Source organism: Pinus tabuliformis, chromosome 6 (assembly GCF_031772625.1).
Source record: "Pinus tabuliformis cultivar Carrire ecotype Pingquan chromosome 6, CPIR1, whole genome shotgun sequence".
NCBI classification, from domain to species: domain Eukaryota; kingdom Viridiplantae; phylum Streptophyta; class Pinopsida; order Pinales; family Pinaceae; genus Pinus; species Pinus tabuliformis.
This window is the reverse complement of record NC_142292.1, coordinates 78252960-78397138: the sequence shown is the minus strand read 5'-3', so window position 1 is coordinate 78397138 and position 144179 is coordinate 78252960. Positions and strand designations below refer to the sequence as shown.

At 39.1% G+C, this 144179-nt stretch overlaps 1 protein-coding gene across 1 annotated transcript; it reads left to right on the top strand.

The window, feature by feature from the left end:
• The first annotated feature begins 44560 nt into the window (after positions 1–44560).
• Positions 44561–113885, top strand: DER1 (DERLIN-1). The gene is made up of 7 exons (XM_089414058.1): positions 44561–44827; positions 45546–45681; positions 78665–78738; positions 78946–79039; positions 79304–79432; positions 79710–79870; positions 113390–113885. Exons 1-7 carry the CDS (start codon positions 44811–44813, stop codon positions 113499–113501), a joined length of 723 nt encoding a protein of 240 aa, XP_089270184.1. The 5' UTR covers positions 44561–44810; the 3' UTR covers positions 113502–113885.
• Positions 113886–144179: the final 30294 nt, after the last annotated feature.

Genomic DNA, 144179 nt, shown 5'->3' with positions numbered 1-144179 from the left:
TATGATCTTGAAGATGAACTCACAGATGAAGAATCTTCGGATTATGATGAGTGTTTCCCACCTCCTGCACCTGATCAGACAGAATTTAGCCTAGGAGTTTTGCATGCTCTAACATCAGAAAACGCAGGCGAAAGTACTAAGGGGGAAGGTGCCCTGACATCAGAAGTTGACTTTAATGTAAAGTCAGACAACATCATTTCAAATCAACAACTCCTGGTGCCAAGGTTAGATCCACCTACTGTTTCTCTTCCGAAAAGTATCGACGCAAAAAGGTACGATCTAAAGCCCGATGCTTATTGTGAATCTGATGAACGAGATTTGTTTGATGATTTTAAATACATTGTTCCAGATCGACATTTTTCTCTTTACCCCGATGTTTTTTGTAATGACAATCTTCTCCCTCATAGTATCAAGTCTATTCCAATAGAGGGTTGTTCAAACGAGACATCACTGGGTTTCCAAAATAAAGAGACCACTACATCACAGTCTGCGATTCATATCAAACAAGAGATGCCTCACCTCCCTTATCTAAAAACATATAATGAAAAAGAGGAACCTAGGGAAAATTGTGAAATCTTTCGTGATAGTTGCTTTGATATTTATGATGATATTGAATTGTCGCAAGTAACTCAACCAGGGTCTGGTTATAAGAAACATCTTAGATCAGAAACTGCTTTATCTGACCCTCATCTCAAAGCAAAATCTCATTTGAATAATTTCACTGTCCGAAGCGATACTCCTATCTATGATTCATATCCAGAGGAGATCTCCATCCCTGATCGCAATCATGGTTCAATTCCTGATTCACAGAACCCGGCCAGTTCTTGTGAAAAACACAGAGTTTCAAGTAACTCCCAGATGTGCGACACCACTGTATATACAGCTACCCAATCTTTTCTTTCTCACTTATTTTCTTTGTGTACGAAATCGAATCTCTCTTTAAAACTCCAAAATTTTGATAGACTAGATTTTGGCGATTTATGTATAAAAGCTTTCATTCCAAACGAGATCGCTAAACACTCAGAATTAACAATCGGCGGGTCACAAGCCACCCAAATCAAAGAACATATCTCACAGATTGGCTTGCTGTCCTTTCCATCGAAAGACCACCCATTCACAAAAGAAATTCATCCCAATTTCTGTGATCCAATAGGTGTTCAGTTGGAAGAAACCTATCACAAAAAAATAAAATCAAACAAGATTCCAACTGGATTCGTGACTCCCTATCCCCTAAATAACAAGTCCTATCCATGGGGAATTCGATTCATTTTTTTTTATCCTGAGGCAATCTATGCAACTAGGAATAATAATGAACCGTTGGTTCCACTAGAAATACCATTTCTCTTAGCTATTTCCTGCGCATAATTAGAATAGGAGTAGGAGTAGTTTAGCTAAAGTTATTTAGTTTTGCTTCCAATAATTGATATGCAAAGTTAGTTATATTCTCTACATAACCCCAGAGAATGGTTGCCTCTCCCAAATAAAAGTTTGTTCTGGAAAAGCAATATTTGACGTTTCCGAAAGAAACCCTGTCTCTGTTAAAAATTTTGGAATTTCGGCTCTTATGAACAAATAAGCTTGTGGGAATTCGGTCTTTATTGTCAATAGATCTTTAACCCGGAAGATGGTGTTAGAATTCAAACCTAGAAAATTTTAAAGAAAGCTATCTCAGTGAGGAATTCGTGTTAGATCAGCACAATAAAAGGTATCAATATTAGAATAAAGGTTCTCTGTGAAAACAACCATTATCAAAAGTAGCCCTATCATTGTCGTCCAGAACTTTCTTAAGGAAAGAGAATTTGAATTCCTCCCTGCTGAAGAAGAATGCAACGATTCAGGAGAATAACCCGAAAGGATGCTATATCTCGAAGAATAAGAGGTCTCATCACGAGCCGACTTATCATGATCACAGATATTATAACTTGCTGACTTTGCCAAAACTGTCTACCAAAACAGGGCAATGACTCAAGATTGTTGGGATCAAAAGACAAGGGGTCTCATCACGAGCCAGCTTGTTCAGCAAAAGTATAAATCAAGTGAATGACTGTGTCATAATTTTGGCCACCAAACCAAGACATTGTTCTTTTGAGTATTTATTTAAAAAAAAAAAAAAAAAAAAGCATCAAGAAAGGTATAATTCTTCTGAAAAAGTTGCAAGAAACTAAGGCAGGATAAAGGATCATTCCTGGATAATAGGTAACCCTGTCGAGGCTATGGACGCCTGCTGGCAGCAGTGGCTCTACCTACGACAAAGGGACATTCTTTAAAAACGGACTGATACATAGAGAACACTTTATTTTTATGTTCTGCAAGACCTAGTAATAACTGATCTGAACTCGAAAAAAACCTGGGAATGCAAGTAATTGGAATAGAATGGGGCGAAGACAAAACATCATTGACGCTTTAAAGTATTATTTCTCTTATCCTTTTATAATAAAGTTCGAATTCCCTGAGAAAATTTTTCGAAAAGGGTCTGAAAACGTCAATAGAAAAAGAGCAGAGATAACTGGTTCTCCCATGTGAATCGCCAATTGTTGTGGCCAGCAACAACCCCCCCCTTTTTGTTCAAACTAGTATCGACCACGATGCTAGAATGAATGGGGACCCTTAGTTACATTTCAAAAAAGAAAAATAATAATAATAAATATTTCTTTTGAAATTGCAAGCATCAGCTTAGAAAAGGTTTCTTGGACAACTTAAGCCTAAACCTGTGTTCATAAAAGCAAATCTTCAAGGTCGCAGCACGAAAAGGGTAAGAAACGCCCGCATTTCCCTTCTGAAGGCCAATATGCGCATCATCTCGGCATTAATAAACCACGTCGCATCGCAATACGTTAACATCCATGGACAAAAGCTTACGAGTCCGCTGATTTGCGATATTGCGATGGCGCGATCGCACATCGCAGAAATGAGGCGGGGTACGTTAGCAAACATTGAACCATTGCAACCCGCGATGTTGCGATGCTACGATATGTGATATTGCGATCGTGCGGCATGCAGGATGTGTTGGCAGTTCATAAAAGCACCTTGATACGACTCCTTCGGGCACACCACCCAAAGAAAATCCACTTACTATAACCTGACTTGAGAATTATTGCGCTTTTAATGTTAGTAAAATTAGTTGTCAGTTATTAAGTGGCATAAAGACGCGTGCCTTAATGCGGATTTACTTCACGTAAGGTGGCATATCTGATCTATCTCTTGCATTCAAAACTCTCCCATCACCTTTTTTGATCAATCTTTCCATTTCTCTCATAACTTGCAGGAGCGAAGTGCGAAGGCAAAAATCAAACAGAAACGATAAGCAAGATGGGGAAGAAGAACAAAGCTCAGAGCTCAGAAACAAGAGAAAAGACCAAGGAGATGGCGCCCCTTTACACAGACACCGCATGCAATAAAGATGCAGGAATTTCCACATGGGAGAGCATGTATAGACTGTTGGAGGAAGAGAACCCTAGAATAATCAAGGCAACTGTTGCTGTCGCAGATGCATCACGCTCTTCAGAAGCATCCCTGGAAGATCTAGCGTGCTCTTTCCTCCACAGAATAGCATCAAGGCCAAAGATCCTACCGTACACGGACATGATCAAGTGGGTTTTAGACGACGTAGAGCTGCATCATAGGCAATTCAAAGTCAAAGGCCATGGGCTCGTAGGATCGTTCGCGGCTCAAGACCTGAAGCTCATGTATCACCTTCCCGAACCTCAAACGACCTACAATGCAGATTTTGTTAGGAAGTTCGCAGCAGAGAATCCGGACCTATCAAACACTACCAAATAATGGTCGAAAAGGGATGAACCACTGAAGAAAGATAAGAACGGTATGTATAGCACCGGTTCCCTTACCTCTCCGTATTGTTTTGCTGCAGCCATGCTCTGTAGGCTATTCGGTAAGCCTGATATCAATAAATTTCCATCTGAATGGCTACCGTTAATCGATGCTGCGACTAGCTCCGAGGTAATAGATTGGGCCAAAATCCTTTCTGACACTCTATACACGGCCATTCTTCACTATCGTTCTAAAAGATCCTTCTCCCAAAGGTTTTATCCCCCTTTTTATATGTTTGCCTACATAATGGACTCTATCTGTTATGTGTCTAAATTCCCCACTATGGGTTGGCAATGGACTACCCAGGACCCATTGCCCATTCATGTCTACCATAAAGTCTTGTGGGATTCTCAGTTTGCCCCCCATTTTTACCAGATTTGCCACGGGCTCATACTTCCCATCCATAGAATGATATATGATAAAGACCCTCCGAGATGCTCTCCCGAAGCACAAAACGACATCACCGCCGTAGCAAGATGGTTTGGAGAAGAATGGTTTACCTACATTCGAGTTTTTGGAAGCACAGTACCTCCTCATGTCCTACCCTTGTACATCCCAGATAAATTGTTGGCCCGAGAGATCGCTTATCAGATTTGTTCTGAAGGTGGTTTAACTAAGGACCTAAAGAACAAAAAGAAGGCCATTTGGCCTCCATTCCCCGTCACATGTGGGGCCTTCTCTTTATTCGATGTGGGACACGCTTTTGGTGAGGTGGAGAATGTGACGTGTCTCCAACTATTTAAACTCCCACCAAGGCCATTCGACCCAAATAAAGTCGCCCAAGAATTTACAACTAGCGTCAGGATAAGTGTGTTCTCTGGACAGAAAGATCCGTTTGACGACCTCTTTCAGAGTAAGAACTCGATCAAAGAAGTTTTGCAAGAGGCTCAGTCAAGGTTGTCCCCAGACAACCTCCGGAAATTCAAGTTGTATAGAGAAAGAAGGCTGGCTAACATTCCACTGGAAGTGCTGCGGATAGCTGCCAGAGAACCGACTCCAAGCGTCAGCCTCAGTGAACACTCCAGTGCCTCCAAACCTGATTCCAGCGCCGTGCAAGAAATATCTCCAGATCTTGAAGAGTCTGTCCACAAAGAAGACAAGAACGAAGAAACGATCAAAGACACGGCTCAGTCAAGCTCGATGGCTCAGCAGCAAGTTGTCGTCTCGCCACCAAGAGGAATTCCCCCTCCCGTCACTGAAGCACCTCTGGTTACAGCAGAACTAGATAAAGAATGGGAGACCTTCAATGAACTGATAAATCTTGAAGGCCAAGTCCCGCAAACACCTGTGAGCAATACTCAGGTGGTGCAAGAGGTCTTCTCAACCATAGTCAGTAGTACCGTAGAGACGGAGCATCTCCCTATAGCTCCATCCTCAGAACTTCTACTCGGCGTAGAAGAAATCCCTCCACTGGACGTATTTTACAGTCCACAGCACAAGGCCGTTGTGAGAAGACAAAGAAAGAAAAGGAAGCTTGAAAATGCACTGGCTCAGAATGCTGAACACCTAGATGTCTTGTGGAAAGACCCGAATAACAATCCAACAGAAAATCTCACGAAATTGTCTCAAATTGCGGGAGCGTATGCTTCTGCAACTATCGACAAGGCCTCTGAAGTTCAACAGCTTCTAAAAGAACGTGAAAGTCAAATACAACTGCTGCAACAACAGTTGCGACAAGCCAATGAGAACGCTGAAGCCTCCAAGCAGCTTGAAGAGTTACAGGAAAGCTTTCGCCAGATGCAGGTGAGCCACCAAAGAAGTATTGAAGAAAAAGAAAAACAGCTGCAGACGGTGCAAGAAATGCATAAAGATGAACCCAAGCTGACAGAGTTTATTTCAGAGTCCATCGGCTTGAACGACCAGTTGTCACAGCAACAGGAGGAAATGGTGTGCAAAATATCACAGTGGAGGGAGTTTTGTGAAATAAGCGACAAGATCACCAGCCAAGTAGTGGAACTACGGAATGACTATGACCAGGCCAACAAAAGAATAACAGAATACCTGGCTTGGCAAAATGACGAGGAAGGGAAAAGAGCAGGGGCACCCAAGATTAATGAAAATCATAAAGAACTGCTCTTTAACAAATGGGACGAGCAAATCACACAGGCGGAGCAGGCGGCAGAGTCAGCGGCAACACAGGCGACCATACTTATCGATTGTGTAAATGAAAATTTACACAGGGCCAACTTAGTTTCAGAGTCCACTCCGGGATACCTACCAATCGCATCGCAACTGGAGGCTGAATGGAAACAGAAAGCACAGGCAAATGGGGAGACAATCCGAGCATTATCGAGGCTAAACTGGGAAAGTTACTGGACTTACTTAGTTAAGCCCCACAGCCAATGCATGACAGTAAGGTGCATCATGAACGCGGCCGAGAAAGTAGCGCCAGCTCTTATGGACGCTGTTTTCGCAGCCCAACTAAGCACGGAAGTCGGCCAACCGACTCTTCTCAAGCCCATGCTTGAAAACTGCAATTTCAGAGACCAGATTAAGAAGTAATTTCAATTTAGAAAGTTGTTTTTCTTTTTGTTTTACAGAATTAGAAAAAGGACGGTCATTTGGGAGCCGTATCCTAAAATTTTGTAATAATACTATTATTAGGATTAGATAGTAGTATTTTAACCCTTCTCATTGCATTGGAGAAGGGTCCAGATATTTGTCAAAAACTTGTCCTCAAAACATGCACTTCTGCACCCTCAGAGGAGGTTTTGATGAATGGAAGGATCATGATTTATTTATGTTTGCATTCTTATGTCTGCTACTGATGTTGCACTTCTGTACTCTTGGTAGATGTTAGAAGCAAGTAGAAGTAGATCGTTATTGTTTGAAGTCTATGGGTAAGAATTAGTCATCAAAGGTACTTTTATCTCTTGATTAATTTCTGTTTGTATTCTTAAAACGATATACAGCTGATATTGTTTGCATGTTAATGTATGAATATATAAGTTATCATTTGGCACTTCTGTACGGTGGATTTGTCTATTCATGTTTAATATGCGAATGATTTGATTATGCGATGTGTTGTTCACAACCGCTCTGCCTAACTTCTTATGCAGAATGGTTTATCTTTATTGATTCATATTCCGATATCAGTTGAATGATCTTTATCACCAGCTGCTGTTAGAAATCTTTCTAGATCGCATGATAAAAGAAATATCCCGGGTTAATGTAAATTCTGTGTGTTGTTTTCATTTGATTATAGTAATTTAGGTTCAAGTTTGTAAGATAGATTTACAGTAGTCTTTAGAACGTTTCTTAGAAGTAACCTAACCAAAATTCCACACACAAACACATACACATCCCATGCATCGGGAAGCTGGTCCCGTTATCCCCAGTCGGACCCGCTACTCCAAACGGGCAAGGAGCCGCCAACCAGGTTCCGGACCGGGTGGGTATCCCCCTTGTTGTTGACCCGACCTCGGGCCACTCAACACTTCCATACAGCAACAAAAATGACCCCATTTATGGCACTTTATGGGTATCAACCACCATCCATCACATCATATTTAAGAGAAAATTCTAAGGTTCAGGCAGTGGAACATCACATCGAACATCAACAACAAGTCCTCCAACTCTTAAAGGATAACCTCGTGTTGGCACAGAATAGAATGAAACAACAGGCAGATCAACATCACAGCGAAAGAAGTTTTGATGTAGGTGATTGGGTATTCCTACAGCTACAACCATATAAGCAAATGTCCCTCAAGCAAGCTAAGAAGGATAATAAATTATCACCAAAGTATTATGGTTCGTATAAGGTGTTGCAAAAGATTGGTTCTATGGCATACAAATTGGAGCTTCCTGCAGCTTCTCGATTGCACCCAATTTTCCATGTTTCATGTTTAAAGAAGGTTATAGGCGACAAGCTCCCAGTTCAAACAATATTGCCAGAACTTGACGAGGAAGGAAAAATTATATTGGAACCGGAAGCAGTCACAGAAACAAGAACTCGACAGCTACGAAATCGATCAATTTCAGAGTATCTTATCAAGTGGAAGAACTTATCCGCATGTGAAAACCTGGGGTTTTCCCCCTTACTCCCTTCAAGGGTTTGATATTTCCACAGTTAAAGTCCCTAAGACTCCATCACCTGAGTAGATAGAAGGCACTAGCAAACATATTGGTGATAAAAAACCTTAAAAATTCATCTTCTTCCCTCCTACCTAAAATTTTGACCCTTTAAGGATAGTCGTTAAGGTTGGGGTTTTAGGATGAATTCAACTAGGGCTTGAAATATGATCAAATTTGAGGTGCTTTCACCTTGATTGACCTTAAAATGTCAAAATCTAGCAAGCTGCATGGTTGAAAGTGCTCTCTTAGGGATGACATCATCAACCCTATGCATCTCAGGCTTATAAAACCCTATTTTTGCATTAAAGCTTCAACTTAGGGTCATTTGAAGGTTTGTTATTTTGTTTGTTCATCATACCTTTCAACCAAATCGTTTCCCTTTCACTTGTATGCCTAGATGTTCCATTGTTGATCCACATCTAAAAAACGCTAGGCTACAAGCTTTACCTCATATGCCTCTTCATAGGTACACTACTCATTATTACAGACAATTATGCCTTGTTCCTAGTCTAGAGTGCCTTGATTAAGCCTATCAAAGTATCACTTTGATCATGTTAAACTAGAATACCCTTAGGTGACTTATACTAGGAAGCCTCTCATGTGGTGAAATTCCACCAAAGAGCAGGAGGTGGAGTGTTGAGGTGACAATGGCATCCATTTCATTGTTGTTTCTTAGTTTGGCCTTTGTCTTGCGAGGCCTCTCACAAGACCTGCTAGATCTTAAGGCAACAACAATCAAGTACAAGAAGGGTACCATGAACAAAATGGTAAACACTTTCAAAGCCACCCATATAAAAAATCACAGCTTTGTGAAATCTAATGCACATGGAGTCTTTCACCTACGATGTATATAGAGAGGCATATATAGAGGATGAAGACTTCAAGGATATGTATCAACATCTAGACAACCAAAATCTTTTGGACAATGGTGACAATACAATTAGCTATCATAACCAAAATAGGTTACTCTAAAGGCTAGACAAGCTATGTGTTAATATAGGTGATGATTGTAGCTAATTAGAGAGTACGACACCTCTATTGTTGCAAGGTATTTAGGTGTTGGGAAGATAATTTCCAATTCATAGAGGTATGTGTACTGGCCCGAGATGCAAGTAGATGTAGCTAGGTTCATTAGAGGATGTATACTTTGTTATACCAACGAGCCCAATAATAGGAAACATGGTTTATACCATGCCCTAGCTATACCTACTCATGCTTGGGAAAGAATTTTCCTGGAATTTGTGGGAATTTTACCTGTAATCAGGAAGGGACATGACTACCTATTCATGGTATTTGATTGGTTCAGTAAGATGTGCATTATGATGCCTTTTAAAAGGACCATTAGGGGGAGAAAAGCAGTAAACTTGTTCTTTGAACAAGTCTTGGTGCATTTTGGGATAACAAATAGCGTCTCTTCAGACAAGGACATCATATTTATCAATGCATTTTGGACTACATTGTGGGAGAATATGCACACAAAATTGAAGAGGTCTACAACATTCCATCTACATATAGATGGGGAAAATAAAGCAGTCAACATGCCTTTAATTCATATTTTGAGTTATCCGGATTGGATCATTATATTTTTTGTAATCCATCTTGATGCTTTCAGAGTGGAAAAAGCGAAGGAATCAGCTCACATGACCATTTTTATTAGCGGAACCCAATTTGGAAAATTGGGGTCTTAAACTTTTTGGGATCATTTTGAAGCATCAAATGGCATTTTTTGGGGTAATATTTTTTCAACCTAGTGCTTTACCTTTTTATCCTATTTTACACACACATACGTTTTGGATGAAGAAAAAATCACCTCAAACGAAGTCCATATGCAAAAATTATGCTACTCAGAAGTTTTCCTTCCTGTTTTGTCCACCATAATTCAAGAGGATGCCATGCTAGCCCCCTTACTCGTGGAAAACAAGCTAGTTGTGTGATCACGATGAAAAATACTCTATAAAACTCCATACTATAACCTTGGTTAAGAGTTGAAGAAGTAAAACCTGGCCACTAATAGGCTATCGATGATCTGGTGGATCAAAATAATGCTCAAAATTTAAAGTGTGTGATAGAGCTCGAAACCTGTATGATTGGATAGATCTCAACGATCTGAATCCAACGCAACTCGTTTCACTCAAAGCGGACTTTAGATGCTCCTAGAATCGTGTTCTGATTGATTTGGGAAACAACTAAAAATTTTGGAAAAAGAGTTGCAGGTACACCCAGTAAATAGTATGTACGCTAACTGGGCCATGACTTAGCAAGTGACTGGGTCCTTTATTGGCCAATGGTTGGTCGACACTTGGCATTAGGTGATTGGTTGTGGCATGGTGAATTCTTATTGGTTAATGTTGTGTTTGGGTGGACCAATTAAGAGGATCCACGTGGACCAATCCCTAGTTGCCATGTGGCCTCCTGATGACCAATTAAAATTTGTATGCATGTCGAACAAACACCCCTGTGTTCAAAACCGAGACCATGTACCAAGCAACCAAGGCCCACACCAATACGCTGCACATGTTTCTTGTTAAAACATGGCTTGGAAAACAATATTAAAGGTTGTTAAATGCGCATATGGGGGAAGGGCCTGGCTAAGCCCTAGCCTCTGGCCACCCTTGTGCCACAGGACCGGGGGTGGGGGGCCAAGGGATGGGGCCTAGCCCATCCCTCACGGTCGTTTGCACAATCATATGCCAAGTCTGAAGACTGGGAGCACAAATGGAACAGGGGCCAATCCCCAGGTCATATGACCCCACAATGTGATCAACAACACGCAGAGTTTGGAGGGGATAGCCCCAATGGGGGCCGAACCATGGTCACATGCGCTGCATAAAACCAAGGGCACGCACCAACAATTGGGTCTATATAAAGCCTAGGATCTTCGGCCCCCTATGCGGTCGCATGGTGCCACGTGACTAGGAATTTTGAGACTGGGGGCTTAATGGCACCCTTAACAGTTCTACAAACTCGCTCGTTGAGTGGAAATTGTACCAGGTTTAGTGTGTCGGTTATGCATTTGGAGCGCTCAAGCCAAGTTGTGGCTGAATTGGAGGATGGTTAGTTGTAGAATTTTGGAAAAGGAAGAAACAAACATAAATTTCTTAGCTTTTGGCCAAATGAGGTGCAAAAAGAACAAAAATAGGGGTTTTTTGTAGTGTTAGATCCATTGGAGACATCAGTTATGCTATTTGAGTCATGTAAAGCATGTAAACACACCTTTGAGCATTTTTAATGAAAAAGGCCTTGCATTGGAAGCTGGACCAGGAGATGTAGCCCAAGAGAGGGGTGAACTCCTTTAGCATGCTTTGTGTTACGTGTTTCATATATGCTTATTTCAATCTATTTGGCTATAAAATTTGGTTAAAATTTACTTATTTATGTGTTTAGTAAATTGATCCTCTACCCAAAACACATATAATTTTCACTTGCAAATTGTTTAAAAAATATTCAAGTTTACATTTAGATCATTTTGGTATCAAAGAAACAGGTTTTTGTGAAGATTTGATTTGTTTGCAAGTGTTTTTCTGATGCTTACAAGGTTGAAGCTCAAAAAAGGACAAGGAAAACTTGTGGAGCCAAGATCTCAAATTTTTTCAAGGAGAACAAACACACCTCAAACTTCAATAGTCATGGCACATGAAGGAGGTCCTTAAGAGATGTTTGAAGATGAGAAGAGTTTCAGAAAAGCATTCTTTGAGATGTCATAGATGGTTAAGATACTATATGAAGAGAGGAATTCGAGACTATATGGAGAAAGATCAAAACTTCATGGAGGAAAAGGAGACAAACCTCCAAAAGGCATTGGAGGGAATGGTGAAAAACCACCACCTTCACCTCCATCATCATCCTCATCTTCATCTTCACCCTCATCTTCAACTTCATCTATCCTTTCTAAAACACATCCAAATTCCTCAAATGGTCATGGTAAAATTCCTTTTCTTAAGCTTGACATTAAGTTTGAATTGCCTATGTACAATGGAGAGGTAAATGTAGAAAGATTAGACAATTGGGTTCTTCATATTGAAGTGTATTGCGGGATACAAAGAATCAAAGATGATGAAACCAAGATTCAACTTGCTTCTCTTAGATTGGAAGGTTCAACATTAATTTGGTGGGAAGCCAAAACTCAAGAGGACATGAAGAAACATAGTAAGGTTTTATCCTCTTGGAATAATTTTGTTGTTGCAATAAGAAGGCAATTTTATCCATTAGCATACATGCATAAAGCTATTATGGATTGGCAGAACTTTAGGCAAGCTAAAGGGAAAAATGTGCAATCTTACACTCAAGAATTTAGAAAAAGAGCTTTGATTTTAGGTATAGATTTGTCCTCATGAGATAATTTTATCAAATATATTGGAGGATTACATAGTTATTTGAGACATACCATTCTCATGTTTAACCCTACAAAACTATATGAAGCTTGTTTTCAGGCAACTCATTTAGAGGCAAGAGGGGAAAATGTTTATGAAGAAACTAGTGAGAGTTCCTTTGAGTCAAGAGAAAAAGGAAAGGGTAACTTCAAAGGAAAAGAGAAGAAGAATGTTGTCATCAAAATGGAGAAATAAAATATCACATGTAAACATTGTTCCAAAGAGGGCCATGATGAAGATCATTGTTGGAAACTTCATCCAGAAATGAGACCCAAAAAGTTTAAGAACAAGGAGAAGAAGAAGACAGTTGCAACTACACAACATGATTTAGGTTTAGATTCTGTAGATGAAACAAAGATCACAACCATGGGCTTGAAAGGTAAGGACATTGCAAGTACTAGTTTTTCAAATTGTCTCAATGAAACTCAAGATGAAAAACAAGAATAGATCTTTTCCATATTAGAGTTATTTCAAAACATACCAAGATAGATACACTGTTTGATAGTGGTTCACAATCAAATCTTATCTCATAAGACATTGTCAAGAAGTGAATTTAGAAACCATTCCTCAACCTAAACCTTATCATTTAGGTTGGATATGTGACAATGCAAAATTGCATGTGACAAAAAGATGAGGCAAAGCTTGAAGTAATTCCAATTGATATATGTGGTATTGTTTTGGGAAGCCCATATCTATATGATAGGAGAGCTATTTTTCATCACCATGAGAACAAATATCATTTGTTCAAGAATGGGATTGAGTACATTGTTAGAGAACATAGCAAGAAGTTGAATGCATCTCTTGTAAATGCACGACAAATAAAGAGGATTGTTAATGCTAGTCAGAACTTTGCATCGTTAATAATCAAACATGAAGGTGTTGAAGAGTCTAAAGCCTTTCAAGGATATGAATCAAGTTTGAAATCTTATTTCATTGATGTTTGTAATTCATGTGATAAGATGTTTGAAGAGTCTAACATGTTGCCTCCTAAAAGAGGTAAACAAAATGAAGTAAATTTGTAGCAACATGCATCATTGTTGAACATTGGTGTGAATAAGATGCCCAACTTAAAGCATATAGAGGTCAATGATCAAATGCAAAATCAAATTGACAAAGAGGGCATTGGTTCCAAAACTTCTTCTTGTGGGTTTCATAATGTGTTGGCTTTGAAAAAGGATGGTGCATGGCATGGCGATCACATTTGGTCAAGAGTCAAGCCAAGTGCAAGGCTAGACATAGTAAGCATCGTCATGACGACAATGTTCAAGGTGATAAGAATTTGAGATTGTTTAAGTTTCCTTTGATTGGAGACTGATGAGGGAATGCGTTTATTCCTTCAAAGGCAGTTTGTTGTTCTACATATTATGGGGAATTGCAGTAAGATTCCATCTATGACAACAAAACAAGGAATCAAAATCAGGGAAAATGATGTATTTTCATGAAAAGCTCAAAATGACAAATTCAAGAAAATTTCAGTGGATTAAGACTAGAAGGGTGAGGGAGTAGTACCCTCATCTATATTTTCATTGATAGAGAGATTTTGGAGTTCCAAAAGCTTCCAATGGGGAGGAGTGATATGGTGGATCAAAATAATGTTCAAAATTTAAAGTGTGCAACAGAGCTCGAAACCTATACGATTGGATGGATCTCGGTGTTTTGAATCAAACGCAACTTGTTTCACTCAAATTCGACATCGGATGCTCCCATAATCACGTTCTTATCAATTTGGGAAATAATTAAAATTTTTGGAAAAAGAGTTGCAGGTGCACCCAGTCAGCAGCCTGTGCGCTCACTGGGCCATGAATTGGCAGGTGACTGGGTCCTTTATCGGCCAATGGTTGGTCGACACTTGGCATTAGGCAATTGGTTGTGGCATGGTGAATTTTTATTGGTTAATGTTTTGTTTGGGTGGACCAATTAGGAGGAGCCACGTGGGCCAATCCCTAGCTGCCATGTGGCCTCCTAATGGCCAATTAAAATTTGTATGCAGGTCGAACAACACCCCCGGGGTTCAAAACCGAGATCATGTACCAAGCAACCAAGGCCCACGCCAATACGTTGCACATGTTTCTTGTTAAAACATGGCTTTAAAATAACATTAAAGGTTGTTAAATGCACATATGGGGGAGGGGTCGTGCTAAGCCCTGGCCCTTCGCCACCCCTGCGCCGGAGGACCGCGGGCGAGGGGCCAATGGCTATGGCATATCCCAGCCCTCATGGTCGTTTACACAATCATATGCCAAGTCTGAAGACCGGGAGCGAAAATGAAACGAGGGCCAGCCCGGGTCTTATGACCCCACAATGTGACCAAAAATGTGCGGAGTTTGGAGGGGCTAGCCCTATGGGGGGCATTAACAATGGTCACATGCGCTACATAAAACCAAGGGCATGCGCTAGCGATGGGGGCTAGACAAAGCCTAAGATCTTCGGCCCCCTATGCGGTCGCAAGGGCACCACGCGACAAGGAATTTCGAAACTGGGGGCTTAACAGTCCTACAAATTCGCCTTCCGAGTGGGAATTGTGCTAGGTTTAGTGCAATGATTCCGCGTTTGGGGCACTCAAGCCAAGTTGAGGCCGAATTGGAGGATGGTTAGTTATAGAATTTGGGGAAAGGAATAAGCAAGCATAACTTTCTCAGTTTTTGGCCAAATGAGGTGCAGAAAGAACCAAAATAGGGTTTTTTGATAGTGTTGGGTCCATTGGAGACATCAATTCTGCTATTTTAGTTGTGCAAAGCATGTAAACACACTTTTGAACATTTTCAATGAAAGAGGCCCTGCATTGGAAGCTGGACTAGGATATGTAGCCCAAGAGAGGGGTGAACTCCTTTATCATGCTTTGTGTTATGTGTTTCAGATATGCTTATTTGCCTCTATTTGGTTGTAAACTTTGGTTAAAATTTACTTGTTTATGTGTTTAGCAAGGTGATCCTCTACCCAGAACACATAATTTTCACTTGCAAATTGTTTAAAAAATCTTCAATTTTACATTCAAATCAATCATGTTGTGTTATAACCAAGCCACTAAGAGGAAAAGGGGTTCCATTCCTTTTCAAGTGTATTTTGTTCCATACACGAGTGGAGTAGCCGAGAGGGATAGGGAGAGAGCATAGAGAAAGTATTTGTGCACTTTAGTAGTCCACAGGCCACAAACCATACTTCTTTGTACTTGCAACCATTTTCTATTTAGAGAAAGAGAGCAAAGTGACCTCTCCTTCCAGTTGGGTTTTTCTGTCAAAATGGTTTCCGAGGATATATCTTGTGCCAATCATGGTTTGTGAGATTTTATTTCATTGTTCTCTATTTTCTGCATAATTATACTTTACATGAAAATGTAGTAAGCCATAATTTACATATCCATAAATCTAAAGAGAAGTAAACCCTCACCATGTAGATTTCAGATTTTTAGGTACAATTTATCATATATGTTGTCACAAATTGTCCAATGGAATATCAATGGAAATTTATGGATCATATTGGCATAAGAGCAGGTTTCTTTGGGTAAATTGGGGAGATTTACGAGGAATCTAGAATGACTAATCCCAAAGTCATTAAAACTTAGTCGTGGCCAATGAATATGTGAATAACTATCCTGATCCTGTAGAGGAGAGGTTTTCATGGCTAGAAGCATAAGTTGCAGATTAAGTCGTAATGTGAATCTCCTCATGGCAGCCTTGACCAATAAGTTTGTGCTATTCAGAGAAGATGAGAGTTCTAACGTAGAGGTCCAATCGGAGGGGAGATAAGGAGATTAGGAAGAAACAAAGAACTAGCTGAAGAAAGGACCCAAAAAAGATCAACCCATTTCAAATTTTGTAAACCATTCACAACCTCTGTTTAAAATGGAAGCAAAGGATGATTTCAAGTTGTACCAACGTAAGATTGACACTGTAAAGCTAAATCACTAGTTTCAACAATTAGAAGTTTATTTAATGGTCATCATATAGAGGAAGAACGAAATATTTCATTTGTGCAACTAAAATTAGAGGGCCATACCCTGACCTAGTGGGAAAAATACGTAGAGACCTTGAGGTTGGAGGGAGATCCTCCAGTGACTAAGTGGGAGGACTTTAAAGTCCTCATAAACTCTCAATTTTACCCTATCAAGTATGTAGAGGACCAATGGATCCAATGACACTACTTCATGCAAAAGCAGGGGCATAATGTACAAGAGTACACCACAGAGTTCAAAAAGATGGCCATAATGTTGGGTATCTCCCCAAAGAACCCAAATGTACTCCTCAAGTATTTGGGGGGTATATGTAGCCATTTATGGAAGCAAGTGATGTTATTTAAGCCTATATCGATGGATGAGGCTTGTGTAGAGGCACAATACCTAGAGATCATGGGCCATAAGAAAGGGAAATCAAGTGGATTGAAGCAAAAGGAACACTTGGATGGTTCTAAGGAGGGAAAGAAGAAGTGGAAATGGGAAAAATATGAAAAACATGCTAGCCATGGCACACCAGTGCGAGGATCCCAACAACCACTGCAACCACTATAATATTGATGGTCATATAAAGGACAAGTGTTGGAGGTTGCATATAAAGCTTAATTCAAAGAGAAAAAAAAAATCTAATAAGAAGAAGCATCTCATGGCACTTGATTCAAGCAACCATGTTGAAAGAAACTTAAACGTGGATGAAAAGATTATTTGTACGTTAGCATAAGAGGAGGTGAATATGAGTAGTCTTCAACAGCAAGAAGAGAAAGAAATGACTAAACTATTCCACATAATGATACATGTTAAGAGGAAAAAGATTGATGCTTTGTTCGACTCGATATTGCAGGCGAATTTTATTGTTCAAAGTCGGCCAACAAATTGGGATTGGAAGTTCATGATCATCCAATCCCATATCCAATATGATGGGTAAATAAGGATGCAAAGTTAAAGGTAACAAAACAATACAAAATTAGGTTTTTTACCAGTGTTGATTTTATTGATGAAGTAGAACTAGATGTAGTCCCCCTTAATGTACGTGAAGTGGTGTTTGGAAGTCCCTACATGTATATGTTGGATGCAATCTTCATGCGGAGAGCCAACCAGTACCGAATTGTCAAGGATGGAAAATTGTTCATCATCAACGTGCAGACAGGCAAGTCAAAAATTTCACAAGTAAGTGTAAACGAAGCCAAGTAATTGATCAGTTCTAGCAAGAAGTTTATTCTACTATTTATAAGAGAGAATCAATATGTTGAAGAGCCAGTAAGAGAAAAGGCATCCTTGGAGGGGTGTACTAAGAAACAAAAACAACAATTAGAAGAATTGTTATAGGCATATAGGGATGTGTTCCAGGAGCTTAAATGTTTAGCACCCAAGAGGGAAGTGGAGCACGAGATCCAGCTATTGTTGGACTCCCCATTTCCAAACATTGGGTTGTACAAGTAGTTTGTTATAGAAGCAAGTGAGGTGAAGAAACAACTGCAACAACTACTGGAACAAGTTTTCATTCGACCTAGTACATCACCATATGGGTTACCCATGATCATTGTGCCAAATAAGGACGTGACTTGATGAATGTGTATAAATTTACAAAGCGTTGAAGAAGATTACACTCAAGAACAGGTACCCCCTACCTAGACTAGATGATTTGTTGGATTAGTTTCAACAAGCGAAATACTTCACCAAGTTGGACTTAAAGTCTGGATATCACTAGGTTTGAGTAAGAGAAGAAGATACCTGCAAGACCGCCTTAAAAACCAAGCAAGGTTTGTATGAGTGGTTAGTCATGCCATTTGGCCCATGCAATGCATCGATTATGTTTATGTGGCTAATGAATGATATATTGTGCTTTTATATATTCATTTTTTATTGTTTATTTGGATGATATATTGGTATAAAATGCTATTTGTGAGGAGCACATCTCACATTTGAGGTAGGTGTTATAGACATTAAAGAAGCACCAACTTCTAGCAAATCTAAAGAAATATGAGTTTGCATAATAGTCTTTGGTGCATCTAGGGTACGTGATAGGTGGGGAGTGTTGAAAATAGATCCTTTCATCTTAGTTTAGCCCTAAAATTGAATGACAACTCCAATCTCCTCTTTCCCCTTCTCAGTTGTGCGTACACACTTGGGTGTATTTTCATCCTTGTCCTCATGACGTGTGTACTAGTACAAATTAGTTCATTTAGTATAAGAATGATGTTGATTCTAGTGATCTAGATTCCCCTTAGGCATTTTTCTAAGCACAGTTAAGAGGTGTGTCTTTAAGCATGTGGACACAATGGGACTCAAAAGAGACTCGTCATGGATATTCCTCATATTAAAATGTAGCATGAGGGTAAGAGTGAACATCAATATAACAATATTCTTAGGCACAAAGTCATTACAACAATATTTCTCGTCATCATTTCACTCGCAAGGAATTGAACCTAGGTGGGGGAGATAACAACCATTCTACCCAACCACCTGAGATAACCCTAATTGACATTTTATATTCACACACACACACACAAATATTAAAGTTGATATCAAATTATTGCATTGAGAGGCACTCTCCAACCCAGTATGGTAGAGATGTAATGTAATCTAATGTCTTGTTTAACCTTCAAAATAAAAATAACCCTACATGAAGACAATTTTACTTGATCAAAATAAAATAAGAATAATAACAAAATAATGCTAAAATAAAAATAACTTTACGGTATTCACCCATGTTATTGACCCATGGTATGAGAAGCCATGGTATTGAACCATTGTATTCATGTGAAATATATCCTATTTAAAGGGTGAAATTAAACAAGCCTAGATCTGTCTTAACTCTAGATCTACTAAGTGCAGAGAGGGATCAAATATCTTGAGATGCAAACCTCTTTTAGAGTGAAAAGAGATTTGATTTGTAGATCCATAGTTAAGATGGATATGGGTTGGTTTTACTTAAAATATATTGAAATATTTGTGTCGAGAGGGCTCTCTAGCCCAATATGGTAGAGATGTTGATGTTGTAATGTAATGTCTTATAAAAATTTAACACGACCAAAGATAAAAGTAAAAAATAACCTTATGTTAAAATAAAGCATATACCTTTTTATTAGTCCCTACCCTGCCTCGTCATCGACTATAACATTTTCCTCACGATCAAAGTTTGTTGACTTTGCATGTTTTTTATGTTGTTTTGCAATTTTAACGAGAATTTTAGAAAATTGTTGAATATCTATATTTTCTGTAAATTCAAAAATAATTTCCTAATTTCATCGGAATCTTATTTCTAATTTTCAATTGGCTTAATGACCTCTAATGGGACATAATTCCTTTGGTGGAAGGAATTTTATTTTCAGTATTTGTCAGTCCTCACAATTCATTTAAAAAAAATAATAATCTATTTTTTTGAGTGGCTATTCTGTTGGTGAGTTCTTTACACTGACACTGTTATGCCTCACCCTGATATGCCTGACAATGCTAACCCTGTTATGCTTGACATTGCTACTGCTCCGCCCAATGTTTCAGGTCCCTTACGTGGAAATTTGGAGGTTGAACAATTGTGCGAAGGAAACTTGGTATTCATCACCATTATTCTGCATTCGGCACAAAGAAATTTAATATTCTCAATATTTAATAAAACCAAGTTCCATAAATCGAATCGAGCAAGAAATCAACCTCAATTTTTCTATTTGTTATCATTATTTATTTTTTATTTATTTTAACTTTATATTGTTTTATATTAAAAGAAAAAAGAAAAAGAAAAAAAATTCAAAATCAAAATCCTTGAGCACATTTCAATCACTATGATTGAATTATTATTATAAAATTTGCAACAAAGTAAGCGATTTGAACACCTGCAGATTCATAGCAATGAAAAAACATATTTAGTATTGTTCATATGTGTTTTGGCAATAAAATTGTTGTGGCATTTAAGGTGTCACATTTGGCACAAAGGTCTCCAAATGTATATGCACTTGTCGATCTTCATAATGCAACATAGTCTTCGTCAGTTACACAGATTAAGTTAATATAATGAGACACAAATACTAATTACTATATTTCACTATCAATGTGAGGAATTGGGCATGTATGATTCCTAAATTTATTATCAACATTTCATTAATTATAATTCATTAATGCATTATAATTCGAGGACTAACATAAACGCAGATTTAATTCGAGAAAAGGATATTTCATATTTTGTGCAGAGATTTGTGTTCCTTGCTCCTGCTGCACACTCTGTCCCCCACACACACATCCTCCCGCACATTCAACTGTCAAACGCAAAACTCCACACAAGAGTTGATGTTTTAACATGTTCTAACTTTCCATTGTCCTCAGACTTGATCTACCACACAATTCTCCTTTGATCATGATTACATCATACCAGCTAGAAACTGCATTTCTTGAAGATGCAATGTTTTCATGAAATCCCTAATCAACAATAGCCATTAGACGTGAGGAACTTGGTGGGCTAAAAAAACAAAAATAAAATATCTATTCATTTGTTGTTCAAATAGTCATCGTTAACTAAGCTTTCATACGGTGTCAAAAACAAATGTAGAACTTATCTCAAATAAATTTGGAAATATGAATCTAAGCGAGAAGTCATAGGAAAACACAAGGCACATCACCAGAGGAAACTAAACTTTCAAGTATATACAAACTGAAAGAGAATCAAGTCTATAGTCCCCAACCAAGCCCTTTGACAATGCACAACGCTTAAAATTGTTAGAGAATTTTCAAAATACACTACACATAAGCAATGAGAGAGGCTACAAGATTACTTCAATCATAAATTCCATAATGCTTTTGGAAACCGACTAGATCACAAGAAAACAATGTTAAAAATGTAAATCTTACATAAAAGTTGTCATTTCTAAATTACAGAGTACACATTGATTGCTCGTTAATTCAAGAACTTTTAGTTCTCCCACTTGTGACACAGACAGTGGGATAATCAAGTCATTCGTGGGGACTACATGAAAATTCGTTGGCACTGATGCTTGCAAATGCGAGGGAGCCTGGTGGAGGGGTATCTCTTAATTCCTTATTATTCACTTCAGTTCCTCTCGTGTCTTCCCATTTTTCTTTTTTGCATCCCCAATCATTGGTATTTGAAATTTCTTGGATGACAACAAACAACATCAGAAAGCGATATACAGTCGAGATGATTTTCTAGATCAGTGAGTCTTCCATCAAAAGTTAGAACGCACTGCAATGAGATATTTCTATGACGTACCTTTAAAATCAATAGTGTAGATTCTTATTCAATGGCATCTTCATGCAAGAATTGACACTTCTCTTAAGTTTCTCTTATTGAAAACGAGGATGGAGGATGGGATGGCCTTAAAAACAATGAAAGCGATATAGAAGTTTCATTTTTTCCTAGCAATCTACAGATCTATAGAAAAATTGTAAGCATCCACGATACTTAGCCAAAAACCCCATGCTCTATACTTAAACAAATAATGCTTACACCATGTTTTATACCAATTTCTTGGAAGTCGCACAATGTGCGTGGAGCAGTCTCTTGTCTCAATGAAACAATAGAAAATGATTCACATCCGTGAAGTATGTGCAGAGATATGGAAGGTGTCATTTTCCTGCACATACCTCCTTCTTCGCACCTCTGCACATAATTTATTGTGTGGAGGAAAAGGTAGATGGACAATTAACAAGTGAGCTTATGGTGTGTGTCTTGATTGTGATTAAGATTATCATGTATTAATTCTTGTTATTATTGGTTAGGTTGAGTCTGTTACCTTAGGAATTCATTTATGTAGCAATTATTATTATTAGTTATTTTATAGATAAGAAGGATAATTGATTTAAATATTGTCCAATAAATGTAGTTATTTTTGTCTTACCAGATAATAAAATGTATGTAGATGACACGACTAGCCATTCATACATGTAGACTCACACATACTCAATGCGACAAAAGCGATGGGAAAATAAGGCAAAAAAAAAAATTAACTTTTGATTTGTTTGCGAGCATCAACATAAAAATCGATACAAAACTGAGTTCATTGCGAGTTATGTAAGTTGGATTATTCCGATGCGTGGAAATTATTTGAATTGTTCTACTACTAATAAGAAATGCCATTGTGTAAATTAGCCTTTGGATTTTTTTTCTCTCCTAATATATTGTATACAGTGTAAATATCTTCTGCCTTTGCACTCCGCACTTCCCCACAACAATACTTCTACACATTCAAGCCCCACCTCCTTCCACACAACAATACTTCTTCACATTCATGTCCCACCTCTTTCCGCACAACAATACTTCTGCATATTCAGGCCCCACCTCCTTTCACACAACAATACTTCCATACATTCAGGCCCCACATGAATAAAATTTTCAATGTCTATTTCTATAAAAAAATTGGGAACATTAATGATCGACATTAGCTTTCCTTAATGGTCAACTGTATGTGATCTAGATCTAATAGTAGAGTGGCAATAAGTAGGAGGCCATGTTGAACAACACCACCAAGCAAACGGGCTTGCCACCGTAGGTCTGGAGAAGCATGGCGAACTCAATAGCATTGTTGAGCGCTCTGAGGAGGGTGTACTTGAGGGTGTCTTTGTGCAACAACTAGAGCCTTGGGGAGGTCGAGAAGGATCGGGTGATGTTCAGGTAACCCGGTCATCTATGGATGAGAGTGCATACAACAAATAGGATTTTATATTGCATTACACTCCATGCTATATTTTCCCCTTACGCAAATCTCACCCAAAATATATTTTATGAGTAATACAAATATTCTCAAATACAAAAAGTTAAATCGAACATTAGCTCTATCCATTTAATATTTTAATTTAAAAAGTTCAAAGTTATTCAGAGTTCATCATTTTTAACCACCTACCATATCTTATAAATACAACATGAGTGATTAACCTCTTATGGCTTAACTAGAAATACAACTTAGGAGCTTTTTTCATTTCCAAGCAAGCATCATTGTTAAATACTTACAACTAAAGATGACCAATAGCCCTACTCGATGGATTCTGTTTATAAAAGATAACGAAATAACAAATGAAATCACTGACCACAACGCATGACAATATTACATGTGAAACAACGTGTTAATTAATTACACGAGCCCCAACATAAACACACCATCGCCATTGTTGGATTCCATCTAGTAAAATTGCAAACTGCAGAGACGAATTAGTGAATCTTTTTAATGCGGAGGAAGCTCATTGTGCAGAGCTTCCCACTCCTGCACATCATTATGTGGAGCTCCGCTGGCACATTCTTCCCAATGATAGAAGGATTTATTTTGCAGAAAAGCCATGAAAATTACAAGTGCAGAAGCAAGAGGAAGTGTTTTGTAGACCACCCAAATTAAGTTTTTCCTTCACCCTTGAATGGAGAGAAGTTGTCACTCATTTTGTCGAAAAAATTCCAATGGTGTTTCTCATTCAAGAGTTTAATCGCTTTTACAATGTTCTGATTTCCCAAGGCACATCTAAGAAAGACTCTAAGGCCCTTATGGAAAATAGAAAACGATAAGCTGATGAAATCATTCATTTTCCAGATGAAGTAATGGCAAAAATTCTTTAGAAAATGACATTGTGTAACAACCCTGGTGAAAATTTCATGTAATAAAAGTTAATAAAGGCAAAATAAGACCACGGTTAAAGGACACTTATTCCACACTGAATGTTGGACAGATATATCCTAGTGAGCATTAGTGGATGTGTTTTTGGCTAAAGAAATTGGCAAAGGCTGAGGTAAAGGCATTAAAAGGCAAAAAGACATTTTTGGCATATTTATTTATGAAAATAAAGGAAATTAGGAGAAAAGTAAGGTGAAAGGTCACAGGTTGCACGTGAGGAGGAAATTGAAGGAAAATAATGGAAAATGAAGACATTAGAGGCCTCATTAATAAAAAGGCTTATGAGGATCATTTGGTAACCTTTTGTCAGTTCAAGTTTGGAGCTCTCTCATTATGCTCTCTCTCTCACTCTTGGTCACTTAAAGTTTTCTTGGAGCACTCTAGCTATGGATCAAGGAAGGAAAATCAAGCAAAGGGAAAGGAAGGAAAGCAAGGATCAAGGAAGGAAAGCAAGATCAAGCAACTTCAGCAGGAATACTTGCACGTAACTTTTTACATGTGTGATTTCCTAGCTGGTTTGGACATGCATGGCTTTGCATGTTGGTGTATGGTTCTCTTGATGTTAATGACATGGTTTTGTCGGGTTATGACAGTGGTTTTCAGCTTAGCCTTGCCTTTTTCTGGATGCCATGGTATGTTGGGATGTTTATCTTAGTTTTGAGCTTTGGTTTGCCGGATGGATTTCGGAATCTGGGGCAGAGGTGGTTTCAAGGTTCATTCCCAAAGGCCTAGGAATCCCTTGACCGGTTTTGGCAGGATACATGGTAATGCCTAAGGGAGAAGTCTCAGTTTAGGACCTAGTGATCCAGGTTTGGATTGTGGTAAAACTTAAGAGATTGGTCTCAGTTTAGGGTCTAGTGATCCAGGATTGGATTGCGGCAAAGCCTGAGAGATAAGGAGATGGAAAATTCCTCGAGGATAGTCATGGATTCCAGATGGTATTCCAAGTTCATTTTGGTTGTGATTGGAGCACTGGTTTTGGTGTGATCATGGTTTGATGAGGGTGGAGGTGGTTTAACCTCTGGATTCCCTTGGTTTGGTTTTGGATTGGTTGTTCTATGAGATCCCACATTCATGCTTGGAATATGGCACGGGGGTGACTAGTTGAAAGAGAGATTTGGTTCAGCTATATCTATGGTCAGGTGGTACATGGAAGTCCTGAACCTGTTTGAATTTGCCTATGATTAATAAAAGCTAAGTTCTCTTACTTTTGCACTTATTTATATGTGGATTTAATGGCTGCCATATCTCTAATATTTATATGGTTTTATGCTAGTTATAAGCATGGTTATATGACTAGTTCATGTCATGGTTATTTCATGTATTTACTTTTAATTGTTAAATGGATGGATGCAAGACCTAATTGATGTTGTAATAGTTCAATGGAGAAGGTGGTGATCCTTCTGGTTATGTTTCATAAGTTCTTCAATCATTTATGATCTGTCTTGTATCCTAAACCTGTAGGTTGCATTGATGGCAAGTGTTTGATAGAATGTCAGTCCCGGTTAGGGATGCTTAGTGTTAGACCTTAGGGTTGATTTTTTATTTGTTTATCTTGTCATCATGTCTTTGATGGATTCTGGAGGTTGTAACAAGTTATGGGTAAAGGTTGGGATTTTGAGCTAGAAAGTGGCTCAAATCCCAGGGACGCTAGCATAGGTATGCTGAAAAAGAGTCTAGGGATGCTAGCCAGGGGTTAAAAGGCTTAAATCATCAGTGGGACTCAGGGATAGGATGTCTGACTGGCTGACATGTCTATTGAGGGTGTTGTTGTGAATATGGATGGGTTTGTTTGATATGTTTTGTCGATTCTGTTTCCTTAAGGTCACCAAGGAGGTTACATCCTTTATAGTGACCTCTCTCATCGCATGTTTACCCCAGTTGGTCGGTTGCTTGGGTAGACCTGGGAGGAGGGGGTGTTACATATTGGTATCAAAGCGTGGTTGCACTCTCCTTGGGTGAATGTGTTGGTCATGCATGCATGGTAGTTGCATGTGTGTCTCTTACACTTGCATTCCATGTGCTTGTTGCATTGCATCATGTTGATCATGATTGTAGTAAGGTTGTTATGAGGAACTTGATGTTAATTTTTTGGAATGCATCATCAAAAGTATATGATTGGTTATATGATTATATGTAGCTCGAGTACATCCTTGTATTTTAGGTTGCATTCTTAGTTGTTTGATTACATGTATCAATCTTGTAGGTTGGTTATAAGAATTGATTGCTTATGCTCGACTACATGTGTTCATACGTATGTGTAGTTGATTAGGCATTGCTTATGCATGTTGATAATTGCATGTGGCAATGTGTACATTGGAGTAATGGTTGTTGTCATGCATGAGGTCATAGCATGCATTGTTGATATGGCCTTGCATTGATGACTGGACCCTAGCTAGAATGATGTTTATGTGTTGATACACTTATTCGATATATGTCTATATGTTGTTATGTTTATGTTATACATGTATCACATTGATTTGATGATCTTGCAAACAAGGTATCCTCCCCGAATTATGCTAAGGTATGTTGGTTTATTGTGATTTGGTTTAGCTGACATAGTATGCCTTGTAAGAAAGAGATCAGATGGCTAGCAAGGTGGTAGACTACATAGAATCTCCCTATGCATCAGATGGGAAGCGTGGTGTAGGGCAATATTCTGATTTGGTAGACACATTGAGAAGCCTGAAGGAACATATAATGAGTTGCAAAGCAAACAATGACAAAATCATACAGGCACGAGAGAAACAAGCAGAGGTGAATGCGATACTACTTTAGAGTTTGTCAGATTTGCAGTGACAGGGACCACTTCGGATCAGCCATGGACATGAGGACATAACTAATGGGGCATATGGCAGTAGGTCTCCTAGTAGACATAGGTCGGATAGATCTGACATGATCAAATATGGCAGGTTGTTGGACACTCCAGATAGGAGAGGTGATTGACACAGGTACTATTCCAGTTCTGGTTCTGATAGGCATCATGATCATCATTGTTATCATCCATACAAGAGGAGTGATAGGGGATACTTGCTGGATGAGTTTAAGAAATTAAAGCCACCTACCTTTGATGGAGAAAAGAATAAATCGCAGGATGCAGAAGCATGGTTGCTTGGTATGAGAAAATTCTTTTGATTGCATGATTATTTAGAAAACATGAAAGTAAAGATAGTCACTTTCAGCCTCAAAGGTAAAGTGGATATTTGGTGGGAAGACGTGAAGAATGTCAAAGGTATAAATGAAGAAGATTTGACATGGCATGCATTTGAAAGGCTCTTCAAGAAGTACTTGTTGGAGAGGTATTATGATGACAGGGCTAAGGAGTTTTATGAGTTGCGGATGGGTTCTATGACAGATGATGAGTATACTAGCAGGTTTTTGGAGTTGTTGAGATATGTGCCTTACCTCAAGGAGGAGAAGGCCAAGGTTCAAAGATTCATCAGTGGACTGCTAGTTGCATACAGAGACCAGATTGAGTTCGATGAGCCTAGATCATTGGAGGAGGTCATCTGAAAGTTGAAACATTGTTATGAGCAGTCAAAGCGCAAATTTTAGACTAAGGATGACTTGAAAAGAAATGAGAAAGCTAAAGGAAAAAGGCCACCAAAGCGAGGAAGACGTCAAGATGCAAGTGAGAAAGAAAATGCAGTTCCTTACAAGAGATTTAATACAACTGAGAAGGGACGTGGAGAGCAGCAGGCTAGAGGCGGTGGTAGGGAACCATTGCAGTGTTGGATATGTGGTAAGGATCATCGTAACAGGGATTTTCCGCAGTATAAGTGATCTGAAAATTGGGCACTTATGCTCCTTGTCTCACTTACAAGGACCTCTCCCACTTCCAAAGCTTGAATATTCCCAAGTCTTTAATGATTAACCAATGCGGAATTAAGAAATGCTTGAAAATATGGGTGTATGCTTGTATTTGTTTTAACTGATTATGTGTTGTAAATTAAGGTGCTGAAACTTATATATATATAACAGTAAATAAAGCAGCAGAGATAATGCAGCAATAAAACACACACAGAAACAACAATATTAATTTGGAGTTCACCCACAACCCTTAGGCTACATCTCCGTGAGCTCTAGTTAATTCAACTAGGCTCTCTGGGATTATGGTGTAACTCTTTTTAGAAGCCCTTTGGCTCAACTCCTGCTGTTCTACACATAAACAGTGGGTTCACACACCATTTAATCCCCTTGGCTCTTGAAGCTCTGGCTCTTGGTTCTGACTCTTGGCTTTGACTCTGGCTCTTTGCTCTTCAACTATGGCTTCTTTCTGCCTTCTATCAAAAAAACAGTCCTCTTGGCTTTCAACTTGGCTTCCAAGTGACCCCGTAGGCTGCTCTTTTGCTTCTGCTCTGTCTCAGCGCTACCTCCTTGGCTTTTATGCTGCCTGCTTGTGTTTGGCTTCAGCAGCCCGGCCACCATCAACAATTTAGCAGCTCTGCGCAATACCTCTTTGGCTCTCTATCGCTCTCTACTGCTATTACTTTCAGCATTCAGTAGCAAACAATAACTTGGCCACCGTTCAACAACCCAACAGTCCCCAGTCTTTGACATTCACGGCTTAAAAAGCCAAATCGGCACTGTCTGTTGGTTTTCCCTTTCGAGCTCTCTGTCTTCTTGCCACAGTCTGTTCAAACCCTGTCTCTAGGCATTAGCAATCATTGCTAAATGCCCTCAGGGATGAATGCCACCTATTTGGTAACGAAAGGGGTCTATCGACGCTTTGAATCCTTCCATAATGGTCACTCTGTGTTTACACAGAGAATGTTGCCATTACACAGAAAAATCTGCAGAGAACATTGTTCCCGGACTTGAAATTCTCAAATCCCCGCTTTATAGCGCCATCGGGTCCGCCTGGGAATCCCTATCGCATATCACAATTGGCCTGCCCCTTTGTATTTCGTTAAACAATGAAATATGCGTAAATACATTGAAAAATGGCATTTGGCGGATCTCAAATCTTATGAGATAGCGCCTATTTTTCCATCGGGTCCGGTTGATCGCTTATCGCATATATATATAACATATGTGGCCCCGCTCCAATGTAATGCTCCGATTGCGATCGCCGATTTCAGCAATCACAACATCGCATATCGCATGGGTCTAAGGCCTGGTGCTCTACTCCTCCGATCGCCCGATCGCCGATCGCATATCGCATGTTGGCGTTATTGCATTATCAATGGCCCTTTTTATCGTGCGATCCGATCTGCCGATATTGGCAATCACAGTTGGGTTATCGCGCATGTACATATAATATGGTCGCTCCATTGTTCGCCAATGGCAATCGCCGATTTCGGCGATTGCTCCATCGCATCGCCCCAGTCCATCGCGCCATGCCTCCGCTTCGACCCGCCGATCACCGCTGATGTGATATGCCGATCAGATCTGGACCGTTGATCGGCCAGATCCGACGGCCCCTGTGCATTCATTGTTAAAGCCTCCGATTGCCTTGTTTTTAAGGTTTTCTTCAAGTTTTTAAGGCCCGATAGTGTAATCCGTCGATGTGATATTTCCTCTTTGATCAATCAAACAAGGCCACGTGGCCCAATCCTGGCCTACCACGTGTCAGCTATGGATTGGCCCATGAGCCTATACTAAAATCAAAATTTTCAGTATAGTTCAAAATTTAATGAAATTGCCTCTTTTTCTAAGGACATTGGGCAATTTTCATTTTACAATAACTCCTTCATTCGGGGTCCGTTTTCGCCCATTCAAGTTGCGTTGGATTCAGAATGAGGAGATCTCTGCAATGAGACTATTTCTAAGAGCAACGCGCGATTTTCATTTTCCTCTGATTTACAAAGGATTTGTACCATTTGGCACCTTTCACCTCTTGCATGAAGTCTTTTAGACTTAGAGGTTTATCCAAGATCCATTTTTGGATAAATAAGAGTGGTAGTAAACTCTAGATCTACAGTGCTCAAGAATCTCATACAATTGATGATGTTGGTCATAATATTCCTCAAATCTATGCAGTTGTGGAAAACAGGCAGGCAGATCATCAAGCATCGATCATTGAGATGGATGGTAAGATTTGTGATCAAGTTGTTTCTATTTTGATTGATCTTGGATCTAACTATAGTTATATTAATCCTAACCTGGTGGATAAGTGTGGTTTGAGAAAAGAAGTGCATGCAAAATCTTGGTTGGTATAGTTGGCTACAGGTACAAAGAAGTGAGTTCACCATTGGGTAAGAGCTTGTCCATTTGAGTTAAATGGTATTCCTACAACAACACACTTGAATGTATTGTCATTGGGATCATATAATGTGCTTTTGGGTATGGATTGGCTATACCTTCACAAAACAAAAGTGGATTTCTTCGACAAGGCCATTGAGTGTGTGGATGATAGTGGAGAAAAGAGGATTTTGTAGGGAAAGAAGATGGCTACATTAGTTTGGATGGTTACTGCCATGCAGGCTAAGCATAGTTGCAGAAAAGGTTGTGTGATGTTTGTAGTACACATTTTTAGTGACAAGGGTAAGGAGGTTGAGGATGCAGATGTGTTAAGTAGGTACCTAGTGTTGCAACAATTTCAGGATGTATTTCCGGAGGACATTACTGAGTTGCCACCTCACAGGGAGGTAAAATTTTCTATTGGGTTGGTGCCAGGGGCAACTCCAACATCAAAAGCACCTTACAGGATGAGCACATCTAAGTTGGTAGAGTTGAAGTTGCAGTCGAAGGAGATGCTTGACAAGGGATACATAAGGCCAAGTGTATCACCTTGGGGCACACTAGTGTTGTTCGTGAAGAAGAAAGATGGTACTCTTAGATTATGCATTGACTACATGCAATTGAACAAAGTGACCATCAAGAACAAGTACCCTTTGCCGAGGATTGATGATTCGTTTGATCAGTTGAAGGGAGCAACAATGTTCTCGAAGATCTACTTGAGATCGGGATACCATCAGGTGCGCATCAAGGAAGAGGATATCTTCAAGACTGCATTTAGGACCTGGTATGGGCATTATGAGTTTGTTGTTGTTCCACTCGGTTTGACTAATGCTCCCGCTACATTTATGTGTTCGATGAATAATGTGTTGCATCCTTATCTGAACAAGTTTGTTATTGTATTCATTGATGATATACTGGTATATTCTAAGAAGGAGGAAGAACATGCCGAGCATTTAACAACAATGTTGAGATTGCTAAGAGAGCATCAGTTGTATTCTAAACTTAGCAAGTGCATCTTCTTTTAGAATGAGGCACATTACTTGGGGCATGTTGTCTCCAAGGATGGCATAGCAATAGATCCAAAAAATATAAGGGATATCATGGAGTGGGCAGATCCTAAGAATGTGGATGAGGTGAGGTCATTTATGGGATTGGCAGGTAACTATAGGAGGTTCATCAAGAACTTATCATGCATTGCATATCCTATCACATCATTGCAGCAGAAAGTAAGAAGTTCGAATGGGCAGAAGAATGTGAGGCTAGTTTTGAGCAGCTTAAGTAGTTGTTGACACATGCACTAGTGTTAAAGATTGTGGATCCGAACAAGGAGTTTGTAGTGTGTACAAATGCTTGCAAGAGAAGACTTGGTGGAGTTCTCATGCAAAAAGGCCAGGTAGTGTGTTATGAGCCACGAAAACTGAATGAGCATGAGCAGAACTATCTGACACATGATATTGAGCTAGCAACAATTATACATGCATTGAAGATGTGGATACATTATCTTTTGGGTAGGAGGTTTACATTAATGAGCGATCACAGTGGATTGAGGTATTTGTTTGAACAGTAGAATCTAAATGCCAGACAAGCTAGATGGTTGGCTACCCTTAGTGAGTTCGACTTTTAGATCAGATACATGAAAGGGGAGGAGAACCGGGTTGTAGATGCCCTTAAAAGGAAGGTCCAGGTAATTCATATAACAACTATGAGCTCTTATGGGATAGAGTTACAGGATAGGATCTTGCAGGCAGGACAACAGGATGACAAATACATGGAGATCATGCACATGTTACAGTAGAGCACCGGTACATCTACATGTGCAGGTACAGGTATAAGTACAGGTGATAGGGATGCATATTATCGTCTCAGGACAGATGGTTTGGTGAGGTTTAGAGACATGAGCTATGTGTCGAATTGCAGTGAGCTCAAGAAGCTTATATTGAGGGAGTTTCATGCCAAGGCACACTTGGGTCATCCAGGACATCAAAAGACATTGACGGCAATGAAGAAGTTCTACTATTGGCCGAATTTGAAGAAGGAAGTGGCAGAGTTTGTGGCTAGATGTTTAGATTGTCAGCAAGTAAAGGCGGAATGCAAGCATCCAGGTGGTTTACTACAACATATAGCGATTTCAGAATGGAAATGGGAGGTCATTTCCATGAATTTCATTACATGTCTTCCAAGGACAGTGAGGCAACATGATTCTATTATGGTCGTGGTCGATAGGTTGAGCAAGGTAGCTCACATCATTCCAATAAAGACTACATATTCAGCTAGTGAGGTAGCACATGTGTTCATTAGAGAGATATTGAGATTGCATGGTGTTCCAAAAAATATTGTGTCGGATTGGGATGCAAAGTTCACTTCCAAGTTTTGGATGGAGCTATTTGCAGGCTTGGGTACAAAGTTGGCCTTCAGTACAACTTATCATCCGTAGACAGATGGACAAACAGAGAGGGTCAACATGATCTTGGAGAATATGTTGAGGATGTACGTGATGCAACAAAAAAAGAAATGGGAGGAGTATCGTCCATTGGTTGAGTTCACATACAACAATGATTATTAAGAGTCATTGAGGATGAGTCCTTTTGAGGCATTGTATGGGCAGAGTTGTAACACTCCCATCAGCTGGAGTGATTCAGTGAACAAGGTACTTATTGGACCGGATATGTTGGTAGATATGGAGGAGGAAATGTAGGCTATAAAGAAGAATCTAAAGCTAGCACATGATAGACATAAGAGTTATGCAGATCAACATAGGGTATTCAAGGAGTTTTAGGTTGGGGAGCATGTGTATTTGCACATCAAGCCCAATAAAATCTCTTTAGGGATTGGATCGTGTGCCATGTTGGCACCATGGTATTGCGTGCCTTTCAAGATCCTTGAGAGGATTGGACTAGTGGCATATCGACTTGCACTGCCTCCAACAATGAAAGTCCATGATGTTTTCCATATTTCATTACTTAAGAAGTATATAAAGGATGTTGATCATGTTATTGAGTGGTCTGTATTGCAGGTGGAGAAAGAAGGAGAGTTCCAGCCGAAGCCTCAGTGCATATTGCAGTAGAAACATCTCATGCTCAGGAACAAAGCCAGAGAGCAAGTTAAAGTGCAGTGGAAGCACTTTAGGCCTGAGGAAGCTACATGGGAGATGGCGATTAGATGCGAGCCGTGTATCCTTCATTGTTTGTCGGTTGAGGCAAAACAATTTTGGTTTGATGTTGGTATATGTTTGGCATATTTTTTTTTGACATTTTGGTATATGTATGTATATGTATATGGATGTAAATACCGGCATGAGCTAAGTTATAAAGCTCCAATAAGCGGTATGGGTGTCATGTTATTATGGTTGTTATATTGTCATGTTGTCATGATGTTTTGCTTTTGAGAAGGCCATTCATTGTAAATACTGCAATGAGCTAAGTTATAAATCTCCATGCATAGTATCTTTGGTTTTCAACGGTTTTGCTGAGGTCATGGTGTGGTTTAACACTAAGGATGGTGTTCCCCAAGGGGGAGGGTTCTGTAACAACCTTGGTGAAAATTTCATGTAATAAAAGTTAATAAAGGCAAAATAAGACCACGATTAAGGGACACTTATTCCAAGCTGAATGTTGGGCAAAGATCCTAGTGGGCATCACTGGATGTGTTTTTGGCTAAGGAAATTGGAAAAGGCTAAGGCAAAAAGGCATTTTTGACACATTTATTTTGAAAATAAAGGAAATTAGGAGAAAAATAAGGTGAAAGGTCAGAGGTGGCATGTGAGGAGGAAATTAATGGAAAATGAAGAAATTAGAGGCCTCATTAATAAAAAAGCTTCTGAGGATCAATTGGTAACCTTTGTCAGTTCAAGTTTGGAGCTCTCTCATTATTCTCTCTCTCTCCTCTTGGTCACTTAGAGTTTTCTTGGAGCACTCTAGCTTTGGATAAAGGAAGGAAAAGCAATCAAAGGGAAAGGAAGGAAAAGCAAGCAAAGGGAAAGGAAGGAAAGCAAGGATCAAGGAACAAAAGCAGGATCAAGCAAATTCAACAGGAATACTTGCAGGTAACCTTTTACATGTGTGATTTCCTAGCTGGTTTGGACATGCATGGCTTTGCATGTTGGTGTATGGATCTCTTGCTGTCGGTGGCATGGTTTTGTCGGGTTATTGTTTGGATATTCCGACACATAGGAAATAGTTAAGTTCAACTTGGTCTAGTATAGAGTTAGGTATAGAGTTAGGTAAAGTGTGTTTCTTTACCGTTGTACATTTTGTAACTTACAATTCGACGGTCACGATATGTAGTGATTCGACGGTTCACTCTCTCCTCGGTATTACCGACACTTGATCCGTGGCTTGACACCCGATTGGTCCATGAGTTCTATTTAAAGCGCATGGAGGGTAATTGTTCGGGTAATCCGTCTATGAGAGAAAGCTTATGTAAATTTTCATTCTTTGATTAATAAATTGCCTGAAGTGGCCACGTTGGCTCAGGCCATGGACTGTTTCCCTCTTTGAGGGTTTCAACCACGTCAAAAATACTGGTGTATTGATTTGAGATCTGGTTGTGAGCGGTGTCCTTTTGGTGTTCTTTCTGAGGAACTTACCCTGTAAATTCCTACATGGTATCAGAGCTATTTGAGGGCCGCGTTCATTGGTGATCCAAATCTGAAGCCGGTAGAACTGCATGCGGCTGTCGTTTCCTAGATCTACTGTTTCTGACTACTTTCGGGCCAAGAGGACTGCTCTGTTGTGTTCGGAGCATCTGTTCCAGTGAGGAACCCCTTTCGTTTCATGCGAAAAGGTTTCCGGTAGCCCTATCTGCGTCATTTTTAAGATCTGGAGGTATACAATGTTTATCTGCAGTTTACTGTTATTTTCTCTCTGGTCATTTCGGTTTCTGTTTATTTAGCTTTTTTTTATTACCGGATCTATACCTTTCATTTCTGCGTATGCTCTTTGCCCTGCGACTCTGTGCGATCTGGGCAAATCAGAAACAGAAATGAAGTTTTTTTTCTCATGCGTATGCTCTTTTCCCTGCACCTTAGTGTGATCTTGGAAAATCAGAAACATTGAGAAAAATATTTAATTTCCGGCTAAAGCTAACTTTGAACCGTAAGGTTCATTTTTCTTTGCATATTCGTGTTGGGTTTTGTGTTTTTGTTTTGTAGGAATAAAGAGCTTTCTCAAGGCAAGCACGCAACCCAAGGCCCCCCCCTCTCTCTCTCTCTCTCTCTCAAATTTTTTGTATAGCTCAATTGGTTCAAAGCTATTTTAAGAGAGTAGAGGTCTTGGGTTCAAATCTCGATTTTGTGGGGGTGTTTTTTTTCATTCCCGCACATTCGCGCACTTTGCCGGCAACTTCAACAAATATTTTTCAAAAAGCCATAACTTCTTCATCCGGAAGCCTTTTTCAGAGCCGTTTTTTTTAAAACAACCTAATTTTTCGAGATCTATCCATTGGAACACTTACTTTCAGCATCTTCAGCTTCAGTTTAAAAAAAAAAAATGGAAATTCCATGCCAAGTCATTCTTGACAACACTAACTACTTCCAATGGATAGCCTACATGGAAGGTTTACTTAGAAGTAAAAGTCTCTACAGAATAGCCACAGGCCAAGAGAAGAAACCAAAAGATGAAGACAAGGCTGCAAAATGGGAAAATAGACAAGATCGAGCACGTGGTTTGATAGGGATGTCTATTTCTCCTGATCTTAGATTCCATATTGCAGAACTTGATACTCCTCATGAAGCATTGGAACAAATCACTAAAATTTTTGGGATTAAAAATGAAATTAGAGCCCATCAACTTGAAAATGAGTTGCTTACATTGGATCCTAATAATTTTTCTTGCATTGAAGATTTCTTGTCCAAATTCAAGACCCTTAGATATCTCTTGGAAGGTGTTAAGGTTAAGAAAGAAGATAGTAACCTTATTTATTCCATCCTTACTAAGTTGGGACCAACCTACTCTGTATTTGTTTCCACCTTCCATTCTACAAGGGAAGCTTTCATTTTTCAAGGAAAAGACTACAAGGCCCCTTCCTTTGACTCTTTTTGTGATTCTTTAATAAGAGAACAAGAAAAACTCTTACACCTTGGTCTTCTTAATCTTGGAAACTCTTCCAAGAAAGCGTTAGCCGCCCAACAGCAACCAAATTCAAAGAATCCTAAGAAGTCATATCCTAAAAAGAATGGTCCTAAACCAAACAAGGGTCCTAAGCAAACTCAGTCTCAAAATGAAAGATCATTTCAGCAAAATGATAAGACCAATAAAAACAAATGGAAGAAGACTGATAGACATTGTAACTTTTGTAATCGAGATGGCCACTTAGAATCTAAATGCTTTAAGAAGATGGAAGCCTTGGAAGCCGCAATGAAGAAACATAACATCCATGTGGAGCATTCTTCAACTTCAACTTCAACTTCATCTTCAGGAATGGCACTTTCTGCATGTCGTTGTCAATCATCTCAGTCTGGTTATGCATTAAATGTATCTTCTTCTTCTCATTCTCATGAGTGGCTCATTGATTCTGGAGCCTCTTATCACATGGCCAAAAACAAAGCCATGTTTTCTTCTTTAAATGATTGTAACACCAAAAATATATATGTTGGTGATGATAGATCTCTTAATGTTGTAGGGACTGGAACTGTTCATCTAGACAATGGTCAGTTTAATGATGTATTATGTGTTCCAACCTTATCCTGCAACCTTCTATCTGTATATCAGATAACTCATTCAGGTGAAGGTAAAATTGTTGAATTTTCACCTCATGATGTTGTAATCAAGGATCTAAGAGATCCTAAACAGATTCTAGCTACTGGTATTGCTGATGATTCCACAAGGTTGTATAAGTTTCACAACTTTGGGTCATCAAATCTTCCCTCAGTATTTGTTGCTCATAATGATGAAGTGAGCAAACTTTGGCATGAGCGATTTGGTCACTTAAACTATCGCTCCCTTCAGCATCTATGTAAAGAAAATATGGTGACAGGTCTTCCTATGGTATCTTGCAGAGATGGTGTTTGTTCCGGATGTGTACTCGGAAAACATCATCGGGACAGTTTTGAAAAACGTGCCTCTTGGCACGCCTCAGCCCCTTTACAGCTTGTGCACAGTGATTTATGTGGTCCACTTCCTGTTGCTTCATTCTCTGGCTGCAAGTATTTCTTAACTTTCATTGATGATTTCTCCAGACGCACTTGGGTATACTTCTTAAAACTCAAGAGCGAAGTATTTAACACATTTTTGGCCTTCAAAGCCTTTGTTGAAAAACAATCTGGACATCAAATTCTTAAGCTAAGAACTGATAATGGTGGAGAATATGTTAAAAACACATTCATCAACTTTTGCACTGAAAATGGAATTCAAATGCAACATACTGTTCCATACACTCCACAACAAAATGGTGTAGCTGAAAGAAAAAATCGCACCTTAAAGGAAATGGCTAATTGTATGCTGCAATCTAAAGGACTCAGTCTTAGTTTTTGGGCCGAAGCAATTAATTGTGCAAATTATATAATCAATCGCACTCCTACTAAGGTTCTAAAGAATATCACTCCAGAAGAAGCTTGGAGTTCCATTAAACCAGATGTAAGTCACTTTCGTGTTTTTGGAAGTGAAGCATGGGCCCATATTCCAGATGAAAAGCATAAAGCTTTAGAACCTAAGAGTGAGAAATGTACTTTTGTTGGATATTCTGAAGATGTAAAAGGTTATAGACTTATTCCATTTAAGTCCAAAAATGTTATCATTAGAAGAGATGTAAAATTTGATGAAAATAAATCGGCCTGCGAGCCTAGTCCGGCGGATGTGCCACCTCTTCCTATCTCTTCTACTTTTGAAAACATTTCTTCTTCAGATGATGAAAGTGAGGATGACAATCCTCCCCCACCTTCTCAGGATCCTCAACTTCCAAGATGGGTCCGTGCTACTCGGGATGCAGCAGGTGATCTTGCCGGTGATCCTACAGATCAGCGACGTACACGTTCTCAGTTTGAAAGAGCCTCTTCTTTACTGGCTCAAGCTCCAGTAAATCATGATCCTGACACTTTTGCAGAAGCTTCAGGCCATCCACATTGGGAAGCAGCTATGAATGAAGAATATCATTCATTGTTAGCAAATGATACATGGGATCTTGTTCCTCTACCAAAGGGACGCAAACTTGTTAGATGTAAATGGGTTTACAGAACCAAGTATGGACCAGATGGGAAAGTTGATAAACATAAAGCTCGTCTTGTTGCTAAGGGTTTTCACAGGTTGAAGGCATTGACTACACTGAAACCTTCTCCCCTGTTGCCAAAATGAACTCTATCCGCCTTGTTCTTTCCCTTGCTGCCTCTTTAAAATGGGAAGTCCATCAGATGGATGTTAAATCTGCCTTCTTGCATGGGGACTTGCATGAAGAAATCTATATGGAACAACCCATTGGCTTCATCCAAACAGACTCCAGCCTTGTATGTCGACTTAAGAAATCCCTTTATGGTCTCAAGCAAGCTCCTCGGGCTTGGTATGCCAAAATGGATAGCTTTCTTTTAGAATCTGGCTTTTCTAGGTGTTATTCTGACAATACTGTCTACACAAAGAAAGTGGGCAACTCTCTTATCATCCTTGTTCTTTATGTTGATGATCTTATTCTTACTGGTAGTGATCCCAACCTTATAAACCATGTGAAGTCCAGCCTTAAAAAGAAATTTGAAATGACAGACTTAGGACACTTACACTATTTTCTCGGTCTTCAAGTCTTGCAATCCAAGGAGGGTATTTCCCTTTCCCAGTCCAAGTATCCTTGTGATATTCTTCGTCATTTTCACATGGAAGACTGTAAGCCAACCCCTTCTCCCTTTCAGTCTGGAGTCAAACTTTCAGTCTCTTGTACTTCTCCTGAAGTTGATGCTACCTTATACCGTCAACTTGTAGGAAAACTCTTGTATTTAACCCATACTCGTCCTGACCTTTCCTTTGCTATTGGCCTTGTTGCTCGTTTTATGCAAAACCCCCGTGAAAGTCATTGGAAAGCAGCTAAAAGAATACTTCGTTATGTTCGAGGTACAGTACAGTTTGGGATTCATTACAGTGCCAAAGCAGCTCCTCTATTAGTTGGTTTCACTGATTCTGATTGGGCTGGTGACCCTGATGATCGGAAGTCTACTGTCGGTTATGTCTTCACTCTTGGTTCAGGACCTATTACATGGGCTTGTAAGAAACAGGCTGCCATTTCTCTTTCGTCAACAGAAGCAGAGTATCGTGGTGCCGTGGAAGCTAGTAAGGAAGCCTTGTGGCTTCGTTAGATCCTATCAAAGTTTGGCTTTGAGCAGCAACATCCAACCACACTTTGGTGTGATAATCAAAGTGCCATTCAGCTATGCAAAGATCCAGTCCAACATCATCGCAACAAACACATTGAACTACACATGCACTTCATCAGAAAGCTCATTCATGACCATGTTCTTGAAGTGCAATATTGTTCAACAGATGATCAGGTTGCAGACATCTTCACAAAGGCTCTCACAGAGGCGAAGTTCACTAAACTTCGATATATGCTTGGAGTTCAGGAAGTTGTCACTAAGGGGGGATAGGCTCTAGTGCCTCCTTCCTTCTCCTATTGTGTCATATTTGTAAATCCTTCAATCCTATCCCAAGTTGTTCTTAAGGGGGGATGTTAGGATATTCCGACACATAGGAAATAGTTAAGTTCAACTTGGTCTAGTATAGAGTTAGGTATAGAGTTAGGTAAAGTGTGTTTCTTTACCGTTGTACATTTTGTAACTTACAATCCGACGGTCACGATATGTAGTGATCCGATGGTTCACTCTCTCCTCGGTATTACCGACACTTGATCCGTGGCTTGACACCCGATTGGTCCATGAGTTCTATTTAAAGCGCATGGAGGGTAATTGTTCGGGTAATCCGTCTATGAGAGAAAGCTTATGTAAATTTTCATTCTTTGATTAATAAATTGCCTGAAGTGGCCACGTTGGCTCAGGCCGTGGACTGTTTCCCTCTTTGAGGGTTTTAACCACGTCAAAAATACTGGTGTATTGATTTGATATCTGGTTGTGAGCGGTGTCCTTTTGGAGTTCTTTCTGAGGAACTTACCCTGTAAATTCCTACAGTTATGACAGTGCGTTTCAGCCTAGCTTTGCCTTTTTCTGAGTGCCATGGTATGTTGGGATGTTTATCTCAGTTTTGAGCTTTGGTTTGTCGGATGGATTTCAGAATTTGGGGTGGAGGTGGTCTCAAGGTTCATTCCTAAAGGCCTAGGAATCCCTTGAATGTTTTGGCAGGATACACGATAAAGCCTAAGGGAGAAGTCTCGGTTTAAGGCCTAGTGATCTTGGGTTGGATTGCGGTAAATCCTAAGAGACAGGGAGATGAAAAATTCCTCAAGGATAATGATGAATTTCAGATGGCATTCCAAGTTCGGTTCAGTTGTGATCGGAGCACCGATTTTGGTGTGATCCTAGTTTGATGAGGGTGGAGGTGGTTTAATCTATGGATTCCCTTGGTTGGTTATGGATTGGTTGTTCTATCAGATCCCACGTTCATGCTTGGAATATGGCACGGGGGTGACTGACTGAAAGAGAGATTTGTTTCATCCATGTTTATGGTCGTGTGGTACGTGAAAGTCCCGAACCTGGTCGGATTTTCCTATGATTAATAAAAACTAAGTTTTCTTTCTTTTGCACTTATTTATATGTGGATTTAATGGATGTCATATCTCTGATATTTATATGGTTTTATGCTGGTTATAAGCATGGTTATATGACTGGTTCATGTCATGGTTATTTCATGTATTTACTTGTAATTGTTAAATGGATGGATGCAAGACCTAATTGATGTTATAACAATTCAATGGAGAATGTGGTGATCCTTCTGGTTATGTTTCATAATTCTTTTTAGTCATTTATGTTCTGTCTTGTATCCTAGACTTGTAGGTTGCAGTGATGGCAAGTGTTTGATAGAATGTTAATCCCAGTTGGGGATGCTCAGGATTAGTCCCGAGGTTGATTTTTGATTTGTTTATCTTGTCATCATGTCTTTGATGGATTTTGGAGGTTGTAACAAGTTCTGGGCAGAGGCCGATATTCTGGGCTAGAAAAGTGGCTCAAATCTTGGGGACGCTGGCACAGGTCTGCTGAAAAGAGTCTAGGGATGCTAGCACATAGGCCTGTGAGAGCGACTTTGGCTTCTGGATGTTGTCTTGCCTATAGCATGAGAGCGACCAGGGATTAAAAGGCTTAAATCATCAGTGGGACTCAGGGACGTGATGTTTAAGTGGCTGACATGTCTACTGAGGGTGTTGTTGCTTATGTGGATGCTTTGTTTGATATGTTATGTCGATTCCATTTCGGTATGGTCACCAAGGAGGTTGAATCCCTTATAGTGACCTCTCTCGTCGCATGTTTACCTCGGCTAGTTGGTTTCTTGGGTAGACCTGGAAGGAGGGGGTGTTACACATTGAGCGATGTGTTATCCTCTCGTTCTATAATTGATGATTGGGCTGCAACTTATACTTCTTGACAATTCCAATATATATATCTTAAAAGTGAGAAGTTCATTATAGTTAATAATAATAACGAAACACTAGCTTCTGTTGAAGATCCCTTGTGATTGGGAAGAGTTCAACATGAAGACTCTTGACATGAAAGCTGCTTGGGATGACTTTTTTTTGGTACCCCGTTCTGACTTCAATTTATTTATTGTTAATCCTCTGACAACCCAAGTCATATGTTTGCCGAGAATTTATCACACATTAAAGACCCTGTCAAGTTCCTTGAGTCTCTCATTATTTATGGAACAACGAAGATACCAATTGACAGGATCATGGGTAATTATGCAGTTTGTTTGTTTGGTAATCTTCCAAAAATTGCTTAACGATGTCCAAACGCTCATCGAATTTTCCTTCCACTACTCGCACCTTGGATGATAACCCTGCATCCAACAAACAAAATCATAATTACCATTATTCAATGATTAGTTATTATTAATTCAATCAATGTTTTATTTTCTAGATTTTGGAAATATTTCAAAATGAAATCATGGAAGTCAAATAATGGTTTCATCGTTGTCGGATTCTAAAATATTCTAAAAATCTACAATCAATATAAGTCCAATATTAACTAATAATCAGGAAATTCATTTCATGATTTCTTGATTACCTACATGCTCGACGATTTGTGCAAAAATTTGACAATTTAGAGGGTTCATCTTCACTACGAGGAACATACTCCTGGACTTCGGTAGTTGCGATGTGATCCCAATAGTAGAGTAATCGTAGTACGTCCCTATCTCGAGAGCAACCTAGGGATTGTCTTTTGAAAGGGTGGAGTCCAGAAAGTGGCCCTTATCATCACTGATGTTCATGAGCCAACTAGTGCACATGTAGTAGGAATCGATGGCCTTCTAAATAGATTGGGGGTTGCCCCTCTCTGCTGTTTACAGGACGTGGTCGAGCAACACTTTCTCTTTCCCATTTCCCACTTGGCCCGTGTGCTTTAACCCCTTCATGTTCATAATAACTCTGATGAATGAAAACAAAGTAGCCATGCAGATTAATGAGCTTTCCTCTGTACATTAAAACCTTTACACACCTTTTATTTTCTTAAAAAAAGGTGGGCCACATAAAGCATCTGCTCCAAGAAAAAATCTTGGCACCCTGCATTTGCCACACAAGTTACATCAAAAGTGTTAACAGGTAGCATGGATATGTATCGATTAATGCATATTAGGCTCCTTGGCTCTTTAATTGTTAACGTTAATTTGCAAATTAATATTGGATATTACTTTGGACCATTCATTATCAAATAACTGGTTTATACGAGAGCCAAAGGTGTCATTTTTTTTTTATTACTACAAATTAAAATCACAATGCCAATTTAGAGTTCGACAAGCTCTACAATACCATTTAATGAAATTACTATCCCGATATATGGAAAGGCAACTAGTACTTGCATATGTTTTTGGTTTTTCAACGAGCTAATAATTGTGTTTGAATTATATATTATTGTCCTTATCATGACAACGAATATGCTCCTCCCCATATACATATGTTTTTGGTTTTTCAACGAGCTAATAATTGTGTCCGAATTATAAATGATTGTCCTTATCGTGACAACAAATATGCTCCTCCACACACACACACACACACTTTATGTTGGTTTCATTGACATGTGGCTAACAATTGTTGACGCGTGGACACATTTTCAATTGGAGCACTGACGTGGGTAAGCCCAGTCACTAGCTGATCACTAGTCGACCGACCTAACTCTGCCAGACCAATATGATGTGGAGGCTGTCATACTTTTAACGTAGTTTTATTTGAGTTTTATATATGTATCGAGCATGATTAAAAACAAGTACATGAGATGGTGGTTTTGGAAGGCTATTGACCTTTTTGGCTTTATACAACTTTCCTACAAGTTTTTCATAAATGTCGTGATGTGACCCCATACTCCTGCTATATGTGTGTCAATACAACAACAATCACTGTGAGCCAACTTTCACTGTGCGGAGGTGAAGAGTTACTCTGGACCTCCGCACAATAAAAGCCTCCGCACATATAACCAGTTATAATATTAGCTATCTACGGTAAAGCATCTTCATAATCTCGACAAACCATGGAGAACCGCGTCTTGAAAACAATGAAGGAAAATGCGGTTAAAATTGCAAGTAATATGCAACAACGAAATTCGTGCAGAGTGCAGAGGTCCGCATGATAAATGATAATGAGAGGCAAAACAACCAATCGTTAATAACAAATGAGCAAAAAAACAACTAGTTGTGCGAAAGCGGAGGAAGATATGTAGAAGTGGCTCTTGTTGTGTGGATGCGTGGAGGAAGCATGTGTGGAGGCAAGAATAATGACATATTGCGATTGCAGAAAGTATTGTCGAATAACGATGAACTGCAGACCCCACACTCTTTAATCAATTAATTAGCAGTAAAGACATGAACTATGCTGTGCTGCAACTATTACCCTTGTTTTTATTAATTTTTGTTGGGTAGTTAAGGTAAACTTGAGTAGGTTAAATTTTTGAGCTTCCGATTTATGAGAACCCATGGTATTCATGTGGAATATAGCTTATTTATAGGGGGAAATTAAACCATCCTAAATCCATCTTAACTTGGGATCTAGCCAGTACCAAAAGAGATCAAATCTCTTTACATCTCAAAAAATTTAATCCCTCTCAATACTTGATAAATCCAAAACTAAAATAAATTCAAGCTAATTTATTTATAATTTTATATATAAATATAATTATAATTATTTTTTAGATTTTATTTTAAGAAATTATACTCGTTTCACTAACAATTTTCATTAACATCCTTTCTTTTAAAATGATGACCAACTCAATATCAAATTGGACATGAGACTCCTTTACTTATAAAACAAGAAACGCAATCCTACTGCAAAACAACCCCTTTAAATTTAAATTATAATTAACCCCTTTTAAAAAAGAATTATAAATTCATGTGTCTTCTATCTATTATCTTTTATGATATTAACACAATAATTAAAGAAAAGAATTATACATTCATTAACACAAATAATAACAAAACGAAAACGCAAGGGCGTAGCCCTAGGGATTCGTGAATGATCATTGTAATCTTTCAGGTTTAAACCAGGAAAAAGTTGTGATGTTGTGACGCAAACCAATTTTGGAATGCGAGACGAAGGTTCTTGAGGTGACTTACCATTTCCCATGAGGGTCTTCGTCGCTCGACTTTTATTCGCGTGATCTTGTGGACTTGAGTTTACTCTGGGCGATTATTTTATCGGGATTTAACTCTGCGAGAAGCGTCATACACAGACGACTGTAAAATGTCTTCCCCTGCAGAGTAAGTTCCTTCTGATCTACTTTTGTTCTTTGCTTTCAGGGGTTTCATGGCTGAAGTTTGCGTTAAAACTCCTTGTTCTCTTTATATGCGTTATGCATAAATTCTGCCTTGATTATCCATTGCTGACTATTAATTATGTTGGCTATTTTGTTCTCTGGTATGTAATTGGTCATTATAGGTTATATATATTGACATATTTTTAAAAAGACAGAATCCAAATTATAGAGTTGGGCATGGCAAATCTCAATTACAAATTGCAAACGATGTCGAATGGACTGAATATGATTAAAAGATATCAGTTAGGGTTATCCATTGAGATCTTCATCAACTGTCAATGTTTCACAACTGCTGGATTAAGCCTTAAACGTTAACCTTAATAAAGCTGATATATCTACCCTAAGGTCTGAAACCCCTTAGCTAAATTGTAAACAATTTTTTCTAATATTCGTTCTATGCAAACACTGAAAATCGGTGTGTCATTTGGGCTACGGTTTGGCGGTAAGCCTATGAGAGTTTACCTCAACTGGCCTAGGTTCGTTTTTCAGCGCGTTTGTGCTTGCACTCTCTCACATCTTCCTATTAATATCCCGGGTGACACGTCCCAGGAGATTGATTCCTCTCCTGCTAATTTTTTTTCGAATTTCTTTGAAAAAATTAATTGTTATTTTATTCTGATTTCTGGTATACAATTAACATTGTAATTGCTATAAATTTACAGGTATTACAATTCACTTCCTCCAGTGAGTAAGGCGTATGGAACCCTTTGCCTTCTAACTACCACAGCTTTTCAGTTGGGATTGATTAATCCAGTATATTTGTATCTGGATTACGATCTTGTGGTTAAACAACTACAGGTATACATTTTCATTTTTCTTGGCAATCTCATTTCCCCACAGTCTTCACCTATTTCTCCCCATTTCTTATCCTGTCTGTCAATAATTGCTAGCCTTAGGCATAAATTCTTCTGCAATTTTGAGTTTGGAATACATGTCTGTTGACTAGTGTGGTCTTGTTATTGCACTGTCATTACTGGTTTCTTTTAAATTTCAGACATTTTGTTATTTTTTTTTTTACAGAAACGGGTAGTGGATATATTAGAAACTTGGCCTTAATGCCAAAGAGCGGATTACAAAAGGTGAGTTTAAATCCAGAAATGCCGAACAGCCTTGCAAGACCATGACAATTATGTTTAGCTCACATCTCTTTTTTGCTGCTACTATGCGGTCAATTTCAGAGATTTTCCCAAGCTTTTGGATACAAACAAACTGATTTAACAGAAGGCAATAAAACATGTCAATTTTCTAAATTAAGGAATTGGCTCCCATATTTCCTGTCCACTTCTGAGCAGGGCACTAGCCATAAGAAGGGCTGCTTTGTTAGCTTTAGTGTCCGCCTCCTTATTATTGGCTCTCAGAGTCTCAACACATGATAGAAATTCAAGTTCTGGAAAGAGTCTCCAAGGTCTGAAATTCTGCGAATCAGCCTTGCTAGCCTTAGGTCCTTTGGAGATGGATTCCCAGCTGACTAACAGAATCTTTTTCTCATTTTGCTTGCCCCCCTTCCAAAAAAATTTCCGAATGATCTCCTCCATTTTTCTGAGAATGCCAGAGGGAGCTAGAAGAACTGAAAACTGAAATAAGGGAAGACTGTTAAGGACTGATTTAATAAGGACAGACTTACCAGCAATGTTGAGCCAGGAAAAGCCCCAGGCAAGCAACTTGTTTTTGAATTTCTCCAATTGGGGGAGCCAATCTCTGCTGAAGGCTCTTTTAAGAAATACAGGAAGGCCAAGGTACTTGAAGGAAGTCCAGTTTGAGGAGGCTGCGAAACCAAAGGTTCTGGAAATGGAGTTGAGCAAGCTGGAAGTGGTGTTCCAGCAATAGATATGGCATTTGCCTTTGTTAAGACTGCTTCCCGAGATCATACAAAACTCGTCCAAGACTCCTTTGAATCTGGAGGATATAAGCACAGAGCCAGCTCCCAATAACAAGGTGTCATCTGTAAAGAGGGCATGATTAATATCTTTAACTCCTCTTGCTATACAAAGCCTAGCAATTTCCTAGTTCATCATTTTTTTTCCAAATAGAAGCTGAGGACAGAGGCTTGAAGAACGAATAGAAGGGGTGAGAGAGGGCACCCCTGCCTGAGCCCTCTCGTGGCTTTGAAAAGTCAGCAGCTCTGCCGTTTACTAAAGGAGCAATCCAAGGCTTTGAAATATAGGCCCGAATCCAATTTATAAATTTCTCCCCAATTCCAAATTTGTGTAAGACTTTCAACAGAAAACTATGCTTGACTCTATCAAAAGCATCTGCTAGATCGAGCTTGACAACCATACCTTTTTCATTGCGACTCAGGCTTGAGTGGATTGCATCTTGGACCAGAATGAAATTGTCCACTATCTGTCTCCCTTGAATGAATCCTCCTTGGCTTTCCGAAATGACTTTGGGGAGGATGAGCTTAAGTCTATTAGCGATGGCTTTAGTAATTAGTTTGTAACCAATATTACAAAGCGAAATCGGTCGAAACCTGTTGAAGGTTTTGGCTCCTTTCTCTTTGGGAATGAGAGCAAGAAAAGCACAGTTTGTGCTGCCTTCGATTTTCTGGCAAGCTTGGGACTTAATAACCATTTTGTATAGATCTTTTTCCACAATCGGCCAGCAAGATTGGAGGAATCTGGCTGTAAATCCATCTGGCCCAAGGGCTTTGTCTGGGTCCATGGCGAAGAGGGCATCCTTGACTTCATTCTTGGTGACTTTAGCTTCAAGGAGGTGATTCATTTCAATAGTCATCAAGGAGGGAACCACGTCAATCATATCAGAGATTTTATCCAGATTTATATCTTCACTATACAGGCTTTTAAAGTGAAGGGAGGCAGCTTTTTTGATGCTTGCATTGTCTTTGTGAGTAATAGTGCCATCTTTGATTTCGGAAATGGAATTGGTACATTTCCTTGCCTGAGCTTGTTTATGGAAGAAGGAAGAGTTCCTGTCCCTTGCTTTAAGCCAAAGGCTGCGTGACTTAAGTCTCCAATACTCTTCTTCTGCTAGACAAGCCTTGTGATAGTTTTGCTGGAGCTGGGCTTCTTTGTCTAGGATATCTTTAGTTATGTTAGCTGTTTCAGCTTGGAGATGATGATTTTCCAGAATGTGTTGGAGATTTTTTCTTTCATTTGCTGGATTGGGCAAAGTTTTGGCCCAACTTTTTAAAACCTTTTTCACTCTTCTGAGCTTCTCCTCCCAGACAAAAAAGGGAGAGCTTTGACTGGTTGTATCTAGATGCCCTTAACTAATTGCATGAAGTCCGATTCCTTAGCCCAGAGCGGGCTAAATCTGAAGGGAATTGGACCTAGATCAAGCTGAAACACCAGTTCCAGCTTGATGGGTTTATGATCAGAAGTGCTGCATGGGAGAATGTGGACTCTAGCCTCTAATCCAAGCAGAAGAAAAGAGCTTTGAAGTAAGAATCTATCCAATCTGGCAGCAATTAGTCCAGGTGTACTTATTAGAGATTGGCTTGATGTCTAGCAGGTCCCAGTCCTGCATAAGGTCCTCTGCCCATTCCCTTGCCGGATCTCGAACAATGCTGCCTCCTCTCTTGTCTGCTGATAAGAGAGTGAGGTTAAGATCTCCTGCTATGATGGTATTCTCAAGATTAACGAGATCTGCTTGGGTTCTAATGGAGTCCCAACAGGCCTTTTTTTCCACAACGTTCACAGGGATGTACACGTTGAAGAGACTGATGATCTCTTTTGAATCTAAGTGCTGCAATTTTAAAAACAACCAATGAGTATTGAGGGTCTCAGAAATGACTGAGAATTTGCTAGCGTTCCAAAGAGTGCCCAACCCACCGGAAGCCCCTCGGGCTGAGATTGCTTTCGCCTCACATTTGTTCCAGAGTTTCTTACTTGCCTGAAGGAAGACAGAGTCTTCCAGTTTGGTCTCCTGGATGAGAAGTATGTCAAGAGCTTCTGTTCTTATTAAACTTCTGATGGCTTCTTCTTTGATTCTGCTCCCCATACCTCTACAGTTCCAGGAGACTATCTTCATCATTTGTATTTCTGGTTGGCTCCCTTGGAGCCTTGGGGCTGGTTTCTCGTCGTCTTTGCTTTTGATGCTAGTAGCTTCTCAAGGGTTGGCTGGCTGCCTTGTAGCTTATCCTTGAAAGTTTCCTGCTCTCTTTTTTCCCGATCTGATTTACGGCCTCTTGTGGATCTCCTTATCGAAGCTTGGGATTCTCCTATTTCCCCTTCTTCCTCCGAGCAATCCGATTCATGCTCATCTTCCTCTACTTCGACAGTGTTTCCTTTGGAGCTCTCAGCAAATGCCATATCTATTGCTGGAACACCACTTCCAGCTTGCTCAACTCCATTTCCAGAACCTTTGGGGGTACCTTTAGAGGGTGGGGTTGATTTTTGATTTTCTGGTTCCTGAGTTTCCTCTATTTGCGAGCTTAGAGGAGCGAATTTATTTTCTTGATCCATTCTGGGAGGGGGTTGTTGAGGAGGGGCCTGAGGACCTCTTCTGTTTGGACCAACCTACTTTTGGATTTTCTTGGCGTGCTTGACCTGGTTCCAACCTTGTTCTTTACCCTTTTTTGGGTCCACATTGGTTGGGCATCCTCTGGCAAAGTGACTGTAGACATGGCATTTTCGGCCTTTAAAAGGCAACTGCTCGTAGTCCAGCTTCTGCAAATGGGTCCAGTTTCCTACTTTGATTTTGATGGCTTCTGGGAGACCCACCTCTAGGTCTACTTCTACGCAGATATGGGCACAATCGTATTGATCTTTGCTATTTGCCCTATCTATGAATTTCCCAAGGGCGTTTCTGATGTGTTTCAACGAGTCCCAGTTCCAGCAATGAACTGGGAGATTAGGGAGTCTGACCCATACAGGGATAGTCGTGGGAACATCTACTGCAGGGTCGAAATCCAGCGTCCATCTGTTGAGGTACAGGCCCTGGGGGCCCATGAAATAGGGGCCATTTTGAAAGATCAGGTCCTTGTCGTCCTTTGAGGTGAATTCGAAGAGGAAGAACCCTTGTCCTAAGAAGTAAGAGGTGACGCTGCTTTTGATCAGAGGAGCCTAGTTCTTGTTAACCCAGGTCTCAATGGTCTTAGGAGAAGGCCATAGACCGGTGAACTGGCCAACGAGAGCCCGCTCAGCCAAGGAGAGGGCGACTTGAATCGGGGTCTCAGGTGGCAGGGAGATTTTAGGAATGTCTTCCAGCCTCTTGACAAACTTGGTTGCTTCACTCTTTTATTTTTGCGGCACACTGGCCAAGAGCGGAGAGAAGGCTTCGACAAATGAAGGTGGGCTTGCCTGGGGTGAGTTCGGAACCTCCATGAGGGCGAGCCCGGCTTACTAGTCCCTCCCAGCAGCAGACGAGCTCTGAATCGCAGGAACTCAAGGAAGAGTGCAGAAAAGGAGGGCAGAGGGCCCAAAGCCACGGGCCGCAGAGCAGCAAGGGCGTAGAGGTGCCGAAGCGCAGCTAGGGTTTCATGGCAGCGCTCCAGAGCTCAGCGATTTTTTATCGTCCTTCAAATTTAATCTCTAATGTTCCAGACATTTTGTTATTACCTAAGTCACTTGACACGGGGATTCGGGACACGTAGGATTCGAGATTCGTGTCGGATTCGGACACGCTGACCCCCCAGAACAGGACACATTAGGACACGTTATATATTATTTTATTAAATATATATATATATATATATATATATATATATATATATATATATATATATATATATATATATTAAAAATTAGATATTATCATATTTCTTACACAAATTTTAATTAATGATACAAATTTATTGATTTCAAACATTGATCTTCATCTATAGCTATTAGCATGCAGAGTACATACAAAATTCAAATAAATGTCAGTGGTATTGGTCACATAAATGATAAATCTATTAAAAATTTAAATCCTGATTCATAATTCATAACTGAAAGACAAATTACAACTACAAGATAGTAAGATAAACACACTGACAATTGTAGTTTTCTCATTAAGTCATCAAATCAAAATTTGTTACATAGATAGTGTTGGTGCAATGCCAATGGCAAATAGAAATAGAAAATATAAAACAACTACAGGTATACAAGCCTCAAGGCATCAATCAGCATCAGAATCAGCATCACCGTCCCCATCATCATGGTCCCCACTGCTCTCCTCTGCATCCTCCTCCCTTGTATCCATAGTCGCCTCTACATCTGTTGGTATGGAGGTTGGCCCCTCTAAGTCATCAAATCTAACAGGCTCTAGCATTGGATCATTGAGATCCGTGTTGGCCAATGCCAACTCAACAGTGGTGTCCAAACCCATATCATTAGGAACAGTGTTACCTGGGAGCGGGAGCGACATATTCAGAAGCTCTTGGTTTGGTGCTCTTGATTAAATACGAGTTCCATACCCTAATACATGACAAAATTCAATGGAAACATTGCAATCCCCCAATCCTAAAATCCTGAAAAACTGATAAGTCTGCTGGATTTTGAATGAAATCTAAAATTCTACTTTCTCCATATGAAATCCAATGAGGCCAGAACCACTCTCAAACATCCTGAGTCATTTCATGGTAATGTTAAAAATTTAAGTAAAAGGATGTCCCTTTTACTTTAAGAATTTAACATTACCATGAATAGCATATCAATACTAGGGCCTAGACTTGATCATGAAGCTGCCAAAATGCTCTACTCCTCGCTGCAACAACACAAATCACTTGCCAAATGAAAATTTTAATGAGCAAACACGCCCTTTTCTTTCCCGCACTGAGCTTAGCGAGTCCTGGAAATCGGACACGTGTCCTAAAATTGCGACACGCCCCTGAAAATCGCGACACACCCTCGGACACGACGTGTCCTATGATTTGGACACGAATCCAGACCGAATCGTGTCTGATTTGCCGGATTCGGGATTCGCAGGGGGTTTAGGACGAATCCGGTGACTTAGGTTATTACACTACACTAAAATTGCATAATTGTAATCAGTGTGTTATGCTTACAGTGTGAATTCAATCATTCAAGCTATAATGTTCTCATCTTAGCAAAATAATCCATCATATTGATACTTTTCCCAGGGTATTAGTCATTGCCACAAATACAGGTCATTTCCCATTGTCATTGGCACTTCAGATACAAACTTGAGCATCTTCATTATTATTAGGTAGGGCTTATGTTCAATACGGAGTGCACTCTGTGTCTTCCCATTATTATTGTCCTGCTTTCATGTCCTTGTGGTTTTCATCACAGCCTTGCGATATTCCTCACACGTATTGGCTGACATTAAGTTTAAAAGCTTGGGAATTTTAGAGTTGACATTAAGGTTAAAATCTCGGGAATTTTAGAGTTGAAATTATGGTTAAAAGCTTGGGAATTTTAGAGTTAAGTCCCTGTATTACTTGTGAATGGAAGTTCTCTTGTTCATGTGAGGATCTGGACTTATATCATGGCACCTTGTTGACCTTTACCGTGTGAAACCACCTAGATGGGTGAATATGTTGATGGTACATGATAAAGGAAAAATGGCATTTACATTGATGCCCTGGAAGGATGTAGAATTGTATCATGTCATCTTGTTTTTTTGGTAAGGTAGTGGCAGTATTGTATTAAGAAAGAGAGGGCTGCAGCCAAACCCAGACATCCTAGGGTTAAATGAGATAAAGGGGAAAGCTTATGTCTTCAGAACTTTCCAATCCCGAAGCAAAATGAGATGGTAGGAAGTTTTTTCTGTTTCCCAATTTTTTACTCTGGCTTACACAACAGCTAGTATAGTGCTTAACAAACTGGCTTCCTACAAAGGTGCAAAGAAAGAACATTTAAATTTGGGATGAGCCTTGCACAGATTAGCCAAATTTGGCCAGCAAAGACTGGTTTGATAGCCTTGTTGTACTCAGCCTCCCTTTCTCGAGCTTCATTCTTCCTCTTTCTTCCCCTAGTTGCAAGGGTGGAGTTCAGGGTCTGTTGGAGGGCCCCAACATACATGGGTGTTAGTGTTTGGCTCCTCTTGAGGCTGGCGGTTCTCTGCCTCTTCTTGGATGTTTTCCTCATTTCTTTCCTGGACTGCTTTCTATTCTGATTCCTCTTTCATGCATCCTTCCTCTTTTGCTGGATCGTCTTCAGTATTGTTTTCATTGAGAACCTCAGATCACTGAAGGTTTTGGATGAAGGTAGAAGCACGATTTAGGCTAAGGTTGCAATGGTGCTGGTTATTGGTGTTTTCTATGTTGACATTTGCTGTTCTAAGGGCGGGGGGGCACCTATGTCAAAGTGGCCATACACATGGTACATATTCTACTTGAAGGGGAGCTGTTTGTAGTGAACTCCTGTATATAACGCCAACCATTGAGATTCAATTGGATTTCTTCTTGAAGCTCCTTTGAAAGATCCACTTCCATACAAATTATCACACAAGAATATCGACAATCTTTTGGGATTGCTATTCCCAGAAATTTCCATATGTTATTGCGAATGCGAGGAAATGTTGGATCATCCCAAAAGACCAAGGGGAGATGTGGCAGGGACCTAGACTGGAACTTCCCTAGGGATGTGCTTTCTGGATTGAAATCAAATGTCCATCGATTCAGATATAGCACTTTTGGGCCCAGAAAACAAGGGGCACTTTGGAATATTAGATCTTTGTCTTCCTTGAGCTGGAAGATGAAGGGAATGTATTGCCATCCACAAAGAAAGAATTTGAGGGATCTTTGCCTCAATGAATGCTGATATTATCAATGAATGTTTTATGACCCTGTGACTCAACCACTGGCCCATGGACTTATGATGCAAGGCCTGGGGACTGGAAATCAGAACACACTACAAAAGCACAACTCACAACAATAATTGCAATTAAATTTAACACAACAGAAAGACACAACAATTATTTTCCTCTTTATTAGGTTGAAGACATAAAAACCTTTCAAACTCATTCCATAATACAGCAGTGTCTAAGCCTAAACTTCTACACTCTCACAAACATCTACAGCCATGGCCAAAGACCTCTTTACACTTCTACACCTAGAGAACCAAAAGTCCGAATTACATGGAACTTTGAAATATGTAGTGATCCGTAATTGCTCAACCTTTGACCAAGTCGATTCACCAATATGGACCTTCATTGTTTTTGCGGGAATAAAAAATGATATATCTCTGTTTGTTGTGTGACCATGCATTAATTCTGATTGTTTAATACTTGTAGATTGTAATTAAATACAGAAAATAGTGTTAAAGAAGTTGATCATAAATCCAATAATAACACAAACATTTTACTCTTGAAACCCATTTGGGAAAACCACCAAAAAATGGCCTTTGTTTGGCTTTTTATTTTTATTTTTTATTATGATCAATAATGATTAAAAATAAAAGCTATGCACTCACAGACACAGATCTTGTACAATCTTACTCATTGGCTATATTTTGTTGGCTGTAGTTTGGCTCTGAGATAATCTTCGTTACCCATGGACAAACTCATACACACTCCTCTTTGTCCTCGGGCTTCACGTTCTAACTTCTTCATTTTTAGTCTATTTTCTTCTACATCATTAACTTCCCAAGCTACAACATTAAATGCCAAATCGCCTTCCTTCTTTCTTGTCTTAGGATTGCCTCTTTATTGCCTTCCTGTTCATTGATTTGATTTCTCTAGGAAGGCCAAGAGATTCCATAAGTGTCGAGCAAAACCTCCAATTTAATTGCCTCTCTTAGCGGAATTTTGGCATTACAATTCTTCTTCTTAGTAGATGCCCTTTTAGAACTCAAATTTTACGTAATGAGGAAAGCCCTAATCCACAAGGTACAACTCAAGGGCAATTGTTAGGACGATCATCATTGTCACCTTAGTTGCGTATCTTCTTCACTTTAGGTTGGCTCTCCTTGGGCTTGAGTATGGTATCCCCATTAAGATTACTAAGACCATGTAATGAGGCACAAGCTGAAGTTGAGGGTAGCCTTAGTAAAATGGAGTTTTGAAGCTTTTAGGGTTTTAAAATGAGTGATGGAAGGAAGTGAAGATTAGTGCCAAATCCAACTAGGACAGTGGAGTCAAGGTGAACCAAATGGCTTTTGAGATCAAGAAGAAGCCCTCTAAAGAATTGACCTATTTCATTCATGGATTAAGGCTTGTGGATTAGAACCAAGGGAAATATAATCCTTCACCCAATCAAGATCAACATTAAGCATCAAGGTATACAAGAAGGGAACCTTAATGGAGAACCTTCACTGATCCGAATTGGATCATTATATTGTTTTTCATCCATCTCGATGCATTTGGAGTGGAAAAAGTGGAGGAATTAGCTCACGGGACTGCTTTTACTTGCGGGACCCAGTTTGGCGAAATGGGGTATGAAACCTTCCAAGAGCGTTTTGAGGCATTAATCGACGTTTTTTGGGGGGTAAAACTTTGCTGCTGTAGCGCAATAACTTTTCATGCTATTCTACACACTGAGACCTTTCCAACAATGCAAGAAGCGCATCAATTGGAGTCCGTATGCAAAAGTTATGCCACTCAGAAGTTGACCTTCTTGTTTTCACCCCTATAGTTCGGGAGGATGCCGCGTCAACCCCCATTATTCATGGAAAAGGGGATAGCCATGTGTTTGTGATGTAAAAGACACTTGAAGAGTCTATTTTGTAACTCTAGTTAAGAGTTGATGTAGTCAAACTTAACCTTTAGTAGGCTATTGGGCTGTGTTATAACTGGGTCACTAGGAGGAAGAGACATTCCATTATTTCGACAACATTTTGTTCCATAGCTGAGCAAAGATAGGCAGGAGAGATAGGAAGTAGAGCACACAGAGAGGATCTGTGCACTGTATCAGCCCATGGGCCACAGGCATTACTTCTTTGTACCTGCAACCATATTTCCAGACAGAGAAAGAGAGCAAAGCGACCTCACCTTCCAGCTGGGTTTTCTCCCGAAAGGGTTCCTAGAGAGCATATCTTGTGTCTTATGTGTGTGTGAGCTTGTTTTGTCGTTCTCTACTTTTCTGCATAATTTATATTCGCATGCATGCACCAATTACAGTTAAATCCATAGATCTTAAAGTTCAATAAACTGTAATAGTGTAAAATCTCAGTGTTTCAATATATTATTATCAGATCTGTTGTGAAAAACTGTCTAGTGGAATATTCACAATAGTTTATGGATCATTTGTTATCAAAGCGAGTTTCGTTTGGTAATTTATGGAGATTGCAGGGATCTAGATCAATAGGGCCGAAAATCGTAAAACCCTAATCATGGGCGAAGAATCTGTAAACGAACCTCTTGATCCGACGGAGGTGAGGTTTTCGCGGCTCGAACAACAAGTCGCATTTATAAACCGCAATATAAACCTCCTCATGGCGGCCCTAAGCAATAAGCTGGGGATATTTGGAGGAGATGAGGGTTCGAATGCAAAGGACAAATTAGAAGGGGGATTGGGAGATCGGGAAGACACGGAGAACCAGCCAAATAAAGAACCCAGAAAAGATCAACCCAGTACGAGTGTCGTGAATCAATCACTGTTCAAAATGGAAGCAACAGTCAATATCAAGCCGTACCACGACGAGATTGACACTGTGAAGTTGAACCTCTGGTTGCAACAACTGGAAGTTTATTTTAGCGCCCATCAAATAGAGGAAGGGCAAAAGATCTCATTCGTGTTGCTGAAATTAAAGGGCCATGCATTGACTTGGTGGGAGAGCCACATAAAAACCCTGAGGTTGGAGGGAGAACCTCCAGTGACTAAGTGGGAGGATTTCAAAACCCTCATTAAGTCACAGTTTTATCCCATTGGGTATGTGGAGGACCAGTGGATTCGATGGCATTACTTCAGGCAAAAGTTGGGCCAAAGCGTGTAGGAGTACACCACAAAATTTAGAAAGATGGCTATAATGTTGGGTATCTCTCCAAAGAACCCAGATTTACTCCTCAAGTATTGGGGGGTCTGCACCGCCATCTGCGTGAGCAAGTGATGTTGTTCAAGCCCAAATCGGTGGATGAGGCTTGTGTACAGGCACAATACCTAGAGAACATAGGCCTGAAAAGAGTGCAATCAAGTGGATTGAAGCAGAAGGAGCAACATGAAGCTTCTAAGGAGGGGAAGAAGAAGCAAAAAGGGGAAAAAGATAAAAAGACGACAACCACAACACACCTGTGCAAAGATCCTAGCAACCACTGCAGCATTGATGGCCACACTGAGGAGAAGTGCTGGAAGTTGCATCCAGAGCTAGACCCGAAGAACAAGAAGAAGAATCTCATGGCCACTAATTCAAGCAACCAAGTTGAAAGCAACTCGGACGTGGATGAGAAGATCGTTTGTACATTAGTGCAAAAGGAGGTGAATCTGAGTAGCCTTCAACAATAGGAAGAGAAAGAAATGACTAAACTCTTCCATATAAAGATATAGGTCAAGAAGACAAAGATTGATGCTCTGTTTGACTCAAGATCGCAAACAAATCTCATTGCAACAGAGCTAGTCAAGAAGTTGGGGCTGGAAGTTCGTGATCATCCAAACCCATATCCACTGGGATGGGTAAATAAGGATGCAGAGCTGAAGGTAACAAAACAATGCAAAATTAGATTTGCTATCAGTGTTGATTTTATTGATGAAGTAGATCTGGATGTGGTTCCCTTTGATGTATGTGGAGTTGTGTTTGGGAGTCCATACATGTACATGCGTGATGCAATATTCATGAGAAGAGCTAACCAATACTGGCTCATCAAGGATGGAAAATCGTTCATCATCAACGCACACAAAGGCAAGTCAAAAATTTCATTGGTAAGTGTCAACCAAGCCAAGAAATTGATCAGTTCCAGCAAGAAGTATGTTTTATTGTTTTTAAGAGAAAGTTAGTTTGAAGAGGAGTCAATAAGAGGCAAGACATCCCTGGAGGGGTGTACTAAGAAACAAAAACAACAATTGGAGGAGTTGTTATAGGCATACAAGGATGTGTTCCGAGAGCCTAAAGGGTTACCACCTAAGAGAGAAGTGGAGCACAAGATCTAACTATTGCCAGACTCCCCATTGCCAAATATTGGGCTGTACAGGCAGTCTGTTATAGAAGCAAGTGAGGTGAAGAAACAATTGCAGCAGTTGTTGGAATAGGGTGTCATTTGATCGAGTACATCACCATGTGGGTCACCCATCATCATTGTGCCAAAAAAGGATGGGACTTAGTGGATGTGTATAGATTACAAGGCATTGAATAAAATCACGCTCAAGAACAGATACCCCCTGCCTAGGATAAACGATCTGCTAGATTAGTTGTAGCAAGCAAAGTATTTCACCAAGCTGGACTTGAAGTCTGGATATCACCAGGTTCGAGTCAAAGAAGAAGATACATGGAAGACCACCTTCAAAACGAGGCAAGGTTTGTGTGGGTGCTTAGTTATGCCATTTGGCCTATGTAATGCACCATCTATGTTTATGAGATTAATGAATGATATACTGTGCCCTTCTATAGATTCATTTATTATTGTCTATCTGGATGATATACTAGTATATAGTGCTACTTGGGAGGAGCATATTTCACATTTGACATAGGTGCTGGAAACATTGAAGAAGCACCAACTACTAGCAAATCTCAAGAAGTGTGACTTTGTGCAGCAATCTTTGGTGTATTTGGGGTATGTGATTGGTGGAGGAGAGTTGAAGATGGATCCTTCCAAGATGGAGGCCATCATGAAATGGCCGGTGCCTACTAATGTTTCTGAGGTGAGGAGTTTCATTGGGGCAGTTCTTAACTACCCTATCTACGATAAGGAGCTTTATGCCATGGTGCACGCTGTGAAGAAGTGGAAGCATTATCTGATGGGAAAGGAGACAATAATCCACATAGATCACCAGCTGTTACAGTACTTGCAGGGCCAAAGTAAGCTACAACAGACCAGACATTACAAGTGGATGGGGTTTTTACAACAATTTCATTTGGTGATCAAGTATAAGAAGGGCAACACAAACAAGTTGGCTGATATGATTTCAAGGCCACCCACATCAAATATTACAGCTTTGGGGACTCTTATGCACATGGATCCATTCACCCATGATGCATACAGAGAGGCATATTCAAGGTATTTCAACAGTTGTAGAGTCAGAGTCATGTGCATGATGGCGACAACACTGTTGACTACCATCTCCAGGATGGGTTACTCTACAGGTTGGATAAGCTATGTGTTCCTAAAGGTGAGCGTTTGTAGCTGATTAGAGAGGCTCACACCTCCAAGGTTGCAGGGCACTTTGGTGTAGGGAAGACCATGGCTAACTTGCAGAGGTATGTGTATTAGCCCAAGATGAAAGAGCAGGTAGCTAGGTTCATAAGAGGATGCATGCTTTGTTGTACCAACAAGCTTAGCAACAGGAAACAGGGTTTGTATCATCCCTTACTTGTACCTACTCGTCCTTGGGAAAGCATTTCCATGGACTTTGTGGGAGGTTTATCGACAACCAGGAAGGGACATGACTACCTGTTCGTGGTAGTTGATAGGTTCAACAAGATGTGTGTTCTGATGCCCTGTAAAAAGACCATCAGCGGACAAGAAGCAACAAACTTGTTCTTTGGACAGGTTTGGGTGCACTTTGGGATACCAAGGAGCATCATTTCAGACAGGGACACAAGATTTCTTAGTGCATTCTGGACTACATTGTGGGAGAAGATGGACACAAAGTTGAAGAGATCTACAACATTCCATCCACAGACAGATGGGCAGACAAAAGTAGTCAACATGACTTTGGTGCAACTTCTGAGGGGATACAACTAGAAGCATTCGAAGACCTGGGATGAAAATCTGGTATATATACAACATTCTTATAACATAACAGTGCACACTTCTACAGGAAAGTCCCCATTTGAGACTTGCTTTGGATATTTTCCACCTTCACCTTTGGATATTGCATATGGGCAACAAAGAGGATTGAGGGAAGATCTTACATGAGATGCTTTGAGGGTTGAAAAATTTATAGAAAAGATCAGGAAGATCCATCTACAAGTACAAGAAACATTGCAGAAGTTGCAAGAGAAGTATAAGGCCAGGCATGATCAACACAGAACAAAAAAATCATTCAAGGTGGGAGACAAAGTATGGCTATAGTTGAACAAGGAGAGGCTGCAGGGGCCTGGTAAGAAAATCAAGGCTCTAAGGTATGGTCCCTTTGAGATACTAGAAAAGGTGGGTGATAATGCTTATCGACTCAATTTACCACCATATATGCACATTTACTTAGTTGTGAATGTAGAGAATTTGAAACTCTATGAGCCTTCCATGCTAGATTAGGAAGAGGAACATGTCCTACCTTTTGTGGAGGATTTGGCACCAGATGCTCAGGCAAAGTTGACAGAAGATACAATTTTGCAGAAGAGGTCCAAAACTACAAGACAGGGGCAACATGAACTTTGGCAGATTGGGTTGAAGGGAGAACCTCCAAGCAAAGCTAAATGATACACTAGAGAGAAGGTGGAGGAAAAATTTCCTCACCTCATTTTGTAAAAGACTCTAGAAGGGTCTATTTTGTAACTCTAGTTAAGAGTTGATGTAGTCAAACTCATAGTATTCAAAACCGGCCTAGCTAACCGGTTACCGGTCTAACTGGCCGGTTAGCAGGCCCACCAGTTGAAACCGGTAAAAAAACCTGGTCAGCACCCTCCTTCGCTGAAAAAAGCAGCTAACCGGTCCTAACCGGCCAGTTTAGGACCGGTTTAGGACAGAACCGGCTGGTTAGGAGGCAAGTCCACCGTGAGCCCAGTCAACGACAATGAAGTGTGCTGAAAATGTATGTGCTAGATCAGTTATGTCACACTTGAAACATGTATCACAAAATTTGATTGATTCAAGTCAATTCAAACAATGTACCTTCGTCCTTACGCCATACATAGAATGCTTCCTTAGTAGAGGTTGTAAGATTCCCAACTAGGAAATATCCCAAAATGTCACTGAATTTTTTGAGTTTAGTATGTTTTTTGTGCGTTATTTCATCAAGCACTTCAATGGCATGCCGCTGTAGGTGTAAATTTTTGCTTGTTCAATTTATACATCAACATATTGGGATAAGAAGGTATAATCAGATTGTAACTAGCAACTAGAATGACACCTTATGCTCAGAAATAACACAGATTGCTGATATAAATCCCACCTTGGAAATCTCCCAGATATACCCTGTAAATTTCTGATTTTTTGTAGTTTATGTCTGTGAATACTTTTGTCAAATCGTTGCTCTACTAACTGCTCTAGATGCCTTCCTAGGTTCTTATTACATAAAGCCACTGGAAACTGAAATAGATGCTAATGAAATCGCTTCAGAATATTAGATTCACATTTATATTGAACTCAACCAATATCAATGACACTAATGTTCACACTGGCAGTCAGTAACTACTCTCTCATTGAAATGTAACTTCAGGAATTACACAGAAATCTTTATACACCCATATTCATTTCAGGTACTTAGTAATTTGTGCAAACTAAAACACAACGGAGAGGGGAATTTGAGCAGCATTGTTTTTAGACTTTATAGGCCATTTAGAGCCTCATTGCTTATGTATTTTGCTATTTTGTCGTGATATGTATTGCACTCGGTGCCATTTTGATATATTCACCTTTACATGGTATGTAAATGAACAATCTTTGCATATTTTGTCTCTATTGGCTTGGAATCATGGTTTTAAATCTTAAAAATAGTTTTGTTTCATTAAAAATTAATTATTTAATGAATTTTTACAACCGGTTTGTTTAGACCAAACCAGTCCTGGTTAGATTGGTTTCGGTCGGTAAACTGGTTCATTAGGTGGACCGGTCCGGTCACTGGTTCCGATTTTAAAAACACTAGGACTCAAACTTAACCACTAGTAGGCTATCAGGTTGTGTAATAACTGGGCCACTAGGAGGAAGAGGCATTCCATTCTTTTGAGAGCATTTTGTTCCATATAGCTAGGAGAGATAGGAGGTAGAGCACACAGAGAGGATTTGTGCACTGTAGTAGCCCACGGGCCACATTTATTACTTCTTTGTACATGCAGCCATATTTCCAGACAAAGAAAGAGAGCAAAGCGGCCTCACCTTCCAGCTGGGTTTTTTCTCGAAAGGGTTTCCTAGAGAGCATATATTGTGTCTTATGTGTGTGTGAGCTTATTTTGTCGTTCTCTACTTTTCTGCATAATTTATATTCGCATGCATGCACTAATTACAATTAAATCCACATATTTTAAAGTTTAATAAGCTATAATAGTGTAAAATTTCAGTTTTTTAATATATTATTATCAGATCTGTTGTGACGAACTGTCCAGTGGAATATCCACAACAGTTTACGTATCATTCACCAAGCAAGATCAACCATGGCTTGACAAATTTACTTGTTACTTTTGCGAGGGATCCTTTAGGAAGAGCAAAGCATGGCACCAATAATCACCAAACCAAAAGGAAGAAGGGAGGACAAACTCTATAACATTTTCCTTCCAAGTGGTAGACTTATCCCTCAATTGGATTGATCATGAAGGCTTGTAGAAGACTTGAACATTTCACTATTGAATGCACCAAATAAGGGCCAAGATAGAGAAGCTTCAAGAATTAACAACAATCATCCCCAAAGTAAGAAACCTTTATGCCATCATATGCTCCAAGAAAGATTAAGCTCCATGGAGTGAGAGCTGAAAGAATCCAACAACGAGTACAAATTAGGAAGCACATCTCTTCATATTGAGTGATGCTATACTACCTTTGTAATCAAATATTTTATCTCATGAGATTTCTTAGATCCATTGTTAAGATTCGCTTGGTCCAAACCAGAATCTGCTGGATAGGGCCAAGGATCAACCTGATGAATAAATCGGACCAGTGGATTGGTTTGAACCATCTTGTCATGAACTAGCAAAGCAACCCATGGACCATGTGCTTGAAACTAAAAATGGGAAAAATTGCTATGGAAATTGATATAAATAGAATGTTGGAAGCTTAAATTGAAAACTTTGCTAAAAGGAGCATATGATGTGCTATTCTCCTAAAACATTGATCTAAACAATTTTTTGAAAACTCATATATAACTCTAGATTAAGGTAAGGCTAGAGCAAAACTTTGAAATCGTGTACCTATATGACTAAGGTACTCTTGAACCATCGATGTCGAATGGTGAACTTTGAAATTTTGCTCACCTTGAATGATTCCATGAACATATGCCCAAAACCAATATACGGATTTATGTTGACACCTAATCCTTGTGATTGGTAAATATATGTAAATAAATAAATGAGAAATGTGAACAGTCATCGGGAGATGAACTGAACAGTCTCTCCCTCATGTATATAGCAGACCTACCTGATGGAATAGATAAAACGAATTAGGTTTTGCTTAATGGAGTTACTGCCTGGCCTGACATGGTATCAGAGCCAGCTCCTTTTTTTAGCTCTTGTGCCTTGTAACTCCCTTGTCTGACTGAGTGCCTGTACTGCCTACGTTTTGTCTGCCATTACCTGCGCTCTGCTCCATACAAAGCCTGCTCCATGCAATACGCTGCCCATATATTCGTTGGTGCCAGATTCTGACATTTTCTGTCAAGCCTTCCTACTGTTACGCTGCTCGCCTTGAATACTGCTGCCCTTCTCCAAAACAAACCCTATCAGACAGCGCAGAAAAAAAAATGTGGTGATATCCTGTGTAAATATACTGCGTTTTTCCCATACGCTGCTATGTTACTCTGCTGAAACGCCAGAACCCCTTCACAAACTTCAAATGTCCACCTCGACCCTGCTGCAACAGACTTCCATGTGTTGTGTGCCTCCTTGACTGTTCAAAACTGCGCACGAGGTCTTGCGTTCAAACCGTCGGCCTCCTGTTGCTTTCACTGCTGAATTGGTGGGTTTCAGTTGTGTGATTGCATAATCCGGTTTTCGGTTTGGGATATGTATTGACGATTGAGTGTCAATTGGCATACACATTGTGCATGAATGGTTTAGTGCATACCTATAGCCGAGCAATGACAGAGCGTATGGAGAGAGATAATTGACCTGCGTATGGATCAAACGAGGATAGAGACATAACTGTATTGGTGTTACATTTTCTGTCAAGCGTTTTGTCTCTTCACTTGTTTGAATCTAAAGACCGGCTTGATTTCTCTTTCTCTGCAACGATACTAGAAGTTTTGGCAGAATGGTGCTGATATGTTAATTGAGTTTTGAAAAAATCGAAAGGGTTTCGAGATTGTGGAATGATGCCGTTGCTGCTCCAACTTTGTAGAGCTCGTGGTTGATGCCGTTGCTGTTCCAACTTTGTAGAGCTCGCGGTTGATGCCGTTGACTGTGATATGAATTAAACAACCAAAATCGTTTCCCACAGACAGCGTCACAGTGTTTTCTTTGGTATATTTAATATCATTTTTTTCTTTGGTATATATATATATATACACCAAAGAAAAAAATTATATATATATATATATATATATATATATATATAACACTGATATATATAAAGGATTCCAAGCCACTATTTTTTGGTATATAAAATCACTGACATTTATATGAGGTGGATTTATAGAATGATGGATTTATGTGGGTCACATGGTGGATTTGAAATCTTTTGGTAATGCCCTTTTGAGTACAATTTTACTGTATATTGGTAGAAATATTTTTCTATCAGCAAAAATAATTTTTTAACATAATGCATTCAATCATATCCATGGTGGGAATAGTTCTCACTGGCAAGGAGAACTATCCTGAATGGTCCCGGATGATAAAACACACCCTCATCTTCAATGAGTTGTGGAAAGGAGTGTGTGTCGGAGAAGGAGACAATGACCCAGTACAACCTACCTCAGACAAAGAGCTCATCATTTGGGAAAACAAGAACAACAAAGCTTATGCATTAATCGCAGCATCTGTAAATGAAGAGGTGAGTCGCCATATTTCGTCATATTCAACTGCCTTTGAAGCCTTACAAAAGCTGAAAGAACTCTATGACTCACATTCTGCACTTGAAGTTGTCCAACTCATGATTAAAATCTTCACTCTTGAAATGCAAAATAATGATCCTCTTGCTCTTGCATCTGAAGTAAAGTCTATAATGCATGATATCAAGTCCACTAAGGTTGAATTGGATATTCCTCTTATTGCTTTTCTCAAGGCACTTTATCCTACTTACTCCAATTATCTTGAGTCATTGCAAGCAAATGGAAATCTCAAAGATATAACCTTTGACTCTCTTGTGAAAAAGTTTGCTGAAAGAGAGAAAGCTTTTGGAAAAAAGACAGCCCCTGAATGTTCTGAAGAAGCTGTGTGCCTTGCTCATAAAGAAAAACATCCTGCTCAAGATTCTATAAGAGGAAGAGGTGGTCGAAGAGGAAGAGGAAGATATTTCAGAGGCAGGGGGGGCAAACATTCTCAAGGAGAAAAGGCAGATTTGCACTGTATTCGTTGCAAAAGAAATGGATCACATGATGCCTCTACATGCAAGCTACCATGGGACAAAATTGAGCAAAAAAGAAATCAACAGAAAGGTAAAACTGATGATACAGACAAAGGTAAAGCATCTGAATCCGCTCACTATGTTGTGGCACAATGTAACATTGGAGTAAATGAAGATCTATTTAATGCTTCACTTGATTCTTGGAAAAATGATTGGTTGCTTGATTCAGGAGCAACCTGCCAAATGACTCATAGAAAATATTTTTTTGAAGATTTCACTGACAATGTTAATGGAGTAGTATACTTTGCAGATCAATAAAAAATCAAGCCATCAGGGCTTGGCACAATTAGGCTTAAACTGCCTGGTCTTCCAGACTTTCTTCTGCATCATGCTCTATATCTCCCACAACTCAAGAGAAACTTGCTGTCCTTGGTCCACATCTGCCAGCAAAGTCACTCCATTCATATGTTTGATGACAAGCTTGAGGTAAGAAAAGCATCTGACCACTCACTTGTCATGAGGGGAATAGAAGAAGAAAGGCTTATCAAGCTGCAAGGAACCTCTGCTCATGCAAAACATTTGTCATACATTTCTCATCATGAAGAAGGTACACTTCCATCAAGTTTATTATGGCATGCTAGATTTGGACATCTGAACTATGACAGTCTTTGCTTGTTGAAGAAAAATGGTGTTGTTGGTTTGCCTACAATTCCTAGGAAACTTAAGCAATGTGATGTTTGCATTCTAGGAAAGCATAGCAAACAGTCTTTTCATGATTCACATTCAAGAGCACATAGGAAGCTTGAACTCATTCATTCAGATTTATGTGGTCCAATGCCTGTTCCTTCTGCAAATGGAAATAAATATATCATGACATTTATTGATGACTACACCAGAATGTGTTGGGTTTATTTTTTGAAGAACAAATTTGATGCTTTTCAAACATTCAAGAATTTTCATAAATGGATTGAAAATGATGCACAATCTCATATTGGGTCTATTCGCACTGATAATGGAAAAGAATACACATCAAATGAATTTGAAAACTATCTTCGCCAACATGGGATCAAACATCAAACAACTGTGCCTTATAATCCCCAACAGAATGGTGTAGCTGAAAGAATGAATAGGACAATCTTAAATATGGTACGATCCATGCTCTTTTTCAAAAATGTAAAGATAATGTTTTGGGCTGATGCAGCTCTATGTGTTACATATATAAAGAATAGATGTCCATCTAATGCTATAAGAAACAAGACTCCATATGAAATGTGGTATGGACATGTTCCTTCGGTAAAACATCTCAGGGTCTTTGGTTCCACCTGTTATGCTTTGATACCAAAGGTACATAGAAACAAACTTGGTGCTAGAAGTCGTAAGTGTATCTTCCTAGGGTATTCAAACACCTCTAAAGCATATCGCCTCTATGATGAAGTAAATAAGAAATTTGTTGTATTTAGAGATGTAATTTTCCTTGAATCATCCAAAACTGACAATGTTGTTGAGCGGCAACTTGATTGCTTGGATAGATCGCAAAAGCAAAATCATTTCAAAAATAATTAGATTCCACATCTTGAAGGGGGGATTCCTATACTAGATCAACATGTGGAATCTTCTTCTGAAGAACACTCTCCCCTGTATGAAACTCCAACAACGGATGATGCTTTAAGTGATGTAATTGATAGAATTGGGAGACTCAATCTTGATTCAGTTCCAACTCAATCAACGGAGCAGCCTGGACCATCTCAGAAAGGTCCCCCAAAGTGGGTGACAAAGACACTTGAAAGTGTTCATCCTGATGAAGTTGGAAAGACAGGAACCAAAAATTCAAACCGGCAAAATGGAGGTGATGTAGATGACTCTAATTCACCTGTTGATATGGATGTTTCTTATGATTGTGAATTGAACTTGTCTACAGATTTTGAACCAACTTCCTTCAAAGAAGCTGCTTCTCATGATGAATGGAAAGAATTGATGCAAAAGGAGTATGATGCCCTCATAAAGAACGACACTTGGAAGCTGGTTGATCCTCCATTTGGAACCAAACCAATTGGCTGCAAGTGGGTCTACAAGAACAAGTATAAAGCTGATGGCTCACTTGACAAGCATAAAGCTAGGCTTGTGGTAAAAGGTTTTGCACAAAAGGAAGGGGTCGATTATGAGGAGACGTTTGCCCCCACAGCAAAATGGGCTACCATCCAAACACTCTTAGCACTAGCAACTCAGAACGGTTGGAAAGTCCATCAAATGGATGTAAAAATTGCTTTCTTGAATGGAGATCTAAAAGAGAATGTTTTTATGTCCTAGCCTGAAGGATTTGCTGTGAAAGGACATGAACATAAAGTATGCAAACTTGTGAAGTCCTTGTATGGCCTCAAACAAGCACCGCGACCCTGGTATGAAAAACTAATTGAGCATCTTCTGAAACTCAATTTCAAACATTTTGATCTTGATGATGCAACTTTATTTGTCAAGAAAGTTGGCAAAACAGTTGTATATCTTGTGGTATTTGTAGATGATCTTTTTATGACAGGGAACAGTGGAAGTTACATTGCATCCATAAAGAAGAAATTGGGAAAAAGTTTTGAAATCACTGATTTGGGCTATGTTCATTACTATCTTGGCATTGAAGTAACCCAACATCCAAAGTCCATATTTCTTTCTCAAAAGAAATACATTGGAGATTTGTTGAACAGGTTTGGCATGACAAAGTGCAATCCTCTTACTACTCCAATGGAACGAAACTTAAAGCTCACATCTATTGAAGGAAAATAATTTGAGGATGCAACAAAGTATAGACAACTTGTAGGAAGTCTCAACTACCTAACTACTACCAGACCAGACATTTCGTTCGCTGTTGGAATCCTCTCCAGGTTTATGCAAAAGCCTTGTGAGGGACATTGGTCTGTTGCAAAAAAGGTTCTAAGGTACTTGAAGGGAACTCAAGACTTTTGAATCAAGTATACACAGGTATACGACTTCAGCTTGATTGGATACTCTGATTCAGACTTCGATGGAGACAAGGAAACTGGAGTATCAACTTCAGGATATGCTATGAGTCTTGGATCAGGAGCTGTCTCTTAGAGATCATGCAAACAATCAGTTCTAGCAGATTCCACAACAAAAGCAGAATACGTGGCAGCAGCTGAAGCAACAAAAGAAATTGTGTGGCTCAGGAAAATTCTTGAAGATTTGCAGGTAAAACAAGTACAATCAACTCCACTCATGATTCACAATACCTCTGCAATAAAGTTGGCCAAGAATCCAAAGTTCCATGATCAAACAAAGCACATCAATACTAAATATCATCTGATTCGACATCATGTTGAGGCCAAAACAATCCATCTCTGTCATTGTTCCACAAATGAGCAAATTGTAGACATCTTCACCAAAGCGCTTGGAAGAGAAAAGCTTGAATGATTCAGAACGATGCTTGGACTCACCAACATCCCTTCAGATTAGGGGGGGAATGTTGACACCTAATCCTTGTGATTGGGTAAATATATGTAAATAAATAAATGAGAAATGTGAACAGTCATCGGGAGATGAACTGAACAGTCTCTCCCTCATGTATATAACAGACCTACCTGATGGAATAGATAATACGAATCAGTTTTTGCTTAATGGAGTTACTGCTTGGCCTGACAATTTAGAAATGTAAATTTGATGTTAACAATTAGCATTGCTTCTCAAGGGGTTACAACTGATCTAGTTGGCTGTTTTGTGTCCTAACCTCATATTAAGCTCCCACATTAGATGAGCTTGATGAGTGATCATGTTGATTAGTGATTTGTAGTAACTTAGTAAGGTAGTGGTCCAATAGCTTGTAGCATAGTTTTGGGACAATCACATCAACATGATAGTAAAATGCAGATAGAACATAAACAAAAACAGTAGAAGACTAGCCAAGACAAGAGGACACAAGATATGGCACCAACCAGGGACAAACCTCAATGTGGGGAAGCCCTTGATCAATTCTTCTTATAATTCTTCAAAAGTTCAGCACAGAGAGAGAGTACAATGTATAATATTCACTTGACCAATTACAGTGAAAATTTGATCAGTCAAACAAAAGAAGCAGAAAGCCCTAACTAGAAAGTCAACGCTGATCAACTATCTATTTTGTAATGGAAGTTGACAAAGTCACCACTGACAAGAATGAAGAAGTTTCTAGGCTTAAGGACCATAGTGAAAAATTATTGACGCAAGTTAAAAAGCTTAAGAAGGACAAGAAGTCATTGGAAAACAAGGTACAACAACTTATCGAGGACACATTGAATGTAGAATTTCAAGTTGAAGAAAAAACAATGAATGCTGATTTAGTGAATATCATAACTCAAGAGGATGATAAGCCAATTGAAGAAAAAACACACTCAGATGTTGTGCTGATTTTTAATGTACCTTGGACAAGTGGTTTCCCATGGGTTAGTCTCTACCTAGGGAAAAGTGTCCAAAATAATTCTTTTCCTAAGTGTGACTTTATAAAGTGAAAGTGACTTTATAAGTGGTAAAGTCAATGTTAAATTATAAAGTGAAAAGTGACTTTAGACATAAAGTACAATGTGGGTATTTTATTTAATGGGTGAGTTAAAAAATAGAAAGTGAGAATTAAATGCACATTTATTCTCATCCCTTGATCTAAATGAATCTGAACCATTAGATCTTAGGGTTGCCCAAAAGTCATTTAGGGAAACAAAAGGGGGAAAAGAGAAGAGAGACTGAATTCATTCTTCATGAGCAGATTGGAGAAAGGAGGCTGAGAGTTGGAGAAAGGTCTGAAGGAGAAATTTGTTGCAGCAAGCTGAAGGAGTGATTTCTGGGCAAAGATGGGCATGGAAATCAAGGTTTAGAAGACAACAGAAGGCATAGTGCGAACAACATTGAATGCTATGAGTTGCACGCTGTTTGAGAGAAGTTTTGAATTTTTTTTGAAAAAAATATCTGTACGGTCCGTATAGTCATATCTGTACAATACATATTTTCAGCTTCAAGTGGGCATAAAAATCGAGGCAAAGTGGGCACAATTTTCAAGGAGTTTTGGGTTGAAGAGATAAGTTGTATTTTGTTGTTTTGTTTTGTCTGCAAATGTATTTTTCCTGAACTTGAAAGATAAATAAATTTGAAGAGCTCTCTAATAGGTTTTCCCAGAGAAGATTGAAGGGGTTTTGCATGGGTCTAAGTTGACCAAAAATCTATGTGTATTTTTATGTGTGTTGTTGGTCTGGTTATGTCCATATTTATTTTCATTTTTATGTGTGTTGCTGGTCTGATTATGTCCATATTTATTTTTAGCATGTGTTGACAGTCCCATGTGTTTTCATTTGAAAAATTCATTTCCAGAATTCGATATGTTGAATGTATGTTTATGGGAAAGGGCATTTAACTGAATGGTTGTGATCAGGTGAAATTAAAATTGGGTTGGGATTGTTGGAATTTTTTTTAGTTATCAAATTTCAACCTGGTATTAGAGCTACAAGATGAAAATTGCGGTTTGAACAACAAACGATAGTTTGGGACAACAAACAGTGGTTTGGACAACAAACTGAATTTTTGGATAGCAACTTGACATTTTGGGACAATAAGGTGAAATTTCACACAAACTGAACTTTTGGGACAACAAGGTGTGCTGGAAAGTTCATTTCTCAATTTTCTTGGTTTGTAAATTTTGGACAACAGTCATGGCCATGTTTTTAAGGATAGAGGACAAACTGGATGGCATATCCAACTATGCCATTTGGAAGGACATAATTTAGACAGTGTTTGAGGAGGCAACAGTTTGGGACATAGTGCGACAAGTGGTTGTACCTACTACTACTGGAGATGAACTTGCTGAATTCACAAAAATAATGCAAAGGCAAAAAGGATATTGACGAACAGTCTGAAGGATCATGTGGTTCCTTAGGTGAGAGGAAACACCTATGCATATCAGATGTGGACAACTCTAACCACTCTCTATTAGAGTACCAATGAGAGCAAGAAGATGGTACTCAAAGAACAGTTGAAGAACATCAGGATGGCAAAGGCTGAAAGTGTAGTTCATTATCTTGGCAGGGTCAAACATGTATGTGATGATTTGACTGCTATTGGTGAGACAGTTGCACCCACAGAGTTAGTCAGGATAGCTGTAGCGGGACTTCCTAAGTCTTGGGAGGTCTTTGGAGACATTGTTACCTCTAGGGAGAATCTTCCCAATTGGGACATATTCTAGGATGATTGTGTGCAGCATGAGATACAGAAGACTGGCAGTGGTGGGGTGAAGATAGCAGATGAGGAGGATGTAGCCTTGACAGCCAGGGGGAAGAACAAAGGGAAGGCCAAGAAAGGGGCCTCATCAGATGGGGCTAAGGGAAAGGAGAAGAAGAAGAAAAAAGATACGGATATGTCCAATGTCAAATATTGGGCATGTTAGAAAATGGGATGCTATGCTGCTACGTGTCCTGAGAGGAAGAACAAGGGGAAGAAGGGTACTACAATTTCAGTAGAGGTGGAGCAGTTTGCTTCACAGTTTGGCCAAGACTTTGCATTTTTTACTTTTACATCTAGTAGGAGTACATCATCCAATGTGTGGTACATAGACAACGGGGCTTCCCGCCATATGATAGGTGCACGGGAGTTCTTTTCAGAGCTTGCAGAGAGGGCACTTGATATTGAGATTGTACTAGGAGATGACCACACTGTGAGAGCTATTGGTGTGGGGACTGTGACCTTTGAAAGGGAGTCTTTGCCTCCTTTGAAGGTCATGGATGTTTTGTATGTTCTGGGGATGAAGAAGAACTTGATTTCAGTGTCTGCTGTGGAGGAGAAGGGGTTTGACGTCACTTTCTTAGGAGGGTAGGTGTTGATGCATCCCAGGGGAGCTTCCATCACTTTGGCCAAAGTGATTGGAGTCCGCTCTGGGAAACTATACAGGTTCAGTTTTCAGTCGGCAGGAACCTTCGTGAGTAGCACATCTGGTAGCACTCACACTAGTACCACCAGCAGTAGAGACTTGTGCGAGTTATGGCACAAGAGGATGGCGCACATGCATCATGGAGCTTTGAGAGTACTGAGGGAGATCACTACTGGAGTTCTTGTTTTCCGTGTCGAGCATTATGAGGTCTGCAGAGGGTGTGCTTTGGGCAAGTACACCAAGTTACCATTCCCAGCGAGCGACAACAGATCATAGGTATACTAGACTTGATTCATATTAATGTTAGTGGCCGTATGTCTCGTGTCTTTGGGTGTTTATGAGTATTATGTTATATTCATTGATGATTACTGTAGGAGGACTTGGATATATTTCCTGAAGTCCAAGGGTGAGGCCTTCAGTCGCTTTAAAGAGTTCAAAGCTCTTGTGGAAAAGCAGATAGGTAGGAAGATTCGGGTCTTGAGGTCAGACAATGGTGGTGAGTACACTGATGGTGGGTTTTCTGACTTCTGTGCACAAGAGGGCATTAGGAGAGAGTTCACGGTTCCTTACAACCCTATTGTTGGGGCTGCTAGAGCGATGATTCATGATCAGGGGTTGCCTTTGTTTTTGTGGGCTGAGGCCTGCAATACTGCTGTTTATCTTCAGAACATGAGTCCTCACAGAGTATTGGGGAATATGACTCCGAAGGAGGCTTTCACTAGAGAGAAGCCTCATGTGGCACATCTTCGTATCTTTGGATGTCTCACATATTCTTATATCCCCAAGGAGCAGAGGACGAAGCTGGAACCCATGGCAGAGAAGGGTATCTTTATGGGTTACAACGAGACTTCGAAGGCCTATCAGATCTTCATTCCTTCTAAATGGAGAGTGGTGATTAGGAGGGATGTGAAGTTCGAGGAGGAGAGGGCCTATCGAAGATCACAGGAGTATGATGAGAGAGAGTCACAGACTTCTCCTCAGCAGGGAGGTCAGGTACAGGGAGCAGGACCTCAGGGTTCTGGATCGACTAGTATAGGAGGTACTTCAATGTCAGTGACATCTGGGGCACCAGTGGCGAGTTCACCGAGCACTTCTTTAGGGAGTCCATTGGTACAAAGTTCACATGGCACTTCAGCTGACACAGGCACAGGTGCCAATACAGGTTCTTCGAGGACAGGTGCTAGTACAGGCACACCAGGGTCAGTTGGCAGACCTTCAGGTTCACCAAACTGGGGGGCAGAGGATGAGGTTCCCTATGGGGAAGCTTCTTTAGGGAAGAGGAGGCCCAAGTGGCTTCAAGACACCTTGAAGGAAGCGGAGTCCGTTGGTCCTCCGAAGAGGGTGAACAAGGAGAGTGTGCCACCTGAGCGGTTTTGCAGTTATGTAGCCAAGGCTACTAGTATTGTTGACTCTGAGCCGACTAACTATGAGCAGGTTGCTAGCCAGGAGGTATGGAGAGAGGCTTTGGTGGAGGAGTATGGCTTTATCATTAAGAACAATGTCTGGGAAGTGGTGCCTAGGCCTGAGGGCAAGTCAGTTGTGACTTCCAGGTGGCTCTACAAGATCAAGCATGCTGTGGATGGCAGCATTGAGAAGTTCAAGGCGAGGTTTGTGGCTAGAGGGTTCTCACAGATAGAGGGAGTTGACTATGATGAGACCTTCGCTCTCGTAGCTCGGTACACTTCTATCCGGTCCCTTATTTCTATTGCTGTAGAAATGGGTTGGCAGATCCATTAGATGGATGTGAAGACCACATTTTTAAACAGAGTTATAGAGGAGGAGGTGTATGTTGAGCAACCACAGGGCTTTGAGGTACTTGGGTGGGAGACCCATGTATGCCGGTTGAGGCGAGCACTCTACGGACTTAAGCAAGCTCTGAGAGCTTGGTATTCGAGGATTGATACTTGCAGCAGATGGGTTTCACGAAGAGTGATGCAGATCCAAACCTATACTACATTGTTGTAGGGGATGATCCACTCATTCTTGTGTTGTATGTTGATGACTTGTTCATTACTGGGGCAGAGAGACTGATTAGTGGTTGCAAGGAGGATCTTGCTATGGAGTTCGAGATGAAGGACATTGGGCTGATGCATTACTTTTTGGGGCTTGAGGTGTGGCAGGAGGAGGGGCATATCTTTCTGGGGCAGGGGCAATATGCTGTGGATGCGTTGAGCAGATTTCACATGGCAGACTGTAGACCCATGTCTACACCTGTGATCACCAACTGGAAGAAGATTCATGCTTCCGATTCTAGTTTGGTGGATCCCACATTGTATAGGCAGCTTATTGGGTCCTTGATGTATTTGGTCAACATTAGGCCAGATATATGCTTTGCATTGAACACACTTAGCCAGTCCATGGTTGAGCCCAGGAAGGTGCACTGGGTAGCTGCAAAGCACATTCTTCACTATGTGTAGGGGACTGTTGATTATGGTGTGGACTATAGGTGGGAGATGGAGTGAGGTTGGCAGGTTACATAGATTCAGATTGGGTAGGCTGTGCTTCTGACAGGAAAAGCACTTCAGAGTGTTGCTTCGGATTGGGTTCGACAGTTGTGTCGTGGTTCAGTGGAAAGCAAAAGTCAATTGCTTTGAGCTCTTCTGAGGTTGGGTATATGACTGCTAGCTAGGCTAGTTGTGAGGCCATTTGGCTTCGCAAGTTGTTGTATGGCCTAATTGATCAGGACTTGAGATCGACGGTTATTCACTATGATAATTAGAGTTGCATTAAACTCACGGAGAGTCCAGTGTTTCATGACAGGTCAAAACACATTGACATCAAATATCATTTCATCAGGGACTATGTTTAGAAGGGGGTAGTGAAGCTGGAGTATATATCAACAAATGAGCAAGTGGCCAATGTTCCCACGAAGTCCTTGCCAAGAGGCAAGCATGCCCATTTCAGGGACAAAATGGGTGTGGTGAGAAACACTTTCCTTGGTAAGAGGGAGTGTTGATTTTTAATGTACCTTGGACAAGTGGTTTCCCATGGGTTAGTCTCTACCTAGGGAAAAGTGTCCAAAATAATTCTTTTCCTAAGTGTGACTTTATAAAGTGAAACTAACTTTATAAGTGGTAAAGTCAATGTTAAATTATAAAGTGAAAAGTGATTTTAGACATAAAGTACAATGTGGGTACTTTATTTAATGGGTGAGTTAAAAAATATAAAATGAAAATTAAATGCACATTTATTCTCATCCCTTGATCTAAATGAATCTGAGCCATTAGATCTTAGGGTTGCCCAAAAGTCATTTAGGGAAACAAAAGGGGGGAAAAGAAAAGAGAGACTGAATTCATTCTTCATGAGCAGATTGGAGAAATGACGCTGAGAGTTGGAGAAAAGGTTTGAAGGAGAAATTTGTTTTAGCAAGCTGAAGGATTGATTTCTGGGCAAAGCTGGGCATGGAAATCAAGGTTTAGAAGACAGCAGAAGGCACAATACGAACAACATTGAATGCTGTGACTTGCACGCCGTTTGAGAGAAGTTTTTTTTTGAAAAAAGAATCCGTACAGTCCATATAGTTGTATCTATACAGTACATATTTTTAGCTTCAAGTGGGCAAAAAAATCGAGGCAAAGTGGGCACGGTTTTCAAGGAGTTTTGGGCTGAAGAGATAAGTTGTATTTTGTTGTTTTGTTTTGTATGCAAATGTAGTTTTCCTGAACTTGAAAGATAAATAAATTTGAAGAGCTCTCTAACAGGTTTTCCCTGGAGAAGGTTGAAGGGGTTTTGCTTAGGTCTAAGTTGAGCAAAAATCTGTGTGTATTTTTATGTGTGTTGCTGGTCTGGTTATGTCCATATTTGTTTTCAGCATGTGTTGACAGTCCCATGTGTTTTAATCTGAAAATTTCATTTCCTGAATTCTATATGTTGAATATATGTTATGGGAAAGGGCATTTAACTGAATGGGAATGATAAGGTGAAATTAAAACCGGGTTGGGATTGTTGGAAACTTTTTTTAGTCATCAAATTTCAACATGTTGCAGTTCAGACAACGAAAATTCCAAGTGAAGATTTTGTAACCAACTCAAAAACATCAGAACCTGAAGTAAATCAAGACATTGCCACATACATGATAAGGGAAAGACAAACCAACTAAACTCCTTATCTACATCTGAATCACAAGAACAAACATCTCAGTGAATTTACGAATCTGTATCATTCAAAACATAAACGACAAACTTATGTTCCAAAGAATACTGAAGATTGCAGAATTTTGTCCTATGATAACAATTCATTACAAATTTCCAGTGTTGAAAGATTCCACAGAAGATTAATTTAGGATGGTCAGATCCATTCTCTGTTTGACAATTTTATCTATCACTCAAAGGATCATATCGTCTTGTATCGACAAAGATCAAAGTTCTGAGACGAGAAAATATTTGAAACGTGAAAAGAGATCAAACTCTTTCATCAATAAGCTTTTAGGACAAATCTTTTGAAGAGGAAGGTAATGCTATGAATATAATTCATATAAAAACAATAAAATTAATGTAAACAATAATAATCATGATAAGGTTAACTAAATAGTCATTAGTGATGAAAATACATGTCTTAGAGACATGACCATTCATGAAGAGGCACCTGCTAGGGTATATAAGCAGGCCTCACCCTCATTTGTCATCATCTCATCAATTCTATATACAATATTTAATATACAGTTACTTGTCCTACAATGGATGTCTTTGTCTTCGAAGTATTCTAAATATTATTGCTGCGTATACGAACTTTGTTTGTTACATTGGTATTAGAGCATTCCTCTGAGTATACGAACTTTGTTCGTTACAGTGCGTCAAATCACCCCAAATAGATTTCATTGAACTGCGTTACATACATTAATTTGTGGTTGGAATAAGGGAGCCGAATGTGACTCATTTTTTATTCTCATTTGTCGTGCATTGATTCCTCACCTCATATTTTCCACAAATTTTTGCTTGAACTTTGCTGCCCCTTCTCTTGACAGTTATGTTTGATTATTGTTTTACTGTTAGCAGTGGAATAATCTACTAGCTTTCCTTTAGATTTTTGTTCTCTGATAATTCCTTTGATAATTGAACGCCTTGATTTTGGTTTCCTTCAAACTTGTAGCAGAAACAATTTATTTCTTCAATGGGTTTTCTGAGCTATCAATGGCCAAGGGCAAGTTGTGGTCAAGGACCTGGCAATTTCGATAAACTTTGATAATTTCAGTGTGGCCAAAAGCCATGTCAGGAAGTGTGAAAATGGTGTGGTGAATGGCTGGATCAGACTTGGCTTTGATACCAATTAAATGAACAAAGTTCATTTACTGAGGAATATCCGACACAAGGACAATCAAAATCCATATAGGACAAGTAATATTCAAATAATGAGTAACATATGAATGAATGATTGATTACCATGACCCATGTGATGGTATATATACATATTGATGGTTCACAAGGTGTAGGGTTTTGATGAAGGGTTGTGACACTTTAGTGGTATATTATTATTATTAGATGTTTATAAATATATATTTATGTTCATTACAGGAGAGCTCTAATATTAATAAGAAAACATTTATGTTGTCTAATGACTAACGTTTAGTGCTGACAGGACATCAACATTTAATCTTATCTTACAACTAGTATAAATTTAAAATGCTAACATATAACATGGACATGTTTTATATTTTTCTGAGAGGATTTAGACTTTTAGTGTAAGGCATACCAGCAATAAACCAAAAATGAATTTCTGTTAACTTCTGTAGGTTTCTAGAAATTTAGGAAACTTCTGCCAAAATTTTTGGACCTGGAATTTTCCCCCAGCTTTTTCATGATTTGTTTTGGGAGTTCTGTGTTCTGGAATGTTTGTAGAATAACACTGAAGGCATGTACTTTTACATACAACCATAAATTTTGTACTGCACTTCTGTGGTTTGTGTTGTAAGAGCTGCTCAGAGAATGGCAGAACATATTCAATATTCTTACATAAGCGATGTTTTAGGGGGGGCAAAAGAGCTGCTACTGCAATTCTCTCTTCCCATAAAGTTCATAGGCAAGAAGAGCCGACATACCAGCCTTGGCCCCAAGCTCAAGAGACTTAATATCTTTCCTAGAAATACCTACCTAGCTGTAATCTGAGCTGCTAACTTAGCTATGAAGGCTAAGATTTTCCCTAAGGCAAACTTAGTGAAGTCTTTGTTGAATGTTACCCTACTCCTCCACACGAAAGAGACTTACAAGCTGAATGAGTGCCTTTAAGTTCTCTTCTTTGTTGTCTGCCAATGTTAAAGCTACCTTGAATTGCTGCTAGTTACAAATGCAAAATGCATCTTAATATTGGATAGCTATTAATGTTTCTGAAAAAGATGTGCTGCTACAGCATAATGATATTTTTCTACTTGAATCAGGGTTTTTGAATGTGACAACGTTTCATTTCACAAAAGATGGCTGTGTGCTTTTGTTGCCAAGCTGCCAATATTTTAGTTAATTTGACTGCAACTTTATAAGTTGGACATAACTAAAATGTTTCTGGATTTGTCATGCTCTATGTGGAAGAAGTACAGATATTTATTCTTTCATATTTGCATTTCCCATCTTTAATCTTTTTGGAGTTGACCATGTGTAGATATGGAGGCTTGTTACCAACTTCTTTTTTCTGGGCCCTTTTTCTATCAATTTTGCAATTCGTCTACTATTAATGTAAGTATGTAGATGCTTTATTCAGTTAAAAATCCAGGGTCGATTCCATGTTTTTATCTTCCAGTTAACAATTGATGAGTTAGTCATAATGGATTTAAATCAATCAATGTCCTGGTTCTCTTGCTCAATACTATTAAATGTTTAGTTGTTGAAAAGTTCTAGTTTGTTCCTTTATGTTGAATACAAATATAACACTGAAGTGCACAGAGCAAGGTATGGTGTACAGTTAGAAAGAGGTCCATTTGATAAACGGACAGCCGACTTTTTGTGGATGATGATCTTTGCGGCATTGTCTCTTCTTGTAAGTTAACCAAATATTTTTTGTTTACCCTATTATGCTTTTATTGATTGAGACATTGAAAGGTCATATCTTTTTGTTGTTTGTTTTTCCTTTCTATTGGCCAATATTTCTTGGTTTTTTATGCCTGCTTTCTGGAGAATATATCTTAGTTGATGATCAAATGGTTTTCCTTGACATGGAGTTGTGTGTTGACATAATCAAAAGCTTGATGACTTTGTTTTTACAGTAGGAAGCTTATGGAATCTATGCTTTTGGCTGATGTAGGCGTTTTCCTTTGTTCCTGCTTTGAGGTCTCCATTCCTGGGAATATCCTTGGTTTTCATGCTTGTATACATTTGGGCAAGGGAGTATCCAAATGCACAAGTCAACATATCTGGCCTTTTTACACTCAAGGTATGAGTTGTAAATTAGTTCTAAGACCAAATTGCTTGTTCCACTTTTCTTAGTATTGAATATTCTTAATAAGTAATAACTATTAAATACTTGGTTCTTATGAAAGAGATTTCTGACTAAAAACTATTATCTTGTCATTATAATATTCCATAGGTTTATTTGTTTACAAGATGCCCTTTTACGAGTATTGTGCTTTGAGTGGGTTTAATAGAAGTGTATCCTTTTCCAGTACTCATATACTCTGTGAGATTCATTGGGCGGCTTTTGCTATGTGCAGGGATTCTATTTGCCCTGGGTAATGCTAGCCTTGAATGTGCTTTTTGGTTCACGACTACTTCCGGATCTTATGGGCATCATTGTTGGGCATCTTTATTACTTTCTGACAGAGCTCCATCCTCGTACTGGTGGAAGAAATATACTGAAGACACCGCTTTGGGTGTATCCTTTAAAGTTCATTTTACATGCATTATTCAAGAGTTGATATGAAGTTAGCACTGGCTGCGATCAAATTAGTATCAATGAGAAATTAACCACAAATGACATTCCAATGACAACTTATAAGGAAAATCCCATACTAGGCTTGAAGCTATCAGCACTTGTTACCTAACTCTTTTGTCTAAATTTCCACTCATATAGGCATTACATGATTATGAATGCATTTATTACACTGCGAAAGTCATTCACCATTATTCATAATTTTGGCATGCCTCTTAAATGTGAAGATCATGAAACTCTTATTCAAGTTACAAGGGTAGCAAGTTCTTTCTCCCTAGTGTTCATCACTAGCAGCACTTTTTTTCACATCAGGAGCCTACTGTTAGATTCCCTCATAGTTCTAGTTGTGTGAGATTTTTTCTAGTTAATGTAGAGTATTCAGCTAGAACATTATTCATATATGTAGTAAAAAATACTGAAGTACAAATTCATACCCTATAGGTGTACAGAACCAGAGGGTTAATTCTCAATAGCAACTGGTTCGCAACATAACATGACCAAGTGGCTACAGGTGGCATAGGCACAGTCTTAACTCTGTGAGTCTGTCCATACACATTCAAACTCCCAGGAAAGCCAAACTTTAAATGGGACTCAACCAATGTCCAAAATAAGAATGATACTATGATTACACTATGTAGAAAATCCATGAAATTCTGCAACTGCTAATATGAACAATCTGAAACTAATTTCTTTTCATATAGACACGGAATTTCTCTACTTATTTTGCAGCGGAATAGGAACAGAAATAAATACACAATCACACAATCACACAATTCAACAACACAATTTTTCTAGGGAATCCAACTGGGCAATAGATCTCTTACAATACAACTTTTTTTCAATAGAAACCAATCTGATTTCCTCTGCTTGTACTAAGCTGAAACACTTGCAAGAATCAAAAGTACATTTCTTATTTTGAAGATTGAACCTAGTTACACATTTTTCAACACTCCCTCTTAACTAAGGAGGTATTCGTAAATGGTGCATGGGCATTCTTAATCTAAAGAGATCTCTAAGAATAGTCAAATTGGTAATCCATTTGTTTAATATCATATCAACCAGCATTGTCATATAGCAAGGCCTTGATTAACAACTCTATCTCTCCATAAGATCAGAGCACAATGTTGGCGAGACCAATGATTTATAGACACCATCATCATTGTCTCTCTCGGAACATACCCCACTCGGGTTCTCTCAGTGCATGTTCCACCATGACTATTCTTATCTCAGATAGCCTGTCCTCAAAGAATATTGGTCCTCTACGACTACTCTTATCTTGGATGCTCTACCACATCCTCCAAGAGTATCGGATGCCAAATGCTTACCCAATCCTCCATTCTTTTTTTTCAAGTGAAGACAAGAATGGTGCGCCTATCTCTCCCTCTCAACTAGGGAGGATATATCAACCAACCAAACTTGTCTCTCAAATACACAAGCTTCTTGTTAGGAAGAGATTTTGTCAAAATATCAGCTACCTGTTCATCAGTGGAGATATACCGTAGTTGCAATACACCATCTTGTACTAGCTTCTGAATGTAGTGATACTTGTTGTTTATATCCTTTGTCTTTCCATGAAACATTGTGTCTTCAAACAATCTTATACAACTAGTGTTATCACAATGTATCACTGTAGGGTCCATTGATCCTTCAAACAAGTCAAACAACAACTTCCTCAACCAAACAACTTCTTTGCTTACTTCACAGGCTGCAATATACTCAGCCTCAACACTACTTAAAGCAACCATATCTTGCTTTTTGCTCATCCATGAGATCATGGAGGATCCCAAACTAAAACATCCTCCTGTAGTGCTCCTTCCATCCTGCTCACTATCTCTCCAATCAAAATCTGTATATCCAATCAAATGGACATCATTCCTCCTATCATATTTCAAGCAGTAGTGGATTGTTCCTTGCAGATATCTTAGTATATGTTTTGCTGCTATCCAATGATAATGCTTTGGCTCCAGTTGGAATTGACTGAGAACATTTACTACAAAACATATGTCTGGTCATGTATTCACCAAGTACATCAGTGAGCAAATCAATTATTTATACCTAGGAGGATCCGCAAGGCTCGGTTCATAACTCCTTAGTCTTTTCAAGTTTGTGATCATCGGGGTTGTCATTGGTTTGCAATCCATCATGTCAAACCTCTTCAACATCTCGATCATATACTTCCCTTGACCTAGATAGATCTCATCAGGTCTTTTCCAGACTTGTAGTCCCAAATAATAGTACATCAACCCTAAATCCTTCGTGTCAAATTTTGCTGCTAGTTGCTTCTTACATTCTTCAATTCAACCTTCCACACTTGTCAAGAGAAGATCATCCACATACAGAAGAATGATTACCGACTCTCCCTTCACAACCTTAATATAAAGGTTCGGATCAACAAAACTCTTTGTGAATCCTAATCTCTATAGGTATGCATCCAACCTAGCATACCATGCCCTTGGTGCTTGATTGTGGCCATATAATGCCTTCTTCAATTTGCAAACATATGCCTCCCTATCTTTAATTTCAAATCCCAAGGGCTTCTCTATATAGACTTTTTCATCAATTGTGCCATTTAGGAATGCAGTCTTGGCATCCATTTGGTGGATGTTCCATCCCATCGTTGCTGCCAAAGAGACCAACGAACGTATAGTTGTATACCTTGCTGTCGGAGCAAATGTCTCTTCATAATCGATGCCTTCTTGTTGAGAGAAACCCCTAGCCACAAATCTTGCCTTATATTTATCAATACTTCCATCTGCTGCATGTTTAATCTTGTAGAGCCATTTGGAAGTTACCACAAATTTGTCTTCAAGCCTAGGTACGATCTCTCAAACTCCATTTTTCATTATCGATTGATACTCTTCATTCATGGCATCCTTCCATTCTTTGTGTGTGACAACTTTTTCAAAGGTGGATGGCTCTACTTCTATCAACTTCATCATATAGGCTACACACCCAAAATATCGTTTGGGCTTCTTGGTTTCCCTGAATGTGCCTTGAACTGCTCCATGACCTTCTGCATCAAGTAGTGTAGATATCAACCAATTAGGTCACTTTCTAGTTTCAAGGATTACAACAGGTTTTATAGGTTCATTGGGACCTTCATCTTCATGATTTGATTCTTCTTCCTCTCTATTAACTTCCTCTTCAAATACGAGAAGTTTTTCATCATCAGAGTCCATAGGGAGATCCTTTGATTTCTTCAATGCAATACTTTCGTCAAATATCACATCACAATTGACTTCTATTCGGCGTCCTTCCTTTATGTGGACCCTATAGGCCTTAGAAGAGTTATTGTAGCCAACAAATGTTCCCTTCATGCTTGATGGGTCCGACTTCTTTCTTTCGTCATTAGGTATATGAATATAGATAGGACAACTAAAAATTCAGAGATGATCCACGCTTGGTTTCTTCCCAGTGAATACTTCTTTAGGAGTCATGTTATCTAGTGACCTGTGGGGACTTCGATTTTGTATGTATACAACTGTCTTGGTAGCTTCACCCCATAGAAATTTCGATAAACCTTGATCATGTAGCATAACTTTTACACTTTCTTCAAGGGACTGATTCTTTCGTTCTGTGAATCCATTTTATTCAAGATTATATGGGACTATCAACTCCCTCTTAATCCCAGACTCCTTACAGAAGGCTATAATTTCCTTGGATGTGTATTCTCCTCCATTATCAAACCTTAATATCTTGATTCTTCTTTCTGTAAGGTTCTCCACTTTAACTTTGAATTCTTGAAATTTGGTAAAAACTTCATCTTTGGATTTCATTAAGTAAACCCAAGTTTTCCTGGAATGTTCATCTATAAACGTGACATAATATAGATGACCTCCAAGTGATTTAGGAGTCATAGGACCACAAACATCGGAATGAATAAGATCCAAGATTTCTTTGACCTTGAAGCACTGCTTCCAAATGGTCTCTTGGTGTTCTTACCCAATGCACGTCCCTTGCATACTCCTTCGTGATCTTGTTTCAGTTCATAGATTCCATCTACTATTGTATTTAGGGTTGGAAGGATTTTGAAGTGGAGATGACCGAATCTTCTATGCCAAAGTTCACATGGGCTGATTTCAATGTGAACTAAAGCTTGAGCAAGGGGAGTTAGCAACCTGTGAAGTCTTCCTTCACGAATTCCAATCACTCTTGCATTTTCTATGCTTGAATTTTTATCCCATACTACAACTCTTCCATCAGTGAAAGCCACTTTATCACCTTTATCTTCCAGACTTAAATTGAAAAGTAAATTCTTATGCAAACTTGGAACAAATAGGATGTCATTGAGATGAATATTTCCTCCATTCTCCAGTTCTAGTGAGGTTGATCCAATTTCTCTCACAGGATAACTCTTATTATCACCAAGCTCTACAGAGTAAGAGGACTTTCCTTTTGATAGTGTTTTTAGTTGCTTGTGGTGGCCGATCATATGTCTTGATTCTCCACTATCGATCACCCAAATGCTTTCATCTTGAAATGTGCCAATGAGTATTGAGAAGAGTCCTTCATCCCTTGTCTTGAGCACTTCCTTCTTTGGAGTAAATAGAAGATTCCATACTTCTTGAAAGCCCCTCTTGAGATGAGTTGCTACCTTTGAATACTTCTTTAGAAACTTCTTTAGTGTAGTAGAGATCTTCATAATGGCCATAGCCAACCTTAGCTCTGATACCATGTTGAGAAATGTATAGGGCAATGATTAGAGTGATTTCTTCTTCTGATAACTGCTTGTGATCTCTTTTTACTTTTTTCTTACTTTTTAGCTTCTTTACTTATTATTATGTTTGTATATCATCAAACAACTACTAAAACAAGAAAAACAAGAACACATAATGTAGGCTGCAAGCCAGGGCCAAAACCTCTCCACTTGAGAGGAAAACCCGAAATCTCTTCTCTTCTTATAGATTCTTCAAGTGACGAATTCCAAGACCTTTAGACCAAGACCAATACCCTCCAAGACCAAGACCAACCCTTTTGGATGATGTGCTTCTTTTGTCCATGTCAAACCCATTCAAATCTCTTTCAGTAGCATAACTTCGTCCCGCAACTACATAATTTCGGCCTCAATTGCAGGTCTAAAATTTTTGGTTGTCACAGCAGCAACTGCTGCCACATGTGTGAGCTTACTCTGGCCTCCCAAAACTTCTTCAGACCTTCACCTGGCTTTCTCCTTCTTTTGGTGCTTGAGGATGGCCTAATGGGAACCTTGTTGACCTTCTTTCTCTTCCTTCTTCAAGATCGAACTTGCAAAAGAAAAACCCCTAGGGTCGAGACCAACAACATAAACCCTAGCCTTCCTTCGCATGTGTGAGAGAGAAATTGTTAATTTTAGGCAACAATGGTATGTTTTATGCTTTAGAGCAATTTTACTTCAATTTCTTTATTAGCCCAACATCAATATCCAATTTAGCAATCAGATCAACATGATAGTAAAATGCCGATAGAACATAAACATAAATAGTAGAATACAAGCCAAGACAAGAGGACACAAGATGTGGCACCAAGCAGGGACAAACCCCAATGTGGGGAAACCCTTCATCAAATCTTTTTTTAGTCTTCAATAGTTCAACAAAGAGAGATAGTACAATTTACAAATCTGATAATTTATAACAGTAGCAAAAGAGCCCTAACTAGAAAAGTCAACGTTGGTTAACATGGCAGATTTGATCTTCAACAAATTGGTCAACTTTAGTCAACTTTGGCCTCCAAAGAGCAAGATGAATCAGCCCTCAAAACAACCCAAAAATAGTCCAGTCAAAATCTGGTCAAACAACGCACCTGTGGTCAACCCTAGTTGCAGTCAATGCTGGTCAACAGTCAACGTTTAGCCTTGATTTCTGTGCCCAGAAATGCGGCCTGCCCAAACAGAGATAGTCCTCACAAAAATGAAGTCAAAGGAGGTCAACGCTTGGTCAAACTGTCCAGAAATTCAGTGTCTTGAAATTTCGGCCTCCTGAAATTTTGCTCTCCTGAAATTTAGGCCTCCTGAAATTTTAGATGTGTGGAGAGAGAGAGGCCCAGAAATCCATACCCAATCAATGAGGAGAGAGATAGAAGTGTGAAGATGAGTGTGTTCAAATGAGGCTAAGTCATCATGTATTTATAGCAAACGTTGAGGATGAATAGACGTGACTGTTGGGCTTCTGAGCCTACATAAGTTTGCTAGCCGACCTTGAGAATTTGTCCATAATAAAAAATAAAAAATTCATAACTTCATTTGTACATGTTGGACTCAGATGATCTCTAGATCAATCCTACACCTCTCAGAGAGAGGAATCCATGAAAATCATCAGCTGTCATAAATAAGATGACCCATGTGGAGTTTGGCCCTAGTTTCTAATTTTAACAGAAATAGGCTAGAAACAAGTCTTCTTCGTCCTCTTCTTTCTTCGCTGCCTTCTTCCTCTTCCTCCTTCGCTTGAATGAGTGAATGATGAAATGTCTTCCAAGGAGGTCGAGTTCCCTCCTTTATATAAGCTTCTTAAGGTGGATGTGGCTCCTCAAATTAGGCCGACTTCCCAGCGGCCAGACGAACTTGGTCTTGAAGGGTACTTTGACACTTTTTAATGACAAATAATTTTCTTTACAAGCCAGATGCGGTCTTCTACTTATCACAATGACTCTTTTGACTTCTTGACTTAGGACAAATCCTAGAAGCACTCAATGGGTGCTTGACCTCTAAAATAAAAGACCTTGAGCATGAAACCCATGCTCCAAAAATAATAATAATAATTTTTCTTTTATTTTACAATATACAAGAATCAAAAGTACATTTCATATTTATGAAGACAGAACCTAGTTACACATTTTTCAACATGGACCGCACTAGGGCATATTCAAAGAATATTTAGACCTGTTTCTAGAGAAACTCTCCACCCAAAACCTGCGGCTGCCCTTCCTCTACAAATCTTCTTCTTTGCTAGCCTTTAGGACACTTTTTTGCCAATTGTCCTAGCCTTTCGGCCTCCCAAAAGGACACCTATAACAGTGCAAATGTCATCCCAAAGACACAGAAATATACAGACCTGTTCTTGAGGATTTAGCCATCTAATTTGGCACCAAACTGCCTCGGGAAATGTATCCTCTATGCTGGCTGTAACTCCAAAAACTTGACCTGCTGTCACAAGATTATTGGACCTAGAACAGTCCACTATCTTTCCTTCGCTAGGGCTCCTGATCTGCGACTGCCTCAGAGGTATCTTCTTTTGATGTTTTTGCTCCTTGGATGTGTTACACCCGTGATGTGATGGTCCTTATTCTGATCACTACTCTGATACCATGTAGAAAATCCACAAAATTCTGCAATTGTTGCAGTGGAATAGGAACAAAAATAAATACACAATCACACAATTCAACAACACAATTTTTCTAGGGAACCCAACTGGGAAAACCCTCTGCTTGTATGATAATTTTATTGATAGAATACTGAGCAATAGATCTCTTACAATACAACTTTGTTTCAATAGAAACCAATCTGATTTCCTCTGCTTGTACTAAGCTGAAACACCTGCAAGACCCTGATCTCCTTTCCTTCTCCCTTGCGCAGTTTTGGAGGCATATTTCCTATTGCAAATCCTCCTAAATCCTAGCGCATAGGATGCTCCTATTTAATAGGAATTTCCTCCTATTTCCTAGTGCAATTCCCAAGGAAAATTGCTCTCTACCAACTCACATACAAGCTCCTTCTTGTTCCGCTCTCTCACAAGCTCACACACAATACTTGTGCTCAAGAATAATGATTACAATTGTGCCTTCGCTCTTCCTAATAAGCCTATGTTGAAACTTTCACAGGAAGAAAGGCGAAGGACATCCTTAACACCGATATCCTTAATTGAGAAACTTGAGCAATCTCATGATGGGTTAAGAAAGTGTGTGGCACCTCGACGTAAGGGCGATATCTTGGATGTCATGTTGATGAGTATTTCTTTTGCTGTGTATGTATATATATCGCAGAAGATTGTGTGTGCATATTGTATGCTAAGTCACCAGATTCGGCGAACAAAATCGTTGAAGTTCGAAATTCGCCGAATTTGAAAGGAAAACGAATTTAATCGTTCGAGTTCGCCGAATTTTATGGCGAACTCGAACTTAATGACGAATTCGAATTTTTTGGCGAATAAAATCGTTGAAGTTCGTTTGCAGTTCGAAAAAATTCGTTTAGGGTTGAAAAAAATTCGTTGAAGTTCGTTTTTTACGCGCGTTTTACCAAATGAACAGTCTGCGGGTTTCATTGTTTGCCGGGTTTCATTGCGCGGGTTTCATTGTTCGCTAATCGCAACTTCGCCGGAGGGTTTCATTGTCTCAACGTTACGTTTGAAATAAGATGACGTGTCCCTCAACGTGGCATATGATTTAAATGGCGGGTTTAATTTCAATATTTAATATGTTTTACATTTCTGTGACAGTTGTCGGCGGTTGAGGCGACGGTCCTTACTTCTCTCACGTATTTATAAACTCAATTTCACTGTAAACTCTTTTTCTTGATAATAAACACACGGGATGGTATGCCGTTTGAGTTTAAAAATATTTTATTTTTCATACCCTACATTGACCAAATACACGGCCGGTTCCTATCCACCTTAGTAACTTCACGTTTATTAAAAAAAATATTAAATCAATTAAGTGAAAGTAATAGTTGAGAAATTTGGACACATTGTGGACCTATTTTTATGTTCCAAAACATTTAACGCGTTTCTCCTGGTTTATTATTACTGGATAAGGTGGAACCAAATTGTAAGCCCCAATGTTACATGATTTTTGAAAAGTGGCGGACCTTAAGAAGTTGTGGCTCTTTATTTTTAATTAAGATACACTTCTATATGCATAACTCATATGTACAGAAAACGGTAAAGCAAAGGGAATCTATTTCTAATTTTATCCAGATGTACCATTTGGCAGTATTGAAGAAGTTGATACAAGCTAAGTCATTGTTCAATTTAGTTGTTTTATGATTTCATAAGAAGAATACTATTATACTACATCACTGTCATATGAAAATTCTAAACTGTTATGCCAACAATCCTTTTGAAAATGCTCAACTTTTCTAGCCTCTGTTCTCTTGCTAAGCCAAAAATTTATTTGAATTTGACTTTAAATTGATTATATATATATATATATATATATTTTTTTTTTTTTTCGAATTTCTATATGTCGAACTTTATTGACAAAATTTTAGTTGCCGAACTTTATTCGAATTTCATGGTCGCCGAACTCGAACTCGAACACGAACCTGGTGACTTAGATTGTATGTGGCAGTCACTGCTTAAACATTAGAGTTGCTTTTTCTATTAAGATAACTCATATTGAACTTGACATTTTATATATATAAAAGGGAGAGACTCGGGGAGAAAGACATCCAAAGAATATATTTGTATATAAGAGAGATTATATATTTATTATTTATATATTTAAATTGATTTTAATATTTTAATATTTTGATTCAATATTAATTTTGATTATTATATAAATTATATAATTTTTTTTTATAATATTTATCATATAATATTACCGCTCTTGATTCGCTGTTCCCTGTAAATTTTGGGGAAACCTCTAGCCGTTGTGGAGGCATATTTGCTATCGCAAATCCTCCTAAATCCTAGCGCATAGGATGCTCCTATTTAATAGGGCCTTCCTCCTTTTTCCTTGTGAAATTCCCAAGGAAAATTGATCTCTACCAACTCACATACAAGCTCCTTCTTATTCCTATCTCTCACAAGCTCACACACAATACTTGTGCTCAAGAATAATGATTACAATTGCACCTTCGCTCTTCCTTATAAGCCTATGTTGAAACCTTCATAGGAAGAAAGGCAAAAGACATCCTTAACACCGATATCTTTAATTGAGAAACTTTAGCAATCTCATGATGGGTTAACAAAGTGCGTGGCACCTCGACGTAAGGGCGATATCTTGGATGTCATGTTGATGAGTATTTCTTTTGCTGTTTATGTATATATATCGCAGAAGATTGTGATGAACTTGACATTTTATATATATAAAAGGGAGAGACTCGGGGAGAAAGACATCCAAAGAATATATTTGTATATAAGAGAGATTATATATTTATTATTTATATATTTAAATTGATTTTAATATTTGAATATTTTGATTCAATATTAATTTTGATTATTATATAAATTATATAATTATTATTATTATTATTATTTTTAATTTTTTTATCATATAATATTACCGCTCTTGATTAGCCGTTTCCTGTAAATTTTGGGGAAACCTCTAGTCGCTCCCGACACCCTGATTAGCCGTTTCCTGTAAATTTTGGGGAAACCTCTAGCCGCTCTGGACACCAGTACCCACGTTCCAGAAACGCATGCAACATATATATATATATTCAAGGTGATTTAAGCTAAAGTTAGTTGAAAGATTAAATGTTTTAAAAAAGAGAGAATTATATATATATATACAAAAATAATACCTATGTCATAAAGCATTAAACTTAATATTACAAGTGTTGACGAAAGATTAATTGGAGTCAATCACTAAGGAGAAAAGGATGGAGTCTATAATGGAAGAGAGAAGAAGATTTTCAAAAACTTTATATAACTATTCTTTAGTGCTATTTAGAATTAAGGGGGCTTTGGCAGGAAAATATATTAATATTTCTATCTCTTCCGTTGAAAAAAAAATTATATAAACCCTCAACTAGCAAACCAATTGGTGATTCCCGAGTCAAATATAATTGAAAAATTAGACCACTGAAACACAAAACAATATGACATAATCGACTTAAAATTAAACATTGAGGATTATACATTTATATCGCAATTCTCTCTTCGATCCCTATGGAACGATCAAAGGTGACATTATTTTGGGTTCACCTTAGATGGAAACACTAGGGTCCATCTTAAATACAAAAAAAAAGTTTTTGACATTGTCCTAGAAGAAGAAAATAATAACACTAGAAGATGTTACGTTGAAGCCAAATGCAGTAACACCAAAAGACGTAAAAGATATCTCTTATACATCAACATTTATATATATTAATATTCTCCTATTATGGATATTTCCATATTCCAAATATTTTGAATATTCCTCTAAATATGAACTTTATTTGTTACATGTTCACACTTGCTTTTGTTAATTGAAGTTAGAGATGGAAGGGTTCTGCTAAATTTAACAGTGCATTATATTTCGCAGAAGAACCCGCATGCGAAGTTATGGTGCAGCCTTACTTTCTCTTAGTGTTGATTGAGGAAAATTCTCTAATTTTTCTATAGTCAAAAATAGTAAATCGAACTGAGCATGCATGGAGATTTTATCTTAGTCCAACTTCAGTTCAGTGAGGCAATTTGACTTGAGTTCAAAAGGCCAGCTCGCTTGAGTTATAGATGTTAGTTAGACTTGAGTTTAGTGAGGCAGTTTGAGTTGGGTTCAAGGAGCCATTTCACTTGAGTTGAAGAGCAGTTCGATCCTATAAAGAGAGGAGTGCAGACTTGGTGAATCATATGATTATGCACTAGCAAGAATTTGTGTTTTGAGCTCAAGAAAATAGTTCCAGATCAGTGCGTGAGGTCAGGGAGAGAACATCACTTAAGGAGGCTGAGATAGCTTGCGCAAGGAGGCAGTTGAGGAATAGAGAGTAAGAAGGGATTTTTTTCTCAAGTGATTTCTAATTAATCACTGAGATTTTTTTGAGCAAATCAATAAAAACACAAATTAGTAGGTTTTCCCTAGTTGGGGTTTCTTGGGTATTTCTGGTTTTCTATTAATTGTATGCTTGTGTCTTTATGAATTTATTTTCCGCTACAAATTCATTAGAATACTCGGGATATTTGATCAATGAATTTCACAGTTTAGAATGTTGTTCAAATTAGCTGTTGGGTATTAGAAAACTAACATGGTATCAAAGCTACAGATTGATTAAAGACCATAAAGTAGTATATTTTCCTTAGAAGCGAGTGACAATTACAGTGCACGGTGTGCAGTTTCCACAAAAGCATAGTCTTTTTCTGTGAAAATAAGTGCACATGTGTTTTCTCTAGTAGGCTTGCGTAAGGGTGTTTCTGAGCAGTTTGAGTTAGAGCATGGCATACTTGGGTTTGAGATTTGAGGATCACCTTGATGGGGCCTCGAATTTTTGCTCTTGGAGGAAGATGATTGATATAGTATTGGAGGAGCAGGGAGGTTGGGAATTTGTGGAGAGTCCACCTACTGCACCAACAGAGCCTCAACAACTGGTGCAACATAATAAAAAGGATGCAAAGACCAGAAGAATAATCGTTGAAGGAGTCAAGGGTCATATCATTGATCCGAATTGGATCCACAAAAGACTGTCGAGAACCTTGACTGTATCGAGTTGAACAAATCCTTCAAAATTCCAAAACAGCGATCAAAAACGCCTTGAACCAGTGGCAATGGCCGCCCATGTAGAATGACGAGGACCTTGGTCAAAGCGCGCTGACCAAGGCCCATGGAGACTGCACAGGAGGTCAAAGCAGCGCCTGGGAGCCCCGAATCGGGAAAAGGAGGCAATTTTGCTAATCGTGCATCGCCGGGCAAACAGGGCCAAAGTGGAAGAGCCTTAAGCACTCAGTCGTGTTGGGAGCCGGAGAACCGCGGGCGGTGAAACAAAAAGCGCTAAAGGACAAAGGCGGGACTCGTGCTCTGGAAAACCGGCGATATTGATCGGGGCACCCTTGAACGGTAAGCGGTTTTGGAGGAAAGCGGAGCGATCCCACTCAGTGATTGACGCGTGGCAGCGGAGGAGAGAGAAAAACTGCCGTTGATCGCGCGTTATCGGTCGAGCAAGTCAATCGCGCTCGACGTGCGTATGACGTCGGATCTTGAGGAGCCCAGATCGGATGGCTGAGATTGCGCCCGATGGAGGAAGCAGAATCGATAGGGGATTAAGCCGAGTTCTAAAGAGATTTGGAGTCCGTTTGACTGCCACGGTGGAGAAAGAACGTATCCACGACATAACCGAAGAAACGAATCGACGAGCAGGTTGGCGCTGTTCTGATGGGGACACGTGGCCACTGCTTGAGCGTTCGTGCTGACGCTGAACAAGGAATTCCAAGCGCAGCTGCAGAAGGCGAATCGCCGCAGGCGGGAGAGGAACCGAACAGGCATAGAGATCGAATGGCTAAAGCCATGAACAAAGACAGTCGAATTAAGAAGAAGAAGAAGAAGAAAAGGAGGAATAGAGAGGAGTCCAAGCGACAAGAGAGACAGTGAACAGTGAACCCTGAGAGGAGGACTGAACACAGAGAACAGTAAAGCCAAGCAGAGGAGACAGAGGGCCGAGCTGACCACAGGCAGCGTCGAGCACCAGAGAGCTTGAAGATTCAAGCCTTTCCCTAGAGGAATCTGTCCGGACTGAGCATCACATTTGGCTCTTTCCATTGTAGACCAAGGGTCACAGAGCTGGTAGGAAGAAAAAGAGTCTGTGAACTCCGAGTGGCTTGGGGAATCCAAGAACCACCCTACCAAGCAAAATCTGCTTCAGGAGAACTCACATTGAGTCCCTGTATTGTAATTTCTCTGCTGTAAGACACAATAAAACAAGGCCACCACTGAAGTTGGACCGGAGATGTAGCCCTGGAGAATAGGGTGAACTCCTTATTAAAAACTGTTTGTGTCTTTGTGTTGCTTACTGTATTTCTCTGTTGTCTTTCCACTTATTTTCTGTGTATTGGCAATCTGATCGATCCGTTGCTTAAATAACGCAGAACACACACCATCACATAAGTCTGTAATACCTTTTGTTTAATAAATCTTTAACTGAGGTCACTCATAGGGTGATTATCAGATCAATCATACCTCACCTTTTCGGTAAGAAGTCAACTCAAGCCATGTGGACAACTATCTTAGGGTTGTACTGCGGTGCGAGTGAGGACAGGAAGATGGTACTCCAAGACAAGTTCAGAGATATCAAGATGACTAAGTCAAAGTTTGTGATTTCTTACGTGACTAGATTCACCCAAGTGAAGGACGAGTTAGCTAGGGTTGGGGAGACAGTGTCGGACAGAGACCTTGTCAATTTTGCATTATTGGGCTTTCCCAAGTCATGTGAAAACTTCATTGATGCAGTGAGTGGTAGAGAAAAGCTTCTAGATTGGGAGCAACTATGGAGTGATTGCGTGCAAGAGGAGATCCAGAAGCAAGCAAAATCTGGGTCTCATATGAAGATTGAGGAAGAATAAAACTTTGCCCTAGTTGGCAAAGGGGGCAAGGCCAAGGGCAAGAAAAAGCCAGGCGGGGCTGAGTCCAATTCAGGAGGAAAGAAGAAGAAGAATCTCAGGAAAGTGAAGTGCTTCTCTTGTCATTAGTTTGGGCATTATTCCACCACAAGAAGGATCACGTGGCAACATCGACAAAGGTGGAAGAGTTTAATTCTCAATTTGAGAAGAAGTTTTTGCTCATAGCTTGCATGTCAAGCTCAATGGCCAAGCGTGTATGGTATATGTCCGAGAACAAGGGCTACTTCAACCAATTAACAAAGAAGGATATGTAGTTTCATATAGAGATGGGTGATGATGGCAAGTAACTAGCGCAGGGCATGGGTACAATCATGTTTGAGAGGTAGTCCAGAAAACCTCTCTACCTTAGAGATGTCATTTGTCCCAGGGTTGAAGAAAAAGCTGGTTTCAGTCTCAACCTTGGAGAGCAAAGGGTTTAAGATTATCTTCAGTAGAGGGAAGGCCTTCATCAAGCATCTTAACTCCGGAGCAGTTAAGCAGATTGGAGTTAGGGTGAAGAACCTCTATAGGCTATAGTTTGAGACAAAAGCGACCTTGAGTAGTAGAGATATCAGAGCGCATAGATGCAACCTTGGGGAGCTTTAGCATATGTGTATGGGTCACTTACACCATTGCGTGCTGAATATTTTGAGGCAGATTACCACTGGGTTACTGTAGTACAATGTATATCATCATGATGTGTGCAACGGGTTGCACACTTGGTAAGTATGCCAAGACATCCTTTTCCAACAGAGACAACAGGGCCAAGGGTATCTTGGAGCTGGTACATTCAGATGTATGTTGACCATTCTCCTCTCCATCCTTGATGGTGATGAGATACATATATTATGTCACCTTTATTGATGACCACTCGAGAAAGACATGGATCTTCTTCATGAAGAAGAAAGATCAAGTCTTCTCGAAGTTCGTGAAGTTCAAAGCCTTGGTCAAGAACCAACTTGGTTGGAGGATCAAGGCACTGAGGTCAGACGATGGTGGGGATCTCTAATGCTTTCAGTGACTTGTGTGCGAAGGATGGCATCCGGAGAGAGCTCATCGCGCCTCATAATCCTCAGCAGAATGGGGTGGCTGAGTGCAAGAACCAGAGCATTATTGGAGCATCCAAGGATATGTTGCATGATCAGGGGCAAACCATGTTTATTTGGGCATAAGCATGCAACATTGCAGTCTTTTTGCAGAACATGAGCCCACACAGGGTGGTAGGTAGAGTCAAATGAGAGGAGGCTTTCATATGCAGGAAACCTGACATGTCTCACTTCTGGACTTTGGCATTGTTATTTACTGACATGTTTCTTCAGATAGCTGGAAGAATCTTGAGCCCACAGTAGAGAAGGGCATTTTTGTGAGCTACAACGAGACATCTAAGGCGTATAGGGTGTATATTCCAACACTTAGGAAGACAATGATCAGACGTGATGTGAAGTTCGAGGAAGGAGGGGCTCTCAGGAAGTCCTTGGAGCGTGAGCAAGGTACAACATAGGAGGAGGAGCAGCAGGTTCCTGAGCAAGAGGCCCGGTCAGCTCCTCAAACTTCACCACAACTAGTTGTTAGACATGCCAATTAACATATAGATGAAAAGAAAGCACAAGTATTGGAGGAGAGGTTAGAGCGAGTGGAACCCACTCAGCTAGTGACTTCCAGTACAAGGAGAGTTCGAGCCAGGGGGCTAGATGAGTTGATTAGGGAGGCTTAGGAGAGAGTTGGACCTCCCAGTACCACATTCAGACAGAGTAAACAACCATAGAGATATACAGGGTACATAACACTTATGGTTAGGGTGATAGACTCAGAGCCTTCTTGTTACAAGGAGGCATCTTCTCAACATGTTTGGCGTGGTGCTATGGTGGAAGAGTACTCTTTCATCATGTAGAACGATGTCTGGGAGATAGTGCCAAGACCGAATGGAAAATCAATTATTGGATCACATTGGGTGTACAAGATCAAGCATGCAGTTGAAGGAAGTGTGGAGAAGTGTAAGGATATATTAGTGGCCAAAGGGTTCTCTCAAGTTGAAGGAATTGACTATGATGAGACGTTCGCATTAGTGGCTTGATATACCGTATACGTCCATTAGGGTTATTCTGGCAATTGCAGCATAGATGGGGTGGAGGATCCACCAGATGGATGTGAAGTCCGCCTTCCTTAACAAAGTTGTTGAGGAAGAGGTATATGTTGAGTAGCCTAAGGGATTTGAGACTTTCAGCAGAGGCATGCATGTTTGTAGGCTGAGGAGAGCTCTTTATAGGCTTAAGCAGGCACTGAGGGCATGGTATTCCTAGATAGACAACTACCTTCTCGGATTGGGCTTCACCAAGAGTGAAGCTAACCTTAACCTATACTATATTGTGGTTGAGTGCCAACCTCTCAGTCTTGTGTTGTACGTTGATGATTTGATATTTTTTGGAGCAGTCAACAACTTGCGAGGCTATTTGGTTGAGGAAGCTAGTTGTCGGTTGTTTAGTTGACGGTTGGAGCGCACGTTCATAAACTGTGCAAATCCAATGTTTCATGACTGCTCCAAACACATCGAGATCAAGTACTACCATAACAAAGATTGTGTTGAGAGGGATAAAGTCAAAATTTAGTACATACCTACAGAGGAGTAGACAACAAATATCTTGAAGAGTAGTTCGATCCTATAAAGAGAAGAGCACAAACTTGGTGAATTGTATGATTATGCACTAGTGAGAATTTGCGTTTTGAGCTTAGGAAAATAGTTCCAGATCAGCGTGTGAGGTCAGGGAGAGCACATCACTTAGGCCGAGATAGCTTGTGCAAGGAGGCAGTTCAGCCTGTACAATTGGTACAATTGCGCAATAGAGAGGCCAAATTGGTCTAGTGTGTGCGGGATATTGTGTTGAGGAACAAAGAGTAAGGAGAATTTTTTCCTAAGTGATTTTTAATTAATCACTGAGATTTTTCTAAGCAGATCAATAAAAACACAAACTAGCAGGTTTTCCCCAGTTGGGGTTTCTTGGGTATTTCTGGTGTTTTGTTAATTGTATGCTTGTGTCCTTATGAATTTATTTTCCGCTGCAAATTCGTTAGAATACTCAGTATATTTGATCAGTGAATTTCACAGTTCAGAATACTGTTCAAAGTAGCTGCTGGGTATTAGAAAACTAACAACTTTGATACCATGTTGAGATCAAAATAGATTGATTGAGAAGATCGAATGGAATAAAACAGTTAATTGAAAAATCTGCAAAGTAAAAGAGAAAACAACACTAAGAAGTGCTCTAGAGCTGTCCAAAAGATGTGTTGGAGAGAGAAATACATGGCCATAGAACAAGAGAATGGAAAAGATATGACATCCACATGATTAATCACTTGTATAAAAGAATGATGTCTGTAGGTTAAAGTACGATCATAAGATTACATGATCACACAAGATGATATTATAAATGAGGTTTTAGTTTTGTATTTATACACAATTCCAGTTGGGTGTACTTCCAAGAGTGTTATGGGCCTACATAAGGAGGATGTAATCACCAAGAGGTTTATTGAGCCTACCATCAAAGTTAACTAGATTGTTCCTAACCATAACTTATTATTACAATAAATGATGGTTTGAGCCATGATTAATGCCTAACAAAATGCATCAATGACACAGTATGAAATGACTGTGACCACATGTGAAAATTACACCATTCTCAACAGTTATACCTCCTACTTGTTCTTGTTAATCATCTATTTTTGCCTTGGAAAAACAGTTGTATTTTCAAACGCCCAAGGTTGTATAAATTCTAGTTACTTGTCCCTATAAGTCTGTTCATAGTGTTGGGGTTGACAAGAAATGGAATTCACATGAAATACTTTCCCTACCATTATCACCTACTGCAAAATTGTTCAAATGGTGCCAAATGATGTCAAAAGAATGCAAAAGAGCAGAGAAGCTGGCAGTCATCTTCCAAGCCACAAAAGGACTCAAAGCCCACATCGGACCCTCTCCATTGGAAAATGCTTTGAACAAGCTTTCCAACGATATGTGGAAGTCCAAAAATGGACTCCTGGATTAAAATATATGGTCTTTTGAAGTTTCGAGGATTCAAGCCTTAAGAAGGAATATCGGAGGTCTAATATCGGAGATTGCATATCGGAGGTCCAACAACATGGCTTATCGGCGCATCGTGTATCAGAGGTTAGATATATCGGAGGTCAGGGCACATTGGCGATTGCACATCGGGGATCCAATGCATCGAAGTAGGCCAATCAGAGCATCAATCAATATTGCAACATCGACGGTCGACAATTGGAACTTCTAAGCGTGACAATCTTTAAAAGGTTGCGATATGCATAAAGATCCGATATAGTGTAAAATAGTCGGGGGACTCAAATATAAGTTTACAAATGGTTTCATCGCAAAACCAAGGGCGGATAGGCCCTTTTCTCTCTTCTCTAGGAGGAACACGTGGCGACACAGGATTGGCTCTGATAAGGACGCGTGGCGACACAGGATTGGCTACAATAAAGACTTGTGGCGACACAGGATTGGCTACGATAAGGACACGTGGTAGTTGATGTTAGCATGACGTGGCGGTACGAAAGGACACATGGCAGACTGTTTTGACGTTTTGAGGGGCTTAAGGGGGGGACGAATTTGGCGTGTCACCAGTCAGGAAGTGCCATGTGGAGATGATGACATCATAATCGGAGATCGGTGATTGGAGAATGAGCATGTCGCAACTCCCCTGTTATGTCCCCGATTGGAAACATCTGATGAGAGGGGCTCTGATATCGTGTTGGCGCATGGTCAAGAGGAAGTTATAGAACCAAGGGTGCAAAGCATTTTACAAAGGCCCTAATGCCTTAAGGCTAAGCACCAGGTCACAACCCTCGGTCATATGATGAGAAATGCAGAAAGGGGCTAAAACAAAGAGGGCCAAAGGATATCAGAACTCGCTGTTTTCGCATGATTCTTTGAGAGTAAAAGTCTCGATGAGGCAATGCTCTGGTATAGCATTACGACAATGTTACGGGACATGATGGGCTCTGATAGTGTAATACAGAGATGGATGAGTCGACAATTATGATTCCCAAGCAAAACAGAGGCCATCATAATTGATTGCTCCCAAGTTCAAAAAATGGGGAGTGAGATCAGTTGAGGTGGAAAACGACAGGGGAACCGACCAAGTAATGAAAGAGGCACATTGTGGCAGAGACATGGCTTGATTAGAGGCCATCACAAGAAGTGGCATGGAGATATTTAGCTAGAATCATCATTCAGTTTTTCCCATGATTTGTTATTCTTTTATGGTTGTATTTTAAATAAAGAAATCATTCTGTTGCAATGATTTGGGCAATAGAGCCTTTGCACGCCGAGACAGCTAGTCGATCAGACAACTGGAGCTCAGGCTAAGATATTTTTGTAATTGTTTTCAAAGCTTCCCCTCTCCTTATAAAAAGGGGGAAGAAACAATTAACAAAGGTTCCCGAATTATGCATCCAAGAGGCTCGAATTTTGTGGTTCCACATTGGTTCTATTTGCTTGTTCATGAGGGACTTGAGCGATATAAGTGCTGAATGTAAATGGATTGGTGATTTGGACTCGATCTTCGAGGATTAATGAAACTATTATGTTGATTCCTATCAGAGAAATGCACAATATGTTTTCCTCTTTGTATCTCACTTCATGTATGTTTTTCCTCTTTTGAAATTGTGTAATGAAGTTGTTGGTTTCACTCTCTCATGGTTATATGTATGTTGCTGAGTAGTAATAGTCCCTGTGTTAATTGAAGATTTACATGTGTTATTTGATAGCTTACAGTACCTTTATGAGCACAGATTTACTTATGCTGATTAGTGACAAGTGTGTCCATGAGGTATAGAGTATGAGACCTTAATTTGCGCTCCACAATTTCTGTCATTTCACCTCCTCATTCTTTCATACTTCTGCTGGAGCTTGATGCTCAGGATTCTGCATTGTATCCAACCCTTTGCATCGAATTCCCTTCTTTCTTTCCTCTTCATTTTTACTACAACGCCAATATAAGGTTGCCTATTGTTGTGTGTCAACCACCAGAACTAGACATTTCTCTTTGAGGTGAGCTAGATTTACCCCTTGTGTATTCAGATCTATGTATTTGCTTGAGTCTACCTTGATGAAGGACTATTGAATCGAGCCCTTTGATTTATCTTTTTCCAATTATGTGACATATGGAGTGCAATAGAAATCCCTCGTATAATCTTCAAAAGCACTCCTCTCGGATGCCCTAGGCACTGGTCTTCTTTCAGCTCGGAGGCTGCCTCTAGGAGGCGTCTATATCTTCTAAAGCACTTGTGCGACAGGTGATAGAAATAGGTATGAAATCTTTTTGGCGTCTTTTCCAGGGAATGGATTAAAGAATTTTTCCCTTGGGTACGACAAATCTTTACATTTCCTCTGTCAGGTGAGTAAGGGAAGTGTGGGTTGAAGTTCTCTCACCTTGGCGACTCCATTGTCTGAATTTCTTTATAAACACCTTCGCGCCTCCACTGTCCTTATTTTTATCTGATCATCCAGGGTTATAAGAGGCCTGATACCCACTTAGATACATCTCAGCGAAGAATGCCATCTGTCTCTGACCCAGAAAGAATAATATTCAGAAGGATTTGGAAGGAAAAAACCCCAAACACTGGTGCTACTGTCTCTTTGTTTCTTGAAACATCTTCATCTAGCTCACAGAGAGCCATAATTAATTGCTCTGCTTTTCCTCTTAGAGTTTTGGTATATCCTTCAAAAAGTGGTCAGCTACTCAATATCGCCTCCCTAGAAGTCAAGGAAGAGGAAGTTTCAGACCACACCCCTTCTCTCTCATTTCCTCTCCTCCTTGAAGTTGAGGAGGTAAAAGATATACTCCAAAGCAACCCTACCCACATTGTGAACAGTTTCTCATTCCACGGTCAGTTAGTTGTCTCACAATTGGTCATACCTTAGAGACCCCTAATAAATCAAGCACCACCACCTCTGATCCAGATGGCTGTCCCAGGTTTCTTGTTAAACAAATATGCTCCCTTAGACCTACCTCAACCTTTAAATGTTATGCCATAGGACTATCTCAAGCTCTTGCCCAGGTTTAATGAAGAAGCTGACATATCAACGCAGAGACATAGAAATTTTCTGTGCCTTTGCAAAAAATTTGAATGTTGAGCACTAGGACGTAGTGCTAAGGATTTTCGTCCAATCTTTGGATGGGGAAGCCAGGAATGGTTCAAATCCTTGTCGAATGCTTCCATTACCACTTGGGAAGAAATGGAGAATTATTTTATGTAGAAATGGGGAGAGAAGAGAGATCATGGATACATTCTTACTGAGTTCAATGCTATGAAGAAGAAACCTGATGAGGATATCTCAGATTTTATAAAAAGGTTTAATAAATTGTACAATAATCTACCCGTTGAATAGGGAGTTGATGAACAGGTGGAAGATTGCAACATCAGCTTGAAGAACGAACCCCAGATGATCAAGTTGTCAAAAGGTATCCCCCATCAATATAAACAAAGGTACTTAAATCTCTTAAAAACCTATAAAGATGCTTTTACTTGGTCATATGAAGATCTAAAAACTTTTGATACAAATGTTATTCAACATAAGATTCCCTTAAAGAATGGAATGAAGCCTTGTAAGCAGAAACTTAAATAGATCAATCCCCTTTTACTCTCATCCATCGAGAAGGAAGTGAGGAAGTTGCTTCAAGCCAAGATCATTGTACCATTGAGGTACTCAGAGTGGGTGGCAAACCTGGTTCCTGTCAGGAAAAAGAATGGAGAGATAAGACTGTGTGTGGATTTCAGAAACCTCAACAGAGCTTCATTGAAAGACAATTACCCATTGCCGAAAATGGATTATATATTACAGAAGGTAGTTGGCTCAGCTCAGATGTCCATGATGGATGGCTTTTTAGGGTATAATCAGGTAGCAGTGCATCCCGATGATCAGAAGAAAACTACATTCACTACACCTTGGGGGACCTTCATGTATGCAAGAATGCCATTCGACCTTATAAATGTAGGAGCAACCTTCCAAAGGGCAATGGATATAGCTTTCATGGGAGAACAGGACAAATTCGTAGTGGTCTACCTGGATGATATCACAGTTTTCTCTAAAATAGATGAGGAGCATATTGAACATTTGAAACTCACTTTTGAGAAATGCAGGAAGTATGGGCTGTCTCTAAATCCAAAGAAATCTCAGTTCGCTCTGAGCGAAAGGAAGCTGTTGGGGCATATAGAAGCACCAGAGGGGGTGAAGATCGATCCTAAGCATGTGAAAGCCATTAGCCACATTTCCCTACCTAGAAATAAAAAAGAGGTTCAAGTGTTCTTGGGAAGGATTAACTTCTTGAGGAGATTTATACCTAATTATGCAAAGATAGTGAAAGGTATCACGGAAATGTTGAAGAAGGAGAACGAAGTAAAGTGGAGCCCAAATTTCCAGGAATCCTTCTCTAGAATCAATATAGCTTTTACAGAGGTTCCTGTGCTAGTCAGCCCAGATTATTCAATACCATCTTACATCTTTTCTTTTGCCTCCCCTCATACTATAGCCGCTGTGTTATTACAGAAAAATAATGAAGGTCATGAGCAACCTATAGCCTTCTTCAACCAGGTGCTGCGGGAGGTTGAACTGAAATATAATATCTTGGAAAAACAAGCTTATGCCCTGGTCAAAGCTTTGAAGGCCTTAAGAGTGCATGTTTTACACTAACATTGTAGCCTTATGTTCCAAGTTCCAACAAAGGCTGTCAAAGACACCCTGGTGCAAGGGAATAGTGATGGAAAAAGAGATAAGTGGATTGCCAAAATCCAAGAGTATGACATATCAAGCCCACTAAACTCATCAAAGGACTAGGATTGGCCAAAATCTTATCAGATTCTAATTACCAGGCCTTGGGGATTACCCTATTAACTGAAGAAGACGAAGAGGGGACACAACAATCGATGATCAAGACATCAGTCCAAAAAATTCATATCAAATATGAAACATCTGCCTGGTATAAGGATGTCATCCACTATTTGTTATCCTTGAGGTGGCCAGTGAACATGGATAAAACCAAGTATAGAGCATTAATATTACAAGCCCATAAGTTTATTATATCCAATGGGCAACTATACTGGAAAGACCTGGTTGGAATTCTACTTCTGTGTTTGGTAGAAACAAAAACTCAAAGGGTGATTGATGATTTCCATAGTGGCGTTTGTGGGGGCACTATAACTGGAAGACCACTGCGCATAAGATATTGAAAGCAGGATTCTATTGGCCTAAACTATTCAGAGAAGTTCACTCTTATGTTCGGCCTGCCAACAGTGTCAAATGTTCGCCGAGAAGCAGAAATTAGCCCCACTCCCATTAATCCCTGTTTGTATAGAAGAGCCTTTCAGGCAATGGGGATTGGAATTTATCGGAGAGATACACCCCCCTTCTAGCAGCCAACACAAGTGGATACTCACAACCACAAACTATTTCACAAAATGGGTGGAAGCAATCCCAACCTGAAATGCAACTGACACTGTGGTTATAAAATTTCTGGAGTAAAATGTCCTAGTCAGGTTTGGGTGTCCTGTGAAAATTGTGATTGATAATGCTCAAGCTTTCAAGTTTGCAAAATTTATCAACTTTTGTCAGAAATTCAACATTACAGTTGGCCACTCTACTACCTACTATCCTTAGGGAAATAGACTGGCAGAGTCTTCCAACAAAACGATAGTGAGGATCTTGAAGAAAACAATTGTAGAAAGTCAAAGAAATTGGGACTCCCAATTAAAATTTGCCCTATGGGCTAATAGGGTCACTCCTAAAAGATCCACGGGGAAATCTCCTTTCGAATTGGTCTATGGGAAAGCAGCGATATTCCTTATACAACTTACTATGCTGGTTGCCAAGATATTACAAGATGTGGAAGAAGAACCAAACTCCCCGACTCGAAGGATAAATCAACTAGTGGAGCACCAGGAGAACAGAGAACAGGTAAATCACAGGTTAATCAACTATCGACAGAAAATGAAATCTTTGTTTGATAAGAAGGCTAAAGAGAGACCTCTCCAGCTAGGAGATTTAGTTTTGAGGTGAGATGTGAGAAGAGAAGACAAAGGGAAACATGGCAAATTTGATCCCTTATGGTTTGGACCCTTCAAGGTTGCTAAGACAAAGGGAAACAATACTTTCTTGCTGGAAAACTTGGAGGGTGAAATGCTTGAGCTTCCTGTAAATGGGCAATTCCTTAAGCTTTACTTCCAGCACTATGAGGTCCATTTCTCATCCATTGTACATACTAGTTAGCCATTGTAAAATATCAGTATTACTTTCAGTTCTTTATGTTTTTGTTTTTATATACTTGAATAAAATGATTCCATGCCCAATGGATAGAAGGCTACTAGTCTGCAGGTTCTCAACACCTTGCTAGCAAGACACTGTCCCCAATTGGAGCCAATGTTATCACCTACTGCAAAATTGTTCAAATGGTGCCAAATGATGTCAAAAGAATGCAAAAGAGCAGAGAAGTTTGCAGTCATCTTCCAAGCCACAAAAGGACTCAAAGCCCACATCAGACCCTCTCCATTGGAAAGTGCTTTGAACAAGCTTTCCAACGATATGTGGAAGTCCAAAAATGGACTCTTGGATCAAAAGATATGGTCTTCTGAAGTTTCAAGGATTTAAGCCTTAAGAAAGAAGGAATATTGGAGGTCTGATATCGGAGATCGCATATTGAAGGTCGAGCAGCATGACTTATTGGCGCATCGCGTATTAGAGGTCTGATATATCGGAGGTTAGGGCACATCATTGATTGCATATCGGCGATCACACATTAGCGACACCAAGCGGATCGACGATCACACATAGGGGATCCAATGCATTGGAGCAGGCAGATCAGAGCATTAAGCAATATCACAACATCGACGGTCGGCAATCAGAACTTTCGAACGTGACAGTGTTTAAAAGGTTGCGATACACATAAAGTTTCGATATAGTGTAAAATAGCCGGGGTACTGAAATATAAGTTTACAAAGGATTTCATCGCAAAACCAAAGATGGACATGCCCTTTTTTCTCTCCTCTAGGAGGATGCGTGGCGGCACAAGATTGGCTTCGATAAGCAGAAGTGGCGACACCTAGTTGGCTTCGATAAGGACACGTGGCGACACAAGATTGGCTTCGATAAGAACACATGGTAGCTGACGTCAGCATGACGTGGCAGTATAGAAGGACACGTGGTAGACTGTTTTGGCATTTTGAGGGGCCTAAGGGGGTGAACTTAGGAAGTGCCATGTGGAGATGATGACATCATAATCGGAGATCGACGATCAAAGAATGAGCATGTCGCAACTCCCCTATTATGTCCCTGATTGGAAACTACCAATGGAAGGGGCTTTGATATCGGGTTGGCGCATGGTCAAGAGGAATTTATAGAACCAAGGGCACAAATCATTTTACAATGGAAGGATAGCCCCTAGATAGGAACATAAGGCCCTAGCGCCTTAAGGCTAAGCACTAGGTCACAACCCCCGGTCATATGATGAGAAATGCAAAAAGGGGCTAAAACAAAGAAGGCCAAAGGATATCGGAACTCATTGTTTTCACATGATTATTTAAGAGTAAAAGTCCTGATGAGGCAATGCTCCGGTATAGCATTATGACAATGTTATGGGACATGATGGGCTCTGATACTGTTATACAAAGATGGATGAGTCGATAGCTATGATTCCTGAGCAACACAAAGGCCATCATAATTGATTGCTCCTAGCTTCAGAAAATGGGGAGTTAGATCAGTTAAGGTGGTAAACGACAGGCGAACCGACCGAGTAATGAAAGAGGCACTTTGTGGCAGAGATGTGACTTGATCAAAGGCCATCACAGGAAGTGGCATGGAGATATTTAGCTAGAATCATCATTCAGTTTTCCCATGATTTGTTATTCTGTTATGGTTGTATTTTAAAGAAAGGAATCATTCTGTTGCAATGATTTGGGTGAAAGAGCCTTTGCACACCGAGACAACGAGTCGATCAGACAGTTGGAGCTCATGCTAAGATATTTTTGTAATTGCTTTCAAAGCTCCCCTTCTCTTTATAAAATGGGGGAAGAAACAATTAACATAGGTTCTCGAATTCTGCATCCAAGAGGCTCGAATTTTGTGGCTCCACATTGGTTCTATTTCACTGTTCATGAGGGACTTGAGCGATATAAGTGCTGAATGTAAATGGACTGGTGATTTGGACTCAATCTTTGAGGATTAATGAACCTATTCTGTTGATTCCTGAGCAACTAAGTCACCTGACACGGGGATTCGGGACACATAGGATTCAAGATTCGTGGTGTCGGATTCGGACACGCTGACCCCCCAGAACAGGACACATTAGGACACATTATATATTATTTTATTAAAAAATATATATATATATATATATATATATATTAAAATTAGATATTATCATATTTCTTACACAAATTTTAATTAATGATACAAATTTATTGATTTCAAACATTGATCTTCATCTATAGCTATTAGCATGCAGAGTACATACAAAATTCAAATAAATGTCAGTGGTATTGGTCACATAAATGATAAATCTATTAAAAATTTAAATCCTGATTCATAATTCATAACTGAAAGACAACTTACAACTACAAGATAGTAAGATAAACACACTGACAATTGTAGTTTTCTCATTAAGTCATCAAATCAAAATGTGTTACATAGGTAGTGTTGGTGCAATGCCAATGGCAAATAGAAATAGAAAATATAAAACAACTACAGGTATACAAGCCTCAAGGCATCAATCAGCATCAGAATCAGCATCACTGTCCCCATCATCATGGTCCCCACTGCTCTCCTCTGCATCCTCCTCCTCCCTTGTATCCATAGTCGCCTCTACATCTGTTGGTATGGAGGTTGGCCCCTCTAAGTCATCAAATCTAACAGGCTCTAGCATTGGATCATTGAGATCCTAAGTCACCTGACACGAGGATTCGGGACACGTAGGATTCGGGATTCGTGGTGTCGGATTCGGGAAAAGTTGACCCCGGAACAAGACACGGTTAGGACACGTTATATATTATTTTATTAAAAATATATATATATATATATATATATATATTTAAAATATATATATATATATATATATATATCTTAAAAATTAGTTATTAGCATATTTCTTACACAAATTTTAATTAATGATACAAATTTATTGATTTCAAACATAGATCCTCATCTATAGCTATTAGCATGCATAGTACATACAAAATTCAAATAAATGTCAGTGGTACTGGTCACATAAATGATAATTGATAAATGATAAATCTATTAAAAATTTAAATCATGATTCATAAATTATAATTCATAAGTATAACTGAAAGACAACTTACAACTACAAGATACTAAGATAGTAAGATAAACACACTGACAACTGTAGTTTTCTCATTAAGTCATCAAATCAAAATCTGTTACATAGGTAGTGTTGGTGCAATGCCAATGGCAAATAGAAATAGAAAATATAAAACAACTATAAGTCTAGACTCTATAGGTATAAAAGCCTCAGGCCCTCAAGCCATCAATCAGCATCAGAATCAGCATCACTGTCCCCATCATCATGGTCCCCACTGCTCTCCTCTGCATCCTCCTCCTCCCCTGTATCCATAGTCGCCTCTGCATCTGCTGGTATGGAGGTTGAGTCATCAAAACTAATAGGGTCTAGCATTGGATCACCGAGATCCATGTTGGCCAATGCCAACTCAACAGTGGTGTCCAGACCCATATCTTCAGGAAAGACATCCCACATCTTTGTCTTTCCCCTCAACCACTCTTCCCTCTGCCTGTAAATAAGACGAAGGTTGGTGTGCACATACACCATTGTCTCTGCCCTGGACTGCTCAAGCCTGTTCTTCTTCACAGTATGCAAATTCCCATATGTGCTCCAATTCCTCTCGCAACAAGAGGATGAAGTCACCTGAGAGAGGAGCCTCATGGCTAACTGCTGAAGAGGACGGCTTGTTGACCCATGATATGCCCACCAAGAGTAGGGCTTCTTAAGCCCCCTGTCTCTAATCACATCATAACCTGCAAACCCACTAGTGCTAGTGGAAAACTCTGCAAAGGAATCCTCCACCTCAGCAAGCAATGCACTATCCTGAAAAATCCGCTGAAGCGCCTCTTTCCTCCCCTGTGAGATTTCACCATCCATGTGAGGAGGGAATCTGCGGGAAGGTCCACCATTCAGCCACTCATGGCTGTAGTATTTGGGGTTCAATGAGTGAGCCAAACAATGTAAAGGTGTACAATTCTTGTTCCATCCGCGGACAAGAATATCATGTATGGTATCGCAGAAGGCCTCTGGTGATGTCTCATACGGGGGGCACTCACTCTGTAGAATAATGCTCCTCACAGACTCAATCATGGAATCCCATCCCTCATAAACCTCTCCTAGGATGGGTTTGTCTGTATCTGCAACTCGAAGCAAAGAGATGATAGGGTCCATGATCCGAATAATTAGATCTACCCTCTCCCACCAAGCATCATCTAGTACCGTGTCCTTCACTCTTTTAGAGGCTGCCTGATCTGTCTTTCTCCAAAAAGACCAAAACTCAGAAATAACCATGGATCCAAGAGCAGTCTTGACCTCCCTCAACCTCTTCAACATCATGAATGAAGATGCAAACCGTGTATCAGCAATCTTCAACAATGATAGATTGCTGTACTCCTTGTAGATAGTGAGGGCATTTGTATGATTTTGCACAAAGTTACGGATATGTCTTGCATCCTCAATAATGCTTCCAATCCAAAGCACATCAGAAGCAATGGATTTCAGTGCTAAGTTCAATGAATGGACAATGCAAGGTGTCCAAAACACTTGTGGATATTTAGCTTCCACAATCATGCCAGCCGCCTTGCAAACAGGTGCATTATCTGTAATGATTTGCACACAAGAATCAACACCTACCTCTTCAATAACTCTAATAAATAACTCACCCATAAATTGTGCATCCTTGTATTCGCCAAGTGTATCCACTGCTTTCAGGAAAACTGGACCATTCAAGGAAGACACCATGAAGTTGATGATTGGGTGTCGTGCTGGATCTGTCCATCCATCAGAAACAATGCTAACCCCAGATGTTGGCCATGATGCCTTAATAGGCTCGAGCATTTTTTGCACCTCGTTTTTTGCCTTCGTCAACAATGTGGTTCTCAGCTTCTCTGACCCAGGAGGCACATACCCTGCTGGAGCCCCTTGAGTTAGAGCTCGGCACATCTCAACAAATAAAGGTGAACGTGCAACATTAAATGATATGAAGTTTTGATAGAAAAAGAAGGCAATGGTGAGATCAAGCTCGTCCCGTCTCTCTTTTTGGAAAATCCTGTCCATTGGACCAAGTGATCTTCTTTTTAATGCTTGTCCCCCAGTAGAAGTAGAACTCTCAAATGGAAATTTGGAGGTGGCTTTCCTCAAAAATGGAAGGGGGTCTTCATTCTTGCCCTTGGGTGCTTTTGATTTTGAAGCCAGTGCCACATGTTCCATACCAACATTGGCCTCCTTTACCAATTCTTTTCTCTTTGGTTTAGGAATACCTTCACAAGCTGCAATCCCCTTACGAGGTATAGCCAACAAATGTGCTTTCACACGGTGATATGTGCTTGTGAAAGAAATGTTACAAAAGCTGCATTTCCATTGCACATTGCCTCCTCCCTTTCCCTTGCTGTTTGACCCATCCTCTCTTGCGACATATTTCCACAATGGATATTTTTCATTGTCTTTAACTCCTCTTCCCTCAAGATTACTTGCAGCAGACTCTGATGATATTGGGGGAGGAAGAGCATCTCTACCCATGACATTCTTGCCCTTCCTTGCTGCCCCTGCCGTTGATTGAGCCATGTTACCTCAACCTGTAAAAAAATTGAACAAACAGTCAAACTGCTGTAAAAAATTTAAAATGCAAACAACAAAAGAAATGAACAAGAATCAAGTTCAATGAAATCTCAGAGCTTGCTTCAGATAAGGTCGGGTTAGGCCTTGGAAAGACAAGCCAAGTTGCCTTATATAGATGCCTCAGCTTGCCACTGTGTTGCTTCTGTTCTAGGGCCAAAATTTAGGCCTCAGGACCTACATCTAATTCAGAGAAATATACCATCAGAGGGGGCTGAAAATCAGCCTCTGAGGTGGCCAAAAAACCACAGAAAAACCTCAGATGTGTGACCCTGTGAAAGAGTGAAAAAACTTAAGGAAAGAGGGCCAAGACTTTGCCCAGAATTCGCTCTAAGGATGCTCAATGTGCCTCAGAAATCCGAGTTGTGGGGGGCAATTTAAACCTCAGATATTTTGGAGCACGGTGTATTTCTTCACAAAAGGTAAGGTAATAAAGCTAGGAACCTGCTCTACAGCTAAATTTCTGAAGGCTAATAGCCCGCTTGAGCTTACACAAGTGTTTGTTTGTAATGTCATAGGCAGATATTCTTGTACGAGGGTATAGTTCGTGGAACTCCAGGCGGGCACTGCAAGTGTTAGATGAAAAATGCAATCACAACTGAGAGTATGATGTCAAAAAATGCTTTTATCTGAACCTGTTGGTTTCTGAGACCACGCAAACCCCAACAAAATAGTGTATATTGTAACCACTCCCTGGCAGCATAAAACAAGTAAAATCTCTCAACTTCCCTTCATGTATGACAGACTTTAGGCAACTACATTATGATTTGAGCTTCCCTTCACTTGTCAATATATCATACAAAGAAAGATCATAGAATAAACATTGTGGAGTAAATATCCTTAATAATGGCTGGAGATGCGGCCATTCCGTTATCAATCGTTGGCTATTGATAAGTTGCAACTAGTTGGCCATGGCGTGAATCGTTCAGCAAACTAACCTTAAAGTTTAAACCTGCAAATTGCAATGCGCTCCAAATCGCTGTTACTCGGCTCCAAATCGCTCCAAATGGATGTTAAGGTTGCAAATGCGGTCAAATGGGAACTATAACAGCGAACTTAAACCTACAGCCGGCGGAAAAACGAATCCGAAACCAGGACTCCTCTCCAAAATCGCGACACGTTTTCCATTTTTTCTGACTCGCTCATGACACGGCGACTCCCGATATGACACGACGAGTCATGGAAATATGACACGTGTCCGGACAGAATCGTGTCCGATTCGTCCGATTCGGGATTCGTCTAGGGGTTTGGACGAATCCGGTTTCATAGGAGATCCATGTTGGCCAATGCCAACTCAACAGTGGTGTCCAGACCCATATCATTAGGAACAGTGTTACCTGGGAGCGGGAGCGACATATTCAGAAGCTCTTGGTTTGGTGCTCTTGATTAAATACGAGTTCCATACCCTAATACATGACAAAATTCAATGGAAACATTGCAATCCCCCAATCCTAAAATCCTGAAAAACTGATAAGTCTGCTGGATTTTGAATGAAATCTAAAATTCTACTTTCTCCATATGAAATCCAATGAGGCCATTTTATGGTAATGTTAAAAATTTAAGTAAAAGGATGAAAATGAAGATTAAGGAGAATGTCACTTTTACTTTAAGAATTTAACATTACCATGAATAGCATATCAATACTAGGGCCTAGACTTGATCATGAAGCTGCCAAAATGCTCTACTCCTTGCTGCAACAGCACAAATCACTTGCCAAATGAAAATTTTAATGAGCAAACACGCCCTTTTCTTTCCCGCACTGAGCTTAGCGAGTCCTGGAAACCGGACACGTGTCCTAAAATTGCGACACGCCCCTGAAAATCGCGACACGCCCTCGGACACGACGTGTCCTATGATTTGGACACGAATCCAGACCGAATCGTGTCGGATTCGCCGGATTTGGGATTCGCAGGGGGTTTAGGACGAATCCGGTGACTTAGCTGAGCAATGTGCAATATGTTTTCCTCTTTTTATCTCATTTCATGTATGCTTTTCCTCCTCTGAAGTTGTGTAACAAAGCTGCTGATTTCACTCTCTCATGGTTATATGTATGCTGCTTAGTAATAGTCCCTGTGTTAATTGAAGATTTACATGTGTTATTTGATAGCTTACAGTACCTTTATAATCACAGATTTACTTATGCTGATTAGTGATAAGTGTGTCCATGAGGTATAGAGTATGAGACCTTAATTTGCGCTCCACAATTTCTGTCATTTCACCTCCTCATTCTTTCATACTTCTGCTGGAGCTTGATGTTCAGGATTTTGTGTTGTATCCTGCCTTTTGCATCGAATTCCCTTATTTCTTTCCTCCTCTTCATTTTTACTACAACGCCAATATAAGGTTGCCTATTGTTGTGTGTCGGCCACCAGAACCAGACATTTCTCTTTGAGATGAGCCAGATTTACCCCCTGTGTATTCAGATCTATGTATTTGCTTGAGTCTACCTTGATGAAAGACTATTGAATCAAGCCCCTTGAATTATCCTTTTCCAATCACGTGACATATGGAGTGCAGCGGAAATCCCTCATATAATCTTCAAAAGTTCTTCTCTCGGATGCCCTAGGCACTGGTCTTCTTTCAACCCAGAGGCTGTCTCTAGGAGGCTTCTATATCTTCTGAAGCACTTGTGCGAGAGGTGATAGAAAAAGCTACAACACTGACCACCCCTTAGCTTTCCATCCTTCTTGAGGTCATGTATCACAACCCACACTTATTGTGGAGTGATGAAATACTGAAAACTGAATTAATCTGGAATTTCTAATAACGAGTCTTAGCATAAAGATCATCCACTTGAGATGTTCTTCTTATCCAGTAAAAATGAGTTCTTGTAGTGCTGATTTCAAATCATGAACCTTACAAGGATGATTGAATGATTGAATGATTAGGGATACACTATTACTTAAAACCTCTATGACACTAGTTTTCTTCAATCCAGTTCCAGTTACAAACCTAATCTTGAGAGGACTGTAGTTTTATATGATGGTGAGGCATGGAAATCTGATGATGCCAACGATCTAGTTAGACAGTTTGAATCCTTAAAAACTGAATAATATTATATTTTTCAACTTATGCAACTCTACATTATGAGAATATTCAAAATTAACAAGGACTTCTGTGCTTACTTTCCTAAGCTCTGCGATTATTTAATCCTTCTCTCCCACCTTCAACCTCAGAATTTTCATAGGATACTCCTTGATTGTTCATGTCTGACCCCATTGAAAAATCATTACTTTATCCATGGTAGCAATTTAGGCCTGTATTCACATAACAAGGAACTACTTATTTTGCTTATATTTTCCGAGCAGATATTTGATGTAATAGCTCTTTTGAAATTACCTTAAGAAATAATGCAGACACAAGATTGTTGCACGTTGGAATGTAGGAGTTCAAGCCACCAATCCTGTACGAGTGGAACCAACAGCAGGCACAGCATTCAGAGGAAGAAGCTACAGGATTGGCCGTTAACCTTTGTTTGAACAGCAGACATTTTGTTCATCAAGAATTGAGTTTGGTTTGTTCTCTTTGAGCAATTTTGAGACGATACTAAAGGGGCTGGATTTTTCATCCATAGTTTCACGTTGGATACGTGACCGTAGTTTTTCATTTTCATATTACCAAAACATTAGAATTAGTTTGATTAACATGTTCCTTGTTTTAAAGGCGTTTTCTGCTCAGTTGATAACAATGTACACTAATGAATTTGATATTCTTTTGATGAAGGTTCGGTTCAGAAAATGTTTCTGGAACATCAAGGAATTTCCAGAGCATTTTATTTACTTAATGATGGTATTGACCCGTTTTAAAAAATTTCAGTGATATGCACAAAGTCTTCCCTTCAATTATGTTTTATGTTGGTAGCTTTGCTGCTATACCTTAAACTACAATTAATAGTGAACTTGTAACCCTGTTGTACAAAAAGTGAATTTCATCATTCACATGGTTGCCTTACCTGTTAATCCCTAAACTTAGGTTACAATTCTTGTGAGTTGGCCCTTATTTTTATTTGAAGATAATAGTTATGATACGCCGGAATAATATGATGAGCTATTATGGGTGATTGTAGGCTCACACTAAAGCAATAAGATCAAAAGATATTGTGATTTACAATGTATAGGAGAGTACATAAAAATGTACTCGCGGATGCATTTTTCGATGGTCGTGATAACTTTTATGTACTCGCGGATGCATTTTTCGATGGTCGTGATAACTTTCATACACGCGTCTAAAATTGAGGTTGATAGTCTCTACTATGTGATCACAGTTATGATATGCTGGAATAATATGATGAATTGGTTTAGGTGATTGTGGCCTTACAATATGGTGTTCCCTTGTGACGGTGTATCATGGGTAAGAAACAAATAAAGCAATAATATGAAAAGATATTGGATTTACAATGCAGAAGTTGATAATGATTGAAGATCCTATATGTACTCTTGGATGCATTTGACGGGGGATGTGCGTTTTACTCTGCCACGCACGTCTAAAAACGAGGTCGATGCTCTGCATCGTCTCCTTGCATTTTATTCGTATTACATTTTGAAGTTCTTCAAGATATACATGTTGAACTTCAGCAAGATTTGACCTATTGTAGTTGGATGTTATCTATATTTTCTGTCATACTAATTGTTTTCCACATTTACTAGTAAATTAAAGGGTAGTAATGGCTAGGTTTAGTCTTCATGATAAAATTTGTTGTCGTAACTGGTATTTCCATGCCGATCACTTTGTGTGATTCAATGTTTGTGAATGGGCATCAAATTTGAAGTTTTAATTGAACAAACTCCAAGTTTGAGGTTCTTAGTTAGGTGATTCTTGTTACAGTGCACGCACTGCTATATTAATTAGTATGATTGATTTAGTATTTTAGAATTGGGTCCAGGTTTAAAATAAGTTGAATAAGCTTCAATTTTGAAGCTCTTAGTTGGGCAATTCTTTTTATATTATAGCTTATAGTGATACTGTCACATTTTATTCTTCAATCTTCTTGTATTTATTTAAGAGTGGAGCCATATCTTTGAATACCATTTTGTTTTTGTTTTTCATTGTTGACTTAATGAATAAATAGTTTTAGTTGTCGTATTGAACTATGTTAACATTTTGTCCATGGTTTATTCTCTTTTTGGACTCACATACACCCTTTTGAATTAAGGGAACAATGTTAGAAACTTAATTCATAGGGTTTATGGTATTCTCTTGAGAAAAAATATGAAGAGTCACAGATGAAGGTGAACAATCATGGGGAGTCTAAGAGATCTCTTGGAAGATGAATCCAAGTGTCAAAGTCATTCTATTTATATGTATCATTTTAATGAAATGCATCACGTTTATCTAAATCTCCATTTTTGTGTGTTTAATAGTGGCATCAAAGCCATGAGTGTGACTCAATTTGTGGTTTTTTTGAAACTACCATGTAGGAATACTTACAGTTTCTACTAGACATTGGTTTGCTATCATCTTCGAATCACCATTTGTGAGCACTTCCAATCAATGGAAGAAGTCATCTTCTAACCAAATTTGGAAATGTTTCAAGGACTATGGAGCTTAGCGTCGAGTTCTAGAGTTGGTGGTCAAGTCTTAACTACCATTTAGTAAAAGACTTTGGCTTATGCTAGCCATTTTGTTTATGAGATTTTTTAAAACGCTAGATTCATAGAGCACATTTTAGTGATTGGTAGTTGTCCTAATCTCTTGGGTCGGACTCAAAAGAACCCCTTTTGATTAAGGGGGGAAATGTTACACCTAATTTGTTAGGGTTATGATGAGGGTTATGATAAGGATTATGAACCTTCATTAGGAGTCCAAGAAACCTTAATGGTTATGGACATTGTATTTATGTGTATCTTATTACTGAAATGTATTCCATGCTTATCCTATAATCTGTTTTGTAGTCCAATAATTATCTCCTATGGGGGGAGAAGATATGTCAATGGTGCCCTTTGAAGGAGGTGGGCAATGAGGAGTATATCATTTTTAGATGCCCTGTTGATTTGGAGAATCTTGGTAGATTTCATTTTTTGTTCCAAGACTTTGGGGGTTCCTTGCCACTTTCTATCACTATCTTGATTAGTTGTGGTGGATGCTCTTCATGTAAGTTTCAATGCTGCACAAACTATCTAAACTTAGGCGTGACTTGTGCAAAATTAGTGATATATATAACCTCATGTTTGAGGGTCACGTGCCTATTTCCATGATGATACAAGTTGTACGTTTTCCACTCATTCTTGCTTGTTAGTGATCTAAAATGAATTTGAACAAGTGAATAGTTGTAAGACCTAATTCTTACGAGGGGTGTATGAGGGTGGGGGCAAAGAAAATTTATTTTTCTCTAATATTTCCCCCTTGGCCCCATTTTCATATATAATTCAAGGATTAATGAAGGTTAGTTATTATGTAACATGCAATGCAAAGTGAAGTGGAATAAAACAAAAGAGAAGAAAACATGAATTAATTTAGAGAGAGAGAAAGGGAGAAAGAGAAAGATACACTAAGGAATCGGAAATGAAAGGTTAGGTTTGTTGGCTTTCAAATGGACCTTTTTGGGCTTAAAAGATTCACTAGCTCAACAGTGGACTTAGATCTAGTGGATTATAAGGAACAGAGGTATCTGTAGAACTGAAGCCGATGATATTCTTATCTGGAAGGGGAATGGTGGAAAGAACATGGCTACCGTAAAAGATATCTACTCAACTCTCATCAGTATTCACTCTTCGTAATCACTTAGCATTTATCCCCTATCTTTATGGAAAACTGGAAGCCATCATAAAATCATCATATTTTCCTGGTTAGTGTTCCATAACAAAAATTTAACATGGGAAAACTTGCAAAAAAGGAATTGGTCAGGCCTTAGAATATGTTTAAGTTGCAAAGCAGAGGCTGAAAACAATCTTCACATGTTTTTGCATTGCTTTCACTCTGTATAGCTTTGGAGGAACCTTGCTTCCTTTTTTGGTTTCAATTTTGTTCAGCACCATTCCTAAAAGAAGCTTTGTATTGGTGGAGCAATCAGAAAGCAATTTGGAGATCTATTCCTCAACTAGTGTTTTGGATTACCTGGAAATGGAGGAACAACACTTTGTTCCAAAACAGAAAGGAATCTTTTGGATCCATTTTCCAAAACATCATCACTCTTTACAACTCCATCCCTCTCAAGGTTTCACAACATAAGTCAAAAAAATCAAAAGAGCAGTCAACAAGCCAAATGAATCTCCCAAGAGCTTATTTTGATGAGGCGGCCCAAAATGGTATATGTGCATATGGGGTTTTCATAGTCATGAAAAAATATCATCATTTTTCTATACACTGGAATGGGGGAAAATGAACTAACAACAAGGCTGAGGCTATGGTGCTATCAGGGTTACTATACTTCAATTTATCCCTAAATATTCCATCTTTAAAGATCTATGGAGACTCTAAAATAATTATTGATCATGTCACAGCAAAGAGTATTATAAAAAATCAACACCTTTTTGGATGGATGAACAGAATAGACACACTATGGAAAATGAGGAAGGATTATTCGATTCATCATGTCAACAGATCCCAGAATTCACAAGCTGATGAATTGTCAAAGAGAGGACTCCTATCTCAATCGGGAAATTGGAAAATGGACATAAAAATGGAAGCTGAAACATATTCGATTTAGGACTTTTCTCTACCTGGCACATAATTCTCTTGCTTCATATCATCTCCTAGGTATGTTTCAAAGCAATCTTTTTTGTACATAAGGCATTCTCTAGCCCCGCTGGTAGCATTCGACCTCTACTGAGGTTTTTTCTTATCCATGCAATCAATCTGGTAAAAGCATTGCTTTTTATCTTTGATGTACTGTACATGAATATTTCCTCTTCCAGGACACTTAGGTACTTTTGGCTATCAGGCAATTTTGCTTCACACTATTCCCAATCTGGTTGTACAGCCAGGTTATTTCTCTCATTTCAGAATATACTCATGCATGTATATGATTGTTGGTTTTTAATACTATCAAGATTTTTTCGTACTTAAAAAAATGCAAAGGAGTTGTATGAATTGTTAAATGACAAGTGCTATGAATTGCTTTATAAAAAAGATTTCCATAATAATAATACCAAGAAACCATGGAACACTATTTTTAGCTTCGGTTTCTAGCGTAAAAATTGTCTTATGATGTGACTTAATTGCTATGTAATGTTTTCAATTCTACATCATTATAATTTTGTTGGGTTTGAATGATGACCTATGCCATTGTTATGTTGGCTTTATTGCTAGGATATGCAAATAATACATGATCACTCAATTTTCAGTCATAGCTAACAAAGACCCCAAACTTAGTTGTAATATCTAAAACAATAAGCAAAACATTTTTCAAAATTGTTGAGTTCAATTTGTGGTTGTGTGGGGTTTAATAATAATAATAATATGCTAATTTTAAGATCATAACCAAGCTAAACACCAAATTAGTGTATGAGACTCTTTTGGTAGTCTACCCACATTTGGATTTGAACTTCTGAACTCTGAAACACATGCTCTTAACCATTAGACCCACTTAAACCATTATGTTCTTAACCAGTATTGAAGCATATAACAAGTAGAGGTTGGAGAGAAATCACTCTTGGTTTGAACACAAGACAACTGTGTTCTATTTGGAACTATAAACTCATATTTCCATTGCTACATTATTGTACATGCTCATAAACAACAAATCACTACTTCATTAATAACTATGAGTGCAAGCAACTCTTAACTACTAAACTACTTATTGTCCAATTTACTTGGAGATTGAAGAACAATGGCACCCATGTTTTAGTTGTTGGGATAAATTAAATAGTTGCAAATTTATCATTGGGAATGTTAATTCGTTGTCTAAGGGAGAAATTGGCTATATATAGACCATCTTCAACCATTTCCCTGAGCTAGAGGGTCATATGTTCTTGTAGATCGGCTTGAAACATTCTTATATATTATTAATTCCACTCATACTTGTGATATTAAGTCATATCCTCTTCCTTGGGTTGCATGAGTTGAAGATAGGCATGAAAGTATTCAACTAGGTTGCACCATTGATCACTGAATGCATACACTTCAAGTCACTAGGTGTGTGAGAATCTTGGAAGATGGCATATCAATTTGGAATGAGTTGAGTAGCAGTTCATGCACCCAATCCAAAATTTGTTTAGTTAGATTATTCCTTTTTTTGTGTTGGGCTCTCAATTTCCTCTCAATGTAGCTTGCTAATTGCATGACATTTGTGTGATGGTTATAAGAATGTTCTCCTCATCATAATGCATTTTAGTAAATGTCTCTTACAAATGAAATTTGTTTTATAAGAGCTTGAAAGAAAATCAACATACATGGATATTGTATTAAAATGTTGATAAATGGATTACCGAAGAAGAGTGGCCTTCTCATATATACATTACTAAATGGTGACAAGTGAATGAGATTGAATTGAAAATTTGATACTCACATGAAGCTTGGAGGTAGTATTCGGTTTGTCAAGTTTTTTACATTCAAGATAGATTGGTTAAAGCACCAAAGCATATCCAAGCACGATATCCTCGAACAATATGAGACGTGCAAGTTACCAAGATAGTTAAAGATTACAATATTCTAATTATGAAACTTTGCGAGGATAATCTATGCTTAAATTGTGAACCTTGCCTTGTCCTCCGGCCAAGAGATATTTGAAGGCAACATTTGTAGTAATATAATGGGTGACCCAATATATGCACATAGACCTTGCCTTGTGTTTTAGCTATTCATTCATTGATTATAATATTGGTGTTATAATTACTAAAGAGGTTAGGTTGAGTTGATCTCCAATGGGTTTTTTGTAGTTACTCTTTAGAATACATGATGTATGTTAGGTAATAGGTCTAGAAACAAAGCATTGTAAATAAAAATATCATCTCATACCTCAAGATAAGGAGCAAGCTTCGAAATAAAGAACAACCAATTTTTGTGTGTCAACCTAGTGATAGACAACAAAGAAACCAACTTAGAATCTTGATATTTATGCCATTGTTAACGAGATTTTGTGTGTAGGTTACATCAAGAACACAGATCTTTGTACAAGACAAAAACAAAATCGAAAGTTAATTATGCAAAATATTTGTGTTGATGATATGAGTGGGCTATAAATCCCTCGTTTAGCGATCCACTAATCCAATCCAACCGCCTAGAGTCTTAATACTTTGTCAACTTAAACTATAACGAGTTTTTGTTGGTTGCTTTTTGAGCTGCTCACAGGGTCGTCCAACAAGGTCTTCTTAGCCTTGGGCACCCTTGAGATGACATCTTGAGGGAGTGTATTGGCACCTTGTTAATGATATGTAATCACATACACTTCTTTGTCTTTACCCTTTACTTTCACATCTATACCTAACGTGATATATTGACTCTCTCTTCTCCTTTATTGTATTGTGGTGGAAATTGTAACTTTTCTAACCTTCTAGATGAGTGCTTTGTATTCCCACAATGTATCATAATGGTTTGTATTTTCTTGTCCCATTGACTTAGTCACAAGTGGAAATCCACAAAATTATTTCACCATATCTTTTACTCTACTATGTTATGCTCAATTTGTTGGTTCAATTACAATTTTTTAACTACTTTAATTAGTTAGTTTGTGGTTTGATTACTCATTCTTAATATCCTAATGTGTTTGTTCTCATCCTCTGTATTGATATTTGTGGTTTTTACTGGGTAGAGAGCTAGGTGCAATCGACATTCTTGCTTGCTAGGTTAAATTTATAATTGGCATCAAATTATTGAATCATTAGCAACCAATAGATAAGTATACATTGTTTCTTCACACAAACCAAAAAATGTTGACATATAAAATACATGAAGCTATGCGTAAATATAGGCACACCCTTGCGCACCAAAATAGGAGGCAATTACTTATTGAATGATCTGGCTTGAATCATTATATTATTTTTCATTTGTCTTGATGCTTTTACAGTGGGAAAAGAGGAGGAATTAGTGCACAAGACCCTTTTATACCAACAATCCCAGTTTGGAAAATTTTGGGTTAAAAATTTTAGGAGCCATTTTGAGGCCTTAGACAAACACCTTTTTTGGTCTCGAACTTACTATGGGTATAGACTCTGTAATCGACATGTTGATACCTTTCCAATGTCTCAAGAATCTCCTCAATCAGAGTTCGTATGAGAAAGTTATGCCCCTTGGAAGTTGACCTAACAAAATAGACCACCAAACATTCGAGAGAATGCCACATCAGCCCCCATTATTCATGGAAATGGAGCCAGACTCTAGAAGGGTCAATATTGTAACTTTAGTTAAGAATTGAACGAGTCAAACCTAACTAGTAGTAGGCTATCGAGTTCTGTTATAACTAAGCCACTAGGAGGAAAAGGGGTTCAATTCTTTCAAGAGCATTTTATTCCATAAACGAGCAGAATATCCGAGAGGGATAGGGAAAGAGAACACAGAGAGGATTTGTACATTGTAGTAGCCCATGGGAATATGCCTTCTTTGTAGTTCCAATCATTTTCTATTTAAAGAAAGAGAGCAAAGCAAATTTACCTTCCAGTTGGGTCTTATCCTGAAAGGGTTTCCCAGGGTATATCTTTTGTCAATTGTAGTTTGTGATTTTTTATTTTTCTATTCCATTTTCTGTATAATTATAATTTGCATGCATACACAATAAACAATGATTTACAGATATCTAGAAATTTAAAGAGAGATAAACCCTTTTAGTTTAGATTTCATATTTTTAAATATAATTTTTATCAGGTATGTTGTGGCAAACTGTCTAGTGGAATATCCATGGCAGATTCTGGATCATCCAACAATATCTAACAACCTCCTAAAACTAACCATATCTAATAACCTCCTAAAACTTAAAAGTAGGCTTTTTACATAAAGACAAACTCTACCTCAAAATGACCAATAATATTAACAATCACAACCTTCAATATGACCATGTACATAAGACAAGTAGGAGCTGCTCATTTTCACACTCTTTGTTAATGAGTACTTGTCTCAATATCTATCAGGCTAGGGCTTCATCATCCTCCAATCCTTTGCAACAAATACTCTCCTAGATATTGAAGATGCTCCTTACCACCAAAATCTATCTTTTTGTTCAATCAAGTACTTGCTTCTTGTAAACATCACCAATTTGTAAAAGTCCATATGAATGAACAACTATCCACGAGAATACATGGGTACCTAGCCATTGCAACTTCCAATCTAATTAGATGTCCTTCAAATGCATGGTTCATTCAACTTCTTGATGAACTTCCCTTGGTTGTGTATCCAATTCCATCAATGTTCCAAGAGCTAAGCAATGCAACAAATGCACCTATTGTCTACTAACACTTGGCCTTTGAGTTTTTCCTTACTTCGTTCTAACATAAAACAATTTGAATACACGTATTTGGTTCCATAAGATCACTCAGAGTCCAAAAACAATATATGGTCCGCTCATAGAGCATTTAATTGACACACGATCCATTCCAAGTGTTAAAATGCCTCCTTATATGGGTAAGGAAACACCCCCTCAGAGGAGTATAATATGTAGTCATTTTAAGGACTCAACTCAATTATGCCATATGGACATGCATCTTCTTTGTTTATGCTCAAGCAAGATTGAATGACTACTTTGAATTATGAGGTTTCACATCTAAATGTTCTAATTAAGTTGCACTCGTTTATTCATCATATAGATCAAACCTCCCAAGCTTTGATCCATTATAATTAGGGCCATCTAGTTCTTATCCCATACATACCAATATATCGTCCTTTTAGCATGAACACACCAAACAAACTCTCTAGAATAACCTATAGAACCTCATCATCTAGAACAACACCGCCATCTTTGTTGCTGCAACTTTGGTTCTATATTGACTAGCACCATATCCATCATAACTTTTTGGTCCAATCATTATTCCAAATACCTCATAAAGAACACTAGTAACAACCTTATTCCAATTAAAAAATCTGATCAAGAACAGTAGTAACAACCTTCCCATCAATGTTTTAACACCCTAGGGACAAGTGCCAACTTTGGCTTCATTTGTCAACCATAGACACACCAAAAAAAGCTAGCACACAACATTGCAAAATAACAATTGTCTTCTATGCTGGGTTATCAATTTCAACTTACATGAAGTATACTTATTCCTAAATAAGCTTAATTTGATTGCAAAATTTGAATATTTTAAAATTTTAATAGAGATATGAATGAACTCAAACAGTGATTATCAAATTCCCAAAATATTCCAAAATCTACCATAATATTCCCAAAATAGTCTAGAATCTGTATCAAACTACAACTGACCTATACTCAGAGCTAGTCCGGTATGCTCATAGCCCCTCAACCAAATATTCGCATCTACTTACAGTGCCTCATTGTCTTTTCGACTGCCATGAAACCACACAAAAAAAGAGAGAAGAAGATAAAAACGAAACAAGTACAACTGGGTTGCTCCATACACTAAAATGGCATAAACCCCACAGCATATACGACTTCTTGCAGACCATTTCACAGATCGATCAGTTGGAATTTCAGCCCATAATTGTACGCAACAGCAAATTCGGCACAAGAATAACAGTGGTGTCGAGGACAAAACCGCGCACTGGAACTTGTAGATCTATGATTAGATTAAACCCACAGAGAGCCATGCACCTACATCGTATGACATATAGAAGGAAACCTCGTGCAGGGATAAAAATATACTTGCTCCTAATTTCATCCTTCAGGCCTGCCTTAAGGAAGGCATAGGTGAAAATATTTTTTACACGTCCAAATGCATAGATATACCATATGGCCTCAATTTGCTTTCCACTATTCAAATTTCCACAGCATCTGGTATCTTGCGACCCATCTGAAGGGCACGACAGAGCACAGGCGCCTCCCAGCTATGGAAAATTGCGGCGGGCGGGTTTGGATTAGACCAAGTGAATTGAGTCATATTTTTGGAATTTGTAATAGAGACAAGTTCAGATCTAGATTACAGACTATATTTATTTTGATTATAAATTCTGGAAATATTTTGGAATCTACCAAATCAAACAATTCACCTTGGGTTCTACTATATCTGAGTTCTGCTATATCCCATAACCTCTCGGCTATTTGGGTTCTGCCATATCCCTTGACCTCTCCGCTATTTATCAGATACTGCCCTATTCCATGAATCAGCTATTTATCAGATACTGCCATATTCCATGAATCTGCAATCTGAGATAAGTTCAATGCTAACTCACAAGGATCACCATCCTTAAATTCGCTCAAAATTTCGGAAGCAGCTCATAACTGTAAGAACGAGTACTGATCCCAGATTCAGCTTCGAGGACGAGCTTAGATTTCCATGCGATAACGATCTTTTTTGGCCTCGGATGAGATCTCGTCCGTTGACGAAACAAAAGGAAGGGACTCCCAGAGCAAGTCACATGCTTGTCTCTGTGCTGGAAGGCTTGTAGACGGTTCACCGCCATTGTCGACCGGATTAACACCCTTCAGGGTCTACAGTATCAGCTTGGCCGGGTCCACGACACATCTCAGGGAAGCAGGGACTTCGTTATGGATCGTTGTGATGTCAGTGCAGGAATCGATTTAAGAAATTCTTGAGGCTCCATTTTCTTGCATTGGCTTTCAGTTGCGGTTGTTGCTTCACTATCAATCAGGTACAGGTCTAATAAATTGAATATTTCATCAACATCCAAATAAAAGCCAACAACTTAAAGATAATTTTCCAACTAAATCTAACAACCTTCTAGAGAGGATTTATGGTAAGAGAAAAACTTAACTCAGCACGACACTTGAAAGAGATGACACTTAGAGATTTATGAGGAGCCATTTAATGGGAAGGAATCTTTCATCAACTAAATTTATCAATTAGGGGAACGATTTTTTCATAGCAAAGTAAATCTAACCACCTTTTAGAAAGAAACTTCTCATCCAACCTCTTTCACACCTGTGTCTATTTCTAATAGCCAAAAAGACACTTCTTACCCAACTTACTTCATATTTGTGCAAGACATATTTTATCTAATATTTTTCAGATTTGTGTTTATTTCACAAAGACTCAATAATTTAGTAGATAGACATGCTTTTTTTAAAATAGGGTTTATGGAATTTTAATTTAATTATCAATAATTATTATTAGGTGGATGGTAAGTATTAGACCTCCATTGAATATTCTAGCATATTCTTAGTAGTAATCATAGATACAGATTGAAATTTATGTCAAAAGTAGTTATTCCTTTTTCACCTGTTTAATTAAATTTTTTAATTAAGAAATTATCATATGAATATGTGTCATATGAACATGATTTATGGTAAGTAAACCATGGTTTTGGCCCATAGTATTGTAAGATAGCCTATTTACAAGTTAAGAATCTTCATTGTTACATGTTTTTTTTTAAATGTATATATTTTAACTCACACATTAATTCTTTTTATAATTAGTAATAATATTGATGATGTAAAATAAAATTATAATTTAGTTAATTTGTATGTATTTTTTAAATCTTGGCAATGTAAGATGTATCACGAGATAAATATTTTGATGCCTATAGAAGTTTACTAGCCACTGAATTTATATATGGGTGATTTACTTCACATGTGACTACTTCATAAATGAATCTTTAGAAATAGACTTTTATCCAAAACCCTTCACATATGTATGTAGCTCACAATGACCAATAATACTAACACCACAAACTCTACTTTGCATTTTTGTCTCCTTCATAATGATCAATAATATGTCATAATGACCCATGGTACTAACAATCATAAACTCTACTTCAAATATGTGTCTACTTCATAATAACCAATAATATGAACAATCAACGTGTGTCTACAAACTTTACTTCACATGTTTGTCTATTTCATAGTGACCAATAATACTAACAATCACAAAATATACTTCACATATGTGTCTACTTCATAATAACCAATAATACTAACAATCAACTTGTGTCTCCTGCATAATACTAACAATCGCAAACTAACTTGTGTTTACTTCATCATGGCTTATCACCTCTGTGTCTACCTCATACATCACCTCTGTGTCTACTCACCAACAACTTGTGTTGAGCAATCATCTTGTGTCTAGCTTAGAATGGCTAATATTACTAACAATAAACTTGTTTCTTGCTCATAATGGCTAATAATATGAATAATCAACTTGTTTACCTCGTAATGACTAATCATAATATGAACACTCAACTTGTATCTACATGATAATGACTAATAATTATGTAACTTGGTATGCTTATTTTGGAACAAGACTTTCAAAATTTCAATTTAATTATCACTAATTATTAGACTGATGGTAGGGATTTAACTTCCAAGAAATATTATAGAATATTCTTAGCAATACTCACAAGTCAAAGGTTAAGATTTATCTCCAAATTAATTATGCACTTTTTGTCTTTTTAATTAAATTGATTAATTAAAAAAATATTACATGAGTGTCATATGAGTATGTTTTTTTGGGCAATGATATTGATAAGCCATGGTATTATAACAAATCCTATTACAAACTAAACATTTGAATCCCCATAGTTAAGAATATTGTTACATGTTTTTTTAATTGTATTTTGTTTAACTTATATATTAATTTTGTTATCAATAATAATAATAAAGTCATAACTTAGTTAATTTTTATGATTTTTTTTTTAGCAATGTGAGTTGTATCATTAAGTGGAATCGATTCCTATCTGCATTTATGAGTCATTTAATTTATATGACTACACTAGTAATACGAACAATACACTTGTGTCTATTTCATATGCCTGTTATCCAATCCACCCATCCACCTACTTTATAATGATCAATAATACTAAAACATTCTACAATCTACTTACTTAATAATGACCTATAATATGATAACAATCCTCCTACTTTATATTGATCAATAATATTAACAATCACAACAATAACAATCCACCTACCTACTTGATAATGACTAATAATATTAACAATCACAACAATAATAATTCACCCACCTACTTGATAATGACCAATAATACTAACAAATCAAATGATAATGACCAATAATACTAACAATCACAAAATAGTTATCCCACACACCTACTTTATAATGACCAATAATACAAATGATAATTACAACTTTCGATAAACCATCCCTGGAATCTGATTTGGTTGGTGCATTGCAACCATTGACTGGATGAAGTGATGGTGGTTTTGTGCGAGAGAGAGAGAGAGAGTTGGATGGAGGTTTCACACGACTGAGGGTTTGGTGGATTTGCGGGGGATTTTGGCTCAAATCTTGGAGCAGATCGTTTTGGTGGTACATCACAAGCATCAAGTGGATGGACCAATGGTGATTTTGCAGGAGGTTTTGGGCTTACGAGGTGTGTTGTGACTCTAGGCGATTATGCAGCTTGCACGCCTAGTGGCTACATACATGGACATTCGGGGGGTGATGTAGTTTTTGGTGGTCTTAGAGGAGGATATGTTATGGGAGAGGGGGAGGGGGTTTGATGGGGCTCGCCTCCTCTCTGGGAAGGATACGGAGGTTGGCAGGACCCCTTTCTCGTGGCTGTTTTTGGTTTTTCGAATGCTACACGTCCACAATGCTCATGGGGGGTTTCCATGGTGAGTGTCGTCGGTGCCAAAGTGTTCTTAGCCGATTATGGCCCAAAGGGTCTTATGGGCGTTGGTTGTGGTAGGCAGGGTCTCATCAAAGTGCCTATTTATGGTAATGGACATGCAACGACATTTCTTTTTGGAATTGGGGGTTACATCTCTAGTCCCCCTGGAAATTTCGATCTTGTATATGAGATGTCGATCGCTCCTTTTTTCATGGGTTTGGTTGGAGGCTTTGGTGACTCTCTCGGGGGTCCCGGTGGGCACCCAATTGTAGTTTAGGCAACAGGGGGGTGATGCTTCTGATGGTGCACCTGCGGGCGAACGTGGAGTTGGTGGTGTCGGAGCCCCACATGCTGTCGGGTTAATGGGGGCACTTTCTGGCTATGGAGGAGGGAGCTTTGGCGAAGCAAGGCAACTGGGCTAGATAGGTCCAATGCTGGTAACTTCTTAACCTGCTTGGTTGCGTTGGGTTTGTTGGAGCATCTCCAGGCTTTAGCCGGTGAGAGCATCTTCCGACATTGTTTATATTTTTCCGGTTAGAGTATCTTCCGGTTTGTTTCTTGCCAGTTAGAGTATCATCCGGTTTTTGACATTGTAATCAATGGTTTCCCACTGTCAGACTATATTTGGTATTCCCTACGGGGTTCTTTTACAGGCTTGTGCGCCCTCTTACTTGTCTTTTTACACAATTTTTGTGGTGTCATTGGGCTTGTTGTTCTTAGGGTTTTCTATATAATGCTGAATTTTAGTCATATGCCATACGGGAATATATTGGCAAATATGCTTATGCATGCTATATGTAAACATCTTTTTATCTAATATAGAGTTGTTTTCTCTTTCCTTAAAAAAAAATTAAGACTTTTTATATCCAAACTGAATAATTTTCATATATAATGCATCACATGTTGGTTAAATTGAAAACATGTTGGTTAAATTGAAAAGGGAATATCCATATCAGATGTAATGATTTGCATCCACAATGTATGTGATAGTTAGATGCTCATTGAATAAGCAAACTCTGGAAAATCAATGTTCTATCCATGCTTATCCGTGAAAAACAAATAATGCTGAAACTGGTTTGCATTGGTCAATATCAAGCCATATGATTGTTCCCACAAGCTCTGGTAAGAACATATCGCCACATGGATTAAAAAACTTAGCACTTGAAGGGCAATGTGAATTTGAGGTTTCGTTGCAATTTTCGATTGCATATTGTTGATTGCAACGAAGAAAAGTTTGTCTTCACTGTTCACGTAATTCACTGAAACCAGGCTATGTACTTGCAGCGGGGGTGCCTAAGTTTGAGTGATGTAACTTTGTCTGATGTGCTGTGATGCAGTGAGTATATACTTCACATAAAAGAGGACAGATGATGATTTGTATTAGAGCATGCAATTTGGATATCATTTACGGCCCCGTTGATCGAATCCCATAGCAATGCCCAGATCATGGAAATCATCAATAATTTGCTTCAAGTTTTTAATGGTTCTGTGGCTAGCTTCAAGTTTTCAAGCTTGAAAAATGAGTGATCGTAAGTGAGACCGAAGGTCGATCATTAATCAAGCTTGAAAAGAAGGTAAGTCATAGAAAGCAGAGCAAACTGAAAAGGGCCCTATTCAGTGGTCTTGGGATATTGAGGCATCAACAAATGATGACCCATTAGGCGAAGTCATGAATTTTTCCTAATCATTTCTGTATGAAGTTTGACTTCTCTCATTTAACATTCAAGGGAATTCTAATATAACTATGCATGAGTCTTAAAGAATCTTCCTTTGTGATGGGCGCAATGGTGATATTTGCATAATGGTGATAATTGCATGTGAGTGCTAAGGGATCTTTTTTGTTATACTAGGACAAGAAAGGAGATAAGGTTCATTTCCTTAAAAGCTAAATTGATGAGCCATGTTGAAGTCTTAGCCATAAGGCTCAATTTAATTATTAGGATATACAAAATTTCAACTATTTATATATTATCCTTTATGTGTTGCTCCACTACTTGCAAGTGTCCATTGGCTCAATGGAGTCACCACAAAATGATAGACCTTGCTCTACTACCAACAAGCATCTATAACCCTAACGAAGATATCAACATGTTACTATAATATCTCCATCTTGACTATCAAGTGAATTTGTAATTAATTATGTTGATGGCATTGTATTACCTATGCCAGCATGGATGTGGAACTGTTGCGACAAAAATGAAATAGATGAATCTAAGAACAATGTATATGTGATTTGAATGTTTGATTAATTAAATATTGAGAAACTGATTGGGAACATAGGAACATTGATACAGACTATGATACCATGAGTGGGAAAGCGACGAAGGCATTGTAGGTAATTGTCTTGCCAAAACCTTACCATGAAATTTGAATTTAAATTTGAGTCTTTTCCCTCTTTCCCAAGACCAATTGATTTTGAAGGACAGGGTAGTTGGAATAGTCACCCTCATAAATATGGATGGGGTGGTATCAATAATAGTGCTTCAAAATCTAATGGAAGGAATGGGTTGAGTACATTCCTTGGATTTTAAATTCAACCTATGGGTTACATCAAAGACTGAGAAAAATGCGGCACTGTAAAGAAAACACATTGCATTGATTGTGGAAAATTTTGGAAGGGGGCAGAGGCCATGAAAGGAAAGGGTATAAGGCATTCATGGACCCTGATGAATTCATTCATGCATGCACAGAGAGAGAGACCCACAAAGAGTGGAGACACATGGGTGTCTGAGTAGTGAAATTAACAAGTGGAATGTTGCCAATCTTGAGTGGAAGGATGGATGAAACATTATGGGCAATTACATTTCATTATGGGTGCCCAAATATGCTCATAAAAGTTCCAATCGTGGATTGGAATGATTATGGTGTGTTTTGGGCTCCCTAAAAACAAATTTCTGCATATTAAATCCTTGCAAAAGAGCTCTAGACTCTAGCTGGACAGAGTGGGCTGCGATTTTATGTGTGATGGTTGAGCATTACAAGAAAGAGTTGGGGAAATCACCAAGGGACTATAGAGCAATGAAGGGATCCCCTTATTTGTTTTTCTAACCAAGTTGTGAGGCATTTCGAGATTGCAGAGGTTTCGATTCAGTTGGAAAAGTAGATCCTTGACTTTATCATAAGTGGAGAGTTTCCTTCACCTAGCCCAAATACTAGTGAATTATTATCCCCCCCATTGTGGTATCATGACTTGGCTAGTGATAGATTGTTTATGTGCATTTGAGCCTATGGTTGAGTGGAAAAGGTTTATTTACAAATCCACTTCTAGTTTGAAAGTTCAAATATGTGTTTCCTTTGTACATTTAATTATTGTCCATTTTCTCTTGAATAAATATAATAAAGGTTTGTAGTATTTAGTTTTCCTGTAAATGGAAATTTGTTTATATGATTATTAACACACACACACACATCCGTGTTCAATGCATTACATATATAATTACTTACATTTATAGATTAGAAGAATATAATTCTAGGTGAGAATTTTACCCAAACATGACATTTCAGAGCTTGATGCATGGAGTGTACTTCGTAAATTTGATTGAATTACTCAATAGAGAAAATTTCCTTTAATGTTTAACGCAAATTTGATTATCTTTGTTGCATAGCTTGTTAATATATACCCCATCGACATTTGGGAGAATTCCTAAATATTTTATTAGGTGAATGATCTGAAAATTGATTGTTCTCTGACGCTTTACAAGTTTTGATAAAATTGGGTCTTCAAACGATCACTTAGATTGTAACTCATTCAAAGGTGAATATTTAAGTTTAAAATGAACTTAAAGATGAAACAAAATCATATGAAACCAAACATGATGAAAATGAAGAAGAGAACAACCAAGTGATAACTAAGTTCATCCATTGTGGACTACATCTCTCGGCCTTGCACCAATGGCTAGGCTGCTTCAGGAACAAAAAGAGTAGATTACAAATCTTTGAATCATAGTGTAAATCTCCTTCTAGAGTGGCATTATTTCTCCTTCAGAGAACTCTCACTCACAAGTTGACTCCCTTTAGGAAAGAAATGATGAAGCCAAAAGAAAAGGACTCTCACTCTGAATGTGGCAACATGTCCTCGTACTCATTTTGATATCAAAAAGCACAAATCCAACTGCTTCATAATGAAGTGTTGAAATTGTCTTTTTCCCACAATAATATTGAGAATAGACTGAAAATTACTTCTCTAATGAAGAAACAGATGCTGCAAATGCGCTTGGGAGGCTGAAAAACCCCTATCTAGGCTCTTTCCATGCTCAACAACGTTTCCATATGGCCTCAAAAACCCCAAATACAATTTCTGTCTTCAACACAAAATGACTTGGCTCTGCAAATCGTCCAAATTACAATGCTCAAATAAAAAAATAATGCTTCCATTGTGTCTATAACACCCAAAAACCCCTATATATGCTCTTCCTGGGCTAAAAAAGACTGAAAAATGGCTAATTTAGGCCTCGTGGTTCATTAGGAAAACTGGCTAACTAGGCAACAAACTCGTCCTTTGACAGAACCGCCAAGCAACAAATTTGTGTGGGAACGACACTGATTATGCCACAAATGGTGCAATTTGTAGAACCATTAGTCAGTCACCCAATCCTAAACTCCCCCGTCAATTTTGGTCACATGGAGTGTAATATGGCCAGGGGTGCAGGCCAGAGGCCATGCGCCCATCGACACTCTACCCTGGTCATATGGCGGTTGCGAAAGCCATAGTCTGGGTGCCATGTACCAGCCCATCCAGTGCTCCACCAATGGTAATGTGCGCAGTGATAAAACCCGGGATCGGGCGTGGACCAGGTTCCTCATGACTTGCCCTCTTCGTCTGGCTCTCAGACATGTGGTCACAATGTGACTCCAGGCTTGGGCCTTACCGCTTGCCCCACTCCTTTTCTTCGCTATGGTCGTGTGATGTGGCATAAGACCTAGGGCTAGGGATAAATACCTAGCTCCCCACTTCGACGCTCGGTCACGCTGCACTTCAAATGATATAATGTACTCCAAATGACATGGTGCACTCCAAATGACCATGCTCAATAAGGTTTCCATATGGCCTAAAAAAACCCAAATACAGTCTCTGTTTGCAACACACAAGGACTTAGCTCTACAAATCGTTCAACTTACAATGCTCAAATCACAAAAATAATGTTGCCATTGTGTCTATAACACCCAAAAACCCCTATATAGGCTCTTTCTGGGCTCAAAAAGACTGAAAAATGACCAAGTTAGGCCTCTTGGTTCATTTCTCTGCTATCTGTCCTGCAAAATGACAAAACTGGCTAACTAGGCAACGAACTCGTCCTTTGATAAAACCCCCAGGAAAAAATTCATTGGGAACGACGCTGATTACACCACAAATGGTGCAATTGTAGAATCGTTCGTCGGGCTCTTGTGCCTAAACTCTGCCCTTGGTTTTGGTCACGTGGAGCATAATATGGCCAAGGGTGCAGGTTGGAGGTCATGCGCTCGTCGGCACTCCGCCCTAGTCATATGGCGGTTGCGAAAACCATGGCTGGGTAACACGTACCAGCCCCTCCGGTGCTCCACCAACGGTCATGTGCGCAATGATAAAACTCGGGGTCGGGCGTGGGCCAGGTGCCTCACGACCTGCCCTCTTTGCCTGGCTCTCGGACGTGTGGTCACAATGTGACTCCGGGCTTGGGCCTTACTGCTTAGCCCACTCCTCTTATCCTCTATGGTTGTGTGATGTGGCATAAGACCCGGGGCTAGGGGTGACTTCCTGGCCCCCTGCTTCGGCACTCGGTCATGCTACACTCCAAATGACCCCAGGTTGGGGCCGTGTGCCTTGCATCCATCGCCAACGCGCCAACAACATGTTGTTAAATATAATTGGCGCCAATGTTATAAAAATAACCAAACTCATGGTATAATAGTAGGCCTATTGATTGTTGAACATGAGGTTGTGGGGTCGAACTCCACCAGATCGGTCGACCAATACAAATTTTTTTTGGCACAAAAACTAAGGGCCACGTGGCACCTCATAATTGGTCCACCCAAAACCCAACAACCAATGAGATTTTGCCAAATTGACCTGTACGACTGGGCCACATGTCAACACGTGATTGGTCCACCTGTTCACCACACTTGCACAATCACCTCTTAACATCAACACGACATCACATGTATGACCTGCCTAGTTAGTAGCCTAGTCAACCTTGCAATTTAACTTTTTTGCTGTTTGCTAAAAACTTCAAAATGCGATAACTTTCACATAATGTGTTAGATTGAGGTGATTCAAGCATCGTTGAAATCATAATGATGAGATATACGATTTGGAAATGGTTTTGGGCATTTTTGAACACTTTGATTTTTGAGCATATTTTTGATCCCTTGGAGCTCGATTCCTCCCCACTTGAAGCTTTTGGACCACCAAAAGTCTATTTTTACTTAGAAAGTAAGTAAGAGTACAACTCCCTCACTTTCTGATCTCAATCGACCTTTCCTTAATTGGATTGGTATCTTTGAGCCCCACTTGAAGATACTCCACAAGCCTCTGCATGAAGTCCTATTTATCCTATCAAGAATTGAGTCTTCCTGCAACTCCTCTAAATATTCAGGAGCAAAATATTCAATAGATGGAATATGAACATTCTCTTCATGATCATCAATCATTGGAGGCTCATACAATCTTCACCTTGAAGTCTTCCCATACTGATATATAACCAAGCTTGATCTCCCACTTGGAAATCATGATCAACTCAATGCTTGTCATGCCTTGCTTTGTACTTGGCTTTGCTTTTCTCCAACTACTCTTGTACTCTTTGATGTACTAGCTGAATTTTTTCATTGAAATTATCCATATCACTATGTTCATCTATTGCAATATCTTTTCCAAAATATGAAATCCAAAGGAGACTTTGACAAATAAACCAAACAAGCTTCAAATGGAGATACTTGTGTAGATGATTACGGATTCGCACGATTATAGTTATTCTGGATGTAATGCAAATGCTCATCCAAAAGTTTAAGATGCTTGACATAATGTCCATGAAGAAGACACATTTTTACAATATGTAATAAATTTGACTCTCAAATTCCAATACAAATGGAGTCATCAATAAGCCAAATAACATCAAATGCCAAATAAAACATTATTGCATATAAGTGATTTATTCACAACATCACTTTTACAAAATACCCAGCTGTGGGGACATGCAACTTGTGAAAAACAAAATAAATGCAGTATTTAACTAGTCAGATAGTCCAATCATTTCTTGCCCAACCATGCGAGGGAGTTTTCTTTCTGCATTTCGTTTTCTTCTGGAGATGCTTCAAGGATGGTTATGGTGTGCCTCACGCGTTCTTCTACCTTCTCTTTCTTAGGTGATTTCATTACTGGTTTTTCCTTCTTTGGATGGAGATGTGGATGCAACTTCCAACATTTCTTGATCCAATGCCCACTTATATTGCAATGAGAATTTCTTGGAAAAAATATCTTTGAACTTGGAAGAGAATATTTCTTCCTAGTCTCACTTTTAATCGAGATATTCATTTTCTCTACCAATTCTTTCCTCTCTTGGCACTTGGCTACACAATGGTCAGGTGCACGAAAAAAAATACAAGGAAATACATTCCACAATTTTTTTCAAATAATCATGATTCTTATAGTCGTAGAAATACTTTGAATAATTATAACATTTATGCCTTTTATGATTGTCCTTTGGATTATGAGTCCGATGAGGATAATTTGATTATAGAGGAGAACTTGATTTAGTTCTTCCTTTGAAGCACTCATCTCTCTTTGGAGATGTTTTTCCATCAACATCATCATCATGATGTGATACTCCTTCAACTTGCAAAATTTATTTCTTCATGAATTTCACACTTGAAGAATTCTTAGACTGCAATTTTGGATCATTCTCCAACTTATTCTTGAACATATCCCAATCCTTCATGTTGAGGTTGTGTTCTCACCTCAATAGGATTAATGATACCATGACTATGAATTCCAATACCCTTACCATTGTATCCCATTTTGGTCAACAATTTCATACCAATACCCTTGGTATGTTTCTCAAATGATGCAAAAGAAGCATTATCATTGTTAAGAGAATGAATTGAACATGAAGTATCTTTTACCTCCTTTTCTGCTTGTGACTCTTGGTCCTCTTCCTAAAACTTAACCATCTTCTCCTCCTTCTCTTTTGTAGATGAAGTGGTAGATGAAGATTCAAGAAAACCACTCTTGTGATTTAACATATAAGCAATGTTCTTCAACTGACAAAGGGTACAAACATTAGTCATCCCATGACCACAAATTTGTCGAGTCTTGGGGGAAGCTTCGGTAGCTGAACATTCCCTAGTTTTCTCTTCAATGATATTATGCAAACTTAGGCACAACTTCTTCTTCTCATACTCTATTGCTTCGAGCAATCTTATTAGTTCCATGTTCTCCACTTGAAGATAATAATTGATCTTTTCCAATTCTAGGAGCCTCGCATGCTACAAGCTTTCACCCATGCTTGCAATATGGTCAAAACCTGCTCTGATACCAGTGATCTAAAAATTGATCGTCCTTTGACACTTTGCAAGTTTTAATAAATTTGGGTCTTCAAACGGTCACTTAGATTGTAACTTATTCAAAGGTGAATAGTTAAGTTTAAAATGAACTTCAATATGAAATAAATCATATGAAACCCAACATGATAAAAATGAAGAAGAGAACAACCAAGTGATAACGAAGTTCGTCCAGTGTGGACTACGTCTCCGGGCCTTGCACCAATAACTAGGCCTCTTCTAGAGTGGCACTATTTTTCCTTCAAAGAAACGTTCTCATTAAGAGAACTCTCACTCACAAGTTGAATCCCTTTAGCAAAGAAATGATGAATCCAAAGAAAAGGACTCTCTTACTAAATGTGGCAACAAGTCGTAGTACTCATATGATATCAAAAAGCACAAATCCAAATGCTTCATAACGAAGTGTTGAAATGGTATTTTCCCACAATCATACTAAGAATAGACCAAAATTGGTTGCTCTAATGAAAAAAAATATGCTGTAGATGCATCCGAGAGGCTGAAAAACCTCTATCTAGGCTCTTTCCATGCTCATCAAGGTTTCCATATGGCCTAAAAAAACCCAAATATAGTCCTTGTCTGCAGCACAAAAGGACTTGGGTCCACAAATTGTCCAACTTACAATGCTCAAATCACAAAAATAATGCTGCCACTATGTTCAAAACAACCAAAAAACCCCTATGTAGGGTCTTCATGGGTTTAAAAAACGCTAAAAAATGGCCAAGTTAGGCCTCCTGTTTCATTTCTCTGTTATCTGCCCTACAAAATGGCAAAAAATGGCTAATCAGGAAATGAACTCGTCCTTTGACAGAACCACCAGGCGAAAAATTTGCATGGGAATGGTGTTGATTCTTCAAAAAATGATGCAATTTATAGGATTGTTAGCCAGGCACTCGCGCCAAAACTCCGCCCTTGGTTTCGGTCACATGGAGTGTAATATGGCTAAGGGCGCAAGCCAGAGGCCACACACCCGCTGACACTCCACCCTGGTCATATGGAGATTTCGAAAATCATGGGCTGGGAACCATACACCAATCCCTCTGGTGCTGTGCCAACGATCATGGGCGCGGTGATAAAAACTTGGGTCAGGCGTCGACTATGTGCCTCATGACCCACCCTCTCCACTTGAATCTTTGACGTGTGGTCACAATGTGACTTGGGGCTCGGGCCTTACCGCCCACCCCACTCCACTTCTTTGCTATGGTCATGTGATGTGGAATAAGACCTAGGGCCATGACTAACTGTCTGACCTCCCCGCTTCAAAGCTCGGTCACACTACACTCCAAATGACCCGAGGCTAGGGCCATGTGCCCCGCCCCCTTCGACAACAAGCCAACAACATGTTGTTAGATATAATCATCGCCAATGTTATAATAAGAACCAAATTTGTGGTATAATGGTAGACATGTTGATTGTTAAATGTGAGGTCGTGGGGTCAAACTCTCCCAGGTCGGTCGGCTGACCCAACAATCTTTTGGCATGAAAACTGAGGGCCACGTGGCACCTGTTGAGCCCTAAACTTGCATCTTTCCTATACACCTTTCTAGACTTTTTCCATTCAACTGGACCTCCTAAGTTGTCAACATCATTGCATATTGAGTTTAAAAGGGCACATAAAGTTGTTTTCTAATTATGTCTTGTGTTTGCTGTTTGAATTAGATTTTTGCTCATAAGCTGCGGAATCTTGTCACTTTCCGCAACCAGTTCAACTTTTCGCAACCTTTTTGTTAAAGTCTATATTGTAGGTGTCTTAAGGCAAATCGAGCCACATGGGCAAGTTGGAAATGACGTGGACATGGACCGAGTCCTATTGGCTCAGTCGAATTCATCAGAGGAGGCCATAGTCACTGGTGGTCAACAGAAGAGTCCTATTGTGACAAAATTCCGTTTTTCACCACGTGAAGACTTGCGTGGCCGTTCCTAAATCTCTGGGGACATATCAACACCTGTGGACTGCTCGATAAGGTGAATCCAACAACTACCCTCAATAGATTTAATCACCAAGGCAACCATGATGCTAGATCCCTGGACGTTGTTGTTCACGTGTCCTCTGTCAGCGCAGTTCTTAGGAAATCAGTTATGTAAACGTTTGCTATAAATAATGCGTTTCCATACGCATAGTAGTTAGTCTTGGTAATGTAATTTTGCTGTTAAGAAAGCCCACTGTGCCGTGACACTGTTCTTATGACTGCGTTTTGAATACATGAGAAGACTCTGTTTATAAGCACAATTCGTGGTTGATAGCTGTTGCCTGAGGTTGTGCAGAGGGCCCCTGCACATGCCGAGGTTTTGTTTATTGCTGTATAGTTTCATGCTGTGTTTCCTTACGTTCATTATGCCATAGTTATTCACGTGTATATATTGCATTTCTTATGGTATTAATGTTTTACTTCTGTCCATAATTTTACATGCTTTATACTGTTGTTAACTGATCAGTGTATTTGTTCCAGATTACAGTAGGCAGCCCGGGCATTTGCACATAGTTTTACAATGACTAATGACATGGAATCAATCTTGTCTTTCTGCTGATTTATTTTTCTTAGTTTTTAATTCCAGCACTATTTTGTTTATTTCAGTTCTATTCATTGGCTTTATTAGTTAGAGTAGATATTAAATTACTCATGTCATTATCAGTTACTTCTGAAAGCCATAGCGAGACTAATGGTGAGGGATTGAAGTATGAATGTGTAATTTGATATTAGTTTATTTTTCTGCAAGTTAGTTATTGAATTTCTTATGTCATTATCAGTTACCTCCGAAAGCCATAGCAAGACTAATGGTGAGGGATTGAAGTATGAGTGTGTAATTTCATATTAGTTTATTTTTATGCAAGTTAGTTATTGAATTTCTCATGCCATTATCAGTTACCTCCGAAGGCCATAGCGAGACTAATGGTGAGGGATTGAAGTATGAGTGTGTAATTTTATATTAGTTTTATTTTCTGCAAATTAGATATCAGATTGCTCAAGTTGTTTATGATTACCTCCGAAAGCCATAGCGAGACTAATGGTGAGGGGTCAGAATATGAGTTGATGTAATTTGATTTTAGCTTTACTTTGATTGAAATTTTTGGATTTCTTTGAGTACAGTTTCTTTGTATTTAGACAGCAACAAGGATAATGGTTCCATGATCAATAGTTCACTGTTTGTTTAATTAGAATAGTGGCACATTTTCATTCTCTTTTAGGAATTAATTTCATCATTGCATGTTTTAAAACCTTTTTGAAAAGTTTGAAGTTTTGGAAATCATTTTAAAGGACATCATTGCCTTGAATATTTATATCCATACTTGTCTTTAGAATTTCCATCTCACATTAGGAAATCAACGAAGATAAACCCAAAAACAAAATAAAAACCAAAAAATGACAAAAAGTAAGAAATAGGTTATCTTGCACATATAGTGCGCCACACTTCAACAGTTTACGACTCCCGGAATGACAATTAATATAGCAATTTAGAACACTCTAAATTGACCAAACATCTTGGTGCCGTTGCCGGGGAAGTGTAACTAGGTAGCCAATTTCTTAAAAAAAAAAAGAGAAAAAAAATTTAAAGAAGGGAAAAATTGATAACTTCTAAAAGTATGCTCTCCTCTTGCACGTAGTGTGATCTGGAGGATCAGAAAAGAGAGTTATTGGTTCAATAATTTCTTGATTATGCTCTATTCTTGCACCTAGAGTGATCTGGAAGATCAGAAAGAGAATTATTAGCCCGACTTGAAGATAAAAAATAAAAACTGACATGCATAGAGCAAGATATTCTAGGGGAAGGTTTATAGCTAGGGCCAAGAGTTCGATTTTTACAACTCCATCTATTTCAAGGCATAGACAAGATACACCTCCATCATCTCCAACTCACACTCCTAGCCTTAGGATTTTTGGAATTCAAGGGGCAGTAGCTGAATTAGGAGACTCTCCCACACTATCCACCAAATCTGACTTAGGAAAAGAACCTTTCTTCACTTTTATAGGGGAACATATTGTAATCAAAGAAGTAGAATCACCTGAAAAAGAAGAGGGAGAAATTCCTCCTCGTTCGCCATTAATAGAATAACCAGAGGACTCTGAAATCTCTGAGGAAACTATCATGGTAGAGGAAATAGTAAACAGATTAGGAGGAGGAGGTAGAGGTAGAGGTAGAGGAGGAGGAAACAATGGAGGAGGTCGAGGTAACAACGGGGGAAATAGGGATGGAGATAACTCGTTTGGATTTCCTATAGTTGATGAGGAATCTCATACAATAATGAAAAACATCTCACCATCTGTCCTCCCAAACTTTTATGGGTTGCGAAGTGAGGATCCTGAAACATTTCTATTTGAGTTTGAAGTCGTGTGCCGAACTTATGACTATATGGAAGACTCTCAAAAACTCAAATTGTTTCCTTCAACATTGAAGGGAGATGCTTCGAAATGGTTCATGAGATTAGTCACTCAATCTATTAGGACTTGGAATGATATGAAACAAACATTTTTGGATAGATACCTGGACTATTGCATGCCCACCAACCATAAGGATGAGGTATTCAAAATGGTGCAAAAAGAAGATGAAAACTTGGAGGATTTACTTGAAAGATTTCAATACAACCTGAAAAGAGAAAAAATGAATAATTTAGATGAGGAGACCTTGAAATCCATTTTATTAAAAGCCATTAGAGATGAATGGATAGATATTTTAAACATGATGGGAAAGGGAGATATTTCTCAACTTCCACTTCATGACATAGCAGAGCTGTGTGTCCATCTCTCAAGGGGAAAATCTAAAACTGGAAAAGGGCCTAGAGGTCCTTCTCTTATTAGAGCAAACAAATCTGCAATTGGATCAGTAAGTAGGGCAGAGATTGGCAATATGCTTAATGAGTTAAAAACTGATATTTTAGGGAGCCTTAGTGAGCAACTAGACACCCTTAAAATACAAACAAGTAGAAAGCAGAAGCTGAAGCTTTGGTCATCTTTTGTCCAAAATTGTTAATTTTGGTATGTTCTATTCTAGAGTAATTTATTTAAATTTTCACAGTTATCAGTCACATCAGCATTACGATAAACTGCAGATAGAACATAAATATAATATGCAGAAGCAAGCCAAGACAAGAGGACACAAGATGTGGCGTGAGCCAGGGACAAACCCCACAATGTGTGGGGAAACCCTTTGATCAAATCTTCTTTTATCTTCAAAGTTCAGCAGAGAAAGAGAGAGAGAGATAGTCCAATTATAATAGAAGTCAACACTTTGACTTGTCTATATCTAAGCATATATCATCTCCTATAACGATGAGATCAGTTGAAGACATTCTACTTCAACTGATACCTATCATCGTGCTGCATCTGGTCCTCTAGTTGCACCACTGCATACTGCACCATGCTGCTCTAATCATGATTATCATCATGCTGCCCATGTCCATGATCTTATCCATCATAATGCTGCTCAAACTAATGTGCATCATCATCATGCTGCAGCCCCTGCTAATGTATCATTACACTGTCCAAGCACATGATCTCATAGTGCTGCCCACCATGCTGCTGCCTCTGCCTTCTTGTTGCTTCATCATGTTGCAACAATGCATCATCATGCTGCTCATGATCACATACATCATGTTGTCATCACAGTTGCATCATTGTTGCACTTCTACCTTTGTCACTGCTGCATCTTCCAATGATGAGATCCATTGAGATCTTCATTGTGCTCTTTTCTTCTTTCATATAATCATGGTTTCATCATATAAACACTAGGATCAGCTAGTAGGAGCACAAATCAACACACATATATATATACTGATATATATGTTAATACACATACCTTTTTCATTCATCCATCACTGCTTCATTGAGATCTTGACCTTGCTAATATATAATGAGGCTGCTAGAAGTCAGGTCTGGATATTTTCACTAGGATAACCATTATGCCGAGACTGTGTCACTTCATTCCCAGATATGCTGAGACTGCGTCCTCTTATCATGTGTATGTCTAACCTTTATAATCTGTAGTCAGACTAACCCACGTTGTAATATATTTTGCTGCGTTAATTTCCAACGTATATGATGATATATAACCTATATACTGTAGCGTATATACTCCAACGTTTTCTGCCCAGCGTATATACTGTCCAATGGTACTGCAACATATATACGACAAATTTTATATTACAGCAGGGTATGACAGCGTGACATTCATTCCCATTATGAGTGCCCAGCGTATCCACCTAAGTTGTGCATAAATATATTACTGCAACGTATGTACTCCAACATTTGTATTACAGCAGGGTATATTAAATGACAGCGTGACATTCATTCCCATTATGAGTTTTATAACTGCGTGGTATGACTGCGTTCCCATATGCGTGGTATTATATGACTGCGAGGTATATTGAATGACTTCCCAACATATATATTTCTATGAATGCCCAACGTTAGCGTATATATATATATATATATATAATGCCCAGCGTATATATAATTATGAGTGCCCAGCATATCCACCTGCATTATGCATAAATATATTCATTGAGTCGTTGCATCTCAACGTATGGTTGCGTGGATAAGGTCACCATTACAGCGTGGATGACTTTTATTATAGCGTATGGACTGCTGCTCTTTCTAGGGCATCCAACGTATTCTCTTTTGTGTCTTCTCCTTCTCCAAAAACCCAAGACGTGGAGAGGAGAAGTTCACATGGAGAATGCGTTGTGCTAATGACTCCAAATCCTCATCTATTCATACTATAACGAGGATGATGAATAGACACGTTGGTTGGGCTTCTAGAGCCTACATAAGAGCTGGTCGGCTTGATAATAATTACATAAACAAAATAAATTCATATCTCCATAAATACTTATCGGAATCGGATGATCTTTCGATCAATCCTACACCTCTCGACGAGAGGGATCCAATAAAAATATCAGCTGCCATAAATAAGCCGACCCACATGGAGTTTAGCCCTAGTTGCCAATTTAACAAAAATGTACGAAGAAACATGCTCTAAGGGAATGGCCCTTGGATGAAAAAGTTGTAGAAACATGTATGATTTTCTCAGAAAGCCATGAGACCAAGGATTTTCCTTCAATTCCTGGGCTCAAAGCTATCTTTCAAGAAGATCCAAATTCAATAGAGTCTCTCTGTTTTGTTTCAAGGAGACCGTGGCAGGGGCAACAAAATCAAGGGTTTAACAACCCCATGAACTTTCAACCCCCACCAAATTGGAATCCTTGGCAACAACCTTGGTCCCAACCTCAAAATCCATATCAATCATGGGTACAAGGTATGATAAATCCTTATGGGAGATTTGCTCAATTTTATCAATATCCTCCATCTTTTCAAAATCAACAAGCTCCACAACTTCCAAATCAAAACCCACAACTTTCATTGCCATTTCCACAACCACAACAACCTTCTCAACAAAACCCAAATTCTCAACTCTTGCTTCCATTCCAACAAAAGACAAATCAACTACCATCCTAGCCATTGCCAAATCCCAATAATAAAAATCCTCAGAATGCTTACATGGTAGAAGGACAACAATTTCCTACCTATATGATTGTTCCTCTCAATGATGTACAACTCAGATCTGGTAGTGTCTTAGAAAAACCTTTTATAGATGCTCAAAAGCAAAGTATTTTTGAGGAAGATTATCTTAAAGCCAATAAAATCCAAACAATCAAAAAGAAAAAGAAAAAGAGTCAACCCCCACCACTCCTATAGTTGAGCAACCTGCATCTACATCCACACCTCCTTTCCCTGAAAGATTACAAATTGACAAAGGGGTGGAAAAACAAATCTTGTTGCCTGACTATGATTTCCTAGATGAATTAAAGAATGTTTGTATCAAGATTCCCTTGCTACAAGCCATTAGAGAGATTCCTATTCTAGCAAAAACAATAAAGGAGTTGAGTCTCAAAAGACCAAGAAGGAAACCAAGAGATACAAGAAGAATCCACCTTGTAGGAAAAATTGCAGATATCATGATGGAAAAAATTACCATGCAGAAATATGTAGATCCTGGTAGTCCAATTGTCAAAACACATATAAATGGGGTAGAAATTCCAAACACTTTGATTGA

What these genes read in the sequence shown, in the direction of transcription:
- DER1 (XM_089414058.1), top strand. An exon ending in TTGTGGTTAAACAACTACAG is followed by an intron (nt 45,682 to 78,664) that starts GTATACATTTTC and finishes GACCATGTGTAG; the next exon opens with ATATGGAGGCTTGTTACCAA. An exon ending in TTGCGGCATTGTCTCTTCTT is followed by an intron (nt 79,040 to 79,303) that starts GTAAGTTAACCA and finishes TGGCTGATGTAG; the next exon opens with GCGTTTTCCTTTGTTCCTGC.